Genomic DNA, 144179 nt, shown 5'->3' on the forward strand with positions numbered 1-144179 from the left:
CTCTGTGTGTGTGTGTGTTGGATAAATAAATAAAATCTTAAAAAAAAAAAGAAAGACAAGCCACAGATCATGATAAAATAGTTGCTAAACATCTATACAACAAAAGACTTTAATCTTGAATATATAAAAGGTTTTTACAAGTTCATTATAAGAAGACAGAAAACCCAATTTTAAAAACTGAGCAAAAGATGGGAATAGACACTTTGCCAAATAAAATGTTCAGATGACAAATAAGTACATGGAAAGCCACACAATCTCATAAGACATTAGGGAAATGCAAATTAAAACATACAATCAAATATGTCTACACGCTGATCAAAATATCCAAAATTAGAAAGGCGTCTGACTATAGCAAGTATACAAGGATGTTGAGCAAATGGAACATTTTATTGCTTTCAAATTTTTACAGTGTTTGATTATTACAAATAAAGCTGTCATGATTATTCCTGTATAAGTATTTATGTGGACAAGAGCTTTCATTTTTCCTAATTAGGGAGTGGAATAACTGGGTTTATGATAAGTATGTTTAACTTTTTAAGAAACTTTTCTAAAGGCTGTATGATTTTCCACCCATTCCCACTAGCAATGTAGGAATGTTAGGGTTAGGGTTAGGGTCCTTATATTTACAATGCAGGCATCTAGTTAGAAAATGCAAAGTTTTAATGCCAAGAGAGAGAGCCTCATAAAGATTTCTAGACTGATTTTTTAATCAATAGTATTGCTATACATAAAAAATAATGTTAGAAAATATTATGGAAAAGATTACTTTATGTTAACAAAACTTTAAGTTATTTAGAAATAAATCTAACAAGATATTTCAGTAAATTTAATGGAGAAAAATGACAAAATATTAAGAAAATAAAAGATCATCTGAATAGAGATATAGACTTTGTTCAAATAATTTCAGAAGTTTCAAAAGATGGCAGTCCTACCCAACTTAGTCAATAAACTAGACATAATTCCATTTAAATACCAACAAGAATTTTTATGGAGTTTAAATAAATATGCTAAAACCCAGATGGAGAAGTGAAGAGCCAAGAATTGCCAAGTAAATTTGAAGAAGAGAGAACATTTGCACTTCCAGATATTTAACCCATTATGAAAGAACAGCAATTAAAACAGTATGATATTGGTTCACAGATGAACAAATAGTACAACAAGAGAGTGCAAATCTTAGAGACCTGTGTATATATAAAAACTTTGTGAAGTGACAGAAATGGTTTAGCAAATCAGAGAGACAAAGAGGCACTTAAAAAAATTTTTTTTTTATTGGAGTTCAATTTGCCAACATATAGCATAACACCCAGTGCTCATCCCGCCAAATGCCCCCTCAGTGCCCATCACCCAGTCACCCCCACCCCCCGCCCACCTCCCTTTCCACTACCCCTTGTTCGTTTCCCAGAGTTAGGTGTCTCTCATGTTTTGTCACCCTCACTGATATCTTCACTCATTTTCTCTCCAACCACGTCGCAGCAAATGGTGGGTATTTGTTGTTTCTAATGGCTAATATTCCATTGTATACATAGACCACATCTTCTTTATCCATTCGTCTGTCGATGGACACCGAGGCTCCTTCCACAGTTTGGCTATTGTGGACATTGCTGCTATAAACATCGGGGTGCAGGTGTTCTGGCATTTCACTGCATCTGTATCTTTGGGGTAAATCCCCAGCAGTGCACCTGCTGGGTCGTAGGGCAGATCTAATTTTAACTCTTTGAGGAACCTCCACACAGTTTTCCAGAGTGGCTGCACCAGTTCACATTCCCACCAACAGTGCCAGATGGTTCCCCCTTCTCCACATCCTCTCCAATATTTGTTGTTTCCTGTCTTGTTAATTTTCCCCATTCTCACTGGGGTGAGGTGGGATCTCATTGTGGTTTTGATTTGTATTTCCCTGATGGCCAGTGATACGGAGCATTTTCTCATGTGCTTGTTGGCCATGTCTATGTCTTCCTCTGTGAAATTTCTGTCCATGTCTTTTGCCCATTTCATGATTGGATTGTTTGTTTCTTTGGTGTTGAGTTTAATAAGTTCTTTATAGATCTTGGCTACTAGCCCTTTATCTGATAGGTCATTTGCAAATATCTTCCCCCATTCTGTAGGTTGTCTTTTAGTTTTGTTGACTGTTTCTTTTGCTGTGCAGAAGCTTTTTATCTTGATGAAGTCCCAATAATTCGTTTTTGCTTTTGTTTCTCTTGCCTTCATGGATGTATCTTGCAAGAAGTTGCTGTGGCCAAGTTCACAAAGGGTGTTGCCTGTGTTCTCAAAGAGGCACTTTCTGTGATTGGAGGAAGTGTGGTTGGAGGAAGACTGGGAAAAAATTAATTGCAATTCCTATACCTTCACCTAAGGGAAAAAATATCTGCTATTTATATAACTAGCAAATGCTTAGAATAGAGATGCTTGATGCATCGAATATATAAAAATGCTACAAAAGAATAATAAAATACTACCTAATAGAAAAATAGACCAAAAATACGAAGAGTTATTTCACCTATAAGCAAATCTAATTGATCAACATTTGTCAGATCTGCGTTCGATTTTGCTAATAATTATGTAAATCATCTTTTGAACAATTTCATATCAGCTTAGCAAAAATGTTTAAAGTTTCACAATACCAGTGTTACCAAGCATGTGGGGACTTGGGAACCCACACACATTGCTGCTGGGGAGGTAAATTGATGTAACCTTTCCGGGGCATAATTTGTCAACAACCAGTAAAGCTGAGGATACTTACAGTTTATGACGCAGGATATGAGTCATTGGCTGGGAAATGGAGTGAATTTCAGATCTTTCAGTGACAATCGGATTGGCATGTTGCTAACTTTGTACTATGACTTCTTCGCAAAAGCATTTCTCAAAAAGGAAAGAGAGCTAAGAAGAACGGGACGAAGGGAGGAAGAGAGGAAAAGAAATTTTAAAAGGAAAAGAATGAAGAGAAAGGCTGAGTTCTTCGCATAAAAGTACTATTAACTCTATTGTATTTCAATATGTTAGCGCCAGTTCAGCAGTTTGTGTCAAAAATCATTTTAATATTGTACATTTAGCATCTTTTAAAAATATTGTTTGTTTTGGAATGGTTTTTCTACCATATTTTATTTTTACCTCTTATATCACTTAAGAAGAGTGTTATTTTGTGAAATTTTTGGTTTCAGATGTGTGTGTGGGTGGGTGTGCACGCTTTTGTGCATCAACTGATTTACAGTGTAAAATATATTTATCTCTGGGCATTGTAGACAAAAAAGCTTGGAATACATTGTTATAAGATGCCACCGTGGGTCATTCGCTTGTAAAAGGGATGGTGCCTGCCAGCACACAGGTCTTTAACCCCAGCCAGTGGGGTGCCCTCCATACCATGCCCCCATGCACTGAGCTAAGTCAACAGCGCTGAGCAAGTGGAATGAACAGAGGAGGTCGTGTGGTCACCAGAGCATGGCCCTGTGCTGCTGGGACCTTGAACAGGCAGCTTTCCAACTGACCAGTGTGGAAAGGATACTCTTTGGAAGGTGATGTCCTCTGAACTTATCTGCATTTAGGAAATAATCCTTGTAGATAATGCACTCCTTGATGTCATCAAGCTACGATGCTCTCATAGCAAAGAGAGGCAATGTATCCTACCAACACTAACAACATTTTTCAAATGTGTAGCCTTTCCAGGAAGGTCAAAATAAACCAAAGAGAAGGCTTCCCCCTTCCTTAAGGCTAGCTCATGGTATATCTAGAGTGGGGATATTGCATCTGGTTCTATCCTCGGCATCCAAAAGAGGTGAGATCCAAGTAAGAGGCAAGTATGACAAGCAACGGGATTGAGAAACTATCAAATGAAGTATGATTAAAGTCCACAAACCTTCTAACTCTGAGAATAAAGGCTGAGAAAAAACTAAATAGGCCTTTAGAAAGTCTAGAAGGTCCTTGCTACTCTGGAACGGCATCACAGGGAAAAGAAAGACCTACGTTATTGACATGGGCTAAACAAATGGGATTTTACCACAAAGATGATACAGAAATGTACTATTTCAAAATAGTCTGGATGGATTTATGAGCAATAAATCTACTCTTGGCTAATAAGGGAAACCAGAGCTATTTGAGACATATCCCTAAAGATATAATACAACTTTTCCTTGGTGATCCTCATTGGGAAGAAAATTCCGGCCCAGTGAACCATGAAACCGATCTTATGAGATGCTTCTAAGGCCCTTAATATCTCTGCAAGAGAGCCATTCAGAACAAGGACAGCAAGCCACTGCTTTTCTTGAGATGGGAGAGTGGCGATCTCATCTTTATTCAGCTCTGGCTTCCTGCAGTACAGAGAGTCCTCTTCACTGTTCTCCTTTCCTTTCCCCCAACAAATTCCCAAAGGCCCAACAAGACCAGATGTGAAAAGAGGTGAGACACAGATGCAGACATAAATTCTTCCCTTTGTGACAGTGATTGCTCGGCCATGCGTGCCCCCACCCATGTCAAATGCACGGTTCACTCGGAAAAATCAAGGACACATGGTGTTGACATTGCTCAGTTTCCAGAAACAGAGCTTAGATAGCAGGTACTGTGGTGTGTGTGTGTGTGTGTGTGTGTGTGTGTGTGTGTGTGACTGTCAGGATGCCCATTCAGGTGGTGTGGCTCAAGGAATGGAGGTGGTTTGCTTGTGGGACTTTATGGGAATTAATTTTAACTTTTACAGTGTAAATAGAGGTGAAGATGAGGAGGTAAGAGCTGAATTGGAAGGAAAGCAAGAAAGGCAGTAACACAGAGTCAGGGAGACATGAGATCACACACCAATTTTGTCATAGCTGTGTGGCTTGAGGTCAATCATTTGATCTTGTTAGACCTCACTTTATCCCACAAAATGGAAAGATTCTGACTATCCCAAGACTCCATGATGCAGCCTAAGCCTAGCATCAGAAAGAAATCTTTAAAATGCTGCATGCTAATGCCAATGTTGTGTGCCCAATCTCATTAAATTATTCCCACACAGGAGATACACCATCCAGAAAAACGTATTAGATGGGTCTCACAGGGGCTGGCAATGCTACTGTCTGATGCTATCATTACTGTTGTCTTGTGTGCTTCTTCTGGTCCCTCATCCTCTGTACCCACCCTCACTATGATTAGTAGCTCCTCAACTGTCTCCCTGCATCTCCCAGTGACCTGCCAGGAATGAACTCTGACTGTCCCAAGACCATGGTCCTGGGAACTCAGGGTGATCCTGATGCCACTTACTATCCCCCCTTCACCTTTGTCCCTAATTTATTTGGTGTTGAGTTGGGAGCAAAATCTTGGGAAAGAACCAACAAAGCAAGGACTTGCAATGTAACACAAGCCCTCACGTACGTACGTACAATAGCAAAAAAGATGAATCTTTGCTTTTTACAGGGAAAATTTGATTGGTTGTCCAATAGCTCTTCACCAGACATGGATTGTATGACAAATGAAAACATTGTTTTTAGGATCAGTTGGATTCTTAGTTCCAAAAATGACATGGTAAGAGTCAGTACTACTTAAGAGTTACATATCCTTTCCCCCCTCTCTGACAAGTGCAAATGTCACCACCAAACAGCCAGTCAACAATAGAATTGCACAATGAAGGCTTGATGATGATGATGATGATGATGATATCATTTATTGAGCAATCCCTATGAGCACTTTACATGTACTAACTTATTTGTTCTCTCTTCAGCCCTATGATATAGCTACTATTATTATCCTCATTTCATAGATGAGCAAAGTTTAAGAGAAAGCAGTTAAGCAACTTGCTTATGATCACACAACTAATAGGTGGTTAAAGCTATGTTCCAACACATACAGTGGCTTCAGGAAGCTTCCGTGCCTTTGGTGGACTTATTTCCTGCCAGTACATATCTATTCATCAAATATTGATTGAGCTCTCACAATGTGCTAAGTTCTTACCTCATAAAACATTTTGTCTGGTGGGAGAGAGAGAAGTTAAGCAAATGATTAACCAAATATGCATTTAAATTATAATTATAATTAGTGCCATAAAGAAGAAGCCCTAAGTGCTTCTTGGAGAAATCATAACGAAAAAAAAAGTGGATTTCTGCTGAGTGGTCAAGGAGGGCTCCCTGAGAAAGTGGTATTTAAGCTGAGAGAGGAAGCATAAGAAGGAGGGAAGAAAACATGGACTATATCAAAGGAACATGGCATGTTCAAGGACACAGGCCCTGAGTCAAGAGCTAGCTCAATATTTGGGAAGCTGGTGGTGTCAAGTGAAAGGGGCATGAGGGGAGAACAGAGCAACAGAGCAGAAGACAAGATGTCCAGACCTTCATGAACCAAAATAAATCTTTGACTCTTTGTCCTAACAGCTCTTGGTAGTGCTGTTGGCTCTTCTCCATTTTCCCCTCCAGACCCACACTCTATTTCCTCCCAGGCCCTGCTCTAGGCCCCAGGAGGCTGACTTGCTGTTCTCTATCAACCATCTCCCTTGGGCTCTGGCTTCCAGCTGGGTTCCGCCCACAGGCAGTGCCTGCCAACCATCAGAGGACAGGCAAGGACTGAGGTCATGGATTTTGTTAGATGGCACAATCCTCCAGCTATAGCAGCGTTTCTCCATCTTCTTTCCTTTATCACCTCCCCGCTGGAAATTTTGAAGACATTTTGTTTTCCTATTTGCTCCCAGCGAAATGTGTTTATGCATTGCATATGTTTGTGCACCCTATATATATGCTTTATATGTAAAAAGAGGGCTTTTTGTTTCACACCCTCCCAACCAGTTTTTCCCCCTCGAAAGTGTTATCACCCTATTGAGAATGTCTGAGTTACAGCCACTCCCTCACATCGACCCTTCAAACTCCAGGAGGTGATGGTTGCCAGTATTGCTAGCCCATTCCTTGTTGGTTTCCCTTTCTCCTGCCTGCACTTTTGTATAATCCCCGTATTGAACTCCCCTGCTTACCATTCGAGTGAGCGTACCATTTCCTCCCAGAATACTGGAACGCTGTTATAGCAGCCTTTGAAAATCTCTAAGGAGGAGAATGACACTGTCAGATTTGCATTTTAAAACACACTGGGACTGTGTGAAGAATGTACCGTTGTGTGGTAGGAGTAGGTGACCAATCCCAAAGCCATTAGCATGGTGACAATGACTGGCAATAGCAGTATAGTTACTGGAGTATTTTTCCACTTTATCCAAATGATTGGTGTCACTACATTAAATCAAATCCCTGTATCTATCCCAACAGTCATGGCCTCTTGAAGGAAAACCATTATGAGAGAATCTGCCAATTTGTATTATCACATAGGCATTTGTAAAACTAAGGAGCCGAGGAAGAAAGCAAATAAAATTTTCTTACCATCTGAGAATCAGACTCAAAAAGGGAAAGGTTTAAACAGGATTCGACCTGGGGCTCCTGGATGGCTCAGGGGTTGAGCCTCTGCCTTTGGCTCAGGTCATGATCCCAGGGTCCTGGGATGGAGTCCCACATCTGGCTCCCTGCAGGGAGCCTGCTTCTCCATCTGCCTATGTCTCTGCCTCTCTCTGTGTGTCTCTCATGAATAAATAAAATCTTTAAAAATAAACAAATAAAGAAGATTTGGTCTAGATGCAGATTCATGCCCCAAGTGCAATCTCAAGGTCTTCAGAACTCAAAGCCAGTCATAACAGGAGCTACGATGAACTGAATGTCCCAGTACACTGCTAGGCACTTTAAATATATAGCCTTATAAATCACTCCACTAGCCCTGCAGGATTTACCATTATTTCTCCACTTCAGAGCTGAGTAAACCAAGGTTCAAAAAAGGTAAGTAACATTCCTAAGGTCAAATATATACTATATAGATCGTACTTTTCATCATAAAAAGTCAAACTCGCTTTAGCTACCGAAGAATACTCAATTCAGCATGAGCCTTCCTATAGAAAGAACATAGTTGGCAAATAAGTTTCATTCCTCATTCCAACTCCATCTGATTGGGAATGACTGCCTGGAACACTGTGTTGAGAATTCTGAGGCTGAACTGGGCAATGTGGGAGAGATTGCTATAATTGATTAGTGATGTCTGCCACAGATAAGAGAGTGGGAAATAGGGGTACATGGGCTACTTCTCTTCCATCTCTCACAGACTTCTGCTACCCAAGGAGATATAAAAGTTGATGCTCATCCCAGGCCAGGCTGCAGCTGGCAGTGACTGTTCTCAGGGTGCTAAGTCTACCTGGAAGCATGACGCTATATTTTCAAACAGGATTTATTTTTATTATTCCACAGCTTGAGCCAATGAGCCCATAAAAATAATGTGTGGGAACAATCCTCTTTCATTGCCTGTCATGCACTCAGCATGCTGACATCTCCAAAACTCAAGGAGCTATTTTCACATCATATCACTAGGCCAAGGAGATATGAATTGAATTCTCTTCCCTGACGTTCTACTCTGCTGTACATTCTAAGGTCTTTCATGGAATAGAGATAAGAAAGACAAATACTCAAATGCACTGTTATCCAGGCAAGCACCCTAGGATTGTAGAGGGTGGTAGTGTTTTTTTCCGGCAGAGAAACATGAAACCACCAATAAAACAGAACAGAACCACCAGCTCCCCAGCAGACGATTGAGAATGGAAATCACAAACATTTACTTTTAGCTAAATGTGAACAGATGTAGTAAGTCATGGAATATTTTCTGGTATACCATTTATTCACGTACTCATTCATCAAGAGTGTAAGGAAGACAAAGTAATGTGAGACAGAGTGTCCACCCCAGATCATCCACAACTAGAAGGGTAGGAGATACAAGAGCAATAACAAGACCACATCCCTGTCCTAGACGGTTGAGGTATAGCTATTATGGTAAGTAGGGCTGGTCACTCCCCAGAAGGAACACAGGCTGCTCTGAGTCCTAGGATGGGCAGACATGGAATTTGTTCTGCTAAGACAACTTCAGGAGTATAAAATGCCTCCTAGATCTCAAAATGTTATCGGTGGTGAAACAAACCTACAGTGGTAACCAGTTCCTACAAATAAGTGCTCAGACTAATTTAACAATAAAACAAAGGGTATCCAGGTCGCTCAGTAGGTTAAGTGTCTGCCTTTGGCTCAGGTCATGATCCCAGGGTCCTGGGATCGAGCCCCGCATTGGAGTCCCTGCTCAGCAGGGAGTCTGCTTCTCCCTTTCCCTCTGCGGATCCCTCTGCTTGTGTTCTCTCTCTCTCTCTCTCTCTCTCTCTCTCTCTCTCTCCCCCAAATAAATAAATAAAATATCAAAAAAACACAGTGAGTATAGCACAGTACTTACCTTGAAGACAATGGTAAAAAGTGAAAGGAGTAAATATGGTGCCTAGAGTGTGGTAAGCACTCTATAAACATTAGCTATTATTACTGCTATTGTTTCTGGTATAATAACTGTGGCAGATGATATTCATAGACATAATTATCCAACCCCTAATGACATTAACTCAGGTTACTAAATGTCTTCTGTCTTCACCTGCATCTTCTTGTTTGTTCCTCACAACTTCTCTGTGTGAGTAGGATTATTACCCCATTCTACAGATGAGGAAAGTGAGTTTAAGTGGACTCCAGTCTGGACCTCTCTCCCATAATCATCACTTATGGGAAATCAGAGGAGGATTAATGGATGCATCCCCAACCCTGACCCCTGGGGGATTTTTCTACAGGGGCATATGATTTCACCCAGGACAGCCCCAGGGGGATTGAGAGTTTTCAGTTGTCCATCTTGGTCTTCCACACTGCCCTGACATCTCCCAGTCCCCCAAGGGGGTCCCCAACAGTGAAGCCACCTGTCAGAGCTCACGATGCATTTCTACCTCGTGGGAACTGCAAGTTGGGCAAGTGGCTGAATGGTCATTGGCTCAGTTTCCCCACTCTCTAAAGAGACGATCAGTAGTCACCACTGTGGAGAGGAATGAGTTATTTGGCTATAAACACTCCTCAGGAGACCTTTCTCTGAAGTCGGGGGTGGGGCTGGCTCCTCTCCCCACTGGCTACTCACAGCTGCCCCTGGATTCCCTTTCAGACCCCACTGTCCATTTCCTCATCATCTCCTAGGAGCACCCCCGGGGGGATTCTGAATCCTTCCCACCTTGCCTATGGGCTTACATGCAATTGGGCTTTGCAGAACCCTGCCTGCCCCAATCCCACTATGTTGTCTGTCCCCTCTCCAGGAGGTAGGAAGCCTGGAAAAATTACAATACAAACCCCAACAGTTCCTTCAGCCCCTGGGTGCACTCCTTACCTGATTTAGCTTCTTTCCACAATCCTGGGCAGTTCTGGTTTCAAGTTCTTCTCTTGGTCCCTCCCACCTTATTACTTTGTTGTCACCTGGGTTCAATGGTTTTCCACTCCTCAGCGATGGGTCATGCTTCACTCCTAGTCTGCTCAACCCTCCCTGGCTTCTGACTTCATGTCTCCAAGACATCTCACCATCCTTGGGGGGTGGGGAGTGGTGGAACGGTTGGTGGGTGATGGAGGTACTTGTTGGGAGCAGGGTGGGCACCATGGAATGGTGAGCACCAGAGCCCAGCCTGGGGAGAAGGAGGGGGTGTTGGACTGTGCAACTGTACGGTCAAAGTCTGTCTTTCTTTAAAATTGTGATGGGGCCCCTGGGTGCCTCAGCAGTTGAGTGTCAGCCTTTGGCTCAGGTCATTATCCTAGGGTCCTGCACTGGGCTCACTGCAAGGAGCCTGCTTTTCCCTCTGCCTATGTTTCTGCCTCTCTATGTCTCTCATGAATGAACAAACAAAATCTTAAATAAAATAAAATAAAATTGTGATAACATGCTCAATGCAAATTATTTGGCATGAATTTTAAATTTTAAAAAATCTTGCTTTTAAGTACCATTTATCTGGTACACCTGAAACTAATGTAACTAATGGAACATAGTGCATCATCTATACTTGAGTCAAAAAAATTTTTTTCTTAACTGACAAAAAGAACAAAAGATAAATTGCATTTGTCTGGATTAATGAGTTCTTGGGCACTCTCTTAAATGTTGCTGGGGAGTCTCACCTCAGTCCTCCTGTGTACTACTAGATTTGCAAACATAAATAAGTGATTGACATCTCTGCGGTTCAGTTTTCCCAACTGTAAAATGGGTATCATACACTCTCCCACCCACAATTACTCTCAAGAGGATGCGGTGAAATCTTAGCATAGTGCCCAGAGCATTGTCAGCAGCCCAAATATGTTATGATGATTATTTCATGCCCGTGTAGAATCCACACAGCTATATCCAGCTTCAGATTCAGATTACCTTCAGGAGACTCCTTTATAATGCTGTCTCTCATTCCTCTAACCTTCCCTCAAAGGCACCTCAACCCAAGAATCACTCCAGTGACCCAGCAACTTGTCACAGAACTACAAACTCCCCAAATGAAATTTTTTAATTCTTTTAAAATGATTTTATTTATTTATTCATGAGAGACACAGAGAGAGAGGCAGAGACACAGGCAGAGGGAGAAGCAGGCTCCATGCAGGTAGTCCAATGTGGGACTGATCCAAGGACCCCAGAATCATGCCCTGGGCTGATGGCAGAGGCCCAACCATTGAGTTACTCAGGTGCCCCTATTGTTTTTAACATTAACCAAAATTGTCACACGTAGAATGCACGTGGCAGGGAAATGATGCTACAGCTTTAAACAATACGCATTCTTAATCTATATCTTTGCGGGGGTGGGGGTGGGAAGGGAATTATCAGTAAAATCACTGGGCTAAAAAGCCACCAAACCTGAAAGGGTAAGAGCAGTGGCAGCCAAGGGGCGTCCTAGGAAGGCAATGGAAAGAGCTTACCTACAGTTTGGAGGTGGCCTTGGAGGTGGAGGGTGCAGGAAGGGATAGGCAGTGAACACCAGAACATCTCTCATCTTGGGAATTAAAGAGGCAGTTTCGACTATCAGCTTTCAGTGTAAGTGTCCTCCAAAACTGGAGAGAGGCCATCATGAGGAGACCGTTCATCTGTCAGTCAGCTGGGAGATTCTTCAAGTGGGTTCACATTAGAATCATCCACACCCCCAGTTTGACAATCATTGTTTCCCACCATTCCCCCCCCCCACCCATGGAGGGAAGTTTAATCCATATGTTTCTGATTTGTTTACACCCAACTCCCCACAATGTTATACTGAGACAGCGTTTGGACAGGCAGGAAAATTTCAGTGCTTCTTAACATTTTCCTGGTCTGCCTTCTCAATTCCCGCCTCCCTCACTGTGTGGACATGGACTCTTCCTTTGGCCTGCCATAAATCACCTCCACTCCAAAGGCTGCAGCTGAATTCCCTGCTCCCCGCCTGGGATATTTCTATGCCTTTGCAATTTGGCAAGCACAGGATCCTTCATTCCTATAAAGTGGAAATCCAAACTTGTCTTTTGTAGAAACTCCCCCCCCCCACACACACACACCTATCGGGCCCCCCTGCCCTGCTACAGCCATCAGACTGATGGGAAATAAAACTGATGTGCTCAGAAAGGTGCCATGCTCACTTGTCCTTCCGCACCCACCACCTTCAGCACCCAGCAACTTCCACAATACAGGTCAGTGAGCACTGGAACTCAGGGCTTCTCCACTCGCTGTTGGTCCCTGCCAGAAGTCCACTGAGGTGCACAATGCCTTGTTCGGGTTGCAAGGTTAAATGATTGCTGCCAAGAGTTTTTAAAAGTCAGCCCCAATGTTCTTAGAGCAGTTGGTCAAGGGTAGAGAGATGTACGAACACATTAAAATGGACACTTTAAGCCGGCATTTCATAGCAGTCAGAGCTTATCTACTCAGTAAATGTCTTATTTAAAACTTGGGGTTTGTGTGTGTGTGTGTGTGTGTGTGTTGATTGCATTTTAATCCCGTTCTCAAAGACCCATTAACATATCATACACATACCCGTCCAGGAATAAGTTATCGGTTTCATGGTTTGACCATTAAACTGAGAAAAACAAGTCATTTGTAAACCCAATACAATTCATAAGTTCCCACTTATAAAGTAATCCCTGATATGCACTCCAAAGCCCCAGGGACAGCTCAACACAACCAGTTTTTGGTGATCTGGTGATGAAAGATATATTATTGAAATCCAGGAAACCTTGGGAAAAAACTGTATAGCAAAACTATCTAAATTGAAATGAAATGCAGATCGCTTGACTGCCAGCAAGTTTCTTCCTTCCTTCCTTTCTTCCTTCCTTTCTTTTTTCCCCCCAAAACAATTCCACATAAATGTCTCAAGGCTTAGGACACGCAATTAAAAGATTTATACTTAGACCAGAAGCAAAACAATTGCATGGGTTTCAGGGGCCGTGGCATTTTCAAGATGCATTGGAGAGGCTTGCAGAGGACATGGGCTGACATATGACCCGTTCTCTCTGCCCCACCAGCCGGGCAGTTTTCTGGGTGCCACTCTCAGAACTCATTTTCCCAAGCTGCCTAAGCCCCGCCTGCTCTCCCATAGGACTAGAATTACTAGAATGTCCACCACGTATGACCGTTGGTGAAAACTACCTTGTCCTGAGCAGCATTTTTCATTAAGCAACACAATTTGAGGCATGTTTGGGGAAAGGAACCTTATGGGAAAGTCAGATAGCTTACAGAGACAAAGGGGGCTCTGTCTGGCACAATGATACAGTTATTGTAGGATTTCACACTTTCCGCTCAACTCCCAAGTCCTTCTGTGAGCCAGACTTTAGGATCGCAGTCTGACTGTCCGTCTCCCAACTCATACAAGAAGGTCTCCAGATTTGGGAAGGATTTCACTTCCAATCTCAGAACTCGGCCTATGAAAGGGACCTAGACTCATGTCTAACAGTTGCCTCTAGACAATATTGTTCGTTAGGATTACCATTCCCTCATAATTCCCTTTTTCTCATCTTTCAGAATTAGAATTTCAAATACATTAGCCCCTTCTCCCTGGCCATTCTTTTCTCCAACACCGTCTTCATTATGAACAGCTCCCCAGAATTTGGTAATGAAACCCCAGTGTGGAGTAGATTCCTTCTGGAAAAAAAAAAAAAAAAAAGATGTTATTAACAGAGAAATGCACCCTGACTAGTTTTGTGTCTACAGAAAGAAAAGTCGGATGTGATTCAGTGGCCATATTTTCAGAACACTCTGTCAATGACAGTTGGAAACATATGTTTTTTATAAATTTCTCATTCCCAAACAAAGACTGACAGTAAAGCCCGGGGCTTTGATATTTATATAAATTGTTAAGTGGTTCACTGGGGAAAGTACATTTCAATTAGCATGTCACTGCTTATCATGTGGGCTTCAGGAAAGGCGTCCTGATTAAGCTCGCTGTTCAGCGATACATCAAAAGTTGGGTCTTACCTAAGAGCTGTTCTCCTCAAAGCCAAGGCGTCACCTGATGCTAGGCTGACTTTTCTGAGTTTTTATGTAAAGTCAAATTGGACGTTCAAAATCTGACTTTAAACTGCACCAGTTCAAAAAAAGAAAACAAAAACAAAAACAAAAAATCACTCCTGTTAGTTCAGTACACGTTAGTCCAGCTAGTGCTAGGTGGTAAGGCCTGAATCAGTCCTGATTTCTCGGCGGTTCTTAGTGTAAGTGTTATTGGTTACCAAATTTAAAACAAAAAGCTATTTCTGGTTATGAGCTCTTCTGGGGGAGGAGACAGGACCTGAGGTCAAAACCAAGTGAAAATAAACTTCGCCTTTGTTTGTGGCTTTCCAAAATGACAATTCGACGTCTTCGAATAAGAGATTTCCTTTCTCAGAATCTGCTCTCATTCATCTTTTGAGGCTGAGATTAGGTTCATGAGCTATAGATAAACCAACAACTCATCATTCCAAAGTCATCCTGCGAGCTGTGGTCTTATTCCCTCTCCTTTTATGTACTCTGCTGCCGCCCTTAGGACAACATTATAAGTTATGAGGTTTTTCAGTGGGGCTTTTTTTCTGATGTGTCACTATTTGCATCTCATTAACTCAGGCAGACATCCTTAAGATTGACAGTACAATTTTGTGCGATTCAATCCAGGGGAACATTCCAATCTTGCCCAGCCTGAAGAGTCCAGGAAAGACAAGTACACCAAATTTGTTCTCCTTATCTGCCCAATTTAGTAGCCATTTGTCACCGTCAATTAGTCAAGGGTGAAATGATTACCCACAGCTTGAGTTAGGGAATAAAGTCTGGTTGGCAGCGAAAAGAACAATCGGTTCATATGGGAAATGTGAGGTGAGTAGGTGGTATGGTTACAGGACACAAGGCAAGTCTACACCCAAAATATCTCTGACTCATGTCTGAAATTGTGCCATTTGTGATTCATCCCTTTGTGTTAAACATTGCTTTCTTCCTGGGGTTGTTTTAAAATATCCACAGTCCAAGAAAGGGTACAAAACAAGTCCCTGATTTAACCGACATGTATTTATTGAGCCTTTTCCATAAATCCAGAATGACATTTCAAAAAGAAGGAAGATATGGCCATTGTCCTCAAAGAGCTCACCAACTAGCACTACGTACGTAAAGAAGTTTCATTCCTTAGAAGACACTCCCTTCGTGCTCCACCCCTTTAATTACTGTGCTCCTCATACCTTCATTTCTTAACTCAAGTTTACTGAAAGTCAAGTTTACTTTCACTGACTCTCCTGTGTCTTCCATTTATTTCCACCCTTAAGCCCCTGCCCCTGGTCATTCCTATGAATCAGGTCACCAAGCACCTCTTTGGCACCAAATTCAAAGATTTTCTTTCTGTGTCCATATCTTATGTAACATCTCTCTGAAGAGATGGACATTCCGAACACTTCTTTCTTCAACTCTCCTCTTTAGGTCATTCACATTTTTATTCCTATATCTTCCTTTTAAATGTTGGTGAACTTCCAAGTTCAGGTCTTTTACCTCTTGCCTTTCTTCCAGCCAGTGGTTCCCAACTAGGGGAATTGTGTCCTGTTCCCACCCCTCTCCCCCAGGGACATTTTGCAACTTCTGGAAACATTTTTGGTTGTTGTAACCAAGGAAAGGGGATGCTACTGGCATCCAGTGGATAGAGAACAGAGGTGCTGCTAAATGTCCTACCATGCACAGGCAAGTCCCTCGCCACCACAACAAAAACCCATCCCATCCAAAATGTCAATAGCGTCAAAACTGAGAAGGTTCCATATTATCCATGGGTGATGTCATGCACACACACAGCTTCCCCTACTACTCCTATGCAAATTTTATCCAACTGTTGTCTTTATCTTTTTAAAAAGAAAGTATTTATTTATTTATTTATTTGAGAGAGAGAATGCACACTAGAGAGAGAGAGAGCACAAGTGGGTTGCAGAGGGAGAGGGAGAAGCATGCTCCCCACTGAGCAGGGAGCCCAGTGTGGGTCTTGATCCCAGGACCCTGAGATCATGACCCTTGCTGAAGGCAGACACTTAGCCTACTAAGTCACCCAGGTGACCCATTGTCTTAATTTTTGAAAGAGATAAAGCAGAAGCCCAGAGCCACATGCCCTATGGACTGTAGTCATCTCTCCTCTGGGTCTCACAGCACCTGAAAGGGAACGGCATCAGGACAGAGCTCATCCTTTCCTCTCATGAAGCATCTCTTAGTTGGTGACACCATCTCATCTCTCAGACTTGACCCCTAGGAGCCTTCCTCATTATCCTTGGCATTCGAAATAGACTCAGAACCAACCTTCTTTCTGCAGACTCCCATCCCTGCAGTCCACCCCTTAAACAGCTGCCAGGAAGCCTGTCTATCCTGCCTTCTCTGAGTCTTCCACTTCATGACCACCCCCACATTATCTTCTCATCCAGTTAATCGCAATGATACCAATGTCTAATATTTACTGAGCATTGTTCCAGGTGCTCCATGAATTCTGATTTTATCTCGCTTATGGGATGAGGCCATTATCATATCCGTTTTGCAGATAGCAGAGTTGAAACTGGGGAAAGTTAGCTAACTTGACCCTGGCCACAGAGGTGTAAGTGTCAAAACAGAGATTTAAGCTTGAGAGTGACAGGTTCCAGACCTGATACTCATAGTGATCACATGCTACCAATTCCTTTGTCTTCACACTTACAAGAGGACAGGTCCTCCTGTAACAGAGGAGCAACTGAATATATAATGTATAATGGAGGACTAATTTAATATGAACTAATTTATTCTATTCTGAGGTATAAGTAGTCTGTTATAGCCCTTAGTATACTCTATTTTGTGTTTGTTTAGCTCAATTCAAATCAATTCAACAATATTTTATACAAGATAAATATGTATATATAAATATATGATATAAACATACATATTACACATTAATATATTATCTGTGCTTGACACCAAGGGCATGTAGTCAAGTAAAGACTCAGAGAGTAGTGGCTCTTGTTACCATGTCATCATTAGAACTGACAGACTGGGACAAGTGACCTCCACCCCCGTATCAACACAGCCTACCTCCCTCAGCACAGATCAGCACCACAGAAACCCTGTCAACCAGAGAAAAATAAAAAGGAGTAAAGTGTAAATATAAACTATAAAAATGTGAATTTTGACTTGGGATTATTAGGAAGACATGTAAGATTATACATATAGAGGTACCCGGGTGGCTCAGTTGGTTAAGCATCTGCCTTTGGCTCAGGTCATGATCCCAGGATCCTGGAATTGAGCCCTACCTGGGGTTCCCTGTGAGGAGCCTTCTTCTCCCTCTGCCTCTGTCTTCACCCGACTCGTGCTTGCTTTCTCTCTTCTGCTCTCTCTCTCTCTCTCTCAACTAACTAACTAACTAACTAACTAAATAAATAAATAAATAAATAAATAATAAAATCTTTTTAAAAAAAATATTGCACGTAAAAGACCTTATTTCTCTGGAGTGTTGGAGAAAAAATATTCAGATCCACTAGAAAGAAATATTGGACCACCTCAGGGACTGGCAATAGCAGAGGCCAAGTACAGCCACTCTGACCTCCCACCCCACCCTGCACCTCTTCTCTCACCTGTGGGCAGACCTGCAGAGGTGGGTGGAAGCTCCCCGGGGGTCAAACAACCTCTTCCACCAAAGGCTGGTCTTTACTTGAATGGCAAGAAGATCTGGCCCTGAAAAAGGGTTACTGGTCCAAACTTCTCACACCATCTTCCCATGGTGGTGTGCTGCTGAGGAGAAGTTCTAGGCCCAAGTCAAGGCACCTGGATTCTACTCCTAGCTCTGCCACTAAACTCTACGTACATTTGCTTTGACAGTTCCTTTTTTGAAATCTTAATTTCTCCATCTGTGAAATGAAAAATTGGTCTCTTCTCTACCAGCTGTACTATTATTGTAAGGATCCAATGAGAAAGTCAGTGTGTGCTGCTCTATAGTTGAGAGGAAGATAGGAAAACCCCAAAGTCAGGGTCATTAGGAGGAGAGTGCCAGGAACTTTGATGAAAACTAAGAGCAAGAACAGGTGCTATGTTGGGACCATTTTTATAGTACAAATCCAGGACCTATGGTGGATCTGACACTCCCCAAATTCTTCCCTTCCCTGTTGCCTGACATGGGAGCCAGAAATACCTTTTCTGCAGTGACAGAAGAGGCTTAAAGAAGTAAGCCATCTGGGGGCAGGAGCACAGTGATTCATTCCTAGTGACACATAAATAACAGACAAAGGTTAATCTCCTGAAAGCAATTCTGGATCAAGCAGAAATTCCTCAACAAGTCTAGGAGTAAGTGTGCCACCCAGCAAAGGATGAGATGGACTTCACAGAAAAATACTGACTTACCTGTGAGAGCCAGTCCTGTCAGATCTCCCAGACTGACAACCACCCCACGTGATGGGGTCAACAGAGGAGATGTGCCTTTCCTCCACCATCCCGGCATCGGTGACCCTCCTCAAGCTGGACCCTTATGGAATTCAATGAACAACCATCTTTGGTCTGGGCTACTCAAGTATCCTTGCTCCTCCATAGAAATCTCCAAACCTGTTCTTAAGCTTTGATGCTATCCCTAATGGGACCAAAAGCTATCCTCAAAATGTAATACTTGGGATTCTTCTTTGAATCCATCAAGAGTAACTGTTACTTAGAAATATCAGCTGCTCCAGGGCACCTGTGTGGATGTGATGTGATGCTTAACAGGCAGTTAAGCATCTGACTCTTGGTTTCAGCTCAGGTCTTTCCCTCTCAATATTACTACCATAACAATAATAAATAACCCCATGGCTTCGCAATCTTGTTCTACAACTATTTCTTGAGAATTTTCCTAGACCTATGTTTATAAAATGAGAGACCTATGTTTGCAAAAATCCCCCCTGGGGCTATTGCCCTCTGGCTGGGGAAGCAGGAGTGCTCCACAGAATGACCACAGAGACCACTCTGGACAGTGCATCAAGCAAAATGAGATAAGGTCGCCCAGTACATTTATGTTTACAAGGCATCTCCTTGATTGGGATTAATAGCAAATTTACAACTACGTGTGTGATTTTTTTTTATCTGTGTCATAAAAAGACCAGAAGGAAATATATTAAATTTAACTAATGCTTTCTTTTGAGGAGGGCAACAAGAATGTTTTTTCTTCTCTTTACTACTTTTTATTTTTAAAAGGACAAATAAAAGGCAGTTTCCCAATGGATGTTGAGGTTCCCTTAAGTATTTAATGCCACCAGTCAATATGTACTTGTCAGCAATGTGTTCCTTTACATACAATAATCCATGAAGCTAAGTTCTGTTATGATCCTATTTTGTCATTTATGAAGATTTTTTGAGACAGACAATCCAAGTCTATACAGCTGGAAACTAATGGATATAAGAAGTAAAGCCAGGCAGGCTAGCCCTAGAACTTGTCACCTCAGCCATTCTGTTCTATTATATAATTTTTCAATAAATAAGTGGTCACACTCCTCCCCGCCCAACAAAGCTTATGATTCCTAAAAAAATCTATCAAATCTCTCCTGAAGTCTTTTCAAAGGAAAAACAAAAGGAGCCCACAGAGAACATATCGTTTGGTCATTTTCACCATGAGTTGTACCAAGGACTATGGGAGTATGTCCTGAATGACACATTCTCTCACAATGTGAAATTGTGATACCAGAGAGCTATGAACTCTGAAAGCTGGCAGGAGCTGCTGAAGCAGACACAGCCTCCCCAGGAATCCAGGCACTAAAGTCAAGGTTTACAGTAAGTGATGAATGCCAACCAGTGTTCTGACCTAAGCATGGGCTTTTGTGAAATTCATACTCCAGTGTCTTAAAATGCTTCATGCATGAAATGCATATTTCTCTTATTTTATAATTATTTTTTAAAACATATGGACCAAGGGCTTAAACACTTCCTCCATTTTCCATAACAGCTATAAAAAAGGGGATTGAGACAGTTTGATGTGGTGAAATTTCTCACCATACTTTCTAACCCCATTCCTTCGCAGACACAACAGGGCATTATGGAGGGTTGAGAGAGAAAAATAAGGCTCTTTCTCTTCCCATGGTTACCTTGTCTTGACATGGACCTGTCCATCATGGCAGAGACAGATGAGATTTTCAGGGTATGGATATTAATCCTTGCCCACCAGTTATTTCCACTGAGAGCCTGGCTGACTCTCTGGGGCAGCTAGTGTGGTGATTTGGAGCTAAAGTTTAAACTAATTTTTTTTCTAGTTGGAAGAGTCTTGTTTCCCAACTCTGGAAGCGCCTCTCTGTTCCTGTTGGAATGCTGCTGGGATCTGTGATGTCTGGGTCTCTTGGTGCTGAGATACCTGCCCCAGCTCTCCTCTCTCCCACCTGACTGTCAGCAATCCATTTCAAAGCCATCAGATGCAAAGGTATTTCCCGACAGAGAGCTTCATGTTGTGACAGAAGTCTGAGGGCAGAGAGAGAAAGAGAGTGAGAAAATTGGCTCGTGAGAAGTTGGATTGTCTATTTGTGAGCTACTCTCCCACGTAGTAAGGAGACCATTTTACTGACAAGAGATAGGTATGACCAGACCTTTGTGAGGGAGTGAAGTCAGATTCACATGTCAGAGGAGGAAGAAGGTAACAGTAACTTCTTTCACAAATAAATCTTAGCACATGCAATAGAGAAAAGTGTGCGGTAGAGAGATTTCTGGCTCAGATGGGTCCACTGGCCATTAGGTTGGCTACTTTTGTTCCCCCAAATTCTCCTTCCTCTTAGAGTGCTCTCGGATTACTTCTGGGCCTCAGCATTGACCTTGGAGGAGAAACAGAACTACTGCCTGTTACCACTATTCTTAGGTCTGGGTTATGGCCCTTCCAGTGACACCTTATGAAGAGCTGAAATGAACGTTCATATGTGATAGAATTTCAAAGGAGAAACCAATGCAGAACTCAGATTGTGACCTATGAGATGGAACTTCTTCACCTCTATTCAGCTTACTCCAGTCAACTACTGGGGTCTCCTTATCCTCCTGTCTTCTGTAGTGGGTGCTGCTTTATCATTCCTCATCTGCCCACCCCACCAGTACTACCAGGAGCACTTGTCAAGATGTGTTCCCTGCTCAAGGTTTAGAGTGAAGAGAGCAAACAGAGCTCAGAGAAGAGATGCTGGAGTTGCCTTTCTTGCCTTGCCTTCCATCCTCCTCCCTCCCCAGAGGATTGACTCTATAAACGAAAATCCATTCTGAGGATACTTGCCAGGTCTTAATGGAAAACAGATCACAATATTACAAGAAATGTACAAAGAGCAAAGGCTATTTTTTAATAGGGGGTTAGAGTATATTCTTCGTATTTTTCATAGGGAGCCAGAGATGTTAGAATTTCCTGTCAGCTTAGAATTTCTCTTACCCAGACTCTAGGTTTGTTTCCTCCGTTAACTACATATTTTACTCTGGCAGGTCTCTTTACCTCTCAGAATTGAAGTTTGCTCTTCAGTAAGACACGGGAGTTGGGTTGGATCATCTAGAAGGTTCTCTGCAGGACCTCCTTTCTGCATGTGAAACTACAGAGGGGGCTAGCATTTATGATGTATAAAGACATAGTAGATTTGTTACTTTCCCTCCAGAAGATTATAGTAGAGGGCTAAGATCAATGTTCAGACAATTATCTTATTTAAAAAAATGTACACTAGATAAGCCACGAAGGATGAGGAGAGGGTGAGAGTCTGGAAGGAAAAAATACTTAAGGAAAGAGTGATGTTAGTGCTTCTCTCTTTATGGACTTTTTTCCCCATAAGTATGCCAGTATGTTTTAATTACTCATGCCATTATCTTAATTACCTCAGTTTTATATTAAGTCTTGATACCTGGTAGTATAAGAAGTACATTACTGTTTCTGTTTTTCAAGCTTATCTTGATGATTATTGAACCCTTGTGTTCCCACACAATTCTGCTATCAGCTTGGAAACTTCAATTTTAAAAAGCAATGATCGAGTCTGGGTGGCTCAGTGGGGAGCCTGCTTCTCCCTCTGCCCCTCCTCCTGCCCATGCTTCCTCTATCTCAAATAAACAAAATCCTTTTGAAAAAAAAAGTGAAAAATTGTATTTGGATTGCCTTGAATTCATTGATCAATGTAGGGAGACCCAATATCTTTATTTATTTTTTTAAATAAATTTATTTTTTATTGGTGTTCAATTTGTCAACATACAGAATAACACCCAGTGCTCATCCCATCAAGTGCCCACCTCAGTGCCTGCCACCCAGTCACCCCCACCCCCCGCCCACCTCCCCTTCCACCACCCCTAGTTCATTTCCCAGAGTTAGGAGTCTTTCATGTTCTGTCTCCCTTTCTGATATTTCCCACTTATTTTTTTCCTTTCCCCTTTATTCCCTTTCACTATTTTTTATATTCCCCAAATGAATGAGACCATATAATTTTTGTCCTTCTCCGATTTACTTATTTCACTCAGTGAAATAATACCCTCCAGTTCCATCCACGTCAAAGCAAATGGTGGGTATTTGTCGTTTCTAATGGCTGAGGAATATTCCATTGTATACATAAACCACATCTTCTTTATCCATTCATCTTTCGATGGACACCGAGGTTCCTTCCAGTTTGGCTATTGTGGACATTGCTGCTATAAACATTGGGGTGCAGGTGTCCCGGCATTTCATTGCATCTGTATCTTTGGGGTAAATCCCCAGCAGTGCGATTGCTGGGTCGTAGGGCAGATCTATTTTTAACCCTTTGAGGAACCTCCACACAGTTTTCCAGAGTGGCTGCACCAATATCTTTACAATATTGAATATTTCAATCTATGAAACATGATCTATCCTTCTAGTTATTTGGGCCTTCTCAATGTGTCGCAGTTATGGTAGTATTTCATCGTAGAAATGTTGTGCATCACTTGTTTGACTTATTTCTAGATATTCAGTGGGTTTTTATGCTAATGCTTATGGTATTTTTTTAAAAGTTTATTTTCTAGTTGTTGGTCATATGTCAAATGCCATTAATTTTAAAATAGTGCTTTTTATCTAGCAACCTCAGCAAATTCACTTATCTTACGGTTTATCTCTAGATTCTTATAGTTAATGATTTATAAAATCATATTGTCCATAAATGATGATAATTTTATTTACTCATTTTCCATTAGGGTAGATTGATGGCTACCCAAAGATGTCAAATCTTTTTTTTTTTTTTTCAGATTTTATTTATTTACTCATGACAGACACAGAGAGAGAGAGAGAGAGAGAGAAAGAGGCAGAGACACACGCAGAGGGAGAAGCAGGCTCCATGCAGGGAGCCTGATGTGGGACTCCAGCCCGGGACTCCAGGATCACGCCTTGGGCCAGATGTAAGCTCTAAACCACTGAGCCACCCAGGGATTCCCAAGATGTCAAATCTTAATCTCTGAAATTTGTAAACATTTCTTTTTTGGGAAAAAGGCTCTTTGCAGAGATAATTAAATTAAGGATCTTGTGGTAAGGGGATTGTCCTGGATTAACTGAATGGACTCTAAATGCCATCATCCTGTGTCCTTATAAGAGAGAAATGAAGGACGGTACACACATAGGGAAAGTTTCTATGGACATGGAGGAAAAGATTAGTATGACATAGTCTCAAGCCTGGAAATACCAGAAGTGAATGAAACAAGACATGGATTCTCCCCTAGAGTTCTCCAAGAACACAGTTGTTCAATTTTGGGTTTCTAGTCTCCAGACCTGTATAAGAGAATAAATTTCTGTTTAAACCACCAAATTTCTGTTGATTTATTATATTAGTCACAGGAACCTAACACATCATATAATGGCTTTTATTTACTTTTCTTGCTTTCTTGCTCTGCATAGAACTTCTAGGACAATGTTAATAGAAGTGTGGTAGCAGGTACTTCCGTCTTGTTTCTTAGTGGTAAAAGTTTAAATATTTTAGCATTAATTATGATGTCAGTTGAAAGGTTTTTATAAGGAATCCATTAATTAAGATAATTTTTATCAATTCCTAATTTGCTGGGAATTTTTTTTGTGGACTAAGGTTAAATTTGATCAAATGATTTTCCTGTAATTGTTGAAATGATAGCATGGATTTTATTCCATTTATATGACAAATGCACTCATTAACTCTTAAATATTAAATAAGCATTGCATCCCTGGAATAAACCCAATTTGTTCATGTTGTATTATACTGCTACATTTCTTTGGATTTGATTTATTAATATTTTGTGGAGACTTTTTGTGTCTATAGTCATGAAAGAGATTGGACTGTAATATTCCTTTCTCCTAATGTTCTTGAAAATATTCTAAAGCAAGGTTATGCTGGCCTCATAATACTGGTTGAGACGAGTGTCCTCTCTATTTTCTAGAATAATTTCTGTGAGATTGGTTTTATTTCTTTCTTCATTGTTTTGAAAATGTTACAAGTGAACTTATGTGGGGATGAAGTTTTGTTACAGATTTTTAATAAAGAATTAACTTTACTCCACAAAATTGGAATTTTAATTTTTTTCTTCCTGTCAGCTTTCGTAAGCTGTATTTTTTAAAGAAATGTGTGTATTTTATCTTTGCTGTTAAATTTATTGGCATAAAGTTGTTGATATTATTTTCTTTTAGTTATCTGTAGGATCTGTAATAATGTCCTCTTTCACATTACTAATATTGATTTGTGGTTTCTTTGATTTTATCTTGTTTAGTATTAGGGATTTTCAATTTTATTAATCTCAAATAATTTGTATGTACAGATTTTCTCTACTATACACTTGTTTTCTATTTTATTAATAGCTGCTTTTTACTATTTTTTCTCTCCATTTTCTTTGGGTTAATTTTTTTCTAATTTCTTGAGATGGATATTTCAATCACTTATTGTTTCTCTTCTAATAGATATATTTATGATTAAAAATTTCCTTCTAGACCTGGCTTTAGCTGCATCCCAAAGCATATATATTTTATATTTTTATTAGCATCTAGTTCAAAATATTCTCCACTGCCTGTTATAAGTAATACTTTGACCCATGCATTATTCAGAGATTATCATTAATTTTAAGACATCTGATTATTTCTCAGGTTTTTTGTTTTTGTTTTTGAAATGGATTTCTAGCTTAAATCCATACAGTCAGAGAAGACACTACTATTTCAATCACTGGAAATGCATTGAAAATCATCTTATTTTTATAATGTGGCCAATTTGATAAATGCTCATTTTGCACTCAGGAAGGATTTGTGTTCTGTAGATTCTGTGTGTAGTGTGTATGAATCAAAAAGATTAACCATGTTAAAAGTATAATTCAAGGTAATATTTATCTCCATTTACTCCTCTTTCACTTTGTGCTATTGTATTTATGTACTTAAATTCTATGCGTTTTAGCTACATAAGACCTTCCCATTTCTTTACTCTTCCTTGGTTCCTTATTTCAATCTGAGAGATAGTCTTCAGCTTAATTTTAGTGCAGAACAATTGTGAACAAGTTATCTTTATGTATGACAAAACCACATTAGTTTCATCTTACAAGTTTATATATGTTTATTGGGTACTGAATTCGAAGTTGGCTGATAATTTCTGCCCACACTTTGAAAGTACCATGCCAGTATCTCCTTACTTCCACAAATTATCTTTAGAAGTCACCTATAAACCATTTTGTTGCAACTTTATAGGTAATGAGTTCTTTTTCTCTGGTCTTTATTTTTTTTTTTTTCCTTTTTTTTTTTTTTTTTCTCTGGTCTTTAAAAATGTTTTCCCTTGTTTTCAGATTTCAGGAATTTACTTATTATGACGTGCTCAAGTATGATTTACTTGGTATTATTCTGCTTGGACTTTTTCTTTTTAAAAAACTATTTATTTATTTATTTATTTATTTATCTGTTTATTTATTTATTTATTTATTTATTTATTTATGAGATAGAGCGTGCACAACCTGGGGGAGGGTCACAGGGAGAGGGAAAATCTCAAGCAAACTCCCTATTGAGTGGGGAGCCTGACACCAGGTTTGATCTCACAACCCCAAGATCATGACCTGATCCAAAATCAAGAGTTGGACATATAACTGACTGAGCCACCCAGGTGCTCCAGATTCCAGAGACATTATTGAATCTTTGCAAATCTTTTTAGTCATTCTCTCTTCAAATATTATTTGTGCCCTTTTTTTCTTCTCTTTTTGTAATTCCAATTAAATGTACATGTGCTTTCTCGCATTTTCTACTCTTTTTTCTCTCCTTGCCTTTATCTGAATATTTTCTAGCAACATACCTTTGGTATGATATGAATCCTCTTTTTCTGTCCCTAATTTATTGTTATTGAGTTGGTCATTTCAGTTATTGTATTTTCAGTTGTAGTATTCTCATTTGATTACAAAACTAAACCTCCATTTGCTCCCTTCAAACCTGTGTATTATTTGTTATTGTATACTTCTTCATATGTTATCAAGCTCACACTACATTGTTACTCTTTTTTTGCCTTAGAGTCAGTTTCTTTTTCTTTTAAGTTTAAGAACTTTATTGAAGGGGCACCTGGGTGACTCAGTGATTGGGCATATGCCTTTGGCTCAGGGCATTATCCCGGAGTCCTGGGACTCCCCACAGGGAGCCTGCTTCTCTCTCTGCCTATGTCTCTACCTCTCTCTGTGTGTCTCTCATGAATAAATAAATCTTTTTTTTTAAAAAAAGAACTTTTTTGAAATATAATTTATATACCAATTAACCCATTTACAACATAAAATTCAGTGGTTTTTGGTATACTTACAGATATGTGCCATCATCACCACAGTAAATTTTAGAACATTTTGATCGCCTCAAAAAGAACTTCTGTGCCCTTTGGCTATCATCCCCTAGGCCCCAATAACTCAGCCTTTACCATCTACTAATCTGCCTTTGTCTCTCTAGATTTGCCTATTTTAAATAATGAATATGCATTAAATTGTATATATGATCCTTTGTAATTGGCTTCTTTCACTTAGCACATTCTCAAAGTTCATTCATGTTTTAGTATGTTCTGGTACTTTATTGTTTCTTATGCTGAATAACATTCCATCATATGGATATACCACATGTCTATTCACTTGTCAGCTGATGGACTTTTGAGCAGGTTCCAACTTCTGGCTATTAATGAATATGCTGCTGTGAACATTTTTGGGCAAGTTTTTGTGTGGACATATTTTCATATCTCTTGGATACCTACCAAGAGTGGAATTGCAAGATCATGTGGTTAGCCTGTGTTTAACTGTTTGAGAGAAGGCTAGGTTGTTTTTTAGGGCAGCTACCCCATTGTGCACTCCCACTAGCAGTGTAGAGAATCTCTGGGGTCTCAATGTCCTCCCCAACATATGCAATTGTTTAGCTTTTCTTTGCAAGTCATTCTAGTGGTTCTGAAATAGCAATTTATTGTGGTTTGGATTAACATTTCCCTGATGACTAAGGGTGTCAAGCATCTTTTCATGTACTTTCAATTATCATCCTTTAGAGCAATTAAAAATAACAGAAATTTTCCCTCCTGTTTATCATTTCCAGTGTATTTCATTTCTTTGTGTTGAAACAAATATCCAAGTAATACCCAATTTCCTCTGCTTAAAGCATTTCATTTAACATTTCTTAATGCTTAGTGCAGGTCAGTTAACAGTAAATTTTTATAGCTTTTGTTTGAAAACCTGAAAAAATCCAATTGTCTTCATTTTCAAAAAGATATTTCACTGTATATCAAATTGTGACTTCACAGCTACTTTCTCTCTTCTTTTGGTGTTTTAAAGATGTCAGTATTGTCTCGTGGCTTGCATAGTTTTAGCTACATATCTGTTGTATTCTTTATTGTCCTGTTTGTGATGTTTCCTTTATCCTGTCTACCTTCAATATTTTCTCTTTGACTTTGATTTTTAGAAATTTTATTATGATCAGTCTCGGTGTATGGGCTCTCTCTCTAACTCTCTCTCTCTGTTTTGGTATGTGGTTGCATTCGTTAAATTTGGGATTCTTGGGACACCTGGGTGGCTCAGTAGTTAAGTGCCTGCCTTCAACTGGGGGCGTGATCCTGGAGTCCCAGGATCGAGTCCCACATCAGGCTCCCTACATGGAGCCTGATTCTCTCCCTGCCTATGTCTCTGCCTCTCTCTCTCTCTCTCCTTCTCTCTCTCTCTTTGTCTCTCATGAATAAAATATATATATATATATATATATATATATGTGTGTGTGTGTGTATGTATATATATACATATAAAAAATCTTTTTTAAAAATTTGGGATTTTCTGTGTTGCTTCAATCTATTATTTGTTGTCTTTGATCCTCAGCCATTTTCTTATTTTAAGTTTATATTTTTGGCTCTGTTTTCTCTGTCTTTTCCTTCTAGGTCTTCAATAACCCATATGTTTGACCACTTGATACTGTTGTCTCACAGTTCTTAGATGCTCTGTTTGCTTTTAGTCATTGATTTTTCTCTTCATATATTTCAGTTTGGATAATTTCTATATTGACCTATCTTCAAGATCACTAATTCTTTCCTTATGTGTGGTCTGTCTTATTATAAGTCCATCGTGATAATTATGCATTTCATATATCTCCTGAAATTATTTTGCAATATTTCTACCTGACTCCTTTTTATAATTTTTCATTTCCATGCTGGAATTCCCCACTTTTTTATGCATGTTGTTTTTTGTTTATGCATGTTGTTCATTTTTTTCACTAGATTTTTAATATAAATGATCATAGTTATTTTAAAGACTCTGCCTGATAGTTCCAACATATGTGTTATCTCTAAGGTTCTGAGCACAGTTCTGGCCTTATCTTTTGACTATGAGGTTGTTTCTGGTTTTGTTTGGCTTGCATCTATGTATGTCCCATAATTTTTTTATTATGTGCCAGACATCATGTATAGAGAGATAGAGACAGAGGCAAGTATTATTTTTGCCTGGAAATAGCTATGTCTTTTCTTGAATCAGGCCACTGGTGGGAGGAGCAACAGATTGAGTCCATGTAGATGGTCACTGATATGGATTCGTGTTTTGTTGTCACCAACCAACCACAGACTTCAAGTTTCTCCATCACTGGGCTGCTGCTAACCTGTGCTTGGAAGAAGATCTAAGGTGTGGTAAGGTTTTCCTCAATGCTCTCACTCTATTCAGCTTTCAGCAGTCTCTGTATCTCTGCGCCACCTGTTGCATCTCTTTTCAGGAGGAGTAGGCTATTATTTGTTACTTACTGCTAAGCTAACAGTGAGGACAGGAGGATTTTGGGTTCTTCCAGTCCAGCCTTAGTCTTATGCATACTCTGTGCATCTGGGGCTCAAGAGTGGAGCATTTCCTGTGTGGCTGCCCACCCAGCAATAACAGTCCAACTCTTCCTTGTGTCTGTGGAGGCTCTTGGACAAGAGATCATTTCTTGCCTCTCCTCCAGTGATAGCAGGCTTCTACTTCATAACCACGGAGGATCCTGGAACTAAAAATGGTTTCTTCCTCTCCCCAGGAAAAGAAAGATTTTCCTATTATTCGCCTCCCCCCCAAAAAAAGCTATGGATTTTGTCTAAGCCCCGGGCAGAAAGATTTCCTATCCTTCCTTCAGAGGCTTAAGTCTTTGTTTCATATGAGACAAGGGTTCAGGGAAACACATGGAGTTTCATGCCTGGCTCCTCATTCCATGCCTGTCAATAGCCTCCAGCATCCCTGTACCTTGGAGGGAGATCCTCTGGTGTCTTGCCCTTCCCCCAGTCATTCTCGGAAGCCCCCAGTGCAAGTCCATAAAACATTGCTTGTGAACAAGCACAGGTTCCTCTTGTGTCTGGGGCTTTTTGTCATTCTAAATTTTCACACCAGCCTACATCTGGCCTTTCAGAATGCATTCCTTTAACAGAGGACATTTCTTTCTCTCATGCTCTGTCAAACACAGTTTGTGTGTCTTGTCTCCATTTGAAGAGGTTTATCACTTTTTTGGAATTCAGTTCATTGGTTGTCTTGTGACATCAGTCTGTGATTGGCTCATAGAAAGTTGGATTTTGTAGATTATTCAGCTTTTTCTTGTGCCAGGTTGGGAGCTACGTTTTTCTGTGGTTTTCTACTCTGTGCCAGGCTCTCCTCTGGAAAAGACTGGCAGGGCCATCTTTTGGAAGAATTTATATTCTAGTAGAAGAGACAGACAATAAGCACATACATAGGTAAATAAGCAAATAGGAGGTATACGATCATATATAGATAAACTCCAAACAATGGAAAGAGCTATAAGAAAAAAAAAGGCGGTACACAATCACTGGGAGAGACATTGGCATGCTACTTTCAGTTATTATTGAGGAAAGAGAGTTAACCAGCTATGCAAAGGTGTGGGAGAACATTCCAGGCCCCATATACTAGGAAGTGAAAAGTGGCTCAGTAGAGTGAAGCATGGAATTGATATTGCCAAAGAATCAGGAGAGAGCTGATCTAGGTAGAATCTCAAGAGTGATGGGGAGAGTGGCAAGAGATGGGATAGGAAAAACTGGTGGGGACTTGATGTAGGACTTCCCAAACTATGGTAAGGAGTATGGATTTTATTTTAAGTCTGCTGGGATTCACTGGAGTGATTTCAGTCAATTACATCATGAAGTTCAGATATTTGGTTCTGTAGAGTAATCCTAATCACTAGAGATCATGTGAAGTTGGTATCTTTCTCTGAGGAGTACCCTTGGTGCATCTTGAGCATTAATCCATACTCTACTCAAAATTTTTGAGGTTGAAAGGATAGTCTCAGTTCATTAGTAGGGTTTCTTACTCTGGCTTCTTTATACCACCCATGCAATTTTATGCATTTGGTTGAAAAGGAAAAAAAATATCAAAATCCATTCTGCGACCTTGAATGCAGAATTCTTAGAACTCTAGATGATTTTCCTATCCCAAGAAGAGATGCCTTTAGGGGAATTACAATTCTTTATGGATTAACTTCTCAGTGTAGTTTCCATAAGGTTAGTGCTCAAAGGTCAATGATATGTATCAAATTTTAAAGAGGTAATGCATTCTTATCCAACCCCAATTTTGCCTTTTCCAGGAGCTTGTTCCACTTTTTCTGTCCTTCGAGTGAGGAAAATAGGCATCAGTATTTATAGATTTGATTTTCCAAAATCAAATTCTAACCATCTCACCTTTTAAATGGAACTAACAACCTTAGAAGCCACTTATTAACTATGCTACCAAACACTTAGAAAGAATGAGAGAAGGCTTGATATTGGACTGCCACAAGAACCAGTATTGTCATCAAAGGCCAGAGAACTCATAGCTGAGGTTTCCTAAAGAGAACATCTTACCTGCTCATTTGTCCTTTTCTTATTTATTCTTTCAGCAAGCATTTACTGAGCACATACTACTTGATGTTCGTGAGGCCCACACACAAAAATAGCAATGTGATTTCTGCACTGAAGGACTTCACACATCTAGAACAGAAAATAAAACAGGCCAAAATGGTTATACTTATAACCTAGGCAAGACTCCATGCTTCAAAGAGATACAGGGAATGAGAGGAGCTCAGTTTTTGACCTCTTAGTAAAGTCAGAAGACTCAATTCTTTTGCTGTGAACAGCATTGGAATAATCAGGGCTACTCCATACAGCTGGAGTCTTCTCAATGGGATAGTAGTCTCCTTTTTTAAAGGCATCATTTGTAAAGATAAGAAAGTTGAGAGGGAAATGGAGTTTTTGGTGATAGTGGGAGTGTGTGCTTGGGTAGTTGAGGCAGTGAAAACATGGTAGCCACTTAACCTGGGCCTCAGGACTGGTGCTCTGAAGATAGCAAAAGATGGGAAAAGGTAGTTCTGGAAGTCTGTTCACATTGGGGTGGTAATTAAAGTCATGAGGCCAGATGAGCCCTCAGTTGGAGAGACTATAAAATGAGGCCACTGAGGGCTAGCCCTGGAGCTTTGGGGAATACTGATTCTTACAGAAAGTCTGTAGCCATGGCAAAGCCCTGCCTGTGTGGAAATCATAACCGGAGCCTTGAAGTCATTAACACGAGTCTAACTAACTGTGCTTTTGCCTGGTACAGACAAAACACCACACAAAGCAATTAGGCACCACTGGTTACAGGCTGAATGTTTATGTGAAGGCTAGACATGAATTCCAAGTTATTTAACTTGACCTTTGTGAATAAAAGCGCTCATGTCGGAGGTTTGCTATTCATTTTTATTTAGCGTAAAGCAGAACCCCATTGTAAGGACCTCTACCTCCTTTTCTTGTTTTCCACTCCCAGGTAACTTTATCCTCCTGGTCCTCCGGGGAATAACCCAGGTAAATTGACAAAGCACATAAACCTAAACTGCCTGAGTCAAGTTTTGGTTTCTGTTCTTTCTTCAATTATAAGTAGCTATCTCAGGGGGGCCTGGGGCTCAGAAGACAGATAGAATTTATCAACTGCTGCCAGAATGTAATTTAAAATGAGTCCAAGAGGAAAAGAGCCTTCCCGAATATTCCCACCATGGGACAAGGAGTGGGAGGGTGCTTGCTAGAGCCAGGTGTGAGTGGGGAGGCCCTTGCAAGGATGTTCCTGCTGACAGCCTTTTGGGGACTTCATAAAAGTCGCTAACATGACTGGTTATATCTTGTGCCCTTCTTCCTTGAAGAGTGAGCTCTTTCTCCAAAAGTGACTCTATCTGATGTATATTTAGCTTAAATCAAGCAGGATTTTTGCAGTTTACAATTAGATCTAGCAGGAAGGCATGGTTGTAATGCAACTCTTTGCAAAACAGACTTAGTAAACAACATCTATAAAGGCTTCCCAGACGCTCTGAGACCCATCCAGGGCTTACATCCAGGCTTTGCACCTTTTCCAACACTCTGAAACTCAACTCTGAGCAATTTGAAGCATTTGACACAGTGCATGCAAATTGCTGGAAGGAGAGTGGCTAAAAAGGCATTTATTATTTGTCTAAGCCATTGATGAGCCAGAAAGAGAAGACAGAAATGAGCAAGCCAGGAAGCAGGTAAGGACAGCTGAGGAGAGAACAGAAGGAGAGCAAGAGGGAAGGAGCAATGCTCAAGTGGGTGGACAGTTATTGGGAGGGGATCTCAGAGGGTGTTAAACCCTGAACATTTGTGATCTCCACAGTAGTGGTGAATCTGGATAATCCTTAGCGAGCAGCCCAGTGATGCTGTGGACCAAGCAAGAGACCCCTCCCCTTAGTTCACTGAGGAATTTATTAAGCCAGAGCTGCTCAGAAGGGAGGAGTCGACAATGAGATTTGCCCACCTCATTCTGTCTTACCCTGGAGGCAACCCAAATGGGGAGGAGGAAATGGGGAAGGACATCTTAATGGCTTGCTGGAAAAGAAAAGGAGGTCATAATATTCAACAAACAAAATAAAACCTACACTCTCAACTTTGCTTTAAGGTTGAGGATTGCCCACACCAGCCAGACTGGAGCTCGGAGTTCCCCTTACAGGAGAAATTCACCTCAGTCACCCACTAAATGTTCATTGCTAGAAACTAATAGATGATATCTGATAAAGACATGATTAAAGGTATTATGTAAAGATATTCATTGAAAGGTGATGCATAAGACCAAAAAAAAAAATGTGAACCTTCTCAAATAGCAAGAGGAACATCAGAAAAAGAGTGAGAAAACAAATAAATAGACCACCTGGTATAAAACATGCACACACACACCGCAAGAGCCAAAAAGCATTTTTTTGAAAGTGTATTTTATAATACTAAAGGCTATATTCACAATAAACACATAGTAATATCCATGTATCCAATAAAATAGCAACAACTTGCAGAAAACAGAAACTGCAGGTGAAGCAAGGAGAGACAGACAGAAATGCACAGTTAATAAACAACAGTAATACATTTTTCACAGCCCATCACAAATAGACAAATATCTGGGAAGGATCAAAGCTCTAAGTAACACAGTAATGTGCTCTTAGGGATATATGTCAAATTCCGAATTCCAATAACAGAGAATAAACCTTCTTTTTAAGTGCACATGAGGGATGCTTTAATTTTGTAAAGAATGGTGAGGGATGTCTGCTGACTCAGGCACTTGAGAAGTGCACGGGGTAACTTGTTCAGGCACACGTAAGTCCAGGTGCCCAAACAGCAACTGGAGTCTCTCTCTTTCTCACCTGGTCCGGCTTTGTTCTTTTTTGGTTTGATCCTCAGGCAAGCTTTTTTCCAAGAGGCAGCAAAGAGGAGCATCCGAAGCTCTTCTTGCGTTGTGTGTATCGTTAAAGATTGTGACTCTGCCTACTACCATCCACATCAGTCTCTAAGAAGTCTGATGGGCCATTTACTCGTGTCTCCACCATCGCCCAGTCACTGAGATGAGCTACTCCTGTTGTTCAACTTGCGTCTTACATCAATCTCAAAAACAAGGTCACAAATCCATGTAACTGAAAGCCTCTCTAGCATCATGTAGACTAGGAGAGGTGGCTCCTAAGAGAAAATCAGGGGCTTTTGTACTATAAGAGAGATAAATAGGGGCAAACACAAATAAGAAATCTTCTGCTCACTAATAACATGATAGATGAATACTGTATTAATGAAGCAGAAGGCAGGGGTAGAACTCATAAAGAAGTGAATGACTTGAACATGGAAGATAGTGAGTGGGCTTGAAAGCTTGAGTGGAGGATATTAGAAGTGGAAAGAACAGCAAGAGCCAATTCTCCTGCCTGGAAAGAGAGAAGTGGTGGTTCAGTATAGCAGGGGGGCAGGGCAGGGGGAGGGGGAAGGAGAAGTTGAGGAAATGCTGAAGCACGAGAATGGAGATGTGCATAGGTTTGGACCACAAAGGTCTCACGTGTCACTGAGCTAGTCACCTCCACCCCTCCTTGGCTCTGCTGGGAACCAGAGTGGGATCCTTCACTGACTGGCTTTCTGGGAAGTTTCAACAGTGGGAGGCACAAGTAGAAAATGGTAGGGGGCGGGTAGTGGAAGCAGGACAGAGGCCAGGCTGTTTCTCTCTCACTCTGCACTGAGTGGCCTCTCCAGCATCAGCTCTGTGGTCCCCATGGCTGAACTCCCCCTCCTGCCCCTCACAGTGGCCTCAGTTTCTGCTTCTAGCTCCCATCTCCTCTTTTCTTTCTGTGCTCTTCCACTAGCTATAGAACCAATTCCTTCTTGAAGTTCCAACTATTTAGAAGCCTAGAATAGTTTCTTTTTTGCTCAGTGGACTATAACTAATATAGCAATACTGTTGAATTTGGACTCTCTCCTGTGTGCAACAGGAAGGGTCTTATTCTGGAGAGTGATATGTCGGATTTGTGCCTTAGAAAAACCCCTCAGGCTATGGTTGGGGAGAAATTGGAATAAGGATGATGAGTCAGAAGGCAAATGTTATGTAAGAGAGAGATGATGAGTGCCTGAGCTAAAGCAGCGATTGAGAGGGTTTATTGGCTTAATAATATATTTAGGAGGTGGCACTGTCAGGCTCTAATGACTAATTGGATGAGAGTGTTTGTACATAAGCATCAGCCATTTTAGTATGAGCCTGTGAGGAGTGTAAGGGAATGGCATGTTTTCCCCTCTGTTCCCCATCTTTTAAACATCAAAGTCTAGTATCCAGTGATTTGTGTCTGGTTTACTGGTAGTGCAGCCTGAGAGCGCAATTATTAGGAAGGTCCCAGAGCTGGCCAAAGGAGGAGTTCTCTCTCAATGAACATATTCTTGGGGTCACATGTACAGGGGGAAGAACCTAAATGGAGAAACTAGTGGATCTCTGGCCTTTCTAGCTTTAGAATGAATCAGAGAAGACACTCAGATTTCTCTTCCAAACCTAAAGAGCTCAACTATCCCTGTCCCGATTATCTCTTGCTATGTAACAAGCTCACCTAAACCTCAGAGGTTTAAATCTCATGATTTTGTGGCCTAGGAATTCAAGCTGAGCTCACCCGGGTGATCCTTTTCTACAAAAGAGGACCCTTGGTGGTATTCAGCTGATACAGAGGCTGGGCCTGGCGGATCCAAGATGACTTATGTGCTGGTACCTTGTAGGGATGGCTGGACAGCTGGGCTTAGCTGTTGATCAGTACACCTACACACAGCCTCCTCATCATAGTAGTGTCAGGATAGTTAGACACCTTAATAGTGGCTTAGCACTCCAAATGTGACACAGTAGAAGTTACAGAAACATTTATGACTAGACACAAAGCACACTTCTGTGTTAATCCATCATTGGAACCCTTCACAGCCACACCCAGAGTCAAAGGGAGTGGCCACAGAACCCCCCACCCCAAACTCTTGAAGGACGGATCGTCAAAGAATTCAAGGCCATATTTTAAAACTACTACCTTCCCTTTAGACACACGCCTTTTATCTAAATTCAGTTCTAGAGATAGCTAGAGAACACCTTGCTCAACCCACACTCAGGCGATAATGTGAGTTTGGCAAAATATAGTTACACAAAGTTAAACAATTTTCTCAACTCCCCAGGATTCTCAGAGCCTTGAAAAGCCTAATATGTGTGGGGAATCTCCAAGAGTAAGATAGGGTATGTGTCATCTCCCAAAGTATTTTGACATTGGAATGTCCTAAGACTAGTCTTCTGCATAAGACATCTTGAAAATGCTGACTTAGGCAATGGTTGAAACAAAGAGAAAAGGAACAGACATCATCTCTTTTTTTCTAGAAGTTTGAGAAGCAAGAATAAAATTTTTAAGAATAAAGTAGACATGGTCTTCTATGATGACTTAAGAAACTGGAAGTCACCTAAAGCTGAGTAGGCAACACGAGTATTATCATACGCTTCAGAAGCAAGCTCATAGACGCCCCAGTTCATACAGAAGGAAAAATAAGTACCTGCTTAAAGAAATATTAGTCATAAACTACCCGGAGTATTTTACAGGCTTTTTATTCTTTCTGAATATCTTAATTAAAATTTAAAATGACTGATAATGTTAGCTTCTTTGAGAACTACAGGAGCATCCATAGAGGCCCATGGAAAGCACAGTGTCCTGCAATCCTTTCTGAAAGTAAAACAATACCATAAAGAAGTAAGATATTAATTATTTATTATAAGGCTATGAAAGAAGCCAAGGAAGGTATAGGGCCTCATATAGGGCCTCTTTTGCTTTGGGTATTTGGGTTGGCAGGTTACAGGACAGAAGGGAAATAACTTTGAAATTACAGGAAATCAGAGACAGGAAATTTTCGTTTTGGTCAAGAAGCCATAATGCCTTTTGGTGAGCTCCATTTGATAAGCCTCAACAATAACTGAAGGGGGTAGGAGACTCCCTATTAAGCTGTTTCAGGACTTGGATATACTCATCTGGAAAGATATATGGCTTCATATTACTTTCAGCATATTAAGGTGCCATTCCCAAACAAGATGATCTACGGTATTCATCATTCACAACTCACTCCCGTACAGATTGGGAACAGTACCCCCAAAAAGATCCTACCATCTAGCCAAAATGCAAAATACAAAGATCGGAGGAAGTCTGGTTTTGATTTAAGGACAGGACGAGGCTGCAGGAAGCAGGCCCCACACTCAGAGGAAGGACTTCTAGGCTCTTTCTGAGTCTTGATGGGGCTGGACTCGGGGGGGTGGCGAGGGAAGAGCTAGGACCAGGCTCGGAACAAGCAGGACCTCAAGCAGCATGATGAGGTGCTCAAGCCATCAACCCCTTTCTCTTTTCATCCTTGCTGTGTGGATAGCTTTGTGTTGCTGTTCCCATTCAAACAATGAGAAGCACAGGGACAGGGGACCAGTTGATACTTGCAAAGCCGAGTATTGGTGTCATGTTTTTTTCCATTTGCTGAAAGGAGTGACTTCTGTATACCCCCTTCACCATTTCTCTGTTTCCCTCATTCTTTTAGCTGCGTCCTTAGGGATCACTGGGCCACCGTTTCCCAAGGCGTGGGACAGTATCTCCTCCAGGGTTTGCAGAACGATTGTAGATTGTAGATAGTGGCAGGCAAGGTATAAACCCACTTTGGCTTGCATGGTGAGAAAGGGAGTCCCTTTTGAGTACTCACCTACCCTTCTGATAACATTAAGGGGGTGTCTAGCATTTGTTGATTTCCCTTTTGCCTTCCACACCGGCTAGGAGTTAGCCGGAACTTAGTAAATTGTTTTGTTTACATTGCACTCATTTTTAGTGACTTTTTAAGTTGTGATTCCAATGTTTCATTTAGAGCAATGATGTGAAGCTTCCTGATGAATAAATTTAAGTTCTTTTTTTAAAAGAAGGGGGATGATTCAATTCAGATAGAAAATACTTCAAGCAGTTCAGGTGACGAGAAAATAGGACAAAAATCAAGAAGGTAGGAAGCAGGTGACTGAAATGTAAGAAGTCCTAAACTGGCAGGACCGAGAAAATTAACATTTAGAGGAATTGAAGTCTTGAGGTCTTAAACTGCCACAGTCACCTAAATCAACTTGTATCTCTTCGTTTGCCAATTTATTTATTTGGATTTTTGTTTGGTTTGGTTTTGGTTTTTGCTTGCTTGTTTCCATCTTGAAACGTCTGACACTGTGCTTCAGGTCTGCTCGCCTCCCAGTCCAGACTCCTCTCCATGCTTCTATGACTGTACCACCCTTTGTGACAGGAGAGAGAGGACCCAGCGGGAAGCGGCTGCAGTGTGTACACAGATCCACGTGCAGTGGCAGGTGACAGAGCAGCCAAGCAAAAGGAGCTTAGACAATATCGGGCTATTATTTGTCACCTAACAAGAAACCCTAAGCAAGGCTTCTGATGCAAAGAGAGGTCAAGATTTACTCAAATCAATAAACTTTAAAAACATTCTGAGTATGACCATGAGTGAGATCTTCTGTGGTATTTTAGGGGTTGCACCAAATAACTCAGGTAGAAGCAAATATCTATTTCTCCTTCATGTCCCAGTGATGCCACCCATTTAGCCTCAGGGGAGGGGCGTGACACCTGCTATCATATCAACAGGGAGTGGATGAGACAAGGGTATGGAGGGAGGGGTCTGCAGTCGGGGGCGTGAGCTGGGCAGCATGTGGCAAGTGGGAGCCAATGCAGAGCCCGGCAGCGGGGATGGGGCCAGCTTGCAAGGTGGGACTTGAGACACATCCTTAGGCCATCAAAGGTAGAAATGTGGACAGAGTAGCTGGCTCCAGGTTCCAGATCAGGAGCACAAGCAGGGTGGAGCTCAAAACCTAGCCCAGACATATAATGTCTCTGTGTATCTGTCTAGCCTCATATTTTTACCAATTTTTTTATTAAAGTATAACAGATACAAATTAAAGGGTGTACATTTTAAGCATGTAGTTTAATGAATTTTCCCAAACTGAACACACCCATGTAACCAGCCTCCCAATCATGAAACAGCTTATGGCTAGCACCCTAGTAGCCCCTCATTACAGGCTTCTAGTCATTAACTCTCCAAAGGAGAGCCACAGCTCAGCTTTGGCACCTTCTATATGCACATTTGTGTAAGTGTACCCGTCTGTGTCTGATTTCGTTCACTTATCCTTACGTTTGCGAGACTCCAGCGTACTGCCGGGCATAGTGGCAGTTCATTCATTCTAATTGCTGAATTAAACAATCCAATGTGAATGGGCCACAATTCATTTATCCATCTTTGTGTTGATGTGCACTTGGGTAGTTTCCAGTTTGGAGATATTACCAACATTGCTGTTATGAACATTCGAGTACATGTGTACAAATGCACAAATGTACGTCTTCCTGTGAGGTATTTGCCCAGGAGGACAATGGTCAGGTCATAGGGTCCAGCCAATTTTATACTATTTTTTTGCTTGCTCCCTTTGCTTCCCTCCTCAGGGCCTTCCCACACCGACCATTTACTATTCTTGGTATTGGTACAATCCCCACCCCCAACCCTTCACCTGGCTAGTCCCCACTTGTATTGAGATTTGGCATAAAACGACACTTCCTTAGGGAACCCTCCCCACAACCTCCTGTTCTGCACACTCCATACTTTACTAGGCTTCCTCTTTGTAGCCCTAAGCACAACCACCATGTAATCCTCCACCTCATGCTGCCTCCCTGTGTTGACCATAAGCTCTATGGAGAGGGCATGTGAATGTTCTACTGAGTCTCCAGAACCCAGAATAGTGGTAGCACAATAGTGAGTTTTAAATAATTATTTACTGGATGTGACTGGCACACAAGGGCAGCTCCCTTCTAAGCAGCCAAGGCTTCAACTGACAGAGTACATTGAATTCTTCAGAGGAATCTTCCAGTATCCTTACAGATGATGAGCATCATGTTGATTAGCTCCTTCCTCAAATCTCCCTTATGATGAGCAGATTTGTTTCCAGGGCCCAGGCCACAGCTAAGTCTGCAGGTGGAAGACAAGACACCCTTGTATGAGGAACATGGGGAGGGACACAGTTTTCCCAAGTAGCCTTTCAAAGCAGGGTCTGCTTCCAAGTGAAGTGAGTGCGGTTTGCTCAGAGGGAGGTCATCTCCAACCTCTTTCTCCAGCTTCTTCCTTTACTCTGAGGACATTTGTTTTCTTTTCACCCCTTTTCTGGACTGTAACAACTAGTATCCCACCAAGCCTGAAAGTATTGGCAGACCCTTCGCCCCCACATCATGGCAGCCTCCATTCCTTGTTGGCATTAAGACTCTAATCCATACAAAGATGTTAACATTTAAGAGCTCTTTCATGAGTACAAAAACCAAAACATAATTTTAGAAATGTATTTTCAGATTTATAACCCCAAATTAATTTTTAATAGAAGTCAGTGATTGATATAAGTAGCAACAATACAAACACACTGCACAAATGCGAAATAAATATGGGTATTTATTTCTATGTGCCTAGATATTTAGAGCAACCACTCTTGTATCATGAGACTTTCTGTGAGTACTTGGGACTGGACAGCATCACAAAGCACTCAAAAAAGGAAGAAGTGGGAGATAGTGATTAGTAGTTGGAGACACTGTTCCTGGCTAACCAACCCCTCCCCTAAGGCTGGAAGTATGGGCAGAAATGGATGCTGGGGTTGACAAGTCTCATGAATGGGCATGCCATGGCCTCCCTCTTCATCACTGCATTCCAACCAGTGTTCTCCGTACCATATGAGGGTGCCATTCTGCTACTGCCATTAACTGTAAAGAAAGAATCAGTCTGATAGAGGGTGATGAGACCGTAGTCAAGAAAAGTTTGTGGTATATAATGCTTTTCTATTTTATGAGAAAATACAGACATTAGGGTAAGAGATTAAATAATGCATGTATTTAGGATCCACTATCTATGCATAATATTATTTGCTAAAGTGCTAAAAATTTACCATTTTTTTTAAAAAAATGAAACATCAAGTAACCAAAAGTAATGAAGAGAATAAAGAAGGATTTTAACTTTAAGGAATAAAGAAGGATTCAGGACATACTGCATCTTTGTATTTCTAGCTCAAAAAATCAGTGCTGATTGATCTACTGGTTCTTTCAAAAAAGTAGAATACTGGAAGACAAACTTTCCCTTCCTCCCACTTTGAAGGGTATATATTCACCTCCCAATTGACATGACCTGATAACCATGATTTGTCTACTTCAGGGGCATCTGGGTGGCTCAGTGGTTGAGAGTCTGCCTTTGGCTCAGGGTGTGATCCCGGGGTTCTGGGATAGGGTCCCCCAGGGAGCCAGCTTCTCCCTCTGCCTATGTCTCTGCCTATCTCTGTGTATCTCTCTCATGAATAGATAAATAAAATATTTTTTTTAAAAAAAAGAACTTTATGGGGATCCCTGGGTGGCTCAGCGGTTTAGCGCCTGCCTTCGACCCAGGGCATAATCCTGAAGTTCCAGGATTGAGTCCCACATCAGGCTCCCTGCATGGAGCCTGCTTCTCCATCTGCCTCTCTCTCTCTCTCTCTCTCTCTCTCTCTCTCTCATGAATAAATAAATAAAATCTTTAAAAAAATAAAAAAGAACTTTATTGAAGTATAAGTTGTTAGACAAGTATTTGCTTGAAACCATTACAATGGTGATCTAGGTCAACCCCTAGTCAAGCAGGGAAGAGGATGATTTTGCTGTAAGTGGACCTTTCCAAACTCCCTTCTGATTTTTGTTTGTGTTTGTTTGTTTGTGGTAGAATCAAGTGATGAGCTCTATTTGGCTGGAAATATAACATTGGAAAATGTACACAGGTGCTTACCTACAGCTATAGGTCAAGAGGGGATACTCAGGATTTCTGAGAACAGAGTCCAGAATACCTTATATCCTCTATGGCTCCAGGCTTGGTATGCATTAACTTATATTATTAAAATATAAAAATAATGAAATAATCTAGACCTGAAAGGCACTAGCTCAAGGGCTAAGCTAGATAGACCCACAGTCCCTTTCTCACAATTGGCAAGTTAAAAAAAACTATGAAAAGTAACAGTTTTATCATAACTCATATGGCTACTTGAGATTATTTATACTCTTTACTGACCTCACCTAGTGGAAATATTCCCTCTGCAGGAATGCTTCCTCGTTTGGTGGAGGGTGCTTCTCAGATACTGTTCTGGCTGCTACTTCATATGGACAATAATACTTCTCTCAAATCCAAAGCTGATTTCTGAAACACATCAGGCACCAAGGATTTCAGACAAGGTAACGTGTGTGAGTCTGCCCTATATCCAGGAGGTTATAGTCCAAAGAATCAAAGCTCAAAGAATCAAAGTCCAAAGAATCAAAGCTCAGTGGGTGTCCAAAGTGAAAAGGTTCCAAGAAGAACAGATGGAAAGTCCAGGACCATCTTGCAAGGAAGATGCCAAGAGAGATAGTAGGATGTAGAAGCTGAAAACTAGAATACTTCCACGTCACAGACCAGATTCCATCCCAAGAGACATGGACACATCTAGAGATTTTCCCAGGCCACTAACAAAAGTTGGCTCTCCATATCCCAGCTTCCAGGCAGTCAGCATGGCCACCGTCCTCATATGGCCCCACACCCTCATCACCACTGCTGGGCTTGCTCACCTTCAAATGTTTGCATATTATTAATCATAATGATGAAAGCTACACCTTGAGATGCTTTCAGTGTGTGCTGTATCTTCAATGTCCATGCCCACACTGCCCAGCTCAGGGCCTGGCACTTAATAAACACTTAATAAATGGGCTCAATAAATCTTTAATGAACATGTACAATATGTTACTCTTCATAATGGGGTTTTATATGCATTATCTTATTGAATCTTCAAAATGACCCTGTGAGTCAGGCAAGTGAAATGAATCCCAAGGAGGTTAAGATACTTGCCCAGGATCATAGCAATCAAACAGTTCTGCTGGGACTTGCACCAAAGTTGTCTGGTTAAAAATCCTATTCTTCTTTGGCATCATGTGCTTTCCTCCTATGGAGACCAAACCCTCAGAATGGAAAGGGGTCTGGGAAAGATGTCTGGTCACAGGAAAGATCTGGCAAGAAGAGAAGCAGCTGATGAGCTATTAGCAGGTATCTGCTAATAAGTAGGGCCATGGAGAAGGGTGTTATTATGCCCTCACCTTGTCTATCTGCATAGGAGGTTAATCTGGCAAGAAGTCCAGGCCTGCCAGGAGGAGGAGGGGTGCCATGAATGCACCACATAAAGGTCATAGAGGGACCAGAGCCCATTCCAGGGCTCCCAGGATCCCAGCACCACCGAACCCCTCATCTGCCTATGTGGAGCTGATCTTGGGACCAATGAAGGGATGGAGACTTCCAAAGTTTAATGGAGAAAGCAAGGACTACCTGACAGGAAGACAGTGGAGACGGTGGGACCAGCACCCACGTCAGGTGATGAGATGCTGAGCTTGCTGCCAGAACCCCCGTAAACAGCCTCCACAGATGAACCTGCCCGAGGTGAGGACGCCGCCTCTCGCTGTGAGAACAAGTCTGGGAGGGAGGTACTGGCCCCGCATGAAGTCATCCCAACACTCCTCCAGGGGAAGCATGATTCAGCCTGGGTCCCCATTGCCCCCCCACCCCCACCTCTGCGGACTCTCCCTGACCTCCAGAGAAGGGTTCTGGGTCTGAAGGCAGAGGGGGGAGCCCATGTCCTGGGATTCTTCACATTCTTCAGTGATGAGCAGGGTCGGAGGAGCCCACCCCTTCTCCTCAGCTGTACACACCAGAGAAGGGAGCAGGTGTTTCACACTCAGGATATCTCTTTTTTCCAGCAACATCACCTGGATCCCCCTTCCCTCCTGCAAGCTACTCAAAAGCTGGTCAAAAGTGTGCTGTGTGAATTCCAGGTCAGGCCTCTAATTCCCTGGTAGAGACAACAGCATAGGCCTCACCATGATATCCTCTTCTATTCCCGGCCTGACCCAGGCCACCCAGGAGGAGAAGCTTCAGGGAGCCTTCTTGTTTCTTCCCTACTTAGGAATTCCTGCCCTGCCTCTTCATCACAGAGCCCCAGACTGTGTTTTCCTGTGGGTGCCATGTTCACCACAGGCCCGTGTGCTTTACAGACGCGGTTCGTATGATTAGGTGAATGTCAGGATCACCTGCACTTCCAGAAGTTTGTTCAATGCAAAGTCCTTGGGTCTATTCCAGACTTGCCAAACCAAGATATTGGGATGGAGGATAAAGCCCTGGAATCTACATTTAAACAAGCCCACCCGTAGATTCTAATGTAGATGCACAGAACATTCTTAGAGAGATAACTTTTATAGATTTGGTATATTTGGGTTTTAATATTTCTCTTTATTTGTGTGAGAGAGAGCATGAGTGTGGGGAGAGAGAGAGAGAGAAGCAGACTCCCCTGATGAGCAAGGGGCCCTATGCAGGGCTCGGGCCCAGGACCCCGGGATCATGACCTGAGAGGAAGGCAACTTAACCAACTTACCAACTTAACCACTTAACCAACTGAGCCACCCAGGCGCCCCTAGACTTGGTGTATTTGTATCATTCCCTCCTCTTGGCTGTGGTGCCCAAGGCTGGACTCTGCTGCCAGGCTTTAACTAAATAAGCAGAGCTTGGATATTTGTGGTGATCAGAATAACATCCCCTCCCCTCAAATGTCCATGTCCTAATCCACAGGATTGAGGGAATCAGGGTGCAGGTAGGTGTAAAGTGCCTGATCGGTTGAGCTTCAGATAGTGCAATTATCCTGGATTATCTGCATGGGTCCAATGTAATTACAAGGGATCTTGAAAATGGAAGGAGACAAAAGAGGTTAGAGTGGTTTGATGTGCTGATGATGATGGAGGAAGGTGGCCAGGAGCCCAGGAATGCAGGAGCGTCTATAAGCTGGAAAAGGCAAGGAAACCAATTCTCCTTGGAGCCTCCAGGGAAGAAGAATACAGCCCTGGATATCAGCTCAATTAGACCCATAATAGATTTCTGACCTATAGAGCAGTAAGGTAATAAATCTGTGTTGTTTTAAGCCACTAAATTTGTGGTTAATCTGTCACGTCAGCCATTGGAAATTGATATAATACCAAAGACTGGACTGCCACATTCGGGAAACCTTGCTGGGTTCCATGTGTAGGGGGCCTTATGACTCCGTGGTGCCATCAGTCTGTCTGCCATCTTCGGTGCCCAAAAGACAGAGGCCTAAGACAGGAAAGAGGTCTCTGGATGAATTTCCATCTACCTCATGAGGATAATACTTATAATCATAATGGCTAAGAGGCATTGAATGTTTGCTATGTGCTGACTGTTCTCCTCCATTATCTCATTTAATAATCAAAACCATTAATGCAATGCCTTGTTTTCAAGTAAATTTTATTTATTTATTTATTTATTTCAAAGATTTATTTATTTATTTATTTATTTGAGAGAAAGAGGTGGGGGGTGTGTGACAGGGGCAGAGGGAGAGGGAGACAGAGAGAATTTCTAGCAGATGCCCCACTGAGCACAAAGCCAAACATGGGGCTTGATATGACAACCCCGAGGTCATGACCTGAGCTGACAGGGACATGCATGTGAGATTATCCCAAGTGTTCTGGAAAAGATTCAGGGTTTTTAAGGCTGGGGCCCAGACTCTTCCTCTCCATCAGCCACTGATACACTAGGTAACCTTGATCTCTTTCCATCTCACCTGAAAATAGAAATGATGACTCCAACATGTCCCCATTTTACCTGGCTGCTATGAAAACCCAATGAGATCATGTTTGTGAGCATGCTCTGGGAATTACAAAAACAGCACACCCTTATGGAATCTTATGATGGCTATTATTTAATTTTTATAACTTGAGGTGAGTGTGGTTCATTATTGCTGTAATTAGTAATAATTATTCTACTAAACCACACCAGAGAAGAGAATGTTCTCTCAGTGGCTTCTTCAGCAGGATCTGTTGTGTAAGCATTAATAAAAAAAGAAAGAATAAATGAATGAAAACCACTCAACAAAGCTGCAATGTTCTGACATATTACTGTGCAGAATGTCCTATTTTTTCCATTTTTAGAAAAAGAAAATTTGAAAGAATAGCACCTTGAACACTAGGGTAAGATCTGCTTCTGCATGAAAGGATTCTCTTTTTTATTAAAGATTTATTTATTTATTTTTATTTTTTTTAGAGAAAGAGAGAGCAAGCATGCATGTGCCAGTGAGCAGGGGAGGGGCAGAGGGAGAAAGAGAGAGAGAGAATCTTAGGCAGGCTCCACAGTCAGTGCAGAGCCTGAGGTGGGGCTCGATCTCATGACCCTGAGATCATGATATGAGCTGAAATCAAGAGTCAAACGCTTAACCAACTGAGCTACCCAGCACCCCAAGGATTCTCTTAAATGAAAATATACTTTCTAAAATGACTTTTCATCAGGGATCTGGAAGCAAGCTCAGTGTGACCACCATGTTGACTCCAGTGGGACGTATGAGGCATGTACACCCTAGAGATCAAGGTGGGAGGCACCCAAAGAGCACCCCATGTGGAGGATGGCTCACCACCATCCACAGGGTGCAGGGCCATTGCCAAGTGTCCAGAGCCACCAGGGGCCCCTAGGATCTACCACAAAGCTCCAGAACTCCTAGGGCAAATTACTGAACCAGATTCAAGTCCATCATTTTTTCCTTCATTCCTTCCTTCCCTCTCTTTTTTTCTTCACTCTCTCCTTCCTTACATTTCTTTTGACTCCCACAGGCACAGTGTTACCTACCCCGGCTGTTTCATGAACCTTGTGGTCACGCCACCCATGCTGGATTGAACTGGATATTTAGGACCTCACCTCAGGCACAGTGCCCCCTAGGAATGGTGGTAATAAGGACAGAAAAGTAGTGCTACTGCTCCTGGGCCATGTCTCCCTTGATTGTTATAAACTAATATTTGGAGGCAACTGTCTCCTATTTCTCTATACTTCATTGATGCGACGCCTAGACAAATGTTGACATTGCGTAGGAGTCCTTAGGTATTCCAGAATCTGGTGAATGGTTTTAATGAGCATGTGTATGTTTTCCACCAAGCTCTCCTTGGGCAGTTTTTAGTGACTTGTCAACAGATCCCACATTTAATTGAAAATAAAAGAACTAACATGGATTTTTAAAATCTTAACACTAATCGTAAAGCCAATGAATGTTGCTGGTGGGGGTAGGTTTGGTACATCCTCTCTGGAGAGCAACATGTGTCAAAAAGCCTTACTGATGTTTTTGCCCTAAATCTAACAAATTAAATTTTAATTATAATTTTACAAGTGATACTGCTTGCAAAAATGTGTCCTCATAATTATGGATGTGCACAAAGATTTGTCTTCAAGGATACTTATTGTGTGATTATAATAGAGAAGATCTGGAAACAACATAAATGTACAATAATAAAGCCTCATTAAATACATTATGATACAATCAAAAAATGGAATGCAGTTGCAACCATTAAAAATTAGCTATGGAGGAGAACGAACAACACAAAAAGTGCTTATGATCCATTAGAGGATAAACAGTTTTAAAAAGTCTGTGTAGTCTAATCTAATTTTGTCAATTGAAAAAAATGCTGAAAAAGAAACTCCCCCAAGGAGCTCAGTAAATAAATGAATGAAGCATGATATCACCTGCCAAGTCCAGTACTTCTGCCGAAGCACTGTTCATATCACCCATGAACAAACATGGGAATTCCCTCCTTGGGTGCCACCACCTTGGCTTAAAAATCCTAACATTTGTGGATCTGGCTTTCTGAATGTCATCCTTACCTCCCTCCCAACCCAGACTCATGATTCCTTCCTGCCTGCCCTGCTTCTCCTAGTGCTTTGTCTTCTTCCTCCCATCCAGACTCCCCTCTTCCCTGGCTACCTCAGCACCCCTCTCGATATCCACACTGTTGAGACTTCCTTATTCTGGACCTCACCTCCTAAAGGTTTACAGAAAAGGATGACAACTAAGAACCAGATGCTCCCACCTGTCCTCTCATACCCACAGCAAATATTGCTAAGTGATCAGGCCATCTCTAGCTCTATCTGGGCCAATGAATTAATGACATGTTGCTAGGGAGAGGATTGGCCTCTGTTGCTTAACACACTGTTGGTTCTGGTAGTAGGCACTGTGGTAGGCAAATAATGAAGATATTTGGATGTGGGAAGAACAAATGAAACCACAGAAAAGTAACATATACTTAACACCACATGCCAAGCTTTGGTCTTAAGCAGCTAATGTGAATTATTTCTAACCCTTAATCTTCACAACCATCTACAAGGAAGTTACTGTTATTACACCCATTTCACAGATGAGGAAATTGGGGCTCAGAGAGGTGAGTACCTACATAGGATCACTTTGCTAAGAATTGGTACTAGTCCAAATTCAGGTCCAGAGTCTTCTCTTTAACCATTATGATATTGCCTTAAGGTCTTCAATAACCAACTGATTTCATGGGGTCTTGGGAATAAATGTCTAGTTGGAGGCCTATGTGAGAGTTCCCAGGAAATTCCCTTTTTCTGAAATTGCCCTGGGAGAACATTCACTCATCTTTAGACATCTAAGTCACTTCTTACCATCTGTCTGAAGTTTTCTCTGATTTATTTATGCCAGCACTTTTTGTACCTCATCCTATGCCTTCACTTACCAGCCTGGAGTGCAAGTCTGTGTTCTGTTGTAAGTCTTCTTTGTTGCATTATGACTTCCTTAGGAATAAAGTCCCATAACTTTCTCATTTCTTAATTCTCACAGTTTAGCAAAGTACCCAGCCCTTGCCAAGCCACGCAGATAAATTAATATGGTCTATACTTCCATGATACACCTTTCTAGGCTGATTATCACAACTTAGCACTTCTCAAAGATAGGCTAAGTTGTAGTTTGTTTTTTGATTGGATACTTACAGTCTTTAGTGGGGACTGTTAGCACATCAGAATGAAGAAGTTGAGAAAATGAGGACTCCCCAGAAGATACAGTACTGCAATCTTCTCTAGACGTATATTTCATGAAGAGGCCTCGCCCAGAGAATGAGTGTGAGCATTCTAGTTCTCTCCTAGTAAGGTAACAAGATGCTGTATTTAAATACCATTCACCATGGCATCCCCGAGCAGAGTTTCTCTGCTACTGAGCTTGTGAATCACCTGCCTCCAGCCCTTCTAGTTGCTTTGATCAAGGGAGGTTTGGGAGGCCACAAAACTGATTCTGTGGCAGGAAATCAGCATTAACTTCCTCCAGCTCCTTCTAACCAAGGGACTCTGTGGGGCTCCAAAGTGCTCACGGGCTTGCCAGGAGAGTCAGACAGACACAGTAATGCAATGAGAAAGCTGTGAAGGGCGAAAGTTACATTCTTTTAAAAAGTGGGGAAAGCTTCGGACTCAACTAAAAGAAAGTGGACCTAAAGCATACATGAATATGGAATTTGTGCCAACTTGCTCAGGATGGGCCATCAGGAGGCATGACATGATGTCCTTTCAGCTGACACCTATGTGAACTAAATGATGCTGTGGCCCGAGGAACAAGAGATGTGACCCACGATGAAGCCCTCCTCATCTCAGGACCTGGGTTTCTTCACTGTAAAGTGAAGCAACCTGTAGGATCACCTTGCCTTCTTCCTTCTCAAATGTTCTCATGCATTTTGGGAACCCTCTGAGTGATAACATCTAAATGAGGTCTCTGATTTTACCCATTAGTTTTTAGGGATAAAAGATAAAAATTTCAACTCTAACAAGGGTTTATTTTTTAATTTAATTTATTTTAATTTTTTTCCTAACAAGGTTTTAAAAGGACTTAAGTAATATGTTTTACTTTATTTTTTAAAAAAGATTTTACTTATTTCTTCATGAGACACATGAAGAGAGGCAGAGACATAGGTAGAGGGAGAAGCAGGCTCCCCACACAGATCCTGATATGGAACTCGATCTCAAGACCCCAGGATCACAACCTAAGCTAAAGACAGACACTGAACCACTGAGCCACCCAGGCTCCTATGTTTTGCTTTAATGATAGACAGGAGAGGAAACATGCCCATCTTAGTGAGGGTCCACAGAATGTGAAGTCAGTCATTTATGATGATAGAGCTATACTTCAATCATAACCCTTGCCCCAGCCTAGCTATAGTCTGCACCTCTCTGCTCCAAGATGTATGTCTAACTCACGTCTGGATGTAGCTATCACTGTATCTTGGGCAGTGGGTGACATTAGAGAGGTGTTTAGCAGATAAACAGTGAATTGCATTGAGTAGACTAGAAATCTACTTTGAAACACTTTCCTATTAGACACCCACCCTTGCATTTCAGATGGGCTGAAGGCCTCTTTACTAACATGAGCTGGCTCTCAATCATGAGGTGGTTTTGATGGCACAAGATAAAGTCACACATAGCCCAATGTTCTAGGTGTAAACTAAGTCAACAGAAGCTATTTGAAGATGCCCAATACTTATGACCCTACAGATAGTTTCTCTGTTAAAACGTAGAGGGACATTTGGCAATGCCAAAAGATCGTAGAAATCATTGGAATCCCAAAGAAAGATCTTGCCTGCCCCTGATATGAGTAAAATGGGCCATCCATCTCCTCTACCACATGTTCTACTCTCCCAGAGAAGGAGGTCAGATAGAGAGCCTCCCTGGTAGCTATTTATCACAATGATGTCAGCATAAGAAACTGTGGCCTCTCTGTCACTTTTTTGGAAAAGGATAAGCTCTTTGGGTGTAATGAGGGGGCTATTGGTGGAATGCGGGTGAAAGCTCTGCGTTACAGGCCACCATGAACAATGGCTGGCTGTAGTAAGCAAGTATGTGGTGTTGAGGTATAAGGACCCTAAAACTACATGATCTGAGCATCCCTGTTACATTGAAATTTAAGCTAGAACAATGGTTTCAAACATTTTTTAAGAGCCTTGGTGCTCTTTTTCAAACAAAATGTTAACAAAACGCCAGTATATAAAACAGATACAAGCAGATGTGATTGAAACTAAGCTGGGGGGAACCCGTGACTCCACTCCCTCATTTGTTCCCTCCCTCCTAGAACACAGGATGAAAACCCCTGGGCCCAAAGTTATAGTTCTAGAGTGGCTTTTTTTTTTTTCATATCAAGACCCAATTTCCTCTTGACTGTCATTACAAAATTAGAGATACACTCTTTAGTAAACAAATTGACATCAACATGAAAAAATATCATACTTAAGAATGGACTAAGCCTATCCCACTTATTGAAAGAAGACAATGTGAAATGCTGCTCTAATGTTGTTTTTTTAGTCATTGCCAAGTACCCAGGGGTATTTTATGGTGGCCAAAAGCCTAAAGGTCCAAGGGAAACTCAACAATGTCAGCTTGGCTGAAGCATACACAACGGACAGAAGAATCCCTTGGCATCCAGTCATCTCTCTGCCCAACATTCAACAGGAGGGCAGCATAGAAAGCAATCGAGTAGAGTGTTGACAGAATTAATCAGGCTCCATTTTCCAGCTTCCTTTTGCTCCCTGGGCTAAGAAATTAGAAGGCTCTGGCTGAATCGGATACACTTTGAGATTTCCCCAGAAACACAGTTTTCCTGGGGAAATAAAGCTAATGAAAGTAGAGGTTAACTATATTTGATTTCTTCAAAGCCCACTGCCTGATTTTATGTGACCTGCCTGATTTTTTTAGACCTTAAGTTCATGGCTCAGTGCCACTACGTTGCTCAGAGAAGACACAGGAAAAACATTTGTGAATAAATCAGAAAGTCCTAGTCCTGATGCCTTGCAGGTGGATGGCACTCATCTGACATCAAAGCCCTTTCACAATCATTTCAATAAATCATAATAAATATCTACCACCTAGTAAATGTTATCTCTAATTCTTATCGTGGTAAACCAGTTAGATACTATCCCTCAATTTTACAAAACTAGAAATTGAGCAAGATCAAGAATAGAAGCCCATAAATGGAAGTCTTCCATTTCATATTCAGAGCTCTTCAACCTCTAAGCCTTGAGTCTGACGGCCTCTTAGCCTGCTTTTCAAATCTCAGTCCTTCCAGGGCACGATGCAACATTAGAAATTCACCTTGAGATTTGTGGATCTGGAACGAGCCAAGGCAAATTCTCTTCAAACAAGAGACTGAAGAAGTGTGTTGATCTTCAGCATTCAGAGCTGGCAGCAGTATGATCCCTTCTCAGGGATGGGGAAAACTGACAAGTTTAAGCTTCTGAGTAGTGGGGGCAGGCGATGGTGGTCGGCATAAGCATAGTTCACTTTAGGTCATAGTTCTGCTGTCAGTGCTAAGGATGGATTAGACAGGAAAGATACTGGAATCAGAGAAACCAGAAAGTGGCTCTAATACTCCAGAAACTATGAGGGCTTGCAATTAAAGCAGAAGAAGTAGCATTCGGGAAAAGGAAGCAGATTCTGGGGATGCCTGGGTGGCTCAGCAGTTTAACACCTGCCTTCAGCCCAGGGCGTGATCCTGGAGACCCGGGATCAAGTCCCACATCCGGCTCCCTGCATGGAGCCTGCTTCTCCCTCTGCCTGTGTCCCTGCCTCTCTTTCTCTGTGTCTCTCATGAATAAATAAATAAAATTTTAAAAGAAAGCAGGTTCTGGAGATGGGGGCAGGATGGAACAGCAGGCTAAAGATACAGCTTCCCTCAAGGACCTCCCAACTTAAAGGTGAATGAGAAAGTGGTTCATGACACCATAGTGTAATATGAGCTTCTAAGAGGTCAACAAAAGCCCAAAGGAGGGTCTGCTAAGATGTTCTGGAACTTAGGGGAGGAAAGTCAAGGAAGGTACTCTGTCAGAGGCAATGCCTGAGCAGAGTCTTGAAGAGAAATGGGAAGAACTGGCCAAACCAGAGGGTGGGGGAGCAGGGCTCAAGCAGCATATGCTCACAGGGAGCTCTGAGAAGCTACAAGAAAGGACTGTGACAAGGAGAGGGGGAGAGGCTGGTCAGAGCCAGGATCACAGGGTGCACACCAAAGAGCCTGTCTGCTATCCTAAAGGCAACTGGGAGGAACCACATTTTCCATAATATTTTAGAGAGGAGGGGATCTAAGTTTCAGAGCAGCTTGGCAGCTTGTTCAAGATTGCTGGTCTCAACTCTGGCCTTAGCACATGGCCCACACTCCTGCAGCATCAGCATCAGCTGGTCAGAAATACAGAATCTCAGGCCCAGACCCACTGGCCCGGAAGCTGGTTTGAACAAGACCATCAGGTGATACCGGGGCATCAAAGTTCGGGAGGCTCTGCCCTGGAGCACTGTGCACTTTCCAGAATGCCATCAAATATCTCAGTATTGGGACTTCTTGCAAGGCGAAGAGGCAAACGGATGGTGGGAAGGGACATGTGGTCTCATTTAGGGGTGGCTGTGTCAGTCCCCTCCTCTACAGGCTCCCCCTGCCCCAATCAAACAATTATCAGCTACCCAGCAGGTGGATCCTGAGCCCCCCAGACTGGACCACTCGTGGTACAATACACATTTGATTAATCGCTGTTTCCAGAGGCACCTCATCAATCATCACCTCGGGAGAAAAGGGTCCTAGTAGACGAGCACTGGGCGCAGAGAAGGACCCAGGCTCCAGGTCTCCGATAACGCGAGCGCGTGCAGTTGGGATGAAGAGGGTCGGGGACTAAGGAGCATTAGGCATTCACCCTGGCTGCTCTGATTGGTAATTAAGTGACTCGTCTACTGGCGGACAGTCCTGCATGTTCCCCCAGGCATCTGTTAGTTCTTCGAAAACCGCTACTGACAAAATGAGGTTTGCCCTTGGTACACAGATAATGAGGCTGAGCTTGACAGGTGTGGCGCGATTAGAAAATTTCTACATGAAGCTCATTCTGCTAGCCACTCCACAGTAAACAGACTCATTAGAACTTGCAGGTCCCTGGAGGCAAAGCATGTTTGACATTATTAATTGGCTTTTCTGTATAAGGAGTCAAATAGATGAAAAGGTTTATCAAGCTGAAATAATTAATTTTGCCTGAATTCGCTGACAGTTCATTTCTCCTGTAAAAGACCATTTTAAGGTCCTTTTTTTTTTTTTTCAAATTTCAAAGTTCAAAAGACATAATAGTGGCAAAAGTGAAGCTTTTTAGTAAATTATAATTAAAGGGAATTTAATTAACTTAGACCTGGGGAAGGGGAAAAAAGGGAGCTGCTATCTGTGTCTATACAGAGGTCGAGATGGTTGAACATATCATGACTTAATAATGCATTAATTTTAATCTAATCAAAGTATAATAAAAGAGGTAATTATATGTTTAAAAATTACCAGGCTCCAATAGTGGGATTTTTAAACACTTAATACTTACCCAGCTTCTCGTTAGCAAAGTTATAATTGTTGTTCTCAGAGTCTGCTTATTTAAAGATGGGGGGTTACAGGCAAGAGGTTAATTGAATAAATCATTGTAAGAACCCGTGTTGAAACTATGATGGACTACAAAGTTTGCATTCCCTGGCTGCAAAAGATTTTTCTTCTCTTTTTCTCTGTATTTCTATGTGTCTAAAAATAGCAAATTATTTCCAGCATTCCTTTATGTGTACTCCTGAATGCTCCCACGCCCACTCTTTGCCCCATAAAGTCAAATTCCAGTTCACATGAGATTCTGCAAAGTTTTCCCTCATCTTTTACAATTTCCCATTCTCAATTCCAATGAGGCATGTTGTATGTACCTCCGTGAGACATTCCAGCCTAAAACGATGTATGAGAAGGTGAACGGTATTTCCCTCTTTGATGAGAAACATCAAACACTAGTTTGGTAAAAAGAACCATGATGTCTCCAAGTGGTCCTAAAACAGTAGGATTTTGCTTTCTGTAAAGGCCAATGCTTCTGGACATTTTATTGATTAAAGCCTGAGTTCTTAGAAATGTCTTAAGGACATAGCTGTTCTACAGCAAAGAAGCATCTTGCTATGAAAGCCAGCATACCCATACTAATTTTGTCATTCAAAGATGATCCAATGTTTCCCAAATTTCTCCGACCTGGATGAAATAAAGTCTGGTAGGGGAAGGAGGAGGACTGGCTGGGGGAGGAGGAGGACTGACTAGAGGAGTTATGGAGAACCGTCCTTCCATAGCCAGTACTATGTCTTGGAGCGCTTCCACAGGATCTTCACTTCCTTCCATGCCAGGCTCAGCTCGGGTGGCCTAAACACCCTCACCCAACCTCTCCCATTCCCCATCCCACTCACAACTAGCCTAATGACAACGATGATCCTTCTCGGATTTTCATTGAAGCTTTTCTTTTTTAAAAAGGATTTTATTTATTTATGAGAGACACACAGAGAGAGGCAGAGACATAGGCAGAAGGAGAAGCAGGCTCCCTGAGGAGAGTCTGAGGAGGGACTCGATCCCAGGACCCCAGGATCACGACCCAAGCCAAAGGCAGGCCGCCCACCACTGAGCAACCCAGGTGCCCCTTCATTGAAGCTTTTCTAATCCAGATATACCTGCTGGCTAAGTCCAGAGAAAAGCCACGGCACTTGTGGAGTCTCTGTTTATTCTCCATCCTCAACTGGAGGCAAGACCTTGGTTACTTGAGATCCATTTTTTTTTTTTTATCGTTCCTTCAAAGAGGGCCTTGAAAAGACCTCATTCAAGTGAAAATCTGTGCAGAAAAATCCACACTCCTATCGCATGATTTTGAAAAACACAAGGTCACTTCAGCCCTTTGCTCAAACACCCTTAGGTATGGTTTTCTGGGTGAGGACGGGGAAAGAGCAGGGCACAGACGGTGGCCACTTTATACTCATCGTCTCAATTCTCAGAACAACTAAGTGGCATTGTCCCCATATTAAAGATGAGAAAATGGAGGTTTAGAGACAAGAAGTTGCCTCCGGTCATGCACTTCAGAAGCAGACATGGTCCGCGGGACCTCAGAGCCCCTGCCATTTCCATTAGAAAAGAGGAACCCACAAAGTAATGGACATCAAATCCCCAAACTGCAAACACTTGTAACATTTACCGGAGAGTTAACATTTGGGGTAAGAAATGTCATAACCCAAAAAGCAAATATCTACTTTCGTGCACAGTGGAATACTCAAGAAGATGTATTAAAAGGAAACAAAAAAGAAATCCTGAGAAAGTTGAGATTTTTTCCAACACTCACAAACTTGCTGTTCATTCTATTTCCCACCCCTGCGTCCTTATATTAGTTCTTTAATTAACCACATATTAATGTCCAGGGGCCATTATGATTAAATAAAGGGTGAGACACCACTAGGGCAGGAAGGGGGAGGAGGCACTATGTGCCAAGATTCAGGGCTTGTGCTGTCATCACTCACCAGCGTGTTTTCTCCTGAAGTCAATACGTTGTTCCATTTCAAACATGCTTAAAGAAAACACGAATTGATTTATTTACAATTCTGAACTACTTATCAAACCGTAATGATCACTGCCTGGTAAAACACGGGCTGAAAATATGCCATGCAATGCTTAGTCATTCTGTTGATGGAACTCATAATTCTCCCCCATTCGTCTCATTCTGTTATTCTCCTCTGTGTGTGCGTATGCGTGTGTCTTTATTTCTTTCTATAATTCTCCTTGATAAGACTTAGCAACCCAGAAAGGGTCTGTGTTAGTGTGGTCAGTTCCGAAGACTCCAGAGAAAGCCCACGTCTACCCAGCACCTCCCTTTCATTCATTAACCCACCAGGGGCCAAGACTAATTAGATCAGTCTGCTCATTTTGAGCTGATAATTGATTTAAATAGGTTGCTCATTTAAAATAGAAGAAAAGCCTGCTAAACATTTGGTGCTTGGATTTTTTTTTTCTTCTTTCCCTGCAACTTTCAATTGCTTGTGCAATGTAGCATAAAATGTAGCGATCTCTCTTTTCTTTTCGCTCTCTTTTTTTAAAGGGGCCATAAAATTAATTACAATAAGTAGGCAATGGGCAGGGGCAGGGGGTTAACTGATGGCTCTAATGAGCAGCCGAGCTTTGGGAAAGCTGGACCACTCACGCTGTTTGTTGGCTGCATGGGGGCCTGCCTTCCAAGAGGCTCAGAGCCTAACCAGTCCTACTCCTATGGACTGATCCTGTCTTCATGGCAACCAAAGTGGCTTTGCTAAGCTTCAAACAAAAGGAGCCTTCCTTACGGAAGGTGGGGACATTCTGGGATTGTTTCCTTACCATTAAGCAAGAAAAGACTTTCAAGAGGCCATTCCGTGATACCCGCCCCCCCTCCCCCACCCTGCCCCTGGTTTTTACCCAATTTGTGGGCAGGAAAGTTTAAGGAGAAACTTGGTCCCGCTCTGTATTCTGAAGACCTTTCCTGCTCAAAGGGTCTTTCATGACCCGTCCTGCACCAGATTGATTTATTTCAAGTGTGGATCAAAAAAGTTTAGACTGGGCTTCTCTTTCAAAACTAAATCATCCTGCTAGTTTATACTGTTCGGCTGACTGTACCCCATTGACACAATGAAAAGGGCTTTTGTCCGCAGCCTAGAGGGCAAGAGGTGGAAGCAACACTTGTAATTTGCTCTGTTAAAAAAAAAAAAAATCGTGGTATTTCCTATCACAGGTAAAGCGAGTAGAGGGCCCGTGAGAGGAGCCGAGGAAGATTGCAAAATCCTTAAAGGTAAATAAAAGGATTGCAAATAGAAAAGTTACCCCCAAATTGCACATGCTGTATTTCAAATAATCGTATGTTCCGACTCTACAAAGCAACGTGATCCACATGAGAAACGCATGGGCTTGTAGTCACACAGAGGAATCTGGGGTTCTGTCCTGATTCGGTCAGTTATGAGCCCCTGTTAAGTCACCACTTGACTGGTGAAATGGACACAGTAAAATCTACGTTGGAGGCACAGCATAAGGGTGGGAGATGATATCGGAGCGTAGCATGAGGCCTAGCTCTGAGAGGCACTCAAGAAATAATATTTATATGGCAAACTGACTTCCTAATAACCGAGAAGGGTCACCCATCCCAGTCTTATTGTCTGAGGCTGGGTGGTTAGGGAGAAGGTAATGAGCATGTTGCACACAGGATCAGCTTCAAGGGTGTGCACATTGAAGGGTGTGCACACAGGGTCAGCTTCAAGGGTGTGCAGTGGTCCAGAGCCTCACACTTAAAAAGGCCCCACTGTTGCTGTCTCAAAATTCTTAATTTTTTGAGAAGGGGAGCCCTGCATTTTCATTCTGCTCCAGGTCCCGCAAACGAGATGGCCCACCCTGACCACACACTCCCATCTGTGAACACTGTCTGGGCCATCCTTGGGATCTTGGAGGGCCTACTCATACGAGGTTATGTCTGTGTTGGTGGCACAATGCTGTCACACTTATAAATCGCATTCTTTCTGCCTCGTCCACAAATTAGAACCAGAGGTGTAGCCTCTCCGTGTCTGTGGGCCCAGGGCCCGACTGTCATGAAAAACTATTCAAGAGCACATGCTAGTGGCCGAAGGTCAGAATGGCACCTCGGCAGTCCACCCAGCCCACGGAGCTGCTCTCCAGCAGATGATGGAGTCCCTGGGTCAGGAGACAATGACAAGCCTGGAGCGGCCCTTCCTTAATTCTGCATTCATGTGGCAGATCACTTTCACCATTAATGACATATGAATTTAGTCCCAGGTAATTTTTTTCAAAGCAACCAGTTGTGAAATATATTGAGAAAACACTGCCAATTTCCAATCCTAATGACAGAGACACTGAGGTAAATAAGATGAATATTTATGGATACCTGATTGCCTAAATGAGTTCCCTAAGGTATGAATAATTGAGTGGGTATATGCTAATTAATTGGGAAAAGCCAGTAGGTAACTCCTTTTTATTTACGTTAGCCTCATTTTAGTTCATTTCTTGCAACTATTACGGTTCCCAGTTATTTCCTATGCTTCAGTAAAGTTGAGTCATTGAGGGAATTTTTAATAGACATCATGGTTCTTATTTTCAATAAATGTATAAGCCTACGTAGAATATGTAATGACGATTCTTAGAACACAGTTACTCAGATTGCCCTACAGAAACTATCATTCAAGGGCACCTGGGTGGTGCAATCAGTTAAGAGGCTGACTTGGTTTTGGCTCAGGTCATGATCTCAGGGTTGTGAGATTAAGCCCTACGTTGGGCTTCACACTCAGCACAGTCTGCTTGAGATTCTCTCTCCCTCTCCCTCTGCCCCCCTCCCCATGCACACACGCTCCTCTCTCACTTTCAAATAAATAAAGTCTTTTGAAAAACCACTATCATGCATTGGCACCTACTGCTGGCTAGTCTTAGATATGTCTCCTGTTTAATCCTTATACCAACCAACCTTATGGGGGCAGATGGTATACAGTTATCTCCATTTCACAGATGAGGAAACTAAGACTCACAACAGTTGAGCAAGTTTTTCATGGTCACGTGCCTGTAGGTATTGGAACACAGATTCAGATTTGGCCTGCAAAAGGTCACAAGAAATGGAACCCTACCTTTTACCTGGAACACAATCCTTTCCTTATCACGTGGCAAACATGTTCCACGAGAACGTCAGCCTGGTGTCTCCAGCATTCTCAAATAGACACACAAGTCAAACCGAGTCAAAGCAACTATTTTTTTAGAGTCTGTGCTTTTCAAATAGATTTGATTTTTTAGTGCAGTTTTAGGCTTACAGAAAAATATGCACAGGAAGTACAGAGCTCTCATATTCTCCCTCTTTTCCCCACCCACTTTTTCCTATTATTAATGCATTGCATTCCTGTGTTAAATTTGTTATAATCGGTGAACCACTACTGATATACTGTTATTAAGTAAAGTCCATAGTTTAGAATTCATCCTTTGCTTTGTACATTCTATGGGATTTAACAAATGCGCACCCTATATCCACCATTGCAGTACCATGCAGTACAGATTCACTGCTCTCAAAATGCCCTGTGCTCCACCTACCTTCCTCCACCCACCTTCCCTCCTGCTCTTATCTGAACTCCTGCGCAACCACGGATTTTTTACCATCTCTGTAGTTTCGCCTTCTCTAGAATGTCATATAGTTGAAATCACAGAGTATGCAGTCTCTTCTTTCATTCAGCAAAATGCATTTAAGGTTCTCCGTGCTTTTCATGCCTTCGTAGCTCATTTTTTAAACAGCTCAATGATATTCCATTGTATGGATTACCACAGATTATTTATCTGTTCACCTAATCAAAGGACATCTTGGTTGCCTCCACATTTGAACAATTTTGAATAAAGTGCTATAAACATTCCTATGTAGGCATTTGTATGGAGATAGATTTTCACCTCATTTGAGGAAATGCCTAGGAGCATGATTGCGAGACCATATGGTAAACCTATGTTTAGTTTTGTGAAAAACTGTCAAACTGTCTTCAAAAGTGGCTGTACCGGGCAGCTCAGGTGGCTCGGTGGTTTAGCACCGCCTTCAGCCCAGCGCCTGATCCTGGGGACCTGGGGTTGAGTCCCATGTCGGGCTCCCTGCACGGAGCCTGCTTCTCCCTCTGCCTGCATCTCTGCCTTTCTCTGTGTGTCTCTCATGAATAAATAAATAAAAATCTTAAAAAAAAAAAAAAGAAAGTGGCTGTACCATTTTGCATTCCCACCAGCAATTATTGAGAGTTCCTGTTGCTCTATGTCCTCACCAGCATTTCATATTGTCAGCATTTTGGATTTTAGCCATTCTAATAGGTGTGTAGTGGTACCACTTTGTTATTTTCACTGACAATTTAATCTTGTTCCATTAAGAATAAACAGCAATCTCCAAAGTGAGATGGGCAAATCCCACCATGTAGACTAAAGCATGCATTGGAATCTACAAAGAAAAACTGGCAACTACTATTTTTCATTTATTCATTATATAAAGCTTTCTATTCTTCATATTCTTAATGTATAGAATATATTACTAGCATAGAAGTTGTGTATATTTATACATTAAAAATATCTATCTTATGGAGATTCACATTCTCCCATTTTTTTTGACAAAAGTGTTCCATTGGGGACACATGAGTGGCTCAGCGGTTGAGCATGATCAACTGGATTTTGGCTCAGGGCATGATCCCGGATTCCCGAGTTCGAGTTCCACATCGGGCTCCTTGCATGGAGCCTGCATCTCCCTCTGCCTGTGTCTCTGCTTCCTCTCTCTGTGTCTCTCATGAATAAATAAATAAAAATATTTTTTAAAAAGTGTTCCATCAAAAGAGGACCCCACAACCACAGGTAACCAACCCCAGATCTATGAAGACATCAAAGGCAGAGACCTAATATTTCTTTCGAAACAATGAAGCTTGATTTCCATTCAATGTTGAATTTGTTTAAAAAGTTTGAATTATGTCTAAGATGAAGTTCATCTATACTTTTTAAAATTGGATATATCTACCAGTGTCACAAATGGGGTGTTTTCTCAGAGTAGCTGCCTAAATTCATCCGCAGGAAGAATCCATGTAGGTAGGTTTTCAGAAGATTGTCAGAATGGTCTTAGCTTTCCAAAGCACTTTAGCCTATACCACTCCACTCCACATGTTAACACAGAGACAAATTTAGGCTGTTTTAGACTCCACTTCAAAACCAGTTTTTGAGTATGGCTGAGAGGACCAGTGTTGACCTGACAACCCTTATAAAGCTGGTTCTATTCTTATTCTCATTTTGTAGATAAGGAAACTAAATCTTAGAAACTTAAATAATCTCAGGTGCCTGGGTGATTCAGTTGGTTAGGTATTCAACTCTCGATCTCAGCTCAGGTCATGATCTCAGGGTCCTGAGCTATGTCAGGCTCTGCACTGGACATGGAGCCTGTTTAAGATTCTCTCTCCCTCTGTGCCTCCCTCTTGGCTCTCTCTCCCTCTCTAAAAAAATTAAAAATAAAAAGAAATAATCTGCCAAGTGCTCCCTAAATTCATAACTGGCAGAACCAAGATTCATATCCAGGTTCAGATACCAGAGCTGGTTCTTACCCATTAGATTATCTTGCCTAAAAACATCTATGCATTTTATGAGGAGGTCTGTGTCTACATGACTTAGAGAAAAAGATGCTAAGTTTAGCAAAAAGAAAGTCAGATTGTGGGCAGCAGCATCAATGTAGACCTTTGTTTTAAAAATACAAATATATGTTTTTTTTCCAAATAACGTATCTGTAGGGCAAATGCTAGCAAAAATTCTAATTGTTACACATTCTGTGTGTATGTGATGGGAAATGGTACATACTCTCCATATACATGGAGAAGATATGAACTTAGAAATCCATATTTGTAAAAATAGCACTTTTCACATTATGAAATCAGTGTGGGAGCTTTTGAAAAAACACAATACAAGTTGATACATTCAGTAGAGGAAGAAATAGAAGTTTGAAAATCATTAAGTTTGCCAGATCCTTCAAAACAAAATGCTGGAAAACACTACCTTCAGTGCAACAACTGAACTCCCGAACACTTTAAGAACAAAGATCAAAAATCTTACATAGGATTATACTTCCCTTCTTCCTTACTCTTTTCCCTCCTTCCTTACTCTTTTCCCTCCCTCACTTCCTTCTGAAATAAGAGAGATTATTAAGAGTTACACAATAAAATAACCAATTCTAGAACCATTGATTAGAAATAACAGCTCTGAAGGAAGTGAAAGAGAAAGGTGCTTTCATAAAGTATAGGAGAGAGGCACCTGGGTGGCTCAATTAGTTAAGTGTCTGCCCCTGGCTCATGTCATGATCTCAGGATCCAGGGTCCCTTGCTCAATGGGGAATCTGCTTCTCCCTCTGTCTGTCTGTCTCAAATAAATAAATAAAAATTCTTTAAGAGAAAATAAAGTATAGGAGAGTCTTTTTCCTAATATGTAGTTTGGGCTGGTCAGAATTTTAGATTTGGACCCTCTGCAGAGAACTCAATGAAGCATGATGATGGTGTGGTGTTCAGCCTTCAGTATGATTTCCAGTAATTTAGTATTTTCTGGTATTCTCTCCTCTGTGTAGTCTTACGGGCCTGCAGATGTGACCAGCTCAATACAGAGGGAAGTGATGGCTTGATTTCGTAGGCTGAGTCACAACTGGCATTGAAGGCTCGCCTTCCTTTCTTGGATTCTTTGCTCTGAGAGAAGCCAGCCCCCATGTAGTAAGGAGATTCAAGAAACCCTGTGGAAAGGTCCATGTGGTACTGAGAAGGAATTATGACTTCCCACCAATAACTGGGACCAACTTGCCAGCCACATGAATGAGCCACCTTGCAAGTGGGGCCCACCAGCCCCAGTCAAACCTTTAGATGACTGCAGCCCCAGCTGATATCTGCTGGTAACATCATGAGAGATCCCAAATCAGAACAAACCAATGACATTGCTTTTGAACTTCTAACCCATGGAAACTATGAGAAATAATAAATGATTATTGTTGTTTTAAGTTACTGAGTATTAGGGCATTTGTTATGAAGTGTTAAAAAACGAATCCTGTCAGTTAGCCTGAAAGTTTGGTCAGACATGCAAAGGATTTAAGCTCAAGTGATTCAGGTTACTTAGCAGAAGGCTTTTTGGTGGGACACTTCAGACATGTGTAACTCTGACCCTGGAGCCAAACAGTGACATCACATGTGTCCTAAAGACTGTAGATGAAACCCTCCAGGTTAAAACTCACATCTCAGCACAATATTAACTCCCAAAAAATGCCTGAACAAAGAAATAACTGCCTAAATTAATGTAAAGCAAATTGGAAAATATTCTGTTATCCAAATACTCCTTGGAACATGGTAAGTTATTAAATTAGTGAAAAGAGAGAAAGGGAAAGGAAGAAAGATAAGAAATAGAACATTCCTAGGAATATTTCAGTTTTAGCGATCAAGCATTTCTCCAAGTTTATGTTCTTTAGGAAATAATAATAATAATGAAGCCATTTAATTATGCCAAAGAGCAAACATGTCTACAGTAGGGAGGAAGCATGGCTAATTGAGAATGTCAGAATGAAATAGATGTATCTGTTGGGCATGGGGTACAGACTTACCCTTGTGGGAAGAAGACAAATTCTAAAAAGCTTTTGCTAGCATGAGGGGACCAGGACCTAATGCATGACTTGACATAAACACTTTCTTCTAGGTGTGATCAGAAGAATATTAGATTAAATCACTTGTCCATGTGATAAAAGCAACAACAATAATATTAGTTAACAGTTATTTAATTCTTACTTTGTAAGAAAGCACTATTAATCCCTTTACAAGTATAAATACATGTTATAAGTTTAATTAACTTAATAACCCAAACATCTGTCCATTTACTGTGACAGATTCCTTTATTTGAGGGTTGATTTCATTTCAATGCCTAAGAATACCCCTCTGATCACAGAAAAGTGCTCCCCTAATTACTATCCCCCACAGGCCCACTGTGTGCCCAGAGTGGGGTTTCATGTTATACACAACAGCATCACTGCATGCCATTGTGTAGGCTGTGCAGTTATACATATGAACCTAATTCCACATATTAGCATATCTCATCTTCCCAAAAACACATGTCAGCGTTATTATCTTTAATTTACAGGGTAGTAAGCCATGAATCAGAAAGGCAAAATCACTTCATATGGCCTCATTACATAAATGGTAGAAATAAATTTAATACCCCAAATTTTGATGCCCCAATATGAATGCCCTTTTCTCCATAGCATGTAGATTTAACAAGAAAAAGACATGACATATAGGGGTCTCATTTTAAGCATGGGTTAGTTTTTTGAGGTCAGCCACATAGTTGAAAATGTTTTAGTCTAAATTGTCCATGAAAATAAGTTAGTTTTCTCAGATAAATAAGGTGGCAATGCTGCATAACCATCCTCTTTCCAACCCCCACTCCCCCAAATATTAGTGACCAAACTACAACCAGTTTTGTTTGCTTATGATCCTTTAGTCAGTCAGGGCTCAGGGGAGGGCTAATATGTAGTGTTAGCGGGGCTCAGTTGAGTGGCTCTTTACTCACACAGTATATAGGCAAATCATGCATGCAGCTGCACTCAGCTGAGGCTCAGCTGGGGAGCCTCGTGCTACTGTATGTAGCCTGTGTCTCCATGTGGTCTATCACAGATCAGTGACTTAATCTAAGATTCTTTACATGACGGCTGATTTAGAGGTTGAAAATGGAAGATAGAAGATCTTCCAAAGCCTTGGCTTGGTAGTTCAAGAGTACCATTTCAACTGCACTCCATTATTTACAAGTTACAAGACCATCTCACATCAAAGGAAGGGGAAATGCACTCCACCTCTAGATGGAAGGATGAGTATGTATGTGCAAGAAAGAACATGTGGGGTTTTTTGGGAGGGGAGGGAAGGTTGGCCATCTTTGAAAATGATCTACCATAGTATATACCCTGACAACAACTTTTCATGTGTCTACCACATGCAAAACACATGTACTCCTCCTTCAAGCATCCCATTTCATATGGCAGCAGCTCTAAGTTTAAATCTCATCATTTAGGGACGCCTGGGTGGCTCAGTGGTTGAGCATCTGCCTTTAGCTCAGGGTGTGATACCAGGGTCCGAGGATCGAGTCCTGCATCAGGGTCTCCATGGGGAGCCTGCTTCCTCTCTGCCTATGTCTTTGCCTCTCTCTCTTTATGTCTCTCATGAATAAATAAATAACATCTTTTTAAAAAATCTCATCATTTGAATCAGGTCTGGATGTGTATGAGGCTCCTTGGTGCAAAACTCTTGATTTGGAGATTGGCAAACTAAAAAGATGTTATTTGCTCTCAAAGGCCCAAATTACAATGGTAAGACATGGACTAAATAACTGTATCTAATACTCTCATTTAAAATGTAGAAAATGGATTTATGTCAGCAAAATGGTAAATTAGGAAGTTTCAAGCCCTTGTTTCCCCCCCTCAAAAGAAATATAAGACCATAGACAAACAAACAAAAGAAACTGGCTTACCTAAGTTCTGGAAAATAGTAAAAAGTCTACAGCAACCAAGCAAATGTCCAAAAAAGAATAATTCACATTCAAAATGATCAGGAAATTTTGTGTTGATTTTACTCAAACTTCCCCAACCTCTGCTGTGCAAGGCATGGTCTTGGTCAGAAAGAGACAGTAGCATAGTTCACAGTGTTGTCTCTTGAACTGGAGGGAGGCGAGTCTCACAATGTCTTAACCTGTCTGAGGGCTGCTTAAGGAACAGGTTTGTGTATTGTCAAATCTTGTCTTACTCAGATCTTGGATAGGAAAGATTGGTGACCACTGCTTGTGAAATCTGCAGAGGGACTATAAACCCACATAAACCTAGGCAAAAGATTATGGGTGAAGACATGCAATAGACCATGTAAGGCCCAGGGAGAATCTGGGTGAGAATTTTTGGGAAATTAAGACATTCAAAAGAGGTGTTTATAGTGGAAAATAGAAAGCTACGCATAAGCCCAGGCAAGGCACATACTCAGAAAAGACCTGAGAAGACCCTAAGATTCCACCTCAGGCTGATACCTAGACTCAGAGCACGCCCAGCTACTCAGTGAATGACTAACCGACACAAAACCATTCTGTGAAATCTGGGAGAAGTGGCTTTATTTTCCAAATACTCAATTTTCAATAAAAAATCATAAGGCATACAACAAAATGGTAAATCATGGTCCACTCAAAAAAATAATTGATAAAAATTATCCCTGATGAAGTACAGACATCAGACTGTCAAAATAACTACAGTACAACAGCTATCTTATATATATATGCTTAAAGAGCTAAAGCAAACACAAAATGAAATCAGTGAAACAATATATGAACAAAACAAGAATATCAATGGAGAGATAGGCTATTAAAGGAAACAAGATACTGGAACTAGAGAAAAAGGAATAATTGAATCACAATAATCACTAGAGGGTCTCAACAGCTTTGGAGCAGGTAGTAGAAATTATAAGTAACCATAAGACAGAAAAATTGAAATAATAAATCTGAGGGACAGAAAGAAGAAAGAAGAAAAGTGAACAGACCCAAAAAGTCATGTGGGACATCATGAAACTGTACAACATTGGCATTATGGGAATTGCAGAAGAAGTGGGGGTCAAAGAGATTATTTGAAGAAACAATAGCCAAAAGCTTTTTAAGTTTGATTAAATACATAAGTCTACAAGCCCAAGAGCTCTAAAAATAAATTTCAGAGATCCATGATGGGAATGGGCACATTATAATCAAAGTGTCAAAAGAGAAAGAGAAAATCTTGAAAGCAGCAAGAGAGAAGTAATTTGTCAGAGATGAGAGATACTCAATAATATTAGTGGCTAATTGATCAGAAAAAAGCTTGCAGGCAGTAGCATGATCTATTAAAAGGCTTATAGGAGGGAGAAAAAAAGCTACCAACCAAAAATTCTATATTTAGCAAAATCATCCTTCAAAAATGAGGGGAAAAAATTAGACATTTCCAGAAAAAAGGCAAAAAAAAAAAAGAGTGTTTATTAACATTCAAACTGCACAATAAAAAAATGCTAAGGAGAGTCCTCCAGGCTGAAATAAAAGGATACTTCATGAAGTCATGAAGGTATAAAGATCTTTAGCCAAGGTAAATATATGGTCAAATGTAAAACCTGGTTTTATTGTAATTTTGGTTTTTAGAGTTTAAAAGACAAATGCAAAAAATTATAAAGTTGCAATTTGTGACATTAAAATAAGTGGACATTTAAAATAAGTGAAAGGGAAAGGAACTGTATAGAGTTTTTGTATGCAACTGAACTTAAGTTGGTACAATTCAAATTATATTTTTACAACTTTAGAATGTTATATGTAGTTATCATAACAACTAAAAAATTATAGAATATACACAAAGTGAATTGAGAAAAGAATCAAAATGTAATACTACAAAAAAATCAACCAAACACAAAAGAAAGCAGTAGGTGAGGAAATAAGGATAAAAAAAACCTAAAGGATACAGAAAACAAATAGCAGAATAACAAAAGTAAGTCTTTCCTTATCAGTAATTACTTTTAAAACAAATGGATTAAATTCCCCCAACTAAAAGGCACGGATTCTTTTTAATGATCCAAATAGACACTATCTATAAGAGACTCACTCCAAATCTAAAGACAAAAATAAGTTGTAAGTGAACTGATGGAAAAAGATACTCCGAGCATACAGTACCTCAAAGAGAAGAGAGGTGACTATACTAACGTTAGATGAAATAAGCTTTAAGTCAAAAACTATTACATGAACAAAGGAGAATATTATATATTGGTAAAAGAGTCAATACAGCAAGAAAATATAATTTTAAGTGTATATGTGCCAAAACTTGAGCTCTAAAATATGAGGCAAATACTGGCAAAATGGAAGGGAAAACTACAGAAGTCCACAGTAATAGTTGAAGACTTCAATACCCTATTTTCAATAGGATAGAATAACCAGACAGAAGATCAATAGAGAAATAGAGAATTTGAGAACATTAGAATTCAACTGAACCCAATGGACACATACAGAACACTCCACCCAACAACAGAGGAAGACACATTTTTCTCAAGTATACATAAAACATTCTCCAGGATAGAGAGGCCACAAACAAGCCTTGATGAATTTTATAGGGCTGTAATTATACAAAGTATGTTTTCCAATCCTAATGGAATGAAACTAGAAATCAGTAAGAGAAGGAAAACTAGAAGATTTACAAATTGTGGAAACTAAACAACACACCACTAAAAAAAAACAATGGGTCAAATTAGGAAATACATTGAGGCAGATGAAAACAAAAACAAAACACACCAAAACTCAACAGATGCAGCCAATGCACTATTGAGAAGGAAATTTATAGTTGTAAATACATTAAAAATGAAGAAAGATCTCAAATTAACTACTTAACTTTACACAGTAAGAGACTAAAAAAGAAGTGCAGACTAAACCCCAGGCTAGAAGAAGGAAAAAACAATAATAAAGATCAGAGTAGAAATAAAATAGAGAACAGGAAAAAAATATGTGGAAGAAAATCAATAAAATCAACCATTGATTCTTTGAAAAAGTCACCAAAATGATAAACTTCAGATAGATAAAGTAAGAACATAAAAAGAGAGACATTACAAATTACTCAAATCAGAAATGAAAGTGGGAACATTACTATCAATGTTGAAGAAATAAAAAGGATTAAAAAGGTCACAGTCAAAAAAAAAAAAAAGTCACAGTCATAGCAACTATGAGCAATGGTTAGTAAAATGTTGGATAAGCAAGATGAAATAAACAACTTCCTAAAAATACACAACCTATCAAGACTGATTTGTGAAGAAATAGAAAATGATTGACCTGTGATTAGTAAGGAGATTCAATCAGTAATCAAAAATCATATAATCAAAATCAATAAGTAATCAGGCTTCACTGGTCAATCTACCAATCATTTAAGCCAGAATTAACACCAATGCTTCTCAAACTCTTCCCCAAAACTGAGGAGAGAATGCTTTCAAGCTCATTATATGAGGCCAGTATTACCCTGGTACCAAAACCAGACAAAGAAACTATAAGAAAGGAAATTGTACACTAACATCCTTTATGAATATTGATTAAAAAAATCCTCAAAAAATACTGGCAAACCAAATTTAGCAGCATACTTAAAGGTTGATATACCATGACCAAGTGTGATTTATTCCTAAATTGCAAAATAGTTCAATCTACTCTTCTAATACTCAATGTACTCTTGTATTACATCAACCAATGTAATACACCACATTAACAGAATAAAGGAGGGGACAGGACATGATTATTTCAATTAATGCAGAAAAAGTATTTAACAAAATTTAGCACCTTTCACAATCAAAACACCCAACAAACTAAAAATAGAAGAAAACTATCTCGATATAATAAAGGCTATATATTATTAACCCACAGCCACCATTATACTCAATGGCAAAAACCTGAAGGCTTTTCCTCTTATATCAGAAAAGCACATATATGCCCATATTAAACCCTTTTTTAAAAAGATTTATTTATTTTATTTTTAGAGAGAGACAGCAAGTGGATGAACTTAATGAAGAAGACAAGAGACCTGTACACTGAAAACTATAAAACATTGCTGGAAGAAATTAAAGAAGACCTAAATAGGGATCCCTGGTTGGCTCAGTAGTTTAGTACCTGCCTTCGGCCCAGGACACAATCCTGGCGTCCCGGGATCAAGTCCCGCATCGGGCTCCTTGCATGGAGCCTGCTTCTCCCTCTGCCTGTGTCTCTGTTTCTCTCCCTCTCTCTGTGTCTCTCATGAATAAATAAATAAAATCTTTTTTAAAAAGACCTAAATAAATGGGAAAACATTCTATATTCATGGATTAAAAGACAACATTTTTAAGATGACAAACTACCAAAGCAATCTCTAGATTCAATGTAACCGTTGTCAAAGATCATGACCATGTGTGTAATACAGTAAGAGAAAAAACCATCCTAAAATCCATCTGGAACCCAAGGGGCATTGAGTGTCCAAAGCAATCTTGAAAAAGAACAGGGTTGAAGGATTCACGCTTCTTGATTTCAAAACATATTTTAAAGCTACGATTAAAAAAAATGAACAATAGAGATCAAAGAAATAAATCCTCACTTAAATAGTAAAATAATTCTTTAATTTATTATTTATTTATCTTTAACTTTTCAGCTTTCTTGAGGTATAATTGACATAAAAGTTATATATATTTAAGAAGTCCAGTGTGATGATATAATTGTACATTGTAAAATGATTGCTACAATCAAGCTAATTAATACATTCATTACTTTACATAGTTACTTTTTTTTTTTTTTTTTAGGAATAAGTACAGGGGACAGGGCACCTGGGTGGCTCAGTGGTTGAGCATCTCCCTTTGGTTCAGGTCATGATCCCAAAGGCCTGGGATCAAGTACCTCATCAGGCTCCTCTCAGGGAGCCTGCTTCTCCCTCTACCTTATCTGCCTCTCTCTCTGTGTCTCTCATGAATAAATAAATAAAATCTTTAAAAAAGAAAGAAAAGAAAAACAAAAGAAAAAAAGAAAAACAAAAGGAATGAGGACATTTTGGATCTCCTCTCAGCAAATTTCAAGTATAGGATACCATATTATTAAATACAGTCACCATGCTGGAAATTATATCCCCAGAACTTATTCATATTTTAACTGATTGATTATTTTTTTTTTTTTAGAGAAAGAGAGCATATGTGAGCTGGGTTGGGAGAGCGGAGGCAGAGGGAGAGGGAGAGGGAAAATCTTAAGCAGGCTCCTCACTCAGTTCAGAGCCTGACATGAAGCACAATCTCATGACCCTGAGATCATGATCTGAGCTGAAATCAAGAGTCAGATGCTTAACCAACTGAGCCACCCAGGCACCCCGTAACTGAAATTTTTAAGTCTTTGATCAACATCTCCCTATTTTCACTAATACAATCCTCTTAAAAATTTTGTGGGCTTTCTATCATTGGGTTGATTCTATGCCTCAAATCCACATCTGTGATTCCTTCCAAGAATGAATGAATTCTCTGCTGAGAGACACTGTCTTAAGATTTTTAGAGGCTATTTTGCTTAGCTGAAAGGGCCTACAAGCACCGCTTTAAATCTTTCAAAACAAAGAGTCTTTCTTGTTACACTATTGATTTAATTTCAACCCGAAGGATGCTTTTACTGGAAGTACTCTAGACTTTTTCTTTTCCATGAGGCCATTTCTTCCTTTGAAAATATTTTGTCAGCTGGAGAAAATGTTCTAAGTCTTCTATATTTCTTCTAAATTATGCTTGAAACCCAAACAGTTCATTTTTAACTCAATTTTCTCTTGCAACCTTGTATTATGTTTCTAAAAGCAGCTATTGGTATTTTCAACAGTCTGCATGGAAACACTTTGAGCTACATTCACAAGTTTACCTGATAATTCTTCTTTTTCCATGTTAGACCAGGTGGCAGTTTTGTTCATAGTTGTGCCATTGCTTGTTATTGTTCCCTTTTCCCCCAGGCTTTAATAGCAATGCCCACCCTGAGTTGTTCACCACTTACTAGCCTTCATGAAGAGCAGTTTTGCTACTTTTCTGCCATCTTCTTGCTGTCCTCACAGCCTCCTCTTGGTATTTTGTTCTGCATGTTGAGGTTTCTGTGATGGTAACACCCCCTTTTAGTTACCAATCGTTGCATAAGAAAGCAGCTTCAAGGGCCACTGAGCAGTGGTTGAGGTCTGCCTTTGGCTCAGGTCATGATCCCCGGGGTACTGGGATCAAATCCCACCTCAGGCTCACTGCAAGGAGCCTGCTTCTCCCTCTGCCTATGTCTCTGCCTCTCTCTCTGTATCTCTCATGAATAAATAAATAAAACCTTTAAAAAAAAGAAAGCACCTTCAAAAAACTTAGTTTCTTAAAACAATGATGATTTATCACTGCTTATAGTTCTGCAGGTTGTCTGGGCTCAGCTGGGTGGTTCTGCTCTGCGTTGTGTTAGCTGAGATTACTCATGCAGCTGCACTCAGCTTGGGCTGGAACATCCAATAAGGCCGCTCTCATTTCTCTGACATTTGATGCTAGTGATCACAGAGGTGCCTCACTCCTCCCCCACATGAACTCCCTCTTCCTGGAGTCTAGGCTAGCTTCCTTATGGAAGGGTGTCCAAGAGAATAAAAGCTGAAGCTGCCAGGTCTTTTAAAGGTTGGCCTGGAATCAGCACTTTTACTACAATCTCTCCATCAAAGCTATTCACAAGGCCAGGTCAGATTAGTGAAAGGGTAGATGACAACCTAATGAAAACAATAACTTCTATTACCTTAACTATCAGATGTACCTTTATTTATATGCAACTATGACACAGTCTGGTTTTTTTTATCAGTTAGTAGTGTTTATTTTGCAAGCTTTTGAAAGATATCTTCTAAACATATTCACCCGCAGTTTTATCAAATATCAGTATTGTACATACAGAAAAAATAAAAGTGAAATAAATTAAAATATTTCCAAATTTTCTTCATGCTCAGAATCTGCTTTGAGAGTCCACATTTGTGTTTATCCACATGATATCATAGAGTACATCTGAAAAGGCAGCATGTCTTAAAGAGTGACCCACTATTATGTCTAGAATATTATTCCAAGCTGCTAACATGCATTCTTCAAGTTTTCTTGCTGACATTTTTTTGACTGAATAAAAGGCAGCTTGAATCATTTACATCAGCCCCTTCTTCCTTTGAACTTCCTTCTGAGACTTGGCAATTCCTCTTGCCTTGGGTTGCATTGCTTGGCCTATGATAGACAATCCTTTTGCACATATTTCCAGGAAAAGCTTTATATACTTGTGAGTTCCTTCTTTTCTGAGACTCCTAAAGTACTTGAGCTTCATTTTGCAAAAAGATGTGGCCACTTGCTGAAGATGAGTATTTGCTCTTTTCCCACTACCTCATTTTCATGCCTTCTATCTTCACTATAACTTTTTGTGTCCAATGTCAAATGATAGTGTTATCTCTTTTTTTTAAGATTTTATTTATTTGTTCATGAGAGACATGGAGAGAGAGGTAGAGATGTAAGCAAAAGGAGAAGCAAGCTCCATGCAGGGAGCCTGATGTGGGACTCGACCCCAAGACCACGGGTTCAAGCCCTGAGCCAAAGGCAGATGTTCAACCGCTGAGCCACCCAGGCATCCTGATAGTGTTATCTTGAAAAATATATTTAAATAATAATTAAACCCAACAAGTATAGTTCCAACAATGCATAAAATTCAATAGAAGTGATGATAATGATGAATAGTGATAACCAACTTCATACTTGTTCAGTTAAAAGTAACTATGGCTCAAAGGCCACCTGGCAGATGGGTCAAATGCCATAGATTGCAATGTGCATCTCAACTTTAGGGGTGTCTAATGTAGAAAAAGGTATGTTTATGGTATTTTGTGTGTTTCTCCTAGATATTCAGTGATGTGCTGGGGGCTGTCTAATAAATATATTTAAAAGTTCAAAACATAGTGCTCATCTCAAGAGATTTAATGTAAAGAATTGCCCAAATGAAATAGGCAATAGCACAGAACAAATTTAAAAATAAATAGTAAAAATAAATAAATAAATAAATAAATAAATAAATAAATAGTAGAAACAGGGCTCTAGAAACAGTAGAGCACATTAGAACTTGAAGGGATGTGTAGAGTATGGGCCTTTCATAGCACCTCTACCTTATATTACCTCTCTACATCTTTTCCCCACTTTCTATTTTTTACCTTTTTCTAATTAATATAGACAAAGAAAATTTTAATATATTCAAAATATAAACACTTTGTGAGTTATGTGTTCTTGAAGTATCTTGTTCTAGTTTGTGTATGTCTTGTCAATAAGTCTTTGATCACACAGAAGTTCACAACTATAGTATAGTAAAATGTATCCATGTTTTCTTACCATGACATAAATTTTTGTCTTATTTTAGAAATATTTTGCTGCTGGATATTCTCTCATATCTCCTGAAGTTTTTCATTTTGGTTTTTCATGTTTAGGTTTTTAATATATCTGGAATTTAGTTTTTGTGTATGGTGTGGGGTAGGGATTCTTTTTTTTTTTTTTTTTCTATATGAGTGACCAATTTTCCCAGGATAATTTATCAAAAGTCCATCCTTGCTCATACCTCTCACTTATAGGTATGTTGACATTAGATAGCACACTTGAGTGAATAAAAATCTGAATTCTTGAAAAATAGAATTCTCCCTGAGAACATAAAGTAATAATCAAATTATATTATGTAAGTACTGAAATAGGAGTGAAATATATTCTAGTCTGGTGTTTCTTAACCTTTTGATGTTAGAAATAGGTTCTAATTCTGATTAAAGCTCTAGACCTCTCTAAAGGGAAAAAAAATGCACAAAACACATTAAAAAGGTTACACATCATTTCAAGAGTTTGCAGACCACTTGAAACTTATACATAAGCCCCATTCCCCTTACTTTAGAGAGGGAAAGCTGGAGGTGATGACGTATTAGTGAATCCACAAATACTATATGTCTTCTATATCTCTACTCTGTACCATTCCACATGTATAGTTATGGATGAGCCATTAAAGTAGAACAGAGAAACATCACAAATTTGTGATCACATGCTCAAAATAATTAAAGGATCAATGCCAAACATCTAAAACAGTAGTGTGACTTTTATGCCTGATTTAAATCTAACAGTTAATTGTAAATGACAGATGGAACGGCATAGTTGTAAAGAACAAATTGAACTTAGCAAAGGAATTAACTTTAATTTCTTTTCTAGGTTCTGTTTCCTATTTCACCGGAAGGCCTCTAGAAGCAGGTTATTTCTAGATTGATTTATGGCTGTGGCACCCTATAAATAATCATTGGAAGATCTAATTTGTTTGTTATATGCAAATTACCTAGGTGAGCTTATTAAAGATAAGGTTGGACTGGTATCAAATATAATTCAGGACAAGCCAAAAAGGATTAGGATGCTTTGTGATTGATTGATCCAAGAAGTTGAAAGTCAGCAACTAGACAGATTGATGTGTTTAGCAGGATTTTTGAATCAAGAGCCATCACACACAATATAGAAAGCTCAGTTAATAAATTAACCAAGAGAAGAATGATTTGACTTTGGAGGGGTAAAATTATAGGAACTTCATCCAGAATATTAGAGAAATTTGGGGTAAAAGGTATTTTCCCTCTGAAGATGGTAAAAAATTAAAGGCTATGGAAATCAACCCAGTTGGTCAGTGTTTAAGGACTGATGCTTACAACAAATCTATCTGTGGTTTTGGTAATATCAATCCAGGTTATTTCTCTAGCTTTATCACTGTGGGGGAAAAGAGTCAACATAGTCATCTCTTGGCTGAGCTCAAACTGTCACATCCACAAAGCTCCAGTTCACATCCAGGCTGGAGGGATTTGAGGCTGTACCTAGAGAAGGCTCTCGGCCTCTATGACCTCTGAGATAGTTGCTAATTACTCCAAGAATCTGGGTCACTGAAAGAATGAAGCTACATCTCCAGGGAAGTGGTTCTGTGGGTTTGAGAACCCTGTTTCCCTGAGACATTCATTAGGATTGCTCTTGGGCACGTAGCCTCTGTATCTTTTACAGGATGGAGTGGCTTCAATGTCTTCCCTCCCATGGGAATAAACTCCATCACACCATTTTTGTCATGCTTTGTCTCACTTCTTTTTCTTCCCGGCATCCCAGCCAGTTGGGGCATGACTCTCGGGTCTCTGTTCTTCTCCTCTCCTAGTATTCTTTCACCCCTAGCTCCGTTCCTCCCACCTTTCCCCTACCTTTCAGAACTTTTCCCTCTACCTGTTTACACCCCCACTCAGTCATCCTCTCATCCCAGTTTCATGGGAGATTCCACTCAAGCCTTTTGTGTTTCACTTGGGGGCCTTGGCTAGACATCTGCAGTAATAGTACTAATAGTGGCCACAGTAGGAGTAGTTAAGGCTGCAGTGATGGTGCATTTGTGTTTGTGTGGAGAGCCAGCGGGGGTAAAGTCACACTCATAAATGCTTTCAAACCCTTTATCATTGTTATCCCTTTCATCTTCCCAGGAGTTACTCTCACACATTTTCAGAGGGTTATCCCTCTATATTAATGAACTGCCACTTATTGAGAACAAATCAAGTCACAGGAGATCCCAGAGAAATATGAACTGAGGCCCTGAAAGAGCTTCCAAAGAGCTCATTAAAAAGCCAAGAGTCAAATAAGTGAACCAACTTCTGGGCTGTAAAATTGTAGAGAAAATAGAGACAATGCCCTACAGTTGTCTGATGAGGCTTCTGAAAGGTGGCAGAGCTCTGGCAGGCACTGGAGATGGGACTGGCCATTCCTGATAAGGGAGCACAGTGAGAGAAGGCACAGGGGTGGGGAAGGGGGCCAGAGAAAGTGAAGAAGAAAGACCAAAGATCCAGGCTTACCATGACTAGAAATTACAAAAGATATGATATGAAAATGAGTTCTTTTCTAATAAAGCCACAATTGCTTCTAAATTATATATATACATATATATAATGTTTATATATAGTATATATGGTATATATTATATATAGTGTGTGTATATATATGTGTGTTTATATATAGTAGTGTGTGTATATGCATATATGTAAATATCTTAGTATATAATTCAATGTGCAGAAGATGCTATTATTTGGAATTAAGAATAATTTTCAACTCAAGGATTCAGATAGTTATTTCTAGAAGAATTATCCAACCCACCACATTTACTTCATATTCTCTCTTCCTAGAATCCCCATCAGACCTATGGTAGAAGCTCCTTTCTTTCTTTCTTTTTCTTTCTTTCTTTCTTTCTTTCTTTCTTTCTTTCTTTCTTTCTTTCTTTCTTTCTTTCTTTCTTCTCTCTTTCTACTTTGTATCTATTTAGCATTTTTTGTGATCCATTTTAACTAATTTTTCAGACCTGGCTTCTAATTACTAAATATTTGTGTGTGAGAGAGAGATAAATACAGTTTACTGTTTAGTAGACCCATTGAGACTTTTTACATTTCCATTATTTTTAGTTTTTCACTTTTAGAATACCAATTTAACTTTTTGTCCAACTATTCTTGCTCATTTTTCGTAACAGCCCATTATTGCCTTCCAGATCTAATCCTTTATTTTTGCCTGTTAAACATTCATTTTAAAGTTCCTTTCTTATTGCCTACCACTTGGGGCTGCGAACTTTTCTCCATCACTACATACTGCAAGTTATACATTGTATTTCCCTGTGTGCTTTGTAATTCTCTCTTATGGATTTATCAAAAGGAGACCTGCAGATGGTTTGTGCTGGTTAGCTCCTAGATCTAAAGATAAGACCAGTTTTGTGTTTATTTCTCAGTTCAGGGGCTTTCAAAACATTCAGTTAAGTGGAGAATTAAGCCCTTACAACTCTAAATGACTAATGCGTGCTCAAGACTTCAAGTTTTTCTGTTTTTCCACTTCCCTGCTTGCACAGGGCTGCAACCTTGATTCTATCCAGCATGGTTTCTATTTCCAGTCACCATTATGGTGTGCCTTAAAACAATTTATTTTACTAATTTTTATTTTTTTATAATGTTTTATGATTTGTTAGTTTATTATCTCTTATGAAACTATAGGTCGACTAGGCTTAGCCAGGTGGTTCTTTTGTCCTAGGTGGTGTCAACTTATCTGAGTGGGGCTGCAGTTATCTGGAGACTTGACGGGTTGGTACATCTGAGAGGACTCAATGTATCTGATACTTTTGTGTTGTCAAATGGAAGACTGGGATCAGCTCTGTGGTTTTTTGGCTTGATGTGTTATTAGCAGGGTCTGCAGTTATCTGGAGGTGTGACTGGGTTGGAACATTCTAGAAGACTGACTTACTTGGCTGGAAGTCAGTGCTGGCTATCAACAGAGAATGGAGCTGGGCTGTTGATCAGAGTGTCTCAGCTTTTCTCGATGGGGTCTTGTCGTGTGCCTTGAGTTTCTCACAGCATGACCGCTGGTTCCAACAGGGAATGTTCTAAGTGGAGAAGGCAGAAGCTGCAGATACCTTAAGGCTTAGACCCAGCAGATATCACTGGTGCCACATCCTGTTGGTCAGAACAGGCCACAGGGCTAGCCTAGATTTAAAGGTAAGGGAAACAGATTCTACTGCTCCATGGTAAGAATGGAAAAGAATCTGTGGTCATATTTAAGCTACTGCAGTTGTTATAGCAAAGGCTCCCCAGATAGTGTCTTAAAGACATTTGGTTTTCATTCCTAAATGATAGGTCCAAGGATACCCTATCCAGGACTTGATGGCAGCTTTTATGTCACCGGCAGCCCAGACTCCTGATTACAGGGTGGTTGCAAAAGCTCCAGCCATTACAACTAACTTTCAAGCAGAAATGAAGGGGTAGAGCAGACAGGCAAAATGGATCTAACAACTGAGTTAATCCTTTTAAAGTAAACGGCTTTTCTTAAAGCCTCTCATGACTGCTGCTTACAACTCACTGGTTCCCCCATCTGCCAAAGAAAGTATAACAGTAATGTCAAACAGTAATGACATGCCCTCATGTCAGAGATATTTTAACTGTTTTCTTGTGCAACAGGAGGTAGATATGAGCCAAATGAGGTAAGGCATGAATCCCAAACAAATCTAGTTCAGATTCCTTAACTTTCCAGCTACCACCCTCTTGCTTGCACTTGACAAGGACTCTAACTGTGGCACCAGGAAAGTGTGTCTGTGGCAGGATGATATTTGTGTTGTGTTGAGATGATGGGTATGGCATCGTCATGATAACAGGGGACATGCTTTAACCTGCAGGCAACTGACACAATGGTGGTAGAGTACTATTTAGAGAAGGATTGCAGTGCTCCTTATTAATAAAGTTCCATTTGTGAGCCTAATTACACCCTTGCCAAATAATAGAGTTGACTTTTTGTGTCATTTCCTCCTCCGTTGAAACTAGAGATGTTCTTTATTAGAAGATTTGAGAAGTCTGCCAAGTTTATGTTTAGGACTCTTGCTGCACATTTTTATGTATTTGCCCCTTCTTTCTCGGTTCTATCGTCTCCCTCATCCTCTTATAGGGTTCAGTGGCTACAGAGGATCCAGAATCCCTCTGAATGGAGAAACTCATTCATATGTAGGTGGTACTCATTGAACGCAGCTTTACCTTCTAGCTCTCTTGTAGGAAGGCTCTCTTATGAAGAGGGTACTAATCAAAGCCATGCTTGGCTTTCCACAAGATGACCCTTCTGTTATGATTTTGCAGGTGCCTGATCAGCCCATGAGGCAAAAAGGCTTTATACGGGTCCTTCTCACAGTCCACGTATAGACAAAATCCCCTCTGCCTACATGTAGGGCCAGTCCCAGGCCATATGACTCAGTAACAGTGTGGCCTCTCCCATTAGAATGCTCCTCTTCTGTTCATTCTGCATTTGCTCTAGTAGGGACACCAAACAACCACCTTTGGGCCAGTCCAGTTTTGTAAAGTTTTCATAGAACACCGTAATGCTCATTGGTATACATTTCGTCTATGGCTGCTCTTGTACTACAGTGGCAGAGCCACGGAGCTGCAACAGAGATGAGCTGCCCACAAGATCTATACTTTTTACCATTAGCTATCTAAACTATTTATTTATTTATTTATTTATTTATTTATTTATTTATTAGATTTTATTTATTTATTTATTCGTGAGAGACACACAGAGAGGCAGACACATAGGCAGAGGGAGAAGCAGGCTCCCTATGGGGAGTCTGATGTGGAACTCGAACCCAGGACCCTGGGATCACCACCTGTGCCTTTCAAAGGCAGATGCTCAAACACTGAGCCACATGGGTGCCCCTATCTAAATATTTATTATTTACACACTTTTCCTCTATGGTGTCCAAGGCAGAATTGGTTCCCTCTAAGGTCGCGGTTCTCAATTTTGCCCCCAAAGGAGCATTTGGCAATGTCCAGAGATATTTTTGGTTATCACAGTTGAGGAGGGATGTATTGCCCCTGGCATGGTGGCTAGTGGTCAGGGATGCGGCTAAACCCCCATGATGCACAGGCCAGCCCCCCACAACAAAGAATTACCCAGTCCCAAATGTCCAAATGTCCAAATTCAAGTGTCAGTGCTGAAGGTGAAACCCTGCTATGAGGACATGGGTGTCCTAGAAGACTATTATAGTTCTTTATTCACTTACTGAACAAATATTTATTGAATGTGTACTAGGCACCAGGCTTGTATTGAGTCATATGTATGTCGTATATATAATATCCATATTATATATTTGCATAACATAAATATAATATTAATGTACTTACATAAATGTAATATAGAGCTCTAGATGTATATGTTATATATCACATATATTTGTATATGTGCCATATGTAGTCTATAATTATATATAATCTATACTTTTTATTTAACCTGCACAACAGGATATAAAATTGATATTATCATCCCCATTTTATAGATAAGAAACCTGAAACCCAGAGAGGTTAATCTACCGAAAATCATCCAATGAGTGGAGGGAGGGGATTTTAAATGCAGCGCCTGACAATTACTCTGTACTTTGCTAAACGTGGATTTTAATGGAAGAGAAAGCCCCCTGAAGCCAGCCAGCGCCGCCTTCACATTTGGGCTCTTCCACCTACATGCACGGGAGATGAAGACAGTGATACCTTCCCTGGAGCAGGTGCAAAGGTGGAAGGTCCAGCCCTGAAAGCACGTTACGCCCAGAGCCTGTAGTCGCGGGTGCAACAAAACTGTGAGCTCCGGTTACCTTATGCCCCGTGTGTAAGGGGACAGTGGCGGACGTCAGGAGTGCTGAACCCGAGGGGCGCAAGGCGGCACTTTCTCTACTGGAACGTGAGCAGATTTTCTGGATTATCTCAGCCCCCCCCCCCCCCACCCAGGGAAAGGGGCTCCCTCCCCTCCGTGGCAGGACCGCTTCTTTGCAGCCGGCTGGGGAGCGAGCGAGCGAGGCTGAGGCTTCTTTCTGCCTGCATCTGTCCGTCTGTCCGCCTGTCCGTCTGTCCGGCGGCTTCTCCCTGAGGACCCGCGGGGGTCGGATTAACCCCCGGGAGTGACAGACTGTCAGCCTGCGAGGCGCCCGGCCTAATCGCTGCGCCTGCACCGCCGCGCTCCCGACACTCCCGCCGAGCACTTGCAACTGTCAAGAAGGTTTTCTCCGGACGGAGAAACACAATTTCACGTTTTCAGAGTGAGGCATAAGCGCACCAGGCAGCTGGAGATGCGGAGCCCGGCACTGGGGGCCCAGCGCAGCTCACAGCGCGTCCGCAGACAGGGCACTCTTCCCGTCTTTAACCAGCCGGCTTTGTCTTTTTTATTTCTTTGTCTGTTTTATTTCTCTTTTTTCGCCCCAAGGCTTGACACTTTACAAAGTTAAGTCTGTAGCCTCGGTCATATTATTTCAAGAAAAAACAGAAGCTTGGGCTCTGGGATCATTGAAGCATCACAACCAGGATCTCAAACTTTGGAGGAACAATTCAGGGGGGGGCCTTTGCCCCACTTGGATTCCTCAGGGCCTCTGAGAGCCTTCGCCTTCCTCTGATGTTCCCTTTTTTGCTCACCCACACCATAATTATCCAGTCTTCCTGCCCTCATCTCCTAGCTCACTGGTATCAGCATCACTGGTGGACAGAAATTAAGATGGGAAGGATATAGTCTCAGACCTGGAGAGATTCTCCTCTGAAGGAAGAGTCTGGACTGTGCATAGCCCATACAGTACTCTTCTGGGTTCAAGCAGATGTTAAAAGAGGACTATTCTTCTGGTCTCAGTTGCTGCTGAAGCACTAAGGCTGGGAGCAAAGGTAAAGGCCCCCACATTCTAAACAGAGAAGCCAGACCACATGACCACATATGAAGGATTTGTTAAAAGGTAACCGCCTTCCCCCAAATGCCCATCAACTCCTCATTCATAATTGACCATAAGGGAAGGCTGCAGAATTGATGAAGGGAGGATGGAGGAGATTTCTTTGTGAAATCAGAATGATGTCAATAAATGATATATGTGACAACTGTGCCCCGAAGCATCTTTCTAATTCATCATGCCCAAGTGGACAGAGAGATTGGCAGATGCAGTGTATACCCCAGCACAAACCAGAGAACCCTTTCTAACATGGAAAATGTACCAGGACGAATTCCAGACCTCAAGTGTGGATGGTGGAATCTCAGAGTAAAGCCATCTTATTTTGATTTTTGAAAAGAGGCAAGATCCCTTGCCTCACCTGAAAAAAACCAATGTGAAGCCTGGGATGGACCTACCACCCACAAACTGAAACTTTCAGGCAACTGCTCCATTTGGAGGGGAATGAGATATGTCTGGGAAATAGCAGAGGAAATCCACACCAACCACGTGTACTACACATCTCTGTGCTTTCACAGTATGAAAAGATATCCAAGGATCAGCAGATATTTGAGGAAACCAGCAGTAAAGAGAAGGATCAAAGAATTTCTGACTTTAGAGGAGAGATTTTAAGACTAATAATCAATATACACTCAAAGAAATTTACAAAACAAGAATAGGCTACTACTAAATAGGAGCAATAGGATAATTTTTAAAACAAATATTAGAAATTAAAAATAAGGGACACCTGAGTAGCTCAGTCAGTTAAGCATATGCCTTTGGCTCAGGTCATGATCCCAGGATCCTGGGATCAAGCTCCGCATCAGGCTCTCTGCTCCACAGGGAACCTATTTCTCCTTCTCCCTCTGCTTCCACTCCCCGTTTGTGCTTACTCTCTCTCTCTCTCTGTGTTAAATAAATAAATAAAATATTTTTAAAAAGAAATTAAAAATAAGACAGTCTAAATAAAAACAAACCTAAAGTGTTAAAAGAACTTGGGAAATAAAATATGGGATATTTTTTAAAAAGTAAGAAACATAGAAAAATAATCCAGAAGATCAACATCTACCTAATCACTGTTCCAGGTGGGAAAGAAAGCAAAACATGGAGGGGAGAAAATAATCAGTGGAAAGCTAGAAGAGAAATTTTTCAGAATTACGGAAAGATATGGACTCAAGATTGATTGGACACTACAGACAATAGAGCAGTGCCTCAGTGTTCTAAAGAAAAATGAGATTTTAAAACTTGAATTCTATACCCAGAAAAACTATCAAAGAAGAGTAAAGATAGATATTCTCATACATAAGGTCATTAAGTTTACCTACCAGACACTTTATAAAAAATATACTTGAGGATGTCCTTAAGAACATGGGAAAGGAATCTAGGAAATAAGAAGTCATGGCTTCTAAAAAACACATAGAAACTACTACTACTACTACAGTAGAAACAGTAGAAACTACTACTACAAAGTGTAGCAAAAGAAGTACTGGCTTCATGTAAATTAGAACCAGCAGATAGAGGGTCTCAAGGAAAGTTTCTTCAAAGGAAATACATTTTACTCAAGAAATATTATGACTTAAGAGGGAACTGAAAGATCCAAGTACCATGCTGTCATGATACAACTTATTTTCTCAAAAAGAAAAGAAATACAATTATAAGCTCTAGTCAAAATTAAAAAGCACGAGAAAGTCATGAAAGGTCAAAAGCAAAATTCACTAAATTATGGCATTAATTTGAGCAATTTATGGCATATCAAAAAGGTATAAAAATAATGAAAGGGATTATAGGGGAAAGGCGGGAAAATGAGGGGAAAAATTAGAGAGGGTGACAAAACATAAGAGACTCCTAACTCTGGGAAACAAACAAGGGGTAGTAGAAGGGAAAGTGGGTGAGAAGATGTGGTGGCTGGGTGACGGGCACTGAGGGAGACACTTGACGGGATGAGCACTGGGTGTTATACTATATGCTGGCAAATCGAACTTCAGTAAAATATACATATTTTTGTAACAATTAAAAAGAGAAGAAGAGAATCTCATTGGTCTTGACACTTAGATCATTCTCTTACAAGCAGCACAAATTTGAGGATATACGATTAATTTTCTCCGAGGATCTAATCACATTATTTAGTTCTACAGTAAATAATATTTACATATCATGATACTGTAAATTTTATCTATCCATTTAAACCTATGACAAAGCACTAAACACATAATTATGATTATAGAACAGAATATCAATGCCAAAACCTCGTTAATATACAAAAAAAAATAAAGCTCATGAAGGATGGGAAGTGGAGCAGGGGAGAAAACATAGAAAGTAACATAGAGGTAGTATATATCTGAATAATTATGAACTAAGGGATAGTGTCTAAAACAGAACCAAAAGTAGAGATTCCAATATATTAACATTTTAAAGATCATCAATAAAGATCAAAAATAACAATTTAACCAACAAATTCAAAGGAGGCACAGAAAGGAAACCAAAATTATTATGTGTAGGTGAGTTAATACTTCATCTTTCAAATGAGAAAGCCTATAAATCAAAAAGTACTGGACTATTATTTAGAATAATGGTAGTAACCAAGGTTAAAATAAAAACATCCCTAGGAGGGGCACCCCGGGTGGCTCAGTGATTTAGCGCCATCTTCAGCCCAGGGCCTGATCCTGGAGACCTGGGATGGAGTGCCATGTCGGGCTCCCTGCATGGAGCCTGCTTCTCCCTCTGCCTGTGTCTCTGTCTCTCTCTCTCTCTCCCTCTCTCTCTCTCTCTCTCTCTCTCTCTGTGTGTGTGTGTGTCTCTTGAATAAATAAAGAAAATCTTAAAGAAAATCTCTAGGAAATGAGGGTGAGGGTAGGAGGACCACTAATTTCTCCATCATTAATAGTGTGTACTGTATCCATTATCCTTTTTCCTAGGTGTATCATTTCTGTGATTTACAAAATAGACAGTGACGACAAAGTAAACACATTTCCTGATAAGTAGATTTGGGGACGATCCGGGTTAATGCAAGTGTTGCACTGCCAAGCATACCTTTTACTCACTTATTTAGAGTTCAGTCGGTATTTACAATTGTGACAACAATTTGATAGCAAGGTAAAACTATGATCCTGCTGAGCTAAGCCCAGGAGGTCCAGTGACAGAACAAGACATATGATCCAAATTTGCAAAGCTATATAAGAGGTTTTGTATTCATTCTAGAACTAAGTTATGGAACACTGGCAAATAAGAAATTATGAACCCCAATGTTAAATCCAGATGACATAACTTAAGTACATAACGTGTATCAGGCTAAGCATTATTCTTTGTTGCTGTCAACAGCAGGCACCACTGTCCCCGTAACCTTCAACCGTTCCCCTCCACTGATCACCTAATGTCCAGAGTTAGATAAGAGGCATTTAATGTTCTCTACCATCTGACAGCACTCACCCCCTCTAAACTCATCTACTACTCCCATTGTGAGCTGGAGGTAAAACTAAACCAAAGCAGCTGCGTCCAGGGGCATGGGCAACAAAAGGATACAGAGAACAATTTTTTTTAGTATTCTCTCGTGTCTGGATTATGTTTTTTAAATGCCACTTCCTATTTAGAGAAGCAGAGCTTTTTGGAAAAATGACTAATTTCAGGTTTAGAACAGATAACATAAAAATTTTGAGCGAGGTATACGTTGTCATACTTGTACACAGAAAAGCTTGCTCTGGGTAACTGACATAATTTATTTGCTTTACCCTATTTGCATTAGTTTTCAAAATTATAACACTGGCGTTTGCTTCTAACACGAAAATACTGAGCAGAGGCAATTCTGTATATTCTTAGAATACAGATCCCCCCACCCCACCCAGGCTATCTGAAAGTCGAGGATTCCAGCAAAATCTTTTCTAAGTCAAAATGTATCTCCTCACCCCTGCTCCCTGAAAGCTCACATTATGCCACTTCACTTTAATGAAAAACCCACATTATACCTGTTTTTGCTAAATGAAAGAAATCTGAAGAGGATTTTCACTTTTGAGGGGGAAAAAAAGCATTATGGCATTAATGTCCAGTCTCCCATAAAAGTTTAGTGGTGAAATGAGAACTTCCAGAAAGTAGGGATACCTACCTACATCCTATGCAGGCTCAGTAAAAAGACTGTGTTCAAATGACCTTTGGGACCATTCTTTTTTTTTTTAATCTTATGTACAATTAGGTTGATTTGTTTCATTTTATTTTCCACTGTTGCATTTGTTTCTCCTTAATTTAACACATTTATAAAATTCAAAAGTCAGGCTATACAAATCCAAAGAGATACACTCAAAGTAGCCTAGTTCCCACGCCTCCTCTACTCTCCACTTCTCTCCTCTACTGTTTTGTTTTGTTCTGTTTTGCAGTTACTTTCTGGTTCATCCTCTCAGTGTTTCTTATTGAATAACTAGAAATAACATAGAAAGGAAACCAAAATCTCACACTTTGCTTTACTCAATAACATTGTGGAGATCAATTGATATCAGTTCAAAGATAAATTATGTGATTGGTTCTCAGTCTTTTCTATTAATTAAAATTAATTTTATTTCTCAAAAAATGTTACATATACAAAACTAAATAGGCCCTTTTTAGTTGTGCATTCTGAGGGCACATACGATTTTTCACTGGGGCTGCTATTTCTTAAGCCGCAGATGAGAACCTTCCAGCTTGTCTATTCATTATAGGCTAAGTTGATCCTAGCCTCTTTATTCCTGCTCACACCACTCCCCATGCTTGGGACATGGTCTTCTTTCTTCTTCATTTGCCCTCTATGTGAGGCAAGGCTAAATTCAAATCCTTCCCTATGAAGCTTTACCTAGTCTTTCTTTCTCTAAGGGAACTGTGCCTTTGCATCCCAAGTGTCTAAATGATGGCCACCACATAGAAAATGTTTAATGAATGTTAGAGATGACTTAAGGGTAATGTAGAAAGAATATAGGTTTGGGGGCCTGATAAGTTCTCCGGTCAAATTCTAGCTTAGCTACTTTGTAGCTACATTAGTCATCTATTGCTGTGTGACAAATTACCCCCACAACACAGTAGGATAAAACAACACACATTTATTATCTCATAGTTTTCTGGCACAGCTTAGCCAGATGCCTTGGCTCTCATAGGCTACAGTCAAGGTGTCACGTGGGGCTGTGATCTCATCGGAAGCCTCAACTGGAGAATCTAAACTCATATGGTGTTGGATGGACTCAGTTCCTTGTGAATTGTTGGGCTGAGGCCTCATTTTCTCATGAGTTATTAGCTCGAGGCCTCCCTCGGTTCCTTCACATAGGCTTCTTCATAAAGCATCTTGCAATATGGCAGTTGACTTCATCAGAGCAAGCAAACAAGAAAGCAAGAGAAAATACTAGAGAGAAAATGAAAAGCACAGTCTTTTATAATCTAATGATGGAAGGGATATGCCATCACATTTGCCACGTTAAACAGTTCCTTGGAAGAAACTGATTGGTCCAGCCTACAGTTGAGCAGATGGGATGACGCAAGGGTCTGAACTCCAGGAGGGGGGGAATCTTTGGGAGGCCTGTCAGAAGCTGCCTATCACAGAAACTTTTAACCTTAGGCAAATTACTCCAGCTCTCTTTCCTTATATTTTATTAACAACCTGCCTTAAGTGTGCCAGTGTTAATATTTTATTAACAACCTGCCAGTGTGATAGGGTGATTTCTAAGATAAAATGTCTTTTTGCAGCTTAGATTCACCAGCTCAGTTTTATAAAATTAGTTGATTCTTCTTATGACTTCCTATTTGAATCTAGTACCTTCAGAGAAAAACAAACCAAGTTCACCAGCACCGTAGGAAATACTGATTTACAAACTGGAATGTTTTTTGTTTTCCTTATAAATCTAGGAGGGAAATTGATCCATTATAAGCCTGCTATATAGCTCATGGTTTTGCAAGATATATTATTATATTTCACAATTATGAGATATTCTAAGAGATTTTTGCTAGTTTTTTTCTGGTTTGTTTGTTTGTTTTTTTCTTGTGTTCATTATGGCAATAAATTTTCCTGCCAAGTCTTAATAGTTTAGAGTCAGAAGAAGCCCTCAAGAAACACACATCTAAAGGAAGAAATTCTTCCAGCCAAAGTGAAAGGAAACTAGCACCACCTGTGTGAATCCATTGTAATGCTTAATGAAATATTTTGATTCTGTAACACATAGGAAACTCTCTCCATTCCAATTATATTTCCTGGTCTCCTATGAACCAAAGTATTGACTTGAGAGTTAGGATGATCCACACACATGACCTTTCCAAGCCCCAGTTAGCCATCCATAAAAATGGGGCGTATGGTCCTATCCTCATTGACCTGCCACTTGGCTTCCTTGCAGGACACGGCAGGGCCTGGGAGGAGCCCCTAGAGATCCAGCAGTGGGAGGAGGGTGCTGTGTTTCTTTTAACTGTCATCATAGAGACTAATTCTGAAAAAAAAAATCAACTCAAGGGAGTACGTATCAAATTAGGGACTCATAGACAGTCAGAATTGAATTCCTAATCCATGGGGGCATTGGGCAAAGAGGAAAAATCCAGATGTAAAACCCACATGAAAGACAAGGAACAAAAAGAGAAAAGAAAAGAAAAGGGAAAGATAAGTTAGTTCTAAGGAACTAGAATGGGCTGGAGCTAAAGCACCGGGCAGTGGTTTTCTCATTTCTTTAACTCCATGGGGGCCTGCTGGAAACATTTAAAGGGAAATCCTTGGAACAGACACCTACCACCTGTGGCTATTGGAAAGATATATATTATTTAGATACCACTGACTGAAAAAAAAAATGCCTTAGAAGGAAACATCTTGAGGAACAGCAAGGTGCAAAATTATTTCATTTTGCTCTGCATTTTTGGAAACAATTGACTTCAAGCTTCCATAACTTCATGCCTTAAAGTCTCCATCACAGCTGTTAGAGAAATTCTTCATGTGCTCTGTTATGACACTGGGATTTTTGCAGCCATGAATGGACACAAAAAGATGTCAATCATATCCAGTAATGAAAAGTTCATTTCTCACTCCCTATTGTGAAGGCAGTGCCTTTGTGATACCCATTGTGTGAGGCTGTGTTCAAGCTCATTTACCTTCACATACAGAATATCTATTTTATATTAAAAGTTTAGACTGTAGTCACCCCAGATCACACCTAATGCATTCGAATTGTATTACCATTATCCTCTATTAAATCTATGATGACGCTACAATTCTATGTCAGAAATAATAAAGAGATTAATGTGGAGTAACAGATCCCAGTGTCACCTCCCTCTACATTTCAACATCAAATATTTTTGGCACTGAAAACCAGTCTCTGTCAGCCAGTGAGAATGAGGATTTTGGCAATAGAGAATCCATCGAGAGATGTGAGGGGAATTCTCCAAGTCATGTAGACAGCTGCTGAAGTGATAATTGAATAAAAGTGAAAGTCCTTCCTTTTTCTCTCCTTCTAGAAAAATCTACATTTATTTCCCTAACTTCACAGAACATACCCTCCTCAGGGGGTGGTGATATATGCTGAGGAGAGCTTATTTGAAGTGGTTCTTCGACAGCTGGATTTATGAATGGATACAATAAAGACAGTTGAGGAGAAAGAAAGTCAGCACTGAACATGCTGGTCCCAGATTGTAAAGCAGTATCCCCTCAAATTTAAGAGGCTGAAATTACCTTCCTACTGCTCTGCTTCCTCTACCCATCCAGCCAGCCTGAAGAGGGAACAAAGTGATGGAAGCAATTTATTCACCCACTCAACAAATATATATTGAGCAGTGGATTATCATTCCTTACTTCCTAAAGCAGTCATATATCTGAAGACATTTCATCCTTATTACAAAATAGGAGGGACAAAGATTATCATTCCCACTTTACAAATGAAGAAACTAAGTCTCAGAATGACTTGTGTACTTTATATAGTTATTGAAGAATAGGTTAGAGAGATACACTCATGCTTCAGAGCTTCCTTCCATGGTCATTCAGGGCCAGGAATGGATTTACAGTGAGAGTACAGGAGTGGGATTTCATTTTCAAAGTTCACTCTGGCTGTAAAATGGAGAAGAGCTCTGGGGAAGAAAGATAAGAGGCATGACAACTGGAGGCTGCTGGAGCCACCCAAACAGTGACCATGGCCTGAACTAACAAATGAGACTTTGGAAGCGCTTAGTGACTAGATCAATGTTAGAAACTGGATGGTAAGGAAGCAGGAGCTATTGAGGATGTCTTGGGTCTGTCATTTGAACAACTAGATGCAATTCTTTTCTAAGATGGGGACCATGGAAGAGCAGATTAGGAAAGGAAAGGGAGGATTTTTTGCTTCATTGTATATAGTATGAGAAAGCAGGTGGGAATAGTTTATCAGAGGCAGGTGCATGGTTCTGGAGCTCAGAGGTGGCATCTTGCTTTGGTTGCAATTTAGGGGCACCGAATATTCTAGGAGCAGATACCATAGGCGCTCATGGCAAGAGAATCTCCAGGGAGTGACAGAAGTGGAAGCCAGACTGCAGGAAGTGGGGAGTGAATTGATTGAAGGTACAGTGTAGACAACATTCTGAAAAAAAAAAATGACCGTAAAGACATAGAAAAAGATAGAGCCACATGTAGTGAGAGCATGAGTTGCAGGGAGAATTGCTTTATTGTTTTAAATGAAAAACTGTTTAAATGTTGATAGGAAGGAAGCATTGGAGAGGGATAGATTAAAGGCACAGGAAATTCATTCAATGAACAGAGAGAGAGTGACAGAGCCCTCACCATGTGCTGGAGACCCAACAGTAAGCAAAGAATACAAATACCCACACTGGGTCACCTGGGTAGCTCAGTGTCGAGCGTCTGCCTTTGGCTCAGGTCGTGATCCCAGGGTCCTGAGATCGAATCCTGCATCAGGCTCCCCACAGGGAGCCTGCTTCTCCCTCTGCCTGTGTCTCTGCTCTCTCCATGTCTCTCGTGAATAAATAAATTTTTTAAAAATCCCGCTTCATAGAAATTTCATTCTGGCAAAGAGATAATACATAAATAAACAAACACATTATGATAATATCTACTAAGTATGAAATGCAATATAAAGCTGGAATACTTAAAACAGTATGGCACTGACCCAAAAATAGATAACGGATCCACTGCGACCAAGACTCTCCTCTTGACCAAACTTCTAGCCAGGCTCCTTTGAGCCCTTTCTCAACCAGGCCTCCACAGTGGCCTATGATGACTTGAATAAAACACAACAAAGTTTCTAACAATTCACGGCCTCACCCTTAAGGTGATCTAAACCCTCCATAAAGTGCTCCCCTGAGAAAACTCAAGGTTGCTGAAAGAATTTACTGTTTGTTCTAGCCAACACTTCCAGCCTTGGTGAGAGTGTGGGAACCTAATGTCTATAAGTGCTAGTTAGCAAACCCAAACCAGTTGCACATGGACAAAGCCCTCTTCCTGCTTTTTGTATGTATTCACTTCCCTGACTCTACTGAGTCCTGCTTAAACTCCTCCATATTCCTGCGTTCTCCCTTTAAAAAGCCCAGTCCCCTCTGCACAAAGTTGAGTTCACGCTAGACTCTTTTCCCCATTGCAATAGTACACGACTGACCAAAATGTGTCTTCAACACTTTAACTAGCATCAAGCTTTGTTTAACTTAGACCATAAAGCCAAATAAGAGTCTAAAGCCTGATAATATATGGAATTTAGTATATGAAAGAGTTGACATTTTAAGTCAGTAGGACACACTTAACAAGTGGTGTTGAGACAATTGCATGATTTTGGGGAAAAAATGAAAAATGGTCCTTTAGGAAGTAGAGGAAGCTAACCTGAAGTAGGAAAATACACCTCTTGTATTTCCCTTGGAGAAGAGAAGGGTGGGTATTTATGCAAAAAATGCATGCGTGGTGGAAGAGCAGGAAGATGGAGATGTCCCATCTGTTGGCTTCTCTTTTCTTTCTGAGACAGAATGCAGTATCTTTTGCCAAGGATAAAGGGGCACTTGGAAAATTAAAAACCTGGAGGACATAGGGGGAAAAAGTAAAAAAGGAATACAATTAAGTTAAGGCCCAACTGGAGACTTGTCATTTGTGGTAACTGAACTAGAATATGGATGCAGGACCAGGTTGAAAAGTTTCCAGGGCAGATAAGGGGTAGGGTTCCACAAGGTGGAAACGACCCCAAAGCTCTGGAGACCATAGGCCAAACAGAGCTGTGTGCCTCCTGTTTAGGCACCAAGCAGGAAATACATTCTCTAGAACTATGGGGAAGCAGCTGAGACCCACTCTGGCACCACCACATCAGTACAACATATTTAAGAACCAGGATAGGTTCCTTCAACAAATAACATAAACCTCCAATAGATTTGATTTCTCCATCAACATACGTTCCTCAGGGAACCCTGGGTGGTGCAGTGGTTTGGCGCCTGCCTTTGGCCCAGGGCGCGATCCTGGAGACCCGGGATCGAATCCCAAGTCGGGCTCCCGGTGCATGGAGCCTGCTTCTCCCTCTGCCTGTGTCTCTGCCTCTCTCTCTCTCTCTGTGTGTGTGTGTGACTGTCATAAATAAATAAAAATTTAAAAAAAACATACCTCCCTCAATATGTATCAGGCTGATCCTAGAATCGAGATTATTCCCTACTGAACATCTTCTCTCCACCTCCATTATTTTCAATGGCAGGCCTCACAGCCAAAAAAGGTAGTGTGGATGGGTATTAGGGAATCAAGGAAGAGAACCAGGACATGAACAAGGGGGAGGTATGGAACTAGGCAGAGCCAAGGTTGGATTTAGGAGCTGTGGTCACCACAATTCAAGAATTTGGGACCAAAGGCCAACTTTCTCATGGTAGACAAGATCTGATAGGCAAAAAAAGACTTGAAGGATTGTTGTCCAAGAGTAAGAATCAACCACTGAGCCACCCAGGCATCCCTCTTTAGCAGGTCTTAAAGATCCTTAGCAGGGCAGCCTCAGTGGCTCAGTGGTTTAGTGCCACCTTCATCCCGGGGCGTGATCCTGGAGACCCGGGATGGAGTCCCACATGGGGCTCCCTACATGGAGCCTGCTTCTGTCTCTGCCTCTCTCTCTCTCTCTCTCTCTCTCTCTCTCATAAATAAATACATAAAATTTTAAAAAAAGACCCTTAGCAAACTGCTGCAGACTAAAATCAAGTGGAAAATCAAGGAGGCTAATTTGTCTGAAATAAAGCAAACAGGGGTTTCTGGGCAGCTCAGTTGGTTGAGCATCTGCCATTCTGCTCAGGTCATAGTCTCAGTGTCCTGGGATGAAGTCCCACATCAGGCTCCATGCTCAGCAGAGAGTCTGCTTCTCCCTCTTTTTCTGCCCTTCCCTGCCTCCACTTGTGCTCACACTCTTTATCTCAAATAAATACATAAAATATTTTTTAAAAATGAAATAAAGCAATCTAGAAAAGAGTCTAGAGAACCAGTAGTAGAATTAAGAGGGACACTTGGCCATAGAGTGTCAGAGCTTAGGGTTGTCTGCTTATTGTCCTCCCTGCCCTGAGCAAGAATGGTGAACACTGGCTGGAATTCCCGGCATAGACTTTGCTAAGGAAGATATCCCTATTGCAGACACACCAACCAGGTGGTAAATTAGGAGTCATGGGGAGAAGAAAGAGCTGCATCCTTTGCAAACATGATAGGTTTGTTCCTGATGTTGTTCAGGCTGCTTTAACAAAATACCATAGACTGGGTGGCTTATAAATAACAGAAATTTATTTCTCACAGTTCTGAAGGGCAGCAAGTCCAAGATCAAGGTCCTGGTAAATTCAGAATCTGGCGAGGACCTGCTTCCCGGTTCACTGATGGCCATCTTCTCTCTGTGTTCTTATATGACAGAAGGAGGTGGAGGAGCTCTGTGGGGTCTCTTCTTATAAGAGTACTAATCTCATTCATGAGGACTCCATCCTCATGATTTATTCACCTCCCAAAGTTTCCACCTCTAAATACCATTATGTTATGGATTAGGTTGCAACATATAAATTTTGGGACACATAAAAAGTCTGTAGCAGTTTGTTAAGGGTCTTTAAGATCTGCTAAAGAGGGACGCCTGGGTGGCTCAGTCTGCCTTTGGCTCAGGGCATGATCCTGGGATCCCACAGTCGAGTCCCACATCGGGCTTCCTGCATAGAGCCCGCTTCCCCTCTGTGTCTCTGTCTCTCTGTCTCTCTCTCTCTCTCTGTGTGTCTCCCATGAATAAATAAACAAAATCTTTAAAAAAAAAAAAAAAGGACCTGCTAAAGAGAGAAGCAAGTTATCTTTGTGATTCAGGGTAGGAAAGAAACACTAATCTTTCAGTAACATCAGGATAGCCAGCCAAAAGCCCAACCATTATAATTTATTAATCCTAACAGATAAATTTGTGGCGTGGAAGACAGAGAGGCTTCATTTAAGGATGTGAATAATCTGGTCACTCCCCTCCTTTCAAACTTCCAGTCAAATGTTTCCCCCATAGGTTCTTGATATGATGTGTTTATGTGAACAGGTCCAGCATCTTCAAGAGTTCCATCTCATGCGTAGGTAAAGACCGAGACATCTAGTAAAATCTTTGCCTTTCTTTTGGTGTTCTTTAAGGTTTTCCCAAGTTCCATACTCCATATCTCGCTACTTCCCATGCTTTTCTGGTTGCCTGTGCTTGTTTTCACGTTTGTGCTTGGGCTCTCCACCTACCTTACATCCGTTGTGTGCACACCAGATGGCTCCATGCTCTGCAGCCCCTGGGATGTCTTGCTCCTTTGCATGTCCAGCCCCAGGTCCTAGGGTCCCTACTTTCCTTCTTATCCAGAAAAAGAATTCAGATAATATTCAATCCCTACTCCAACACCTTTACTTCCTCTCCCTCCTCTGCCTCAACTGCTCACCAAGCAAGGCAGTCATTTTCTCACAGACTTGGGTCCCTTGAGGGACATTTGATGTTACAGCAGGACATGTGAGCTATTCATCCCATAACTCGACTTTCTTACAGAGACACTGGCCAGTCTCTTGTCCTGAGAATAGAAAAGGTAGAAGCTAGTAAGAAAGAAAAAGGAAAAGTCCCTCACATTCAGAACCACTTGGCAGTCACAGCTAAACATTGTTATTCTCTTACTAGACAGAAACGAGTCATGGAATACCAGCCTCAGACAAGCCTACTCTGAGATGATGATAGAATGGGACAAAGCAAAGCCACGTCATCACTGAGTCTAAGCAAGTACAAAACACAGTCACTGTGCCACACGCAGCACACTGAACACTCCCATTACTGGACCAGAATGAGTGATTTGCTACTTCTTTGCCCATCACAGCTTTATCTTTGTTCTAGTCTCCCTCCATAGACATCAGATTTATTGAGATACCCAATTATACAATTACTCTCAGTTTCTTTTTTTCTAAGATTTTATTTATTTATTCATAAGACACACGGGGAGAGAGGCTGAGACATAGGTAGAGGGAGAAGCAGGCTCCCTGAGGAGAGCCCAATGAGGGATTCGATCCCAGGACCGGGATCGAGACCTGAGCCAAAGGCAGACCTATAACCACTGAACCACTCAGGTGCCCCTCCCACTTTCTGACAGCATCAAATCTCCGCTTTCTTAGATTCTCCCCCTAATTCAATTAAAGCCCAAATCCTATTATGGGTTTTTGAAACACCCTTTTACTTGGGTGGTCCATGGTTCCCCAGGTCTATGCTCTCCCTGGCTGCAAGGGGTCCTAAATACAATTTTCATACCTGCAGGTTGTTCCTGATGGCCTTCAGCTCCACCGATATTAATAGGAAATGGCCCCTCCTGTGTGCCAGGCACTATATTAGGGACAAACACAACCTAACTTTTAAAACTCCTTAATAGCAACTCTGTGAGATGGTTTTATCATCTTCACAATACAGAGGAGAAGACCGAGACCCAGAGACATGCAGCGGGGGAGTAGTAGGGTCACAGTTAATTTACCAATGTCAGGGCCCCCAAAGCTGCCATGTTTCCCTTAATTTGGAGCAGTGTCCTTTCCATGTTTTCCATCACTTGGAAAAGATGCCATCAGAGGAGCCAACTTCACCCACCAGCTCCAGGATCAGCAAAAAAGGAAAACCAAACAGGGCTGGCCAGTTAAACTAAAAAAGAACAGATCCGGGTATATAGCATGATGGCAAAACTAGGTAAACTCATTTGAGGCCAAGAGACACAGCACCTGAGCCAAATGGCCTAAAAGGCAATATGGATGCGAGAATGGAACAGAGCGCCACTATTTTCTGGCAATTTGCAATATCTCAGTTAATAAAAACAGAAAACAAAGGGAGTGAGTGGATTGGCTCACGATGAGCTAATCTGAGGGAACAAAGACACAACCGCTGTTGCAAATATTGTGAACAGTAAGCAGAACAGGGGAATCAATGCTCCTAGGGTAATGAGAGCAAATGAAAGGCTGAGAAATAGAGAAGATAAAAAGAGCAAGGGGAAAAAAAGCCATCGTTATCACTGGGTTATTAGGCCAGCACTCCTTGGGGAAGGGAGAAGCCAGTGTCGGGCACAGTTGTGGCCTGATGGTGTATTGGTGGAAGTTGCCTTACCCTGGCAGGAGACCATCTGTGTGAGCCTTGCTGGCGTTCCTGCCTCTGGGGTCGAGCATCCTGCGGTCTGAATTCGTTTTCTCTTGGCAAAATGGATCTGTCCGCTCCTCTGAGCAGAGACGGAGCAGGAGAGAAGGCCTAGAAAGCTTATTGCATGTCACGTCGCTCTTGAAAATCACATTTTTATGAGTGTAAATGAATCAGAAACATATGGATGAAATTTCCTGGCTTGATGTGAACAGCCTCATACCCCAAGCAGTGCCCTCGGAGAGGATGCCTGGAATGTCAGTGTTTGCGCCAGAATCCCGGGTGGAAAGGTCAGGGGAGGCGCCCTCCCCCACACTCGTACCCCATCCCTGCAGTACGGCCCCCATGTGGCCCTCCCCAGACCCACAGAGACTTGCCTTTGCCAGACCACTTCCCACTCCCTAATGTGCTCGTTCTATGCCAATAATGAAGGTTGAGTGTGTGTGTGTGCGCAAAAGCGCATGCATGAGCATGTGTGCACACACGTTTTTACTCCCCCATAAACACTGCAAACAAAGAGGCCGAGGGTGTGCAAAAAGCTGTAAAATGACAACGTCTATTTCTTTTTAAATGATGAAATCTTTCTACAGAAAAGCTAACTTCTTGAATATCATGATACTAGCACTAGATAGCTGGACAATTGTAGAAAATTCCAGCCACATGGCTGTGGCATGAAATTCATGGGTATGAACAGAGAGCATTTATTGAATTACTGTATAAAGTAGAAGAGACACCAATGTCCCACATTTTTGAATCTGGCTTGGTGTTCAGCACCTACATTTTCAACCAGAGCTAGGAAACAGAACCAGGACTGTATTTCATTCCTCACATATGGATTAAGAAGTCAGAAATCAAGACGACTGGGATGAAAATACACACAGATGCCTCTCTGTCAACACGACGTCTGAAGAGCTATACGGATATAACATGGGTGAGTGAGCAAGCATGGCTTTGATGCCAGCTGCACAGGGAGAGAACTGTTGCCTTGCTGTTTGCTAGCTGTTTGACATTGGACGAGTTGCTCAACCTCTCTGAGCGGCTTCCCTACTATAGAGCATGCCTCGAACATGAGAGTCCAATAACTGATAGCTATCCCTGGAATGAAAAGTTTTGAATTTACATTTTAGCATTGGATCTCCAGACTCACAGAGATCTTGAGATGAGTTATGGGCATATTTCTTTAAGTTTCAGTGTAGGCACAATCTGTCCGAGGTGAGAGCTCGATTTTTCATTCTCTGTCCCTGTGCTCACAGCCTTAACTTGGTCCCCAGATGGGCCAATTCAAAGTAGTGAATAGAAGGCTCACTCTAGTTCCCCTCATGGCACCTGCCCTCATTAGGGCAATTCCTCAGCCCTTTGCTTGTTATCTGCAGCTTGCTCTTCCAGACTCTGGCTGCCTGTGACCACACCACCCTAAGTATGCCCTCTCAGCTGGTCCAAGCCCTACATCCCTGCCATTGTTTCTCAAGAGGCAGTAAAGTTGGAACACATTCCTCTGGTGACGAGATACTTCCTTCCTATGCTGTCAGCAGACTGCAGCATGCTTGGGTTAACCCTGCCTCAGCTTCCCCGCTCCACCTTTGTTTGCTTACCAAATAAACTCCAAATTCTTTGTCCTGCCCCAGTCTCATGCCAGCCTCCCTCATCAGGCACTCCTAAGAGCCTTTCAACTCTAGCCAGACAGGTTCAGTCATCTTCCTCCAATCGCACCCAGCTCATACCCAGCCCTGTGCCTCTCCTTGGACTGTCTTCTCCAGCTCTGGGCTCTTTGGGATGTTGACTAAATTCTAGCACTCCTTGAAGACTTTACCCCTACCCAGCTCCATTTCTTCTCCCCCTCCACCAGCCTCTCCAGCCCTCAAGGTCTTCTCTCCCTCTGGCTGCTGCAGAGCATCCACTTTCAATATCACTACTATAATATATAATCAATTCTTTAGTTCTGATCATTTTATTCCCTACAAAAACTTGGCCCTTGGAATCTTGGAATCCCTGTCATAGAAGGAAAAACTGCAACACCCCCAGCTCCAACTGAGGCAGAGGCCATGATGGGCACACTATGGCCCATTGAGAAGCATCATCAAATGTCTGGTCACAAATGTGCTTCTTCTCTCTATCCACCCTCCCTCCTCTCTAGACCATAGTTTTTGGGTTGTATTCCAGAACTGCGGAGGCCAAGGAGGCTGGTAGAGGGCTCCGGGCCTAAGGGTGGGTCAGAGACACCTCCTCAGTCCTCACAAGGAGCATGAGGCATGGAGGGTGGTTTGGGGAGGGGGGCTTCCTGCATGGAACTCTCGCATAACATGCAAGAAACATCCTGTAACATCCTATAACCATGTTAGATTGTGGTTATAAATCTGGCCCAGCATCTGCTTGGGATGGAAAATGGACAACTTAAACTGAAAATACAAAGGTGAAATGATTGCATTTTGTATTCCTAGAATAGGACCTGATGCAAGTCATTTAATCTCTTTATGGCTCAGTATACCTCTGGAGATGACAATCACACTTATCCCACAGGGTAGTTGTGAAGGCTGTCTTTGAAAAATGGAATGCAGCAACGCCTGGGTGGCTCAGTGGTTGAGTGCCTGCCTTTGGCTCAGGGTGTGATTCTGGAGTCCTGGGTTCGAGTCCCACATTGGGCTCCCTGCATGGAGACTCCTTCTCCCTCTGTCTATGTCTCTGCCTCTCTCTCTGTCCCTCTATGAATAAATAAACAAAATCCTTTAAAAAAAAAAAAAAGAAAAATGTAATGCACCCACACAATGGAATAGTACTCAGCCACAAAAAAAGAGGTACTTGAAGATGTTAGGCTAAGTGAAAGAAACCAGACATAAAGGCCACATGGTGTGATTCCTTTCATATGAAAGGCGTGTTCAAAATTGAACAACCCCATAGAGACAAAATACAGATTAGCCGTCTTTGGAGGCTAGGCAGAGGGAGGGGTGGGGAGTGCCTGCTAATGGGCACGGGGCTCCTTTTGGTGGTGATGAAGTTGTGGAATTTGAGAGAGAGTGATGGTTACACAGTCTTGTGAATATACTAAAACCACCAAATTATACACTTTTAAAGGGTGAATTTTGTGGTATGTTAATTATGACTCAATATTTTCAAAGCATAAAAAAATAATGTGCACAATCTGTCGGAGACCGAGCCTGGCAGACGGGAAGATTGTTGTGATTAGGGTGGGAATTACAGGGAAGAGTAAGATAACAGGAAAACAATTAGATGTGGGATTAAACCCTCATTCTTCCACTTACTAGCTGTGCTGTGTGACCTTGGGAAAGTTATTCCAACTGCCTTAGGTTCAGCATTTGCAAGGGTTATTTGGGAGCACTAACACAGATCCCATTGTATCAAGTAACATACCTAAAGCTCTTCTGCACAGTGCTTGGCAGGGTATAGATGCTCAATAAGCCGTAAGAGATCTACGTAGATCTCTTCCTCTTTATTTTCTATTCAATCTCTTCCCCGAAATAATTCTCAGAACACAGCTGCAGCTGGCCAAAGCTGGGGTTCCATCCCCAGAACTAACAAGAACCCAGCAGTGATGCTGGTTGGGATCATACAGAGCGTTTCTGCAGTGTTCTGCAGGGATCCCCAAAACAGAATAAGCGGAAATGCTAGTGAGAACTGAATCGGGAAGGGAAGCCCGAGGTCAGCGCTGGGGATGCAAGTCCAAGAACTGAGTCTAGCAGAGTTTGAGGCTCTGGGTCTCGCCACAGAGTAAGTCAAGGGGTCAGGGCCCAAGCAAACAAGATCTTGGCCCAAGCCGAGACAAACTGTTCAGGATAAAGGCCATGAGAAAGGCAGTGGCAACAGGGCCCAAGGCAAGACCAGGCCTGTTTATTTAAAAGACACTCAACTAGATTGGATGTAAGACCTGATATCCGTTATCCTCAACTAGTCAGTAAATCATTCTCCCTGTCATAGCAGCCTATGGAAAGGGGAAGGAATGGAAAGGAGAGGGGGAAGGGGAGAGTGGGTTCTAGGGAAGTGGATGTGATTAATCATCACCACCTCTCCCTGGACAATGCTGTTCAGTGTGTAGCAGTTGGGGGTGGGAAATCCTTTCTCGAAAATTCTTCGTTTCCTCATCCCACAGTCCAACAACCCTGCCAAAATATTGCCACAGGATACATTTAAGGACAAAAATGGAGTGATTTGTTAGATGCAAAATTTCTGAGATGGGAGGCTTTTTGCTCAAGAGTTGAAATCGTTGCATTGACAAATGTTTGTGTCTACTCTTGCTGGCTGGCTCAGGGGCTTGAGGAGGGGGGAAGAGGGAGAATTTGATCCTCTGAAGAAATTCCTCCTAGCTGTCTCTTAATCTATTCTGTGATCAATACTAACACTGTCATAATACTTAAACTCCTTTTCCTTATTGTCACCCATCTATGTATGAATTCATTACAAAAGCCAGATGTAGGACAACATAAGGTCTACAAGATAAAACAAGAGCAGATTATTTTATTATAATCCATAGAGAGGGTACCTGGTCAGCATAATAAATGACACCAGGCACCTTCACTGCAAACAGTGGGGCCAGGCAGTTTTTCATCGTTCACTCTTACACAGAGATAGATCCTCTTCCTAAAGGCCATTGGATTTCCAGGCAGAAGTGTGCACATATGTTTTTGTTTAGGGCCCGCATCTTCAGTGATGTCCAGGCTGCTTCTTGGGGACCTGGCCAACACAACTTAGTAGAGTTTGAACTCGCAACAGCAGACATTCTGTATTGCAATCATTTCTCCTTTTGGGAAACCATATAGTACCCCAAGGCAGAGGCTGAGGACTGGAGCCCGCTGCGAATGACTAGAAGAAAGAGCTTCAAAAGCCTTCAGCTGCTGTGATTCTTATTGGATGGGCTCCATATCCTGACTTGCACACTTGTCCACACACACACATGCCCTGGCACACATGCTAACTTATACAAATTTAGGTCCACACACACGTACACCCATACACCTACCACGTGTGTATATGCATCTCACACACACACACACACACACACACACACACATATACAAGTACCTTTGTGCACACATGCTCAAAAATATACCACATACACACATTGCTTATATGTGTGAGCACACTCAAGAAAACCCCGCAGATGTACATACACATACACACACACACACACACACACACACACACACACACATACCCTTCACGTAAATGGATAAGTTCAGGTCCTCATACCTGCAACAAGGATTCTGGGACAATATTGAGGTGCCCAAATTATAGCCATAGTCACAGTCTTCCAGACAACCGCACCCACTATAGAAGTGATATTTTTTAGGAGACATTATGAAAACAATTACAGCATTTGCTGCACCCACAAGAAGTCTATAAATCACTGTGCTTTCTCCCCAGCAAAAGGGAGAGGCAAAGCATTGTTCAGACCATAACCAAAATGCAACCAGGTATTAACACTGGGAAGACCTTCCAGTGCAAACATCAACACTCCGAAATTAACACACACCAATAAATAAATGAGGGCTGGTTTGGCTCCCAAAAACTTCTGAAGCCTTTCCGATTTCAGATGGATGGGGACCTAAGGCTGATGTTCCCATTGGTCAACCTACACGCATTTCTGTGGCTTTCAGATAGAGGTAGGCTTCCCGGGTTCCTCCCAGCTTGGAGATATTATTTTTACTAATAACATTTTTAAAGGTCCAGACAGGCCATTTGCTTACACAAGAAATGCAGTGGAAAGAAGCAACAACTTCTTTGCTGCCATTTTCCAGTTTGACAAAACCACATCTTGGAAGTAGAAACTTTGGAGGCAGTTTGCCTAAGATGCAAGGCAGGTTTACAGACAAGCGGATAAGTTCTTTAATGCGAATATATTTGTTCCTAAATTGTTGGCAGTGGGAATTAGGATTTTCATAAACAACCCTAGCAAGCATCCCCTCTTCCCTCCCTCACCATCCTGCATCACACCTCCCACCTGCCCGCTGCCCATCTCAAACCCTAATAAACAAATTCCTTTCTTACACCATCGGCCTCAGAGAAACATGAAGCAAGCTGTTCTCTTGAGTTGGGTTCACAGACACTCTCTCAGGCCCACAGTGGCATGCTGAAAGAAATGGAAATCTGGTGGCCCAAGAAACAGGAGTGGGAGGAGATTAGGGGTGGGGGTGGGGAAAAGTTGGGTAAAAACTTGGAGTCTGAGAAGTCGGAGCCCAGGGTGATGCCTGGAATTCCAAAATGAGGAAAGAGATCTCGGCTGCTTTCATATGGAAATTGGCCTGGAAGCCGACTTTGTCTCTGGGTAGAACTGAAGCCAAGACCAAGTTCAGTGAACCTAACACACCGTTCAATCAACCATTGAAACCCAGGAGAAGAGAAGGCAGGAAAGGGAGGGCAGAGGGTCAAAGAGGCTCGCCTTTCATTTGGACTTGGTTATGGAGGTGCCAGTAAGGAGGAATTAAACATTGGAAAGACTGGAAAAGGAAAATTCCGTCTATCTGGAGGATGTGATCAGCCTGGCTCTAAGTGAAAGAAGAGAAGTGAAGCAAAAAGAGGCAAGCAAGCAAGGCAAGAGAATAAAGAAAAGGAAGAAAGGAAGGAAAGAAGGAAGGAAGGAAAAAGAAAAAGGAAGATAATGATAACCACTCAAAGTAAATTCTGAAATTGCAACTGCATCGGTTGGGAGTTAGCAGAAAAAAAGGAAGGAACTTGAACTTGCCTGTACTCTGCCAAGATTGTCCCCACCTTCCACCTTAGACAGAGGCTTTCGGAGATGTGAAGATTCTTAAAGTAGATATGAAGTGGACTTCTGAAGGTTGACTTCTGTACTTGTTTTTAGTTTGCTTTATTTTGATTGCACCCTCAAAGGAAAGTTGAAGAAGCATCTACTCTTTGCAAAAAATAAGCTAATATAGTTTCGTCCTAGATACTTTTTGGGGGACTAGTTTCCTGTCTTTTGTCCTTGATTTATTATTGCCTTTATTTGTTCTCCCCCATTTGCTTCATTTTATTCTTATTTTAAAAGAACAGCTCCAAAGACCCTTCTATTTTCATGGAAATTGCTCAGTAGCAACAATTTCAGATAGCTTCCAGAAGAATAATCATCATGCTGGCTGCTTCACCCAAGATGCTTTGCAGCATTTCACATAACAATTTACTAATTAATGACAAATTAAATGGAATTTGGTAAGAAGAATCAGAGGTTAGAGTACTGGTGTATATTGTGTATAAAAAGGTATGCAAATATCTTCAGCCCATTTGTGGTTCATCAGTGGGAAATAATAGCTATTCTACTTGAAAATTTCAAATGCAGGAGGGCTGCTGCATAGAAGCAGAATTTGGAAATTATTCATCGTTTTAATTTTTTAACAGTTTCTCAGATGAGAAACTGTTCCTTCATTTTAGAGGCACAATGAACTTAGTCTTTTTGTTTTAGTAACTTTAAAATCATACAAATTTGGCTCTACTTTGCGCTTATATTAATTACGTATTAGGAGGCAAGACACAATTTTTGGAAATCAGTAACCGAAGTTTTCATCTTTCAGAGCAGAATAAAAGGCACTGACTCTGTTCTTCTAAAGCAGACACTGGCAAACTACAGCCTGCCGACCAAATCCAGTTTGCCCGTTTTTGTAAATAAAGATTCCTTTGGAAACAGCCACACTCCTCCACCCACCTATTGTCTATGCCTGTTTTCACACTCCTGTGGCTGAATTGCAATGAGGGTCTTAAAGCTTTAAAGATTTATAGTTGGGTCCTTTAAATTTGCCAACCTCTGTCCTAGAGGGTAGATCTGGGGAAACAACACTCACCATCAAGAAAGAAGAAAGGTTTTAACTGAGAAAATAGTAAAATTGTGTTAAGGTGTTCCACTACTAGCGAAAGTCCACAAAGGGTCATTAGCAATCCAGCTGTCATAAACATTTGCCAAAATGTTCTTTCTTGTTCAATGGACATTTAGGGGAAGTGCTTTCTTTAGCTAGTGTGTCTTTAGCCCAATGAGTAGGTGACTCACCTCACGGAAACACTGGTTATTTCTAATAAGAAAAGGATTTGCGAAGAGTGAAATGGGTCTGCCCTCCTTGGAAGTTTTGGGGGAACACAGATGGTTTCCCACATCAAATAGGGTGATTGCTTCGGACACATGTCACTTGATTATTTTTATTGCTTCTGATTTTGATAGTGAGACAAAATATCTTTCCTGACTTTATTTTTCATCTTCAATTTATCTCATATTCAAAATATTAATGCCCAAAAGATATTGGGGGCCATGGAAATCTCTTAATCCTTTTAATATGTTCCCTCTGACACATAGGGTACTACAACCACACGTCAGTTCAACTTCTAAACATCCCGTTTGTGTTGATGGGGGCAGAGACAAAGTTCACAGAATACCCCTAACATGCCCACAATTTGGTCCCACCCAAGGGCACCTAGGAGCATGGCCAAACTTCAGCTTGAAGCAACAATGTTTAAGTAAATTTCACTGATCATTACTTTCCCCCATCAGTAGATTACGTCTCCACTGGCTGCCTGTTCCAGCCCCTTCCTGCCCAGAGCCTACAATTCCTAAAATGCATCTGTGTGGATGGCAGAGCTATTGTTTCAGAAGAGGCACTGGACTGGGAATTTGTGGTTTGATGGACTGACTGTAGGAGCAAGTAATGTGACCTCACCACTCTATGTCAGAGAAGGAAACTGGATTAGTCCACACTCAGTGCCTTGTATTATCTCTCAATCATCATTTCAACAAATAGAACTGAGCACCTACTGTGCTGGGAAAAAATAGACAAAGCCCTGCCTTTAGGAAGTTTGTTGTTACATGAATGTGTTGTGAGAAGGAGATGAAGAAGGGTAATTAAAACAAGTACACACAGAAACACATATCAACAAATTATGACAAGTGCAATGAAGAGGCATTAATAAAGGAGTTCTACTTTAGGCAGGGCAAGCCTCCCCCCAAAAATGGTGAATCTTGGAAGGATGAGTCAGTTAGAAAAATGGTGGTGGGGGAGGGGGAGCATTTCAAAGAGACCAGGCAGCATGGGTAAAGGTGCTGAGAGTGTGAAGAGTTTTGCACAGTAATTGAAGGAAGACCTGCACCCACAGCAGACATGACTAATCAATCACAGCCTTCTTTCCTGTTGAAAACAGATAAAACCTCAGAGTTCTCAGCACAGCACCCCAGGTAACCACTGCCAATTAATTGGGGCTGGAGAATGATGAAACTTACTTGCTATTCCTGGACTACATGGTTCCAGAAAGTTCTCCCAGCCCTAGAATTTTCCAGTACAATGATTCTTATTTTATTCAGTATTTGAATACCAACTCTTACGCCAAATATCCTGCATATACCTGGTTTTTTTTTTTCCAACTTTATTGAATTGCTGGAGATAACAAAACTTCTCTCCCACTATATTCCATGTCATTCCTACAGGTAAAGGCCCTTTCCACACCTGTCTTCTAAAGGTTCTTCAAATCCCTGTCCCTGGTGAGATCACACCCATGCAGATCTGCTATCCATCACTGTGTAACCAACTACATCAAAACTGAGTGAGTTAATGCAAATGACCTATCCCTAAGGTTCTGTGGGCTCGCTGGTCAGTCCATGCCTCCACAGCAACATTCAGAAGGGGGCTGGGTTTAGCCTTAGGTGGTTGGGAGAGCAGAGATGGTGGAGCCATTCCCTCGACACAGGCCTTCACCATAGCCTCTTCCTAGAGAAGCAGTCTTGGAGCAGAAGCCCTAGGGCCTCCTAAGGCCAGCTTCAGAAATCCTGTTGCGTCTCTGTTTCCACAGGCTGTTGGTCAAAGCCAGTTCACAAGGCCAGTCCAGATACTAGCCCCCTCCTTGGTTATGGAACACGCATCAGAGACACATTGGAAAGAGAAGAACTGAGGGGCCATTAAACCCAGTTCAACAAAACTTTATTTCAAAATTGTTGAGGTAGAACAAACAGCTGGGCAACCTAACCCCTAGTCCACTGTTCTCTCTATTCAATATTCCTGAGCCTTAAGGCATTACTTGCCAGTCAGTAATTGGGAGGCCTAGGGAAATCATGATAATAAATTCCTAAAAGCATGGCTGGCCCTGAGCCTGATACAGCTAAAGACAAACAAAACCCTTCAATTTGGAATTTATTGCTATGTGACAGCATATCATTGATATGGAAGTTCCTGATAGCTTAGCTCCCAGGGAGTGAGAGAGACCACTTACCTCTGAAATAGCAGGTAGTTTTTCTTTATGACTTAGCTGCTTATCACTTTTTACCTTATAAAGATGGTATTGATTTTTGCAGATGTCCTGGTAGAAAGAGCTCAGGCTGAGAGCACAAAGCTGGACTTGGGTCTCCACAGTAGCCCTACAGATCCCCTAAAGCCTCAGTTTCCTTGTCTGTTCAATGAGCAAATCATACCTTGCAAGGTTGTGAGAATTAATGGCAAGGAATACAAAGTTTGTTGTGAACTTGCTAACATACAGTAGGCACCCAATAAATGGTGGCTATCATTGCTATTATTAATAACCAGTTTGGTCAGGGAAGATGTCCTATAAGAGGCAAGCGTGGGCTGAGATTTGAAGGATGAGTAGAATCTGGGTGTTGAAAGTAGCAAAGAAATGCACAATGTGACTCAGTTAGGTAAAAATACCTGATCGAACTTGAGTGGTTTCACCCTCAAATTCAGCCTCTCTCCACTGGTTTAGGAAATAAAATAAGCAAGAAGACTGAGGCCAGATATACAAGGATTTTGAATGTCTGAACAAAAAACTGGGCTTTTTCTAAGAGACCATTGAAAATCGTGGAAGGAGAGAGTGACAAAAATGACAAACAACTAGAGGAAGACCAGAAGTTTAGTCCAGTGGCAATGGTAGGGCAACTAGGCTACAGCAAGACCAGAGGGGGAGACAATCACTTGGGAGAGGATATGACGCATGGAGGTACAGTACATTTGATAACATTCTCTAAATTAATGCTTCTCATCTCTTTGACTGAGGAGTGGGGTGGTTTAGAAATACGTCCACAAATTCTTGACACTCCTCCTATGGAAGGAGGGGATCTATTTCCACTTCCTTGAACATAGGGCGGGTGTTGGAGGGGAATGGGTGACGGGCACTGAGGTGGACACTTGACGGGATGAGCACTGGGTGTTTTTCTGTATGTTGGTAAATTAAACACCAATAAAAGTTAATTTAAAAAAAAAAAAAAAAAAGAACATGGGTCAACCTCAGTGACTAATTTCTAGTCAACAGAGTGCAGCAAAAGTGCCAGTGAGGGAGTTGAAAGCCAGTTCATGAAAGGCAGTACAGGTTCCACATGGTTCTCTTTCAGGACGCTCGCCCACAGAGCCCAGCCCGCAGGCCATGGAGAAGCCAAGTAGCCCCATTAGCCCCTGGGAAGGCCATGCATTCCAGCCTCAGTCCTGGGTGAGGTCCCAGCTGATGGTTAGCATCACCCTCCTGATGTGCCAATGACAGTGCCTCCCGAAGACCCCGGCCCTAGCTTTCATGTTCCCCACCTGATGGCAAACAGAACAGAGATAAGCTGTCCTCTCTGAGCCTAGCCTAAATTCTGACTCATAAGCAAAATAAATGTTGTTGGATATTTTTTAAAAGATTTTAACTATTTATTTCAAGAGAGACACAGAGAGAGAGACAGAGACATAGGCAGAGGGAGAAGCCTGCTTCTCCCCTCAGGGAGCCTGATATGGGACTCGATCCCAGGACCCCAGGATCATGACCTGATCCAAAGGCAGATGCTCAACCACTGAGCCACCCAGGTGCCCCTGTTGTTGGATATTTTAAGCTGCTTGCTTTTAGAGTATTTTGTTATGCAGCAATAGATGCCTGCAGCCAGCTGTTGTACATGCTGGTTGGGTGTCACACACACACACACACACACACACTCATTCTCTCATCTGTTCAGGTCAATTATCCTGGAATGATAGTTTTTTTTTTTTTTCTGGAACATTCCCTATCACAGTACCCTCTCCATTTCCTTCATGGCATTTATCACAATTTGCCATTATAGTCTTTATTTCCTCATTTGCTTGTTTTCTTTGCCTCTCCCCATAGAATTGAAGCCCCCCGGGCACCCTGCTCTCTTCTCTCTTGCTGCTGCTATATCGCATCACCTAGCTCAGTGCCTGGAATGTGGTGAGTGTGCTATAAATATCTGTGGGATAATGAATGAGCAACACCATGAGACTTGGATATATTCAATTTCATTACACAGGAACCACTTACAGGAGACAGGTGCCAACGTTTTAAGAAAAGACAAAACACACAATCTGAAATTTTAAGGTGAAGAAATGGTTTGCATTAATTTGTTTTCCGTTATGAATTGGTAACAGGCAGCCTGTAACCCACTGTTACTACACCCACCTCACCCAGGTCACAGCAGAAGTTTTCCTTAGATGCGTCCTCTGAGCGTCTCATCAGAGCCTTGACAGCTCAATATGGCAGATTCTCAAAGGCACAAAGAAACAGGCTCAGAACGACTGAGGAACTCTCAAGATACACAGCTACACAGTAAAAAGCCGGGGTGCCCACTCAGATCATACTTGCACCATGCAGGGCTGGCCAAGTTCAAGGATACCTAAAAGGCCTCAGGGAATCTTTCTCTCCCTGTGAGGATAATCCATTTTTATTTTTGCCTGTTTGTACATCAGATTCTTGAGCATATGCAGAGATAGAGGGTAAGAGTAGAGTACCCCGCTCTTTTAGTCATTCAGCCAAGCCTCAGGGAGCACATACTGGTATCTAACAGTGCAGAGACCAGGGCCTAGGAAAACAAACAGACATGGGTCTGTCCTCAGGGGGGGCCTTGTCCAGTGAGAGAGAAAAGTGGACACGACTAGGGGAGATACAAGGCAACTTGGCAAATGTAGGCCAGCCCCAGAGATCTCGGACTGAGGCACGCACAGAAGATGCTGTATACCTGCCCGAGGGCTTCATGATAAATCTCAGCCTCTCCCCCATTTTAGCTTGCTTTCCCCTTGGAGATTACTTCCCAGCCAGCCTCCCAGGGCACCCCGTATCAATCCCAGGCTGCATCACCCCACTTTTCAGGCCCCAGGCCTCCTGGCAGGATCCGCCCACCCACCCCAGGAGCACACTCATCCTCCCATATGGCAACCACAGAGAGCCATGGGGCAGCCCACCAATGCGATGGCCGAAATCAATTTTAATTGGGTCCCATGACAGGATAAAATGTTTTTGTTGTAATATCGTCTCGATAAAAGGTTTTGTAATATTTAAAATGTAGTATTGATCCTTCCGCAAGGACCATAAATCCTTGCGGATTTGAGAGCCTGACCGCAGAGGATGGGCTGGCTGCCTGGGGACTGTGAGAAATGCATCACCCTTGGACTCCAGCATCACCCGCAAGAGGGGAGGAGGCCATCGGGCCTGGCCTCGGTGTTCCTCCCACATCAAAGCCGAGATGCTGTGATCCCCCCCCCACCCCGAGCTGACACAGGAGAACTTGAGAGAAACTGTTTAAACACGGGAATCAAAATATGAAACTAAATCACCTGCTCGTGTTTTATTAGGCCTTCTTCTGAATCAATACAAGACCCAGGGCCCGTGATTCCTCGTGCTGAAAGGGAATACTTTTTCATCCTAAAACGGAATCAGACCGCTTAAGTAAAACAGATGTCAGTGTTGCAGGCCCTCACTCGCAGCCCTCTCTCTGCTGGGCTTTCTGCAATGTCCCCCAACCCCAACCCCTCTCCTAACACCGCCCTGGAGGAGCAAGGAGGAGGGGACCCTCACGAGGTCCCTGAAAGCCAGGCCCCGGCTGGAAAATCTGGAAAATCCGAAGCCTTGCCTTGTTTCTCAATCCTGAGCCCAGAAAAGTTTTCTTTTTCTGTTTACCCGGGAGGGGGGAAGGGAGCCAGAGGGGGAGCTGGGAGGGGGGGTGTGTGTGGGAGAGGGGGTGCATGGAGAGGAGGCAAGTCTGCCTGTTCTCCGAGCATCTGCAGATACAGTGGCGGAGGCAAAAGGCAGAGAAGATTTTCATTTCCTGTGTTACGGGGTGCAAATAATATCAGTATGAAAAACCTGGCAGGGAGATGGGAGATAGGAGTTTTTACATTGATAAGTATTTGTTCATTTCCTGACAACAAAAAAATATAAATCTCTTCAGAAATTAACCGGCCCGGCTTGTTGGAGCACTTTTGTGGCGCTGGAGCAGGGCCGGCTCCCGCCTGGGCCCGGCCGGGTAATCAGCGCATCAGTCATTATCCCGGCATCGCGCGGCGGCGGCGGCCAGGCCGCGCAGGGCCCGGTTCTCCCACTTTTGTGTCACTGATTTTCTCCGAGGGCCCGATTTGCATTTTAATGGAAGTAGTTTATAGACTTCTCCGCTGCCTTCAGAGTGCCACAAGTGGCATCATTAAGTGAGCTAAGCCGGATTAATGCTGATAGTAAAGTCAGATAATACAATAACAGAGGCCTCCAGTCCATTTGCATTAGGTGAGGAGCGCGGGGCTGCCTGGTGCCTGGTGATAATTTGTAAGCGCGATATGTTGTACTTGAGAGGATAAGATTAAATTTAGTGGGTTTAACTGTCATCCCAGTAAGTCAATTACTTCATCTTTTCAGCCTTTGAATTTCTTTTATAAATAAAATAAATGGAATATTGAGCTGCTCCGCAGCCATTTCGAGCTCCCATGAAGAAGAATTACACAGGCTGGACCAAAAAAATAAAAGGCTTCGGATTCAGCTCCATAAACAAAATATAAACTCCATTCAGGTGCCAGCATGGCAGCAGCCCCGAAATATTGTCCATCTCTCATATCACAAGCATGACAGATTCCATTGTGACTTTAGTTTCTCCATAATAGGAAATATTTATGTTGTGCCTGGGTGTTTTCTGTTCCTCTCCCTCCCATTGTGGGCGGCAACACTCCCCCCCCAGAGCCCAGCGCCTCCCCACGGCCCCCCTCCCCTGCCTCCAGTTGCCAGGCGCTAAATATTTAGTGTTGGGGGCGGATATTAAGAAAGCCTCATGACCCAACTGATAGAAAGGGGATGCATCAGCTCTCCAGCAGGTCCCAGATAAACAGAAAAGGGCAAATTCTCTCATGAGCCTCTTCCTCTCCCCAACCCTGGGTGCCTGGCACTGTCGATGACATCTCTGGGTGGACAGTTTAGATAGCGGGCATCTGCGAGTGGGATCTCGACAGAAGAACGTCAACATCTTTATTCATTCAGAGCGGGGTGGAGGGAATCAAGGAAAGGGAAGAAAATCAAGCAGTTAAACCCCTACCGGTGGCACCCGCCAACGTGAGTCGTGTCTTAGAAGACCCCAATTCTGTGCCATCGTCTCCATTGACTAATGAGCAGGCATTTTTGAAAAATAGGTCATCTGTGTGACAGCTGTTCTTAATCATCGATGGATGGATGGATGAGGAGTGAGAGACAGAGACAAAGGGCATCAACTTTGTCAAAACCCTATAAAACCCGTGGCTAAACAGTACAGCACGAGGTATAGATGATCCTCCTCTCGCAAGCATCAGGAATCTGGCCAAGGGGTCTTAACTGTGCACCTCGTGCCCTGAGCCATTCTGGGTGCTACAGAGCGAGGGAAAGACATGAAACATTGTCCTTGAGAGGATTAACCACATATACTTTGGAGAGAAAAGGGAGATGTTCAGGAAATCAGCCTTTAATAAAGGAATCCATGGTGGCCCACTGGTAAGAACAAGGGGGTAACTGGTATCCGGGTTCCTGCCCATCCGCCCACCCCTGCTTCCATTCCTCTTCCCCCAGACACACATGTTGCCTAGATCATACTTCAACATGCCCTGCACTGGTTGTTCCCCTTGTTGGGATGCCTTCCTCTTTGTTCTTAACCTGGCTAAATCCTAGCCTGCTTCAAGACCCCAGCCACGTATTTCTTCCTCTGTGGGCCTTACCCAGTCCACACAAACAGATGGAGACCCTGTCTCCGAGTCATCCCTAATAACGGCACTGTGCATACTGTTCTGCAAACATTCACTGACACACCGCCTCCTTGACCAAGCAATGAGTTCCTTGAGAAAATGACTCTGTGTCATCCTCATCCTTTCACTTCTTCGTTCTCTCACTCATCAAGTGCTGAATGTGGTGTTCAGTACTTTGTTGAGTGCCTGGGACACAAAGACGATCAAGATACAAGCTTGCCCTTATATATTCAAAGAGAGAAGAGGGAGGCAATAAACCAGGAAAGGAAAGAAAATGAAGCAGTTAAGCCCTCACAGGAGGCTCATGCCAATGCAAATCAGAGCTGAGTGCAAGAGGTGAAACAGGCCTATATGCAATTCTGATACAATGGGAGGGTATCTATTTCCCTGGTGTTTAAGCACAATACCTGATCTGCAAGAGATGCTAAACAGACACTGGTTAAGTGGATCAAGTAGTGAGTGAGGTATAGGGATTTTGCCGTCCAGGAGATTCTGAAAGTTCCTGCAAGTTACAGTGGTGAGGCTGCTAGCACGTCTTTCTCCGTCTTTCTCCGTACCTGTCTCCATCTCCAACCCTCTCCTTTTTCACCGCCGCTATCAAGTATTTCAGCGGAAGAGCTAGGGTCAGCCCTCCAGAAGGGGCCAAGAGCCTCAAGAAAGTAAAGCCAAAAACCATCTCAGGTGAAATAGAGCTGTTCACACACTTCCTGAAAGTTCTCTGGCCTGGTGGAGGACTCTGTCTCATGTCTAAATGCAACACTCACCCAAACAGAAATTTCCCAGAAAGACAACAGTTGACACTTTGAATGTTTTCTGACCTCTTATTATGTGGCAAGCACTCTGTTAGTTAGGTACTTTAGAGGAATATAAAAGTAAGTTATATTCTATCTTCAGCTCAAAAATCTATTTCATTTGGATGGTATGGAGCGGCAGACAAGTACATGGTTTGTCACAAGGAGTTGGAATAGAAGCAGCCTGCCTCCTGCATTCTGATTCACGCTTTTAGTCAACTGTCAAAAATCTACAAGTAAACTATTATTAAGAGCAATTGAGACACCTGAGTGGCCCAGTGGTTGAGCATCTGTCTTCAGCCGAGGGTGTGATCCTGGGGTCCCAGGATTGAGTTCCACATCAGGCTCCCTGAATGGAGCCTACTTCTCTCTCTACCTGTGTCTCTCTCTCTCTCTCTCTCATAAATAAATAAATAAATAAATAAATAAATAAATAAATTTTTAAAAAATTTTTTTAAAAAAGATTTTATTTATTTATTCATGAGAGACACAGAGAGAGAAAGGCAAAGACACAGGCAGAGGGAGAAGCAGGCTCCATGTAGGGAGCCTGATATGGGACTCAATCCCAGGTTTCCAGGATCACGCCCTGGGCTGAAGGCGGCACTAAACCGCTGAGCCACCTGGGCTGCCCAAATAAATAAAATTTTAAAAATAAGAGTAATGACAATTATATTTGTATATATTCTATATTTTTAAAATTTAAAACATGCCTTATATATCCTTTAGATCCTTTGTTAAGGGCCAAGAGTACCTTGCCTCACCCTCTGTCCCTAGAAAGCCTCCTGTGGCTGACGGAGTTTCTAACCTAGAAGCCTTTGCCAGGACAAAAAAATGTAGATGTGTGCACACATGTGCACACGTGCATGTGTCTTTCTTTGACTTCATTCCAAAGCCAAAGATATAAATGACTTTTAGATTGCTCCTTGTTCTGTATTATCCACACCTCTGCTCTTCACTAGTGCAGATAATCGAGAGTTCGCTGTAGTGTGATTAATTATATAGCCAGGGCTGAGAGCCAAAAGTCACCAAAGTACTGCACAAACTCTGCTTATCCTTTACACTTTAAGAGGAATGAGGATTTTTGTTTATTTGTTTACCTTTTATCTGCTATTGATGGAGTGCCCAATCTGTGCCAGGCTCTCCACTGAGCACTGTTATACACATCATCTCATTCAGTCCCCACAGTTACCCTGTGTCGTGGGCACCATTATTATCCTCATTTCAGAGCCGGGAAAACAGAGAGAGTAGTTTAGTGACTTGGCCAAGGTCACACAGCCAGTAAGGGCTAGGGCCAGGCTGTCTGCAAAGATTTTATAAGATATGATTAATGACTCAGTAACTTTGATTTATTGTCTAAGGGTCACAGATATTAAGCACATACTTCTATTTCAGCTTAATTGTTCTAATAGTTTCCCTTTAATATCCTCAGCATGAAATCCAAAACACTCTGCAGGATTCCAGGTAGAGCTTCCCCTAGCCTATGGGCTGTCCAACAGCACAAGTTCTGATTTTCCAGAGCTATGCTCAAGGCATAAAACTTTGGAGAAGGGACCCAAAGGCATGGGGCTCAGGCAGCTTAGGTGATGGCAGCATATCACATTTTAAGTTGCCTTTCACAAGTGATTTTCCCTTCAAGTAAAAGGAAAAAAGAGGTGCTGGCAGGTGTGTAATATGTGCCAAGATGCTGTACACACACAGCCTCATTAATCATGGCCAACCCCAAGTGTTAACACAATTATTCTCCTAACACAGAGGAACCAGGGGCACCACAAAATAAAGTGGGCAGGAAGTCACACAGTTTCAGCCCATCTCTGCATGGCTGCAAAGTTCATATGCTTCCCAGGCAGCCTGAAAGTTAAATTTACAAACTAGGAGACTATACTGTGACCACCACCATGTCAGAAAACGTGGTAAGATTTTAGCCCGCATCTGTGTGGTCTAACACATTTTTGGTCAAATGTGTTTTAGGCTATTATCCCTGAGAACAATGATGAATTTTGCTTTTTGCATGTGAATTATTTTCTTAGTCTAAACAAACAAATAAGCCCATGCATTATTTACTCTTGGCCTAAACATTGTTCCCTTCTTATCTCCTGTTATTATTTCTTTCTTTCTTTCTGTCTTTCTTTCTGTCTTTCTTTCTTTCTTTCTTTCTTTCTTCTTTCTTCTTTCTTTCTTTCTTTCTTTCTTTCTTTTTCTTTTTCTTTCTTTTTGTTTCGAAACCCTGTTCCTGTTTATAGTATTTCTAGTTGTGGTTTTAAGACTATGCCACTGTTAATTGTTTTCAAGCAAGGCATCTCCAGTTCCTCTACAGAAATTATTTCTTAAATGATCCTTGATAAGTATCTCACTTTCTGCCCACAAGTTTGCCTATCCACCTACCATATACCATCCCTATCTAGCTTTCTTTCTTTTGAACATTTTTTTCCCCACAGTGAATGGAAAATACTTGGTCAGCATATCCCAAATCATACAGTCCTTCATGGTTTCGAGAAGCTCACTCACTTATGTTTTACTAATTTATTTTTACATTTTAGCCAAAAAGGAATGTGCCAAAGGAAAAAGACTTCAAATAGAATTCATCATTTCGAAGCAGAGTTCCATAACCAATTTGACTTCCAGTTGTTTTATTATTCCAATTAATCTCTTTAAACCTCTCTAAAGAGTTGGCATTTACATTTTTCATTTCCATCGTTACGAATATTCTTCTAATAATAATATTTCCTAATGCCTACACTATTTCTGGGTTTGATTCTGTGATACGTGGAAGCACTAATCAGCAACCTGAGCCTGAGTGTTCTTACAGATATCAGTGTCCTATTTTCTCTAAAATTAGCAATGTCACGCAAGCTTTCAGACGCTGTAATTACAACCGCAACAGAGCAGAAAAGCTCCCAACATCACCCAGGCTCCAACAGCTCCAGAATCAGCCCACCCCATCTGGAAATTCAAGTGTTCCTTCCTCCCTTTCACCTCTGGCTTTTTAAAATTTCTCCCTCCTGTTTGAGCCCCTGCTCTAATCCCCTGAGACTGTCCAAGTTTTGTTTCCAAACTTGTAATAAGCTTCTTCCGGAATGGGTACATGTTAGCATCTGGCCTGACCTTGGGTCTGTCTCTTTCTGAGGCCCCCGGTCACAAGATGTTCAGTCCTTGAATGCATTGGCAGGGAAAAGGCCAGATCAAGTCCCTTAGGTGGCAGAGGGGAGAGCTGTCTGCACAGATGATAAGAGGAAGCCTGAAAATCATCCTTGTTTCCCAGTATCTGACCTGTCGATCCTTCCCAGGACACCCATACTGCTGGCTTCTTGGGTTGAAGATAGCAGAATCCAGGCTTTTGTCCCTCTGCTTCCCAAAGTCTTGACCCAGTAGGTATACTCTGACATATGTATGGCCTCCTGTCTGATTAAAGACTCTTCCATCCCTTCCTTCTCTCCTCGGCAGTGAGCAGTGCTGGGCAGCCAAGAAGAAGCCCTCTCCTTCTTTGCTCTCGGTCCCTGCACCCATTAGTCCACTTCCAATGACGGCAGTATAGGGTTAGCTCTATGACCTTAGGCACATACCTCGACTTCTCTCTAGCCCCCAGAATAGAAGCCCAGTGAGAACATAAGTTAGGTGAGGTCAGACACTGAGTGTTGTTCAGCACTATACCCCACCCTGCACCCGGCGTGCACTCAAGAAAGAAATATCTGTTTAATGAAGGCCTGAACTTTGTAAATGAGGCCAGTATCAACCTCAGAAAGTGTTGAAGGGAGAGCTGTAACAATTAAATAAGGTAATCCACTTTACATAAGTTTGTTCCCACCTCCCAAAATTCGTGGGGACTTCTAAGCAGAAAACACGCATCCCAGAGAGAGAAGGTGAATAAAAGAGGAGAGATTTTTAAAAACTATAAAAAGAAAAGATATCCTAATAGGCTCATGTGGTGGTTTTAAAATGTCCTCAAGTTCCTTCATGTTCCTTCCTTCAGAGGGAGCTTGAGTCCCTTCACTATGAAAAATCTGAATTTAGTGACTCATTCCCAACAAATAAAGTGGAAGTGCCAATGTTCAGCTTTGGAGACTAGGTCATAAAAGGCACCACAGCTTTCTACCTGTTCTCCTGGATCATTCACTCCATGAAACCAGCCATCACATCATGGATACAAGACTTATGAATGAACTGGGACCTCAGCCACCAGCCAGGCTATTACTCATGCTAACAGCCATGTGAGTGAGGTTGGAAGCAGGTCTTCCAGCCCTGGGGAAGTTGTCCCTTGATGGCAGCCATGGCCAACTCTGGTCTGCAACTCGTGAGAGGCCATGAGCTAAACTACTTCTGTATTTCTGACCCACAGATTATGAGATAATAAGTGTTCGTTGTTTCAAAACCACTAAATTTGGGGATCATTTGGAATGCAGAAACAGATAAGGAACACAGCCCCATAAAATATCTTGCCAAGAGGCTTATCTAGCATCCTTGGGCTCATGACTCCCACACTTTATCTGGCAGGTTCAGTCTAGGCCTGCTGATGCTGGGTCCAGGCAGGGAAGCTCTGCTGCCCCTCCTTCTCCCACAGAGTGGCCCATTTGTCTGCTTCTTCTGGTGCCTTCCTGATACTAGCAGCCCTGTTGCTATTGCCTTGGCAGCTTTATACCCTATCTCCGTTTTTTCTCCACAGTAAGCCCTTGGCAGAGATCAAAACACCCACAGGCCAAATAGGACCCTGACTGTTCTATGTCAGAATTGCTTTTTGTTTTGTTTTAAGATGTGAGCTATTGTTTGAAAACTGGAAGAAATACTTTCAATTTAACAGGAGGGACAGACCTTATGTATTTAGTTTTTTTCCTACCCAGGAAAAATAGGAGTGAAAGAAAAGTTTAAAGGTTTCAAGCCACAAAGACCAAAAGGCCTGAACAGTAGACAATAGCAAATGAGAACTTCCAACAGACTTCGGGGCAGATGGAAGAGGGAGACCTGATTTAGAAAGGAGGAGGCTCAATCTGGAGACTCACAGAGAATGATACTTAATAAAAGTGAATCCAATTTGCCCTGAACATCCTGGAAAGACTTGAGGCTTCTGAATGTGAAACCTTATAAAGAAGACATGGGGTGTAAGACCAATGCCATAGTAACTAGTTGGGTAGTTGTACGTGGAATAGTTGGAGCTCCTGCCCTCCAAACATCCCGAGCTGTTAGGAAGCAAGTCATCCCTCCCTAGGCAAGTCCCTTGCCTAGAGACTTGGCCTGCTTTTTGGGGAAATAAAATCTGAGAATCTCCAAACCTAGGGACACAAGCACAGTTAGGGGTGGGAGTCACCGGGATATAGGGCTGAAAATAAGGAAACTAAGTGACAATCTGTCCATGGCAGTATTGTCAATATTTTCCCCTACCCTATTTTGAAAATTCCAGTAGCTTGACTTACAAAGGAGGATGTTTGAGGACAATTCTTGAGATAAACCCAAGGGCCTCTTGTAAAAGCTATGTTAATACATTGACATTGGAGGTTCTCCCTCAGTGAAAATAGTGGCTCACTGCCTAAGTGCTCTGCAAAGAAGCCCACCATTTAATGTCTCACTTAATACATAGAGCTTCTAACTAACTTCTAGTGCTCCACTCCTAAACATGGACAGCCAGACAAGGCTCACCAGTAATTTGAGAAAATCACCAACAGAAAAGTTGGAGACCACAAAACAAACAAACAAACAAGGAAAAAGAACCTGGAGGAAATAGAATGCAGAAATCAGAAGTAAACTTTAAAAATAAAATCAATAATCTGAAACATGAAAAGATATTAAATTAGTTTCCTAGGGCTGCCATTAAAAATTTTCCACAAGTTGTTTGGCTTAAAACACAAAAACTTATCTCACAGTTCAGGAGCCAGATGTCTGGAATGAAGCTGATAGCACTTTGTGGAGAATAATGTGTTCTGTGCCTGTCCCCTAGCTTCTGGTGGTTGCTGACAACTCTTGGTACCTCTTGATTTGTGGCTGCATCACTCCAATCTCTGCCTCTGTTGTAACATGGTCTTCTTCCCTGTGTCTCTCTCTGTCTTCACACAGCCTTTTTATAATGACACCAGTCATTAGATTTAGGGCCCACTCTAAGTCAATGACCTCATCTTAACTTAGCTAATTATATCTACAAACATGCTATTTATAAATAAGCACACATTCTGAGGTTCCAGGTAGACCTGAATTTGGGGAGGAGGGGGCGTTGTTCAATCCAGTACAGTTAACAGAAATAGAAATAACAGCAAAAGAGCAATCACAGAATAAGAAAGTACACCTGTAAATTGAACCTAAACTAGCCAAAGTAAAAAATTCAATTAGATGTTCCATTACTTGAGGTGCACACAAGGAAGCAGAACCACTATGAGTCTTATGAAGTGAGGATTTTTTTTATAGGAATGAGACTTTACACAATTGTGGGAGAAGCTGGGGAAGTCTCAAAAAGGGAGTTAAAGGATCCAGGAAGAATCCTTAATCAGGCCTCCTGAAGCACAAGTGTAGGTGGACAAGTTGGAGATTTCAGGCACAGCCAGCTTCTGGAGTGGGGCCATGAGGGGTTACTGGGATAAAAGTGTGTGGAGGGCTGCTGCCTCTTCACTTCTGCAGGCAACCATCTGTTGGTGGGCTCAGTTCACTGTGGGGCAGTGGAGCCAAAAATAGGGAAAAGGAGCTGGATACACAGAGAGTTTAAGACTATGTGGAGTGGGGAAGAGGACACACTGGAACCTGCTGGCACCTCTGTATGCTTTCTCACTACTCACAATATCTAATCATGATGAGCTCCAGCATGTGCTGGCTACTGCTTCAGGTCCACCTTCCAAATTTCCAAATTCACACAAACTTTTCATTGGGCTGGCTATAACTCTAAATTATGCAGAGAAGGTAATCTGGGGAAATATAATTCCAGTGCAATCAAGTTGATACAGTTGGAAAACAACACCGTGGAACAACTCATGGAAGGTTTCCAGAAAACATAGTTCAGATTAACCAAGCTGATACAGTAACAAAACCACCACCAAAATGAGAAAATTGTGTAGAAAGTAAGACAAAAGATAAAGAGAAAACAGAAAAAATTTAAAAGTTTAAGACCAAGAAGTTCACTATTCATAGAGTCTTGAAAAAGAGAACGAATAAACTAGAAGAAAGAAAATCATCAAAGAATTTAAGAAAATGACCCAGAAGGTGAAGAGAGCTAGCCTCCAAATTGGTAGGGCTTATCAAATACGAAGTGCATTGAATGCAGAGAACCAAGACTCATAATTGAAATGCCGAATACCATGGGCAAAGATAAAATACCAAAAATCGAGAGGAAGACAAAATACCAGGTCACATCATAAAGGGAATCAGAAATCACATCACTGGGAATCAGAAATGACAATATGGGAAATTCAAAGACAATGTAACAGTGCTTTCAATATTCTGAGGAAAATTATGATTTTTCAATCCAGAATTCTATACCTAGTTAAAATAATCAAGTGAGTAGATAGGATAAAGTCACTTTTAGATAAGTAAGGATAAAAATTTACTTCTCATGAGCCCTTTTTGGGAAAGCTATTGGAGTCTGTGCCCCAGAAAAACAAAATAGAGAATAAATCAAGAAATAATATAAAGGTCCAACACTTCCAAGTCACAAAGGAAAATCTCAGGATTTGATTTATGTGGCAGGCCTAAAGAGTGATTTATTCAGACAGGGATCAAGAGAATGATTAAGTCTTCAAGAAAAAGTGGAATCAACACATTTCACAAGATAGAAAATAATACTGGTGGGTGTTTGAGAGAGCTGTTGGAATGTTTGGGAGGAAAATGACCCCCAAAACCCCGCTACATTAAAAAAATATATAGAAAAAACAAGGAAATTAAATCATAAGGAAACAGTTAAATCCAGGAAAGATAAAGAATAGAAGATGTTTGAAAAAGCAAATGTAATCATAGTGAACTCCTTGGCCCACTAGCTTTTACAAAGTGATAATGATACAAATGTTGACTAATGGGACGCCTGGGCGGCTCAGCAGTTGAGTGTCTGCCTTCAGCTCAAGGGTGATTCTGGATCCAGGGACTGAGTCCCACATTGGGCTCCTTGCAAAGAGCCTGCTTCTCCCTCTGCCTGTGTCTCTACCTCTCTCTCTCTCTTTCTGTGTGTCTCTCGTGAATAAATAACATCTTAAGAAAAGAAACGTTGACTATTGACATAACCAATAATTATGACATAATCATATTGAGATTAAAAAAGAGAAAGTGGGAGAAGGAATTCATGGAACTACTGTACTAGAAATTTAGAATTTGGTAGATAATGTTGAAAATTGACAAATCAAGAAATGGGTTACATACCAGAACAGCTAAGTGAGTTATGGATGGTAGAGAAGAGCAGGGTAGGATATCCTATTTTTCTCATAAATCTTCCATACTATGAGAGTTTTCTTTTAACATGCAAAAATAGTAACTTAAAATGTTTTCATGGAAAATTTACATAAATTTCAGATTTCTGATTTCTCTTTGAAAATTGGAAGAACTGGCATCGCAGGCCTACACTCCAGAAAGTGACAATATCTGAAGCCAAGGTGCCCTGAGTTTCACCCGAGTCCTCACCACTCTCCCGTGTCTACCTATTTGCCTTCTGGGCTCTTTGAGGTCTGATTTGGCACCTGTTAAACCTAGAGTCGGAGGATATCCCTAAAAAATTTCTCAAAGAGGAGGACAGAAAAGATCTGGAATGATGGGGGCAGCCTCAACAAGCAAATCCAGGCAGGCCAGATAACAAGGATATCCTGGGGGAGCAGGGAGGGAAAGTATCACTAGTGGAGGCTGGAAAGGAAGGGGGAAAGGGACTGGGGTGTGCAGTGCATCTGAGGAGGAAGGCAAAATCTGCACTAGAAGTGCAGAGTGAAAGCAAAGACCAAGTGTGGGTCCTAGGACCCAAGACAACTAGCGGTAGGTCTGGAGGAGAAATCAAGCTTGAGCAAAAAAGAAAAAAAGGATCCAGAATTCAGTCCATGGTCCGGAGGGCAGTGCTGAGCTCTTGCCACTATTGGCTGCTGCCCAATGGCTCAAGTCAGGTTGATGTGCTTAATGGTCAGACTGGACAATAATCTATAGTATTAAGACCCTGAAAGCTCCGATGAAAAAGGCAGGCCATGCTATTCTTGCTCAAATAAATGATCTGCTTCTATTTTTATTTAATCTTCATTTATAGACCATAGTTCTCTTCCCTAGGAGGTGGAGGGGAAAGATCTGAGTAAGCCCCCAGATGTCTGAAGCATGCAAGGCATTCCCCAGCCCCGACAGTTGCCTGGAAGGGGCGGCTCTGGGTGAGCCTTGGAGACCAGATGTCCTGGGAGGCCCCATCCAAAGCTCTCTAGGAGCCAGGGTCTGCTTTAAAGCATCCTCTCCTCTGTAAGTGACACCGAGCCATCACTTTCTGCTCCTGGCAGCAGCACAAACCTTTCGCTTAGACCTGATGTACTGTGTGAAAACAGGAGTCTGCAGGCCATTCATTCCCAGCCCCGTCAGCCGGGAGAGCAGTGTTTCCCTCAGGAAACATCAAGAGGGAAGCCATATGTTCTGTTCACCACATGGTACCCAGTTCCCAGCCCTGACCTTCTGACTGGGGTTGGCTGGTTCTCTCTTCAAGACCAGCTGGTGTATTCTTCTCTGTCCCTTGGTATAACGAGATTCATGTAGATTGATACCACTGCATGACACATGGAGAGACTGGGCCTAATGATCCACACAATCTCCTGCCTTGTTATGGGAGGAGAGGACCTCTGTCCTCTTCTGTAAGGAAGACTGGCCTCAACAAGGTCTGAGGGCAACACAGAGACACCATCATGCCCTGTGTATCTGGCATGCTGAGTACTTTTACAGAGTTTTGGGGGAAGACATTGCTCAGAAAATGTTGCAACCCATATTTTTTCCAGATGTGAGGGTGATCTGGCTCCAACATCTGCCACCCAATACATATTTGCAATGCTTTATGGCACTTTTTGTTTACAAGTCAGATATTCCCCATTGGATGGCTTGCCCCTCCTGGGCCAAGATCATGTCTTACACTGAGCATATGGTAAGTAAGTAAAAGTTTGTAGAATAAATGGGCCATGCTTACTAATTGATTTATTATGTGTAGCAAGGGTCAAGGTATCCAGGGCAAAAAAAACACTCAATGTGCATTCCCATCTAGAGAATCTTGAGATATTAAGGTAGAACTCTGGGGTCATCTTCCTCTATCCTCCCCTTGGCCTCCTGAAAGAGGAAGGATTGGGAGATGCACAATTTAGAATCCAAGCTTTGAAATTTGGGGAAAATATGAAAATGAAATGGAAGGAAAGAAAATGATTAAACACCTACTGAATACTAGTCACTACAGTGGGGCGCTACTATTCCTATTAAATCTGTATTGTTATTTCTGTTTATAGATGAGGATAATGAGGCAGAGAGAATAATTTTCTCCTTAGTGAAGTGAGTGGAAATGGTGCTTTGCACTGGCCTCTTCTTACCAGTGGCAAACTCCACCTTAGTCTCTTTTTGCCGGTGGTGCTGGCCATTAAATCACAAGTTGGGACCACCATGGTAAAGAGCAAAGACCAGGAATATTGATGCTAACTGGAGGGACCATCTGTGTTCTAGTGTGTCACGTACTCGGAGAACTTGGTAGAGGAAGTAAGGGAAAGCTTGGGTATCGTGTGAAGACATTGGTTGGGGCACTTCAAGTCAAAAACAGTTGAGTTTATTACCCATACCCTTGTGTCCCAAGACTGCTGTGAACTAGAGGAGCAAAGATTTACAAGTTAGTGAACATACATATACCTCATTACCAAATACAAGCCTCCCCTTTCTGATAAATTCATTTTCAACTGAGCTCTCAATTTATAGGAGGTCTGTGCTGCCATTAGGAAGCAAATGGATTCTTACCCGGTTTCAGGTGCTCAACTAGACCGTATATTGTCTCCCTTTTCTATTCAGAAATCTTCCAAAGTATCCTCCAGAGAAGCCTCTAGAGACCTTAGCAAACCTCCACATTTGTGGCTCTGGAAATCTTATCAAGACTGGTATCTTTTCCTGAGTCATATTTCCAGCTAGTTTCCTATATATACCTTCCCCTATGAGGTCCCCTGCCAAATTTTCACCACTTTACAACTTAAACTAAAACTGAATGCAACCATTCCTCACAAAAACACTGAGTTGGCCTTTTCTGCTGCACGAGGATTACATATCACAATGAGTCGAGAACTGCAAAGTCTGGCAGCGATGTGGGTGCTCAGTACTTAGCTGGAGTCACTCACTAACTCTGTAAACCAGTGACTGTGACTCAGAATTGTATCACAGGACAGCTGTAAACCCCTCCATGCCATAAACCTTCCAGGCCACCGCCTTCCCTCCACAGTAATAATCAAAACAGCTCATGTTAAATCTGATACTTTAAAGGGTCTATGCCAGAGGCTGCAGACCAGGAGCTCATGGGCTAGGCCTATCCCACTGATGTATTTTATTTGGCCAACATAGTATTTGCGAGCCTTGGCTTGGTTGCCAACACTTAAAGGGTTTCTCATAAACAATCTGTATTTCTGAAAAAAAAAAAAAAATCTGTATTTCTGGCTTCTCCTGAAAACTTGGAGGATCTAGGCCTACTGCTTGGCACCAATCAGCTGGTAGAGTGGGATGGTAGCTACCATCTAGGTGAGTCATACACACTTGGGAGATCTTTGGCCCTCACCATTCCCTATTGTCTTATATCCAGCCCATTTACTTGCATGGCTGGCATTGATGAGCTCTGTAGGTATTTGGCTCCTGATATTTGCCATACATCTAGTTCTGGGGGGTATGATATACACTCTTACACTGCTCAATCCCTGGCCATTTTCTTTTCCCTGTCTACCCTTTCTCCCTAAATTGGCACATTTAGTTCCATGGTTTTCAATAATCTCTATGTGTTTCTGATTCACAAATTTATACTCAAGCCTAAAGCTCTGCTCAGAACTCCAGATTCCTGTATACAACTACCAACCTGGCATGTCTATTTGACTCTCTCACTGGTGGCTCATCCCTAACATATCCAAAGCAAAACTTCCCAACCCCCACCATCACCTCAAAAAACCTACACCGTCTCTAGCTTTTTGTACTTCAATAAATGACATTAACACCTGTCCAGTTGTTCAAGCCAGAGATCTGAGAGTCATCTTTGATTATTCTTTCTCCCTTAACATTCACATATAACCCAACACCTGTCCTATCACTTCTGCCTCCAAATTACATCTCACATCTGCCCGCTTCTCTCCATGGCCACCAGCACCAAACCACCATCATCTCTTGCCAGTTTTATTATAATAGTCTCCTATCACCTTGCTTCTCAAAGTATGGTCCACAACCAGAAGTATTTGTGTCATTGGGAGCTTGCTAGGAATTCAGAATCTTCATTCTGTACATTTTGGAAAAGAATCTAAAATCTAACAAGATTGTTCAGGTAGGAAGCCCTGAACTCACAGTGCTCATTTCCGTGCCCTACCCTGCCACCAATCCTTTTTCATCCAATAAAGCGATACTTTAAAATGGAAGTTAAATTACTTCATTTCTGTATTTTAAAAAATCTGTTAACACTTTGTAACATTAAAATAACTTCCAGATTTTTTGCTGTGGCCAGTGAGGTCCTCGATGGCCCAGGTTCTGCTATTTCTCCAAGCCCATCCTACATGCTTACCTTCAGATCCCACTGCCATCACTCAAGTAGCTAATGGACACCTCATATATAACATGTCCAAACCAGAATGTCTCACTTCCTCCCAAATGAGCTTCTCTCCATCTCAGTAAATGGCACCACCACTCACACCAACATTTCCTCATACTCTGTATCAAACCCAATAGCAAGTTCTGCTGCTCCATCTTTGAAAGTCACGACACTCCAAGCATTTCTTCCCAACTCCACTGCTTCCACCCTAATCTAAGTCCCCAAGACCTTTCACTGAGACTCTGTGATAATCTCCTAATGCATCGTGCTCTCACCTGTGTCTCTACAGTCTCTTCCCCACATAGCTCCCGAAGCTCCATTATTAGCTTGATCAAGTCACTCCCCTGCTGAAAACCCTCTCATGGCTCCCCATCATACTCAAATGAAAACCAAACCCTTAGCCTACAAGTTGCTCATGCTAAGAAGGGCCCTCACCTTCCATCCTTGATCTCACCTATACCACCTTCCCCATACCGGGCTCTGGTCCCATAGCCTTCTTATAGCTCTTCACATTTGACAAGTTCACTGCCACCAAGGTCTTTCCATTTGCCATGCCTTCTGGGGGCTCTTCCCCTGTAGTTTTATGTGGCTTACTGCTGCTTTTAGATGTCTGCTTCAAGTCATCTCCCTTCCACTCCTTTTAAAATAGGCCATCCTCATCACTATCTCCTTACTCAGCTGTATTTGTGTTCATAACGCTCCCTTTGTTTTTTTGTTCACTTGTCTGTTGTCTGTGTTACTCCATGGACAAATGCTGCCTGAGGGCAGGTACCACAACATTCCCAACTAATAGATAGGCTTGCCAGATTTAGCGAATCAAAAGGCAGAATGCTCCGTTAGATTTGAATTTCATATAATCAGTGAATAACTCTTTAGTGTAAATATGTCCCATGCAATATGTTTTTAGTTTTGGCCAACATAGTATTTTAAAAACATTGGCTTGGTTGTCAACGCTCCAGGGGCAATTTTAACTATGAGGATACATTTAAAATATAACTATTATACTTTAAAATTGTTCACTGTTTATCTGAAATTCAAATTTATTTTATCTGGCAGTCCTAACATAGAATATTGTCTGGAACTTCATGTATCTTCAAAACATTTTTGTGGAATGCGTGAATACGGAAATAAATATATAATTAAAATCTCAAACTTTTAAAATTGGTTGTGATGAGTGGCCAACACACATCTTTTAAAATCTCAGAAAAATGTCTCTGTAGAGATATGGGACAAAAACAATGCCCTAATTAGTGTCCAGTATAGGGGATCATCTTTGGTAAATCCATTTCCTTTATATTTAAGCTTCTGTATTCACAGCAATGTTCTGGTTAAATAAAGTCTGATACTCTGACTTGAGATGGCAATCATTGTTGATATTTAAAAGGTACGTTTAAAAAAAAAAAGCACAAGTAATACCATGCATTTGGAAAAATGATAAAGCACTTGCACATTTGTTTCATTATTTGAGCATCTAACTACTGTGAGAGAGTGCCAGAGCAGGGCTGTTTCACCTCCTTTCACATCTGAAGAAACTAAGACTTCAAGAGACCAAAAGATTTGTTAAGATTTTAGTACTTGGAACTGATAAAGCAGTACTTTGAACCTAGATTTTCTAACTCCAAGGACAAAATGCTTTCCAGCATATCACATTCCCTCCATAAATATGAACTGCAGCTACATTAACCAAACAAGAGAGTCCTAGTCAAGCTTTAAGGGAATCACATGTGTAAACAGAGGTACAGTCCACGCACTTGGTAACTACCCTTTCTCACCATGGACATCTGCCAACACTTGGTCCTTGGCTATGAGAACTCTGGGATGAAGACGGTCATCTCTTTAAATACTATGTGATATTTGTCTTTTCAATGTAACAGACAATAATTTTAATATTCAATCAGCTTCAAATACATTTATTTCAAGCAGTTGGCTCTGTAACAGCCCAAGAAACTGAAGGCAGAGTCTAAATTTGCGCTTCAAAATCTGTTTCCAAGTATTAATTTTGAGTGGAAACAATTTTGGTTGAATTGGGGGATTATAAATATCCCCCAAGAGTTTTTTGGCTCTTGGCCGCCTGTCTCTTAAGTTTCTCTCTGGTTTCAACCTAGGGGGTTGTTAGATTAGAAGTAGACAGCTTTGGCATGTGGTTACTCCAAACGCCTGTAACCGTCTTTAAAACATGATCTAGAAATGTTGATATTATAAATGACCATTTTTCCAAAATAAGGTTTGCAAGAGTTGAAAGTGGAGTCGGATGCCAGAAAGTCTTCGAAGGAGGATTTCCATTCAGCGAGATCTGGTTACCTATTTCATAACAAAGAATAAAGAAAAATCTTGGGGCTGCAATTCATACACTTTTGGATCTGAAACAATGGGCTCAGTGGGGACACTGGATTTATAACTCTTTGGAGACACTAACTCTACCCACCCGTGCAGGAGCCGTGGATAATTTTAGACAGACAGGCACTGAAAAAAAAAATTCTTGAGATATTAAGGGGCACCAAAAAGTCACTTACAGTGGGGTGGTGTTTCATTTGGAATAAATAACACGAGAAAAGCGGTGCCTATGAAACCCTCTGGTAATATTATACCAAGAGGAGGATTATTTCAGGAAAAATCAAAGTGTATTTTTAAGTCAGTTATGACCCCTTAAGCCAGGGGTTCAAACCCAGACCCATCATCATAAAAATATTATCACTGAAAACCACAATTGTTGCACTTTCATTTCGACTACACTGTGCTTTGGTAACCGGTATGTGTGCATAAACTCAATGGGTATCTGTAAGTGAATGACCCCATTAATGTTGTGAATAGCCCATAATTTCAGGCATATTGTGTCCGTTTGTTACAGCGTTTTACTCCTAAGGCTGCAAGAGTCTCACCACTGGATGCAGAGAGGGCTGTGTGACCCATAAGGAAAAGTCATTTCTGAAGTCAGCTGCTCAGAACAGAGGGAGAGGGAAAGGTAGTCCCTCTGCTTTATGTCCTGGTAGCGGAGGCTAGAAGGGATGGGTTTTTTTTTTTTTTTTTTTTTTTTAAGAGAAAAAGCCAGAATTGGTAGGGGCAGAGATTAAAACCCAGGAAGCTGAAGGCATCATACATCCAAATGGAGAGGGTGAAACTGGATATAGGAGAAAGAGCCACAGGATCAGAAATTGGCAGAAAGATCATGAAATTGAGTGTAAGTACAAAGGCATAATCAGTATAAATTGTTGATTCTGCAGTGGCTCTTTGCAGACAGAGCCGAAATAAAGTTCTTTAGATCAGTTGCCCAGGGAAACAGACTCTGGGAAGTTAATTTGCATGCAGGACCATGGTGGGGGAAGTAAAGGAAGCAGCTTCCTGCTGAAATCCAGCCCAGGAGAGGTCTCGGCTGTCCCAAGGAGAGCCCTTCAGAGCTGTCCTTGCTCCAGGCAAGGGGACCAGGCATTTATGATCCCCGCTGGCTGGCCAATCACTGAGCCCCAGGAGGGGCTATGACCTTGGATGCTGCCAGTGTTCCCAGTAGCTAGGGAAATGAGTGCCTCCATCCTAGATGGGGATCTGGGTGGTCCACTGCAGCATCAGAGCTGCACTCTGCATCCAATTGGACTGAGCCCTAGTGACATTCTTATTTGAATCATTAGTCTAGTTCAAGGACACAGGGCAAGGTTGACATCCTCAGCTAAAACCGGAAATTCTACCAAGAAACTGAACCTTCCATGTACCTTTGGGGACAAGCATAGTTCCTCATGGTATCTTTTAGGATCCCTAAATCACTTTTCTTCTAAAGAAACCTAGTTAAGCTGCCTCAACTAAGTATAATCAGGCTAAAAGCAATTATGAATATTTTATTCCAATTAAAACTATTGATCATTGTCCAGAGTGGAAAAGAATAATTAACAAATATGGAATCACCATTTTCTTCTTGTATCTTTATTTTAGATTATAAACTCTAGGAAGTTACCAGTTGGTGAACAGACCCCTAAAGGGCCTGGGTATCAAAATTCACACTTACCTATGAAAATGCTAGTTAGTTGCATATTCCCATGATAATAGACGCCTTAACTAGACAGATTGCTTTACTCCAAGCAAAAAATATATTTTTTAAGTCTGACACTAATAGTAGAATTCCTTTTAAGATTGCAGGCCACATTCTCCCACATTCATGATTGATCTCTCTCTGTTTTACTTTAAAAAAAAAAATTATCCAGCATTCATTTTGCCACCTACCACACTATATTGTTTACTCTTTTACTGTCTATTCTGTTCCTCTAAAATTGTAAACTTCATGAAGGTAGGGATCTGTGTCTCTCTGTTCACTGATTTATACCAAGTGCCAAGAACATTGCTTGGACACGCAGTTGTTGGTACTGGTTAATATTTATTGAATACAGAGATGAATTCTTCGCAATTGTTCATCGTGCTCAGGATGTCCTTGTTCTGTCTTCCACCAGACATGTTTCCACACAGTTTCCTTAGACTGGGATTCCTAGACCTCCTCTGACACGCAGGTGAGCTGGAGACAATGAAGGAACCCATCTACCAGAGCCACAGAAACCAAGTGGAGAACAAACATGTATCTGTGCCCACAGCACATTCAGGCAGACTGGCACGACTCTGATGAACCTAGAGGACCCTCAAAATCCTGTTCTCTCACTAGTATTGTTTTCCAACCCTAAACTGTAAGTCCATCCTCCACCACTTTAGGGTCTGAAAGGGAAGCATGGTCTCCTTCTGGGACGGCAGAGAGATTGATGTCTTCCATATGTGCTATCCCTCAGACTTCTTACTTCCACTGTTATGACTACATCTTTAATGTTCCCATTTTTAATGGGTCTAAGCTTCCAGATCTCTCTGCTCTGGCCTGGGAAATCTTACTGAGTGGAAAATGCTCCTTTGCTACATCCTGAGCAGGGGTGCAAAAATTGGCCCACACAGCCCTGGGGCAGTCTGCGTTCCTCCTTCATCAAATGTCTCTACTTGAGACAGTGCATGCTTGAGGGAACACAAGTCAACGGCTCTCCAAACCAACTGGTAAACCATGAAAAGAGAATGAATACCTGTGAGCCACTACAAGCCATGGTCCAACTCTGCCACCCTTGTTCTGTAGGAACTCTGCCCTCTGGAGAGGGCTGACAGCTAGCTAGCTTTCACTTCTAAACAGTCTACGTGGAAAGGCCATTCAAAAACTCTGGGTAATGGGATGTCTGGGTGGTTCAGCGGTTAAGCATCTGCCTTTGGCCCAGGGTGTGATCCTGGAGTCCCAGGGTGGAGTCCCAGGATCAAGTCCCAGGATCGTCTTGCATCGGGCTCCCAGCATGGAGCCTGCTTCCCCCTCTGCCTATGTCTGTATCTCTCATGAATAAATAAATAAAATCTTTATTTTTTTTAAATTTTATTTTATTTATTTATGATAGGCACACAGTGAGAGAGAGAGAGAGGCAGAGACATAGGCAGAGGGAGAAGCAGGCTCCATGCACCGGGAGCCTGAGGTGGGATTCGATCCCGAGTCTCCAGGATCGCGCCCTGGGCCAAAGGCAGGCACCAAACCGCTGCGCCACCCAGGGATCCCAATAAAATCTTTAAAAAGCAACAACAACAATAACAACAACAATAACAAAAAAACTCTGGGTAAGAGCAGTTTTTATGAAGCCATTGTTTATTAAACAATGAATGACACCCTCCTCCTCCTCCCCCCCCCCTTCTTCTTTCCTTCAACCCCTTCCTTCCTCACCCTATCTTCAGGAGCACAAGAACCCTTTTATAGTTGGAACAAACACTGCCTTGCTGAGGTGAAGGCTGATAGATTTGTCTGTTGTACCCTGTGTTTACATGTGTGTGTGAGTGCACACTCAGTCGTTTAGAAGTGAAAAAAAAAATGCTGCTTTTCATAGAGTTTTTGTCTTTCCTTGACTTGGCAGGTCAATCTAATCAGAGGGAGAAGAGAACCCTGGCATTGTGAGGAAAATAATACCTCAGGTGTAACCTGCAGCAAAACTGGCTTAAAGGTGTTTAAAGGCAAGAGAAACAATTTGAGAACTTGCAAAACACCAAGGTTTACAATTTTGCCACAAAAGATAAACATTTGTTTAAGTCAACCTGTATGCCTAGTGTGGAGGTATGCATGTGGGAAATGTTGACAATGCAGACAAGGCCAAGAGGTGTGAAATTTAAGCACATTATCACTCACTGTCAGATGCTAATGACTCTCGTCAAGGTGGAAGAGATTAGTTTAAATGCAAAAATGATTATCCTTGGCAATGGAAGTGCAAGTGAGATCTTGGCCAATTATTTGGGCTCTTGTTTTTCCTGACAATACTACTCATTAGTTTTTGGCTCTGATGTACATGTTAGAATGGAGACTCGTGTGCCCCTCTACATGACTGAGGCTCAAGCCATATTCTCATCCAGAACATACATATTTCCCAGTACACACAAATACGTACAGCATGGGAAGGGTTAAGTTGTGTAAATTTCCTGACCCTATGGAAACATACCAAGTTCAAACAGCTACCATAAGGTAGAATAAGACTAAATTCATTTATGAAAGATTCCCCAGAAATTTCTCCTGTACGAAGTAACGTCATATTTGACCAACAGAAGGAGGATCCAGATGGGGGGGAAGGACGTTAATGCTATTGATTCAAGTCCACTTTTCTTCTTAAAAAGAAAGGAAAAAAAAAGATAAAGAAGGTTAAACTAATTTACTCCTAGTATTTATGATCTATGGAGTTGTTCACATAATAAGCACAATAAAATTGAATGTACTGTCATCTTTATTGGGATGAAGGTTACATTCATAAGCTCTGCTTGTTTTAATAGGTTTATTGTACAGTTGTAGACATGTGCTATTGCACTGGGATGGATATGCTTTGAATATTTTTATAATTGTGGATAGTATAAAAGTCATTTTCTGTTAGATTGCACAAATCCATTACATTAGGAGAAGGATACATTATTGTAACAGGATTAATGTGCAACACATAAACATAATCAGTAATATTCTGTTTGATAAATTATCTCATTTTAATCGGAATGTAAAGAGATTTCGGGATAGTTCCTCCTTTGATTTGCATAATTGTATTACAGACAGGCAAATTGCATTATATTCTTCATTAACAATAGATGGCTTGTATAACTATTGTATTTTTGAAGGCACTGCTCTTAGATTCATCCTGCAATTTGTCATTTTCTGACATTGCTGGGGAGCTTAGTTGGGAGAGAATAGAACCTAAAAAAGATTACTTGATTTTCGCTGAGTCCAGTAATATCTTGGCATCCGATTGCAGCATGGTTATGCTATTGTTTGTTTTAACAAATTGCAACCCAGTGGCAAAGAACTTCTTTTAAAAATCTTCTAATTCGAGGACAATTCAGCCCTTATAGATTTTCCCAGCAAATGTCAGCCCTTCTAACAAACTCCACGTATAAAAATGTGAATTAAAATTAAATTAGAACCATACGATTGATTTTGTGTTTTTTCTATGGCAAATGCTCTCTCTGACAGAACTTCCCTTTTCCTTTCCTCTCCCCAGCCCAGACAAAAGCTAACAAGTTGCCCAATGCTCTGAATATTCTTCAGGGACGCTCCTTGTTTACAGCCACTCAGCGGTGATTATCACAGCTCCTGTCCTAAGGCTGAGCTAATGACAGCTGTCAGCAGCTCTTAAAAAGCACAGTACAGAACCAGGCAGCATTTCACCAGGTCTGACATCCCTGGCTTCCAGGGCCTGAAAGAGATGCCCCTTCTATGATACCCTGTTAGTCCAGGCCCTGCCCCCCACCCTGGCATCCCCCAGTGGCCCAGGGGGAGGGAGTGCTGGTGCAGCAGACACTCTGGGGGGTGGGGGCCACATTCCTTGTGCCACATTCCCTGTGGCAGCTCCACACCCAGCCCAGGCCTGCCCTTCCGCAGCCGCAGCAGCAGCAGCAGCAGCAGCATGCAGGTGTTGTATAAATGAATGAATAAATGGATGAGTGAATGGAGACATGGGTCCCGTCAAAATTTCCAGTGTTCCTCGATGAAAAAAGTTGAAAAGAAAAGCTTGCACAGTCAAAGCAAATTCTATTTCCTATCACTTTCTTCCCCAACCTGGAACTATGATGCCCTATTATAATCCCTTCCTAAATCTCATTTGCTTTACAACTGCTTAGCACCTGAAAGTTTCCAAAGCACCTAGATCTTGATTTCCTTTGAATCTCACAAAAGCCTTGACAGCAGGTAGACTCAAACAACCCCCATCTAAAAAAAGTTGCCTATGGAGTGTAGGGAGGGACTCTGGGGGAGTCTGCTTCCTTATTGTCCTCACCATCCCTCCTGCCCCACTGGTGGGGGGATGCTCTGCCCCCAGGCTATCTACCTCCCTCCCTCCTCCTCCCATCTCCCAGCCTTGGGCCCCTGCCTACTGACTGGTGTCCACTGCTCTGGCCTTGGGGGTAGGGGAGCCCCTCCTTTCCTCCCCTACTTCCCTGTATTCTGTGCTTTTACTAGGGATCCCACACTTAGTTGTTTGTGTGCATTAAAACTATACCTTTATTTGTAGACTTATTTTCATTTGTAAGCCTTTTGCTCTTCTGTAACAAATACTGAGGTGGATGGCTTGGAGGGTGAGTTCAATATTAGTATATGTGCTGCCGAAGCGAGCACTCAGAGGGTGAGTTCAAAAAGACAGGTACCTACACTTCCAGGAACCATGGCCCCCTCTTCTACACGCAGACTGTGAGGTTTAGAATGTTCCTGAGTCAGAATCCTTCTGCCATGGTGGGTTCTAACCCAAGACCCTGTGGTCTCCCCTGAACTCTAGCTTCTGGATGTAGTCTCACCCCTCCTCTCCGACATGCATGAACTGTCCTCGTTATTTCTAGGGAGCTTCTAGCCCCCATGCAATTAATTCAGCAGATACAATAATGCTGGGAAGAGATGTGTCATTCTACAAGCCCGGTGTTAAATGCTTGCTTCCACTCTGGACCTGGCCTTCCTCGAGCCTCACTGTCAAATGTTCATAATCTCTACAGAAATTTTGCATGTGAGCTTTGCAGTGGAATCATTCCACAAAACCTGTGGATATGAGCTCCCACCTGCAGTGCAGGCTGAGTTGCCTGTGGGGAGTCAGGCATTAAAAGGCTTATATGGGGGATCCCTGGGTGGCGCAGCGGTTTGGCGCCTGCCTTTGGCCCGGGGCGCGATCCTGGAGACCCGGGATCGAATCCCACATCGGGCTCCCGGTGCATGGAGCCTGCTTCTCCCTCCGCCTGTGTCTCTGCCTCTCTCTCTCTCTCTCTGTGACTATCATAAATAAAAAAAAAAAAAAAAAAAAAAAAAATTAAAAAAAAAAAAAAAGGCTTATATGGGGATTCAGGAGGCATGTTCTAGAGGAACCAATGCCAAGGGGGCTTAGTGAAGGCACATCTGGAGGAGAGGAGAGAGAGATGGTGCCCATCACCCAAGCAGTCATATGGGAAAAGGAGCTGGAGGCAGAAAGTGCAAAGATGCTCTTGTGAGCAGCAAGGCCTCAGGAGGGCAGGATGGGGCGGAGGGTAGTCCAGAGGTGGGCACAGAGGAGCATCTCCCAGCACTTTAGAGGTTTCCAATGCACCTGCTGACACACCAGTCCCTGCTGTTTGCTTTGACTCCTATTTCCCCCACATGCTGTCCACCTGAAAAATTCTTCATCCAGTAAGAATAAATTCAGGGGACTCACTGCCCTGTGACCCCTTCCTTCATCTGTCACCAGAAGTGATAGCCCCTCCCTGTTCCCCGCAAGCTTCTCTGTGGCGTTTGTCACACTACACTCACACTGCAGGTGCTCTTCAACTGGCCACCCCTTCCAGGCCAGTAGGTGAGATTGGGCCACTTCTATATCTCCAGTGCCTAACACAGAGCCTGGTACAAAGTAGGTGCTGCCAAACATGTGCCAGCTGAAGGAGCAGAGCAATGAGTGGGTCTTGCATCTCACTCTTGTGTGGGGAGAACCATGAGAGCACACCGTGACACTCATTTGTGGTAGGCTAGATAAGGGTCCCCAGAGACCCCTGAGCCTGTGAATGTCATCTAATGTGGTAAGAGACGCTGCAGATGGGATTATCTAAGGATCTGGACAGGGGGCAATTATCCTGGATTAACCAGGTGGGTTCTAAATGCAACCACCAATGTCTTTATTGGAAGGAAGGAGAAGGACATTTGGAACAGAAGAGGAAGATGTGATGATAGAATCAGGGAGAGAAAAGGTGATGTGATGCAGAGCCATGAGCCCAGGAATGAGAACAGCTTCCAGAAACTGGAAAAGTCAAGGACATGGCCATCCCTTAGAGCCTCCTGAGGGAGTATGGCCCTGCTGATGCCTTGATTTGGGACCACTGAGATTCACTTCAGACTTCTAGTTTCTAGTATTATGGCAAGAGAACAACTGTGTGCTGTTGTAAGCTTCCAAACTTGTGGTAATTTGTTACAGCAGCAATGAGTAGCTAATACAACAACTAGCTGCACACATTCATTTCTGGGTTTCCCCTGAATATATGCTGTGCTCACTCTTACATCTCACCTGAAAACCTCAGGATCTAAGTTCTGTCCTTCCCCCTGTATACACACACTTTTCAGCTAGCTCTGGGTCACCTCTCGTGCCTTTGTATACAGCCACCTGCCCCTGCCAACAAGCAAGTTCTCAAAGAGCTGGTTTTCTGGAGTCTACACAGGTGCTGATATGTCTCCTCTGGGGCTGCCTGGGGACATCAGGTACAAGGCCAGCTGAGAAGAAGCAGCCCAGCCCTGCACCAGCAGCAGGAATGCAAACCTTGGAGTGTGTGGCTGATGCTCTCTGGGTGATCTGGGTATGTAACTGGGGACCACAGGCATTTCTGCACAGTATGTGAGTGGGGAGTCAATGGCCAGTATAAAAGCCTATTTTACTACAGGACTAGTCCTAGGCAGAACACAGGTGGGAGAGATTGTGTGAAGACCTCCAGAAAGCCCCAAAACTTCCAGTTCTCTCACCTGTTCACTCCTCACTGTAAGTGCAAGGTTACCATTTGTTCACCCATGCAAGGAGAAGATGCCAGGCATCTCTCAGATGTTAGGCATCATACTAGGAATTAGGGATCCATGGAAAAAGAATTTGAAGTCTACTAGAAGTCTACACTCTAGGTTGCACCTGGGTGGCTCAGTGGTTGAGCGTCTGCTTTTGGCTCAAGTCGTGATCCCAGATTTCTGGGATCAAGTCCCGCATCAGGCTCCCCATGGGGAGCCTGCTTCTCCCTCTGCCTATGTCTCTGCCTCTCTCTGTGTGTCTCTCATGAATAAATAAATAAAATATTTTAAAAAAGAAGTTCACACTCTAGAAGAGGAGACATACATATAAGCAAAACATTAATGTGCACACACACAGTGCACATACAATCACACAGACAATGGGCTAAGTGTTTTAGGGGTGAAAGTGTAAGTGACCATTGAGCACCAGCCAGGGAAGGAGAGGCTGATTTGACCACAGAGCAGAGGACATTTAAGTCAGATATTAAAGGGTGAACAGTGCTTTCGAGGTGAAGGGTGGAGACACCCATTCATGAAGGGGATGAGCAGGAGCCAAGGCGCAGGGATAAGAAGGCATGGTGTGTTAGGGAAGGCCCTGTAGGTCCCTGTGGTTCAGGGTGAGGAAGCCTTAGAAAAAGGATGGAAAAACATTAGAAAAACATTAAAGGTTCAAGTCCCAGCTTTGCTGTTTCCCAGTGATAGAACTTTAGGCAAGTTACTTTATCTCTCTATACATCAGTCCCCTCATCTATTAAATAAACATAATGATATCATCTCCCTCACATGCTGTTGTGAGGCTAGTCTGAGTCCATACAGGTAAAGGGCTGAGCACAGTGCCTGATGAGTAGAAAGTAGTCTCTCATTACCTGTTGGCTATTAGTCTCATGACAGATTTTTTTTTAAGGTTTATCTACTTATTTGTGAAAGAGAGAGAGAGAGAGAGAGAGAGAGCGCGAGAGCATGAGTAGGGGGGAGGGGCAGAAGGAGAAGTAGACTCTCCACTGAGCAGGGAGCCCAATGTGGGGCTCCATCCCAGAACCCTGGGATCATGACCTGAGCCTAAGGCAGACGCTTGATGAACTGAGCCCCCCAGCACCCCTCATGACAGGTCTTGTTCATTGTCATGACAGAAATGACAATGACAGATCTAGAGCTGTATTTTACACTCTACGGTGGAGTTCCTTACAAGGGATCTTATTTAATCTTCATGATGATTCTAGGAGGTTAGTATTGTTTTTACTATTTTTGTGGATGAGGAAATTAAAATGAAGATCAAGGGACTGGTCAAAGGTCACACAGAGTTTGCATGGAAAATCAGAGCTGGAAAAGATATCTCTAGTTCAAATGCGTGTGCTTATACCCATTATGCTCCACAGAACTTTGTCCTACTTGCAGGCACTATGGGGCTAAGGGACCCTCTAAGAAGGAAAGCAAAGGGTCAGAATTGTTTTTTAGAAAAAAACACCCTAAAAATACAACCAGATAACAAATATAAAAATGTTCAAATTCACTGATAACCAAAGAAACAAGAAGCTATTAATTTTTTTTAAATATGGAATGTTTCACGAATTTCCATGTCATCCTTGCCCAGAGGCCATGCTAATATTCTCTGTATCGTTCCAATTTTAGTATATGTGCAGCCAAAGTGAGCACAGGATGCTATTAATTTTTAAATGAAAATACCCAGTGCTATTAAAGGTATGATATAACCGGCAGTTTCATAAATGGCTTGTGCATAAGTGAATCGGTATCCCCTTTTGCAAAATAATTGTGTTATGTTCCGAAAACCTTTAAAAGACCCAGGTGTTCGGAAACAAATGAATAAACAAAAAGCAGAAACAGACCTATAAATCCAGAGAACAAACTGATGGTTCCCAGAGGGGGAAAGGTGGTAGAGGGCAAAATGGGTGAAGGGGAGTATGAGGTACAGGCTTCCAGGTGTGTAATGAGTAAGTCACAGGGATAAAAGGTACAGCACAGGGAATAAGGTCAATTGTACTGCAATAGCGTTGCATGGTGGCAAATGGTAGCTACGCTTGTAGTGAGCAGAGCGTAATACATAGACGTGAAATCACTGTGTTGTATACCTTAAACTAATGTAATGTTGTGTGTTAACTTTACTTCAATAAAACAAATACGTAAATGAGTAAATAAATTACTAAATAAATAACCCAGATGTTTAAATTTATAATGCTACTGTTGAGACTTGACCCTTAGAAAAAATACAAAACTTGAGAAAGCTTTACAATGAAGTCGTTTATGATAATAAAGGAAGAGTAAGAATCAAAACAATAGTTAAGTAAAAACATCCACATCACAGATGCTTTTGAAAATCATCTTAAGTAAAGAAAAAAAGAAAGAAAGAAAGAAAATCATCTTAAGTAAAGAATAATCATGAATAAAAACACTGCTTAACGTAGCACCATCTGAACCATATAAAAATATGAAAAGGAGGGATCCCTGGGTGGCGCAGTGGTTTGGCACCTGCCTTTGGCCCAGGGCGCGATCCTGGAGACCCGGGATCGAATCCCACGTCAGGCTCCCGGTGCATGGAGCCTGCTTCTCCCTCTGCCTGTGTCCTGCCTCTCTCTCTCTCCCTGTGTGACTATCATAAATAAATAAAAATTAAAAAAAAATATGAAAAGGAAAAGAGCCAGTTGGAAGGAAATACACAAAAATATGAACAGTGGTGGTCTTTTTTGAGTGTTGGATTCTTCTCCTATCTTCAGTGTTTTTCAAAGATTCTAAATCATATGATATTACCTTTATAATTAGGAAGAGTAAATTTTATTGCAAACTTGACAAAATACCCACCACAGATATTTACTTCTTTCAGAGAAGAGAGTGATGTCCAAAAGTTTTTAACAAAATCTTCGGCAGAGTCCCATTATGTCAGACAGATAAAAGGAAAGCAGTTCTGGATCAAGTAGGCATGGGGGTGTCCCGCAGCCCTGTCCCTCAGTCCAACCAGAGGTATCCCAGAGCATAAAGTAAAAACCACGGTGAAGGTGGGTCCCAGGTTTTGTAGCCAACTCATGCTCTCTCAGGAAGACCCAGGCAGCTGGTTTTGTCTCTGGGCCTGGCTGAGTGTGCATCAGTGCCTGGGGCGTGAGTACACCCTTGGTGGATAGATAAGGATGCAATTCAGGAGCTCTGGAGCCCAGGGTCAGCAAAACTGTATCGACTTACCCAGCAGGCAGCACCTCATGAGGTTTTGGGGAGCCATCCTGCCAGCCCCACCCACAGCTTGACCCCTGAATGTAGCTCTAAAATGCTCTTCAACTTACTGGCCACAGCCGGAGGAGAACAGGCATCAAACAGCACAATCCCGGACCCAGTTCCGGACAGCGGGTAAGTGCTTGCTGACTGCTTCTGGCCATGCATCTGGCTTTGTGTAACATCCCAAGATTCAAACCAACAGGGCTTTTGAAAAGCCTTCACTTTATCCAAATAGCTGTTTGTGTTCTTTCTTCCTCCTTTCCCTAGCCAGTTGAGTCCTACCCCATCCCTCTCTCTCGACGTGAGAGAAGGATTTCTACTACGGGGCTAAAATAAAATTGCCTGGTGCTTTTGTAAACCACAGACTTCCCTCACACAACAGCAACTGCTCTTAGAAAGAGAATGAGTCCAAATAACAGTTTTCCTGCGGCATTAGCGTTTCCCCAGCAAGCCACGCATGAGGTGTGCTCAGCCTTGTGAATTTTCTATCAGTTCTGGGAGTTACACATTTTAACCCAAATAAATATATTTGGCTCAGTATCAAATGAAAAAAAAATCATTCTTAAGCTTTTTCCTTTCTTTCTTTTTTCTGCAAGAGCAAATGAACTTCACACAGAGAGAAAGGGCATCTGCTCAATGCCAAACTCCCAATGTCCTACACCTTTGGTGAATTTAATTTCAGGGACCTCAAATAACTAAACCTAAATGAAGGTATTAAGTGTGAGGGAAATAGAAAGTTCAAGTCTTTGGCTCGTCTAGCTGTTACAGAGGTTGCATAAGACACAAAGAGCAGCCCCAACCCCCCCAGATCCATCCATCATGTTCTCACCCAATGCACAGCCCTAAAGCCAGTCTGTCTTTTCCTGCCAAGGATTCTAGTGGCTCCATGGTGCCAAAGGGCTCAGGGCAAATCCATTCTCAGGACAAAAGAAACAAGTTGAGAATCCCATCTTTCTCAAGAAGCTCAGTTACATGAAACTAGATGGGAACTGACCCGAAATCCTCTTCCTCTTACACCTTCCCTTACTTCCTTACTGCACCAGCCACCAGATGAATGACTCCAAACACCCTGTCCTGCCCCCATCATGGTACTCCTTGCTGGAAAAAGTGTTCAGGGACTTATGCCATCAGTCTAGACTTCTTAGCTTGGTATGTGAGTCCTACTTTGATAATAACCCTAAAAATTATAATACAAGTAGCTGGCACTTACTGAAACATCTCTCATGTGCCAGGCATTTGTGGAATATTATTTTATGTAACACTATCCTCACTACCCATCTGGGATGAAGGTTTTATGATCTCCATTTGATGAAAAGAAAAACAAGCCCAATGTGGTAAATGGTGTGCCTCTGATAAATGGCAGGGGTAGGGTTCAAACCTGGGCTACTTTGACTCCAGAATCCTCCCTCTTAACTTCTGGCTATTCGGGTGGAGCGCATGGAGGGGCAGTTCAGATGAGGGAAGAGGCAGGGGGAGGAGGAGGGAGATTCAGGATGTCTTTCTTCTCCATCAGCCCTGAGCAAGAACAATGCAAGTGAAATGTAGTATTTCATTTTATCATGCAATGAGCATAATTAGGAAACAATGAGGAATGACAACTAATAATGAACCTTGTTTCTTCCTAATTAAAATTTAACGATTGTATTTCTGCCACTATTGCCCAGAGCAGCAGCGTAAGCTGTGCAGTAACAAGGCCAGCTCTAAAAGGAGGCAGCCTGACTTCACAGATGGCTCAGCACAGCCCTGCCCAGGCATGCCAAGAAGGTGCCACTCCACAAGTGGCTGCTGGTGCCCCCATGGCCCAGCTGCACTGGGCAAAATAAACCGGACGGATAGAATAAACAGTGGTTTATGAATGACCGTAGTAAACAACTGGTAAGCACTGTAATTCCACGAATGCATTGGGAAAAACCCTGGCGGCAGACAAAGCTGGATTTAAATGCAGACTCAGCCAACTGCTTGCTGTGTGATCTCAGGCAAGCTCATTAGCCTCTCTGAGTCAGTTTCTTCATCTGTGAGTGGGCAGGAAATACCTCAGGTGGCATTGCTGTGAGCCGTAAATGCTGTAAGGGAAACAGGGTGCCAGGCTCCCCACATGGTGGCGATCGTCCTTTGAGGCTCCCCAAAACCTTTCAACACTGCCTGCGTTTTAATTGTCCTCTGTCATGTGAAACCTACCTTCCCATCAGAGATTCCCCAAAACTACATTTCCCAGCTTCCATTGCCATCAGAAGCAAACACAGGGTTTAACTGTACTGCTCAGATGGATTAGTGGGGCTGTAGGGTGGAAGAGGCGGGGCCTGGGTCATGTTTTGCTGGTCGAGTGTGGCTTCGGGGAGACAGTGAGAGTGGCCACTTCCTGATGCTGGTGGAAGTGGCAGCTCCTTTGGCAGGCAGTTCTGCTGGAGATGCTGGGAGTTCTTCCAGAGAGGCCTGCCTAGAATCAGTTTCTTCAGCCTACAATGATTCTGGGCATTTTCTCATTTTCTCAGTCTGTATGACTTCCGGCTTAAACTGGCCAATGGACAGTGTTATCTGCAATTCAGAGCCCTGACCCAGAGGGACTGACAGGGCGACACCATGGAGGCCTGTCAGCTGAAGGGGAGGAAGTGAGGACAAGAAGGTGTCTGAGAGGCCACTGTGGTAGGTAATCCAAGTTGGAGGGACAAGGGCCCAGACCAGAGAAACCCAGCAGGTATTTCTAAGGAGTTTACTGCTACTAGTCTCTTGAATCTTTCGTCTTCTCTCCAAACCACAGCCAGCAGATTAGGCTATGGATCATGGTCCCCACCAAGATGACCAGCATCGCTCCCAGTGAATCTAACTCCAGGCTCACACCCTCCCTGCCACTAGGGTGATCTTTCAAAGTGGTAGTCACCCCACCTCCTCTGCTAAAAAGGTCTTCCATAGCTTTCTTTGTCTTTAGCACAAAGTCAGAACTTCTCATCATGGCCAACAAGAACCTTCATGATCTGTAGCCTCCTCTCTTCGCACTCTCCCACCCACTGCTCCTCTGACACCTATTTGACCCACACTTGCCTTCCCTCCCTTCTCACCTTCCCCCACCCCTGCCCTTTGAAAACGCTCAGCCAGGACCCCCACCTTCCTTCCCACTCCCCACCTTCCCATACCTGGTTAGCTCCTATTTGCTTCCATGGGATGCCATCTCTGTCCCCCCAGTGTCTGCTACAGCATTCGGACCCTCCTCTTTCCCCAAAGCACTTCTCTGACATCTGTTCAGTGAATATCTGTGCTGCCCTCCCATCCGGTACATTGTCCCTAGCACCCCTGAGTCTGGATGGAGGTGTGGGTGTGCATTAACACAAGGCAAGGGAGTCACACTTTAGTGCTAAAATAGTTCACAGGTAGATAGGCCTTCTCCTTGCTCACACTCTATCCTTCTACCAAATGGAAGTAAGAGACATGGCAACCCTAGAGCATGGCAGGGCCACAAGGTGGAGGGAGCTTGGGTCCCTGAATGCTTCTGTTGAAGGCTGCCTGCCAAACAGCCACATTGAACCAATAGTACATTAACCAAGAATAGACTTTTATTATATTAAAACAGTGAGAGTTTGGGTGGCA

At 41.9% G+C, this 144179-nt stretch overlaps 1 long non-coding RNA gene and 1 other non-coding gene across 2 annotated transcripts; both read right to left on the reverse strand.

Moving 5' to 3' along the window:
- Positions 1-28436: 28436 nt before the first annotated feature.
- LOC121481996 lies at positions 28437-103030 on the reverse strand. Its single transcript, XR_005985476.1, has 3 exons — positions 102963-103030; positions 31476-31601; positions 28437-30321 (listed from the first exon to the last, which is right to left on the reverse strand). It is a non-coding gene; the product is annotated as an uncharacterized LOC121481996 (long non-coding RNA).
- A 35894-nt stretch (positions 103031-138924) lies between these two features.
- Positions 138925-139031, reverse strand: LOC121482188. Its single transcript, XR_005985544.1, has one exon. It is a non-coding gene; the product is annotated as a U6 spliceosomal RNA (small nuclear RNA).
- Between the last annotated feature and the right edge of the window lie 5148 nt (positions 139032-144179).

The sequence above is a fragment of the Vulpes lagopus genome, chromosome 24 (assembly GCF_018345385.1).
Source record: "Vulpes lagopus strain Blue_001 chromosome 24, ASM1834538v1, whole genome shotgun sequence".
Classification (NCBI taxonomy): Eukaryota; Metazoa; Chordata; class Mammalia; order Carnivora; family Canidae; genus Vulpes; species Vulpes lagopus.